The 144,179-nt window shown below is 39.0% G+C and overlaps 2 protein-coding genes across 2 annotated transcripts in view; one reads left to right on the top strand and one right to left on the bottom strand.

Moving 5' to 3' along the window:
- INPP4A (inositol polyphosphate-4-phosphatase type I A) overlaps positions 1-19,649 on the top strand; it is a 137,399-nt gene extending 117,750 nt beyond the window's left edge. The window contains exons 22-28 of the mRNA XM_082496840.1: positions 457-580; positions 1,448-1,574; positions 3,546-3,686; positions 6,268-6,365; positions 9,618-9,730; positions 10,079-10,233; positions 19,170-19,649. Coding sequence (XP_082352966.1) covers positions 457-580; positions 1,448-1,574; positions 3,546-3,686; positions 6,268-6,365; positions 9,618-9,730; positions 10,079-10,233; positions 19,170-19,302 — 891 coding nt within the window. The 3' untranslated portion in view covers positions 19,303-19,649. The remainder of the gene's footprint in view (positions 1-456; positions 581-1,447; positions 1,575-3,545; positions 3,687-6,267; positions 6,366-9,617; positions 9,731-10,078; positions 10,234-19,169) is intronic.
- A 17,463-nt stretch (positions 19,650-37,112) lies between these two features.
- On the bottom strand, positions 37,113-142,915 carry TMEM131 (transmembrane protein 131). Its single transcript, XM_082493167.1, has 41 exons — positions 142,733-142,915; positions 121,109-121,170; positions 108,953-108,993; positions 101,357-101,425; positions 91,054-91,177; positions 89,428-89,544; positions 88,460-88,582; positions 87,669-87,749; positions 83,878-84,028; positions 83,687-83,743; positions 82,662-82,723; positions 77,259-77,367; positions 75,218-75,326; positions 74,205-74,358; positions 73,933-74,103; positions 73,499-73,609; positions 73,278-73,412; positions 72,719-72,823; positions 71,302-71,388; positions 66,704-66,856; positions 66,476-66,551; positions 66,234-66,351; positions 64,149-64,287; positions 63,931-64,040; positions 63,481-63,547; positions 62,510-62,661; positions 61,057-61,199; positions 59,789-59,975; positions 58,085-58,270; positions 54,415-54,573; positions 53,226-53,821; positions 49,063-49,238; positions 47,711-47,838; positions 46,222-46,346; positions 45,913-46,071; positions 44,985-45,159; positions 44,526-44,647; positions 44,330-44,426; positions 43,132-43,229; positions 41,577-41,740; positions 37,113-38,147 (listed from the first exon to the last, which is right to left on the bottom strand). Exons 1-41 carry the CDS (start codon positions 142,890-142,892, stop codon positions 37,851-37,853), a joined length of 5,655 nt encoding a protein of 1,884 aa, XP_082349293.1. The 5' UTR covers positions 142,893-142,915; the 3' UTR covers positions 37,113-37,850.
- Between the last annotated feature and the right edge of the window lie 1,264 nt (positions 142,916-144,179).

The raw sequence follows: 144,179 nt of genomic DNA, 5'->3' as shown, positions 1-144,179 counted from the left end.
GCATTTTTAAGCTTTTTTAAAATGTTATTTTAAAAAAAAAATCGTTTATTCATACTATCAAAATTCATGACCTGAAACTAGCTGTGTTGCTTTTCCATCTGTAACTAAAACAATTCTCCAAGGAGACTCTTTTGTAATGCGTAAGTTGTAGACCCTAATATAAGTGATTGTGTCCAGAAAAACAAATAGATGTGAGATCAACAGTAGTCCCATTTTGGGAGAGCTTGAGAGATGAAGGCAGTGTGCCCTAAATCTGTTTTTATGATTGTTTTGGTTTTTTATTGGTTGGTTGTCTCTCTTCAGCTGCAAGGAAAAGAGGAGTGACATTTAAGGGAAAAGAGCATCAGTCTGACAGATTTTATGGCACCTCTTATATGTGATATTGTTTCCCTTTGGGGCTGAAGAACCATTTTTTGTCTTGCATCATTTCACTCTTGTCTGTTTTCTCTCCCGCAGCTGACAGCTCTCATTTGTGGTTTTATTATCAAGCTGAGGAACTGTCTGCATGATGATGGGTTTCTAAGACAACTCTACACCATTGGCTTGCTGGCGCAGTTTGAGAGCCTGCTGAGCACTTATGGTAAAGGCACAGGGCAAGTTGGGTGGTATTAGCTGTCGAGTCAGCAAATTCTCCATTAAATTGGCTGCAGCAGAATGAGTGTTTGGGACAATCTGCAGCAAAATTATTTTGAAATCTGAAATGCAAAACAGGATTATATCTGGAGTACTTAATTAGCTAACAACTCGAATTTCTTCGCATTTAATTGAATTACTTCTGAAAGATAAAGTGTACTTGCCTTATAATATAGTGTCAAAGGTTTAAAAAACCCCAAAACATATCCTAGTGATAGGGTTCTTTTTTTTTTCTTTTTTTTTTTTTTCAGAAAGGAAATGGATTAAAGTTCTAGTAAACTGGGAGAAACTGTGCCCAAAATATGCTTTTTTAATTTGACCTACTGTAGTCCTACAGTACAAAGTTAGATTGAAGAGAGAATACAAAAAAGGAAAGTACTTCACTCAGAAGTGTTTCACTCCTGTGTCTGAACAGCCATCTGCATGCCAGTTAGGGAATGCTTTACTGAACAAATCTGGAGTACCTTGTAACTTTTCCAGCACACTTTTCCAACATAAAGGATATCATGGCTGTGACAATGCTGATAAGTACTTATAGCATCACCTAAATTGGAAAATCAGCATATAATCTACTTGAAGAACAGTAGTCTGGACTGTGCTAGATAATTGGTGTTTTCTAAATTTGCTAAACTCATAAAGTCAATCATGACATTGTCTGCAGTCTGTAGGTCAATGTGAGGGCCTGGGCTCCAGAACCTCTTTGTCCATAGAACTTCTTTATGAGAGCGATGACCTACAGTTGTCATCAAATTGATAAAGGGAAGTTGTGCATAACAAGTAATGATTATGATTCACTTTTTCCTCTGTGATTTAGGTGAGGAGCTGGCAATGCTGGAGGACATGAGTTTGGGAATCATGGACTTGAGGAATGTAACCTTTAAAGTAACTCAGGCCACATCAAATACATCTACTGATATGCTGCCAGTCATCACCGGAAATCGGTAAAACAAAATGCAGGGGGAGGGAGCAGGAAGTGGGGTGGGACTGCAGATAGGAGAAGCAGTGATACTGCACTTGAGATGAATTATGTGCTTTTGTGTTGTGCTAGTTTTCTCCTCAGAACTTCGAAGAAATGCTTTGAAGTGGACTTAGTCATTTTTACTGATGTTTCATTTTACAGGGAGCTAAGCCGAAAAAAGATATATGGCAAGGCTGAACCATACCAGTATTGTTTTATGAATAAATATCAACTTGACCTAGCCTTCCACAATCATAAGCAAGAAGTATTCGATCTTTTCTTGAGCACTTGTGCTGTTTTTAAATTTCAGACTGACTTTTGAGGCTGACCTCGTTGTCTGAAATTATTATGATGGGAAGCATTTACAACAGAGTCACACTTCAGTTTGAATGCTGCAGCCTGATTATTAGCTGGCCTTGCACTCGTTTCTGACATGGGGCTGAAGGGCTCCTGCAGTAGAGTTCTTGCCCAGAGGGAGACAGTTCACGGATGGGGATGAAGCTGTAGAAGGACAGACGGCTCACAAAAGTCGATGTTTTAATGTTTCTTTATTTCAGAGTCTTTAGAATCTTTTAGTTTTGAATATGATTTCTGGAGGAGATAAGGCTTATTTGATTACAGTGTGCTGTACCAAGCTCCACTGGAGGTTTGCCCAGCTTTGTCCACATCTCAGAAAGAGCTAGACTTCTCAAAGATAAAAACTTTTAGAGGAACTTTGTTTAATTAAGGTTCACATGCAATGAAAATTGGCCCAGCTGAAGGAGGTCTGCAGTACAATCATGTATGTTATGGATATTGCTGAGACCTGTGGAAATGGCTGACAGCTGACAGCAAATTCCTTTCAAAGAAACTCTTCAGTTGAAACTTGCCATCAGCTATAGGACACTAATCATCAGGAAACCAGTCTTCATTAGTTTCAGGTCTGATAGTGTTACCTATTATTTTGCTGTCTAGATTTTACTCAAGGAAAAGAAGAAAAATCATGCATATTTATTTTGGTGCAAACTATTGGAAGCTTTACATTTAGAGGTGAAAACAGGTTTTTTGCTTTCAGACATAGCATAAGATTTGTGTGTCCATCCAATGTAAATGTGGGACAGGCCAATTTTGATTACCTTGTTATATACTTCTCAAAGCTCTTTTGTTATACTTGAGAGTACATGCTGTACTTGAGAGTTCTGCACTCTAAAGACTTGGATGATAGGTTAACACACAGCACACAAACCACAACACCTTGTGTCTTGGCATTTGCAACATAGGGTAATATGACATACCTTAGTCTGCACTGATGTTGTGGGATAAGATAAGTTGCATTACCTCACATTTGCCATGAGATAAAGTATACACAGTGCTCTTTGCTGTAGCTCAGCTGACCCAAGGTAACCTGTTGTGCTGCAGTAAGGGCTTGTCAGTCTGAGTCATAAGTTTCTGTATCAGTGCTTTTGTTAGCTCCCCCTTCAATTTATGCTTGGATCGCTGCTATCATTGCCTCTATCCTTCTGCTCAAAATTGTCAGTACTACTTACTATCCAAAAATATATCTTTTTATGCATCTGCATCATCATTAGCCTTTATCACTTTAAAATCAAATATACCTTACTCTTGATGAGATGGGAACATGCCAAAATTTGGCTTTTTCTACTCTAGTTGTATGAGAGCTGCAGTATTAATGAGCAGAGCAAAATCAGGTTTTATCGGGAAATTAGCAGATCTGATTGAAATGTCCATGAGAATGTAAAAATCACCATTACAGGTTGCTGCAGGTTTGTTCTTGAACTATAATAGCTTTTCTGATTAGGAGCAAGCTGTGGCAATTCCTTGAAGTCCTCGGTTTTGACTGATACTTATTTTTTAATAGTTGTATTATGTCCTAGATGTTATCCCTCTTTATTTAAATCACAATGGAATGTAGCTTTTTGATCTTTATGTCTAATAGCTGTTTATTTATTTGCAGTGATGGATTTAATGTGAGGATCCCTTTGCCAAGCGCCTTGTTTGATTTGTTGCCACGAGAGATTCAAAGTGGCATGTTACTGAGGGTTCAGCCTGTTCTTTTCAATGTGGGAATCAATGAGCAGCAAACCCTAGCAGAGAAGTATGTATTCAGTCATGCAAGCTTAACCTTAATGGCAGTTCAGCAGTCTCCTGTTCTGATGGACATATGTCTCTATGGAGTTGCACTGTTGCATTACTAACAGTGATTCAGTTTCTCCAATACACAAACAAGGGAATACTAAATCACGGAATCACAGAATCACGGAATTTTCAGAGTTGATAGGGACCTCTAGAGATCATCTAGTCCAACTCCCCTGCTAAAGCAGGATTGCCCAGAGCACATTACTCAGGACTGCATCCAGGCGGGTCTTGAAAATCTCCAGAGAAGGGGACTCCACAACCTCCCTGGGCAGCCTGTGCCAGTGCTCTGTCACCCTCACCGTAAAGAAGTGTTTCCGTGTATTTGAACGGAACTTCCTGTGTTCTAACTTGTGCCCATTACCCCTCGTCCTGTCACTGGGAACCATTGAAAAGAGCCTGGCTCCATCCTCCTTCAACCCACCCTTTAGATACTTGTAAGCATTAATAAGGTCTCCCCTCAGCCTTCTCTTCTCCAGGCTAAAGAGTCCCAGCTCTCTCAGCCTTTCCTCATAAGGGAAATGCTCCAATCCCTTAATCATCTTAGTTGCCCTTCGCTGGACTCGCTCCAGCAGTTCCCTGTCCCTCTTGAACTGGGGAGCCCAAAACTGGACACAGTATTCCAGTTGTGGTCTCACCAGTGCAGAGTAGAGGGGGAGAATGACCTCCCTCGACCTACTGGCCACACTCTTCCCTATGCAGCCCAGGATTCCATTGGCCTTTTTGGGAACAAGGGCACATTGCTGGGCCATGGATAATTTACTGTCTACTAGGACCCTCAGATCCTTCTCCTCAGAGCTACTTCCCAGCAGGTCCACCCCTAACCTATACTGGTGCCTAGCATTCTTCCTCCCCAGATGCAGGACCTTGCACTTGCTTTTGTTGAACCTCATTAGGTTCTTCTCTGCCCAGCTCTCCAGCCTGTCCAGGTCACGCTGGATGGCACCACGGCCCTCTGGGGTGTCAGCCACCCCACCCAGTTTGGTATCATCAGCAAACTTGCTGAGGATACACTCTGTCCCCTCATCCAGGTCATTAATGAAAATATTAAACAAAATTGGACCAAGTATTGACCCCTGGGGGACACCACTGGTTACAGGCCTCCAACTAGACTCTGGGCCGCTGATCACAACCCTCTGAGTTCTGTCCTGCAGCCAACTCTCAATCCACCTCGCTGTCGCCTCATCTAGCCCATACTTCCTCAGCTTCCTAATGAGGATGTTATGGGAGGCAGTGTCAAAAGCCTTGCTAAAGTCAAGGTAGATGATATCTATGACTCTCCCCTCATCCAGCCAACCAGTTATAACATCATAGAAAGCTATCAGAATGAAGCTGTGAAATGCAAAACAAACAAAAGGAGGTCCTGCTTTATATGGCACATCGCTGTGGAGATCCTTACCTCATGGCTTTGAGTCTAGTGCAGATTTATGTGGTTCAGAAGTGAATGTACAGAACAGGAAACATATCACGGGCTGTTTAATACAGAGGTGCTGCTTGTGACTTGAGATCTGTGTGAATGACAGATCACTAGAGGCTAAGAGATTATTCTGAGTATTGCTGTGTATTTGCTCTCTTGGTTCTGCACTATTCCCTAGACTCCCTCTTCTGGCCACTGTCAAAAACCAGGATAATGGGCTAGATGGACCTTTTTTTAATATATCTTTGCAGTGCTTCTATAATGCAACACTATTCTTGTAAAGCTGAAAAATATAATTATTTAATTATATTTGCGACAGAAACTGTTCGGTTTTGGAAGAGCCACCAGAGCTTCCCTCTGTTGTGGCCATGACCTGTAAAGAATACATTGAAAGAGCACTGCTGTAATGGAGATCTCCAGTGAAGTCAGGCACACGTGTGTTGTGACAGCAGCCTTGGTACTGGGGTGAAGTGTGCAGTGTGATGGCGGACAACTAGAAAAAGTCTAACAAAGGCATTCCAGCAGTTACTGTTGTCCTCTGTTGCCTATAAAGGGAGCCCAAGGTAACTAGCATAGTTACAGATGTCAACACTTCGTGTGCGTATCTATGTATGTAGATACAGTTAGATGAGATGAATCATGGCATTGTTGACAATATTTATTACATTCATAGTTTATTACTCCTAGATCCATATTTCTCATTTACATATCTGAAGACAAAGTCCTCAATCCTATCTACTGATGTTATGATTATCATTAGGTTATGAACTAAACTAGTAAATCCATTATTAAAAGTTTGAATTTAGGCAATATGATTTACCAGATGGGTATTTAATATTGAAAGAAAGACACAAAAGCCAACACATTTTAAATAGGATTTTCTACAAGAGTTTTCTTTCACCTTCGTTCCCACTTTTCCCCTCACATTCATATATTTTGTTTTTCTGTAATGAATCACTACAACACTTCTCTGTTACATTTTACTCTGCATTTGAATGGTTAGGAATTTTGTGGGATGAATCTTTAAACTATTTTCTGATAGTCATATTGCCAAGTGCAGTTGTTTTAAAGAAGAGGAGAAACATTCTACCTTGGGTTTAATTGTTCCCTTCTTCACCTTTTAAAGGTTTGGAGACACCTCACTGCAAGAAGTAATTAACATGGAAAGCTTAGTGCGGTTGAATTCATATTTTGAGCAGTTCAAGGAAGTTTTGCCTGATGATTGTAAGTATTCAGTAATTAATGGCAAATTTGGTTGGACAGCACAATTCAGGCTGATTTTTTTCATTTGTTTGCCTCATGTTAGTTGTTTAAATGTTGATGATATGCCAGCATTGGTAACCTCCAAGAAATGATGCAGCTCTATTTTTATACATTAGTACTAAGTAGAGCAGATTCAAGAGGTTTAAAGGTCAGTCTGATTAACTTTCCTTTTTTAATTTACTTTTACTTTAAATCTCTAAGTGGCATTATGTACTGTATAAACATGCAGCTAGGCAGTTAGATTGCTGTGAGGGGAAGGCATAAAAGTGACAGTTTTTGGTCATGTTCTCTGCACCTATGATAACCTGCACAGAGAGCAACTGCCAGTTTTTAGGAAGTCAAATCACTTTTCCTCTGCTTATCCTTTGGCATTTGCCTATAATTGCTGCATCTGCAGCAAGCAACAGAGAAGTCTAACACCTGGAAGAGAAACCATAGCTATAAGCTTGAATTTCACTGATTATATAGGAAAATTAATTAATTAATTCTAGGCACTGCAGAATTTCTAAGAAGTGAATTACTGTCTTAGCTTTATTAGCTCCCTGTCCTTGTTCCATTAGCTCTCCTTTTGAAATACTTGGGAAGATGGTCTGTGCACTCTTTTTATTTAAAGGCATCCCTTTATTTCTAGGAGTAGAGTTCAAGCAGAGCAGTCCAGGATAGGCACAATATTGCTAACCATAGAATAGAATTATAGGTTCATTGAGGTTGGAAAAGACCTTTAGGATCATCAAGTCCAACTGTAAACCTAACACTGCCGAGTCCACCACTAAATCATGTCCCTAAGCACCACATCTACACATCTTTTAAATACCTCCAGGGATGGTGACTCAACCACTTCCCTGGGCAGCCTGTTCCAATGCTTGACAACCCTTTCGGTGAAGAAATTTTTTCTAATATCCTATCTAAACTTCCCCTGGTGCAGCTTGAGGCCGTTTCCTCTTGTCCTATCACTTGTTATTTGGGAGAAGAGACTGACCCCCACCTCGCTACAACCTCCCTTCAGGTAGTTGCAGAGAGCGATAAAGTCTCCCCTCAGCCTCCTTTTCTCCAAGCTAAACGACCCCAGAACCCTCAGATGCTCCTCATAAGACTTGCATTCTAGAGCCATCACCAGCTTTGTTGCCCTTCTCTGGACATGCTCCAGCACCTCAATGTCTTTCTTGCAGTGAGGGGCCCAAAACTGAACACAGTATTCATAGAATCGTAAAATTGTCTAGGTTGGAAGGGACCTTGAAGATCACAAAGTCCAACCGTCAACCTAACACTGCCAAAACGACCACTAAACCATGTCCACAAGCACCACATCTACCCATCTTTTAAATAACTCCAGGGATGGCGACTCCACCACTTCCCTGGGTAGCCTGTTCCAATGCTTGACAACCCTTTTGGTTAAGAAATTTTTCCTAATACCCAATTTATACCTACCCTGGCATAACTTGAGGCCATTTCCTCTTGTCCTGTTGCTTGTTACTAGCGAGAAGAGGTCGACCCCCCACCTTCCTACAACCTCCTCTCAGGTAGTTGTAGGGAGCAATAAGGTTTCCCCTCAGCCTTCTTTTCTCCAGGATAAACAACCCCAGTTCCCTCAGCCACTTCTCATAAGACTTGTTCTCCAGACCCTTCACCAGCTTTGTTGCCCTTCTCCAGACACGCTCCAGCACCTCAATGGCTTTCAAGGTGGGGCCTCACCAGTGCTCAGTACAGGGGGACAATCACTTCCCTAGCTAGACCTGCTGGCCACACTATTCCTGATACAGGCCAGGATGTCATTTGCCTTCTTGGCCACCTGGGCACACTGCTGGCTCATGTTCAGCTGGCTGTCAACCAACGCCCCCAGGTCCTTCTCTGCCGGGCAGCTTTCCAGCCACTCTTCCCCAAGCCTGTAGTGCTGCATGGGGTTGTTGGGACCCAAGTGCAGGACCCAGCACTTGGCCTTGTTGAACCTCATACCATTGGCCTCGGCCCATCGATCCCCTTTCAACCCTCAGCAGATCAACACTGCAGCACAGCTTGATGTCGTCTGCAAATTTAGTGAGGGTGCACTCAATTCTCTCTTCCAGCTCAATGATAAAGATATTAAACAGAACTTGCCCCAATACTGAACCCTGTGGAACACCACTTGTGACGGGCCACCAACTGGATTTAACTCCATTCACCACAACTCTGTGGGCCCTGTGATCCAGCCATTTTTTTACCCAGTGAAGAGTATGCCTATCCAAGTCATGAGCAGCCAGTTTCTCCAGGAGAACGCTATGGGGAATGGTGTCAAATGCTTTACTAAAGTCTAGGTAGACAACATCCACAGCCTTTCCTTCATCCACTAAGCGGGTCACCTTGTCATAGAAGGAGATCAGGTTAGTCTAACATACATACTGTTTGCTGTGAGAAGATGTGTAGTCCAAAAATAAAATTTAATATATCATCCATGTGGTGTTCTTTTTGTCACATAGTCATTTTTTAACAGTGCATACCTCCTTATTTATCCAGTCATAGCTTTAGTTGGTGTCCTCTGTAGCTACCCCTTTTAAAAAAAAAGTAAAAAAGATGACCAATTTAATACTTCTTATTGATTGTCTTGAGTATCTTGCTACATATGTAAGAAATTATGTGCAACACTTTGAACATACGACTACTGAAAGCGCTCTGAAATATTGAAAAATTTTAACTGATTTATTTCCACTTAGTGAAATCTTAATAAACAGATCATGGCAGTGTGGTGTCCTGTCGGAGACAGTGTTTCTTGTAACTGAAAACTGGCCAGCTTGCAAATTTAAACTTGAAAATGTGAGCAGAATATAAAATACCTTCAGAATTTCTGTGGAGACGTGCATGATATCCTATCACCTCTGAGGGGTGATAATATAGACAGTTACATGTTTATATACAGTTCTGAATAGTTTGTGAAAGCAAGTACATCTGTGACACACAAACCAAGATACTATACCAGTCTTGCTTCCTTTGTTCACTCTGTTGTTATATTGCTGTCAGATTCTGAGCCCCTGAAGTTTTAAATAACCTGGATGTATATTTCCAGTTGAGTTTAATTAAACTTGAATCTGTTTGGTTGGTGGTACTAAGTTTATTTTTGTAAGCTTTGGTAGTTTCACAAAAACAGTATTGTGTTTACAGCAGGCGTATAGGAACACTTTCCACGTAACTTATCTCTGTAAAAGTGTTGAATAAGTGGAGTTCATTTTGTTTGTTTTATAGGTCTACCTCGATCTCGTAGTCAGACGTGCCTGCCTGAACTGTTAAGATTTCTGGGACAAAATGTACATGCAAGGAAAAATAAGAATGTTGATATCCTTTGGCAAGCTGCTGAGGTATTTATTAATCTAAGCGTCTCTGCCTAGTTCAGTTGATTTTCTGTATGCATATGAATTTTCCCTTTTTTTATTACCGATATGTTTGAATTTCTTCATTTGCTTGCATAAAGCTTGGAAATGCTGCCAGGTTAAACCTCCTCTAGAATGAGACATGGGGAGATAAAATGTATTTTCCACATCAGTATTTTCCCTACAACTCATGCAATGAAATTCTGCTTTCTCAAAGATGACAACTCTTGACATCGAAGTCCTACGCAATATTTGTGTCTCTAGAAGTACAGGTGTGTTCTCTGACAGAAGGTTATGCATGAGGAAGGAATGATGAATTGTATATCCTATTTCTAGATATGCCGCAGACTAAATGGTGTTCGATTTACAAGCTGTAAAAGTGCCAAGGATAGGACTGCCATGTCGGTCACGCTAGAGCAGTGTTTGATCCTACAGCATGAACATGGAATGGCTCCACAGGTCTTCACCCAGGCTCTGGAGTGTATGAGGAGGTAAGAGTTTGACTGCGTCACTTATTCCTAAATGAGGAACCATGCAAACTGTAGAGGAGTGGTGGTCTCTGTTTCTATCAAAAGGAAAAAAAAGTAAAATGAAGTCAGAAAGTGGCAAAACTGGCTGCTAGAATTCATCCCTCCCTTGCATGTATTAGTGGGTTGCATATGCTAAAGCTGGTTGTTACCAGATTTGCATCAGATGGGTTTTAGTTTTCAGTAGTGAATCAGGAGTTTTCAGAGAAGCATGTAAAAATGTGTTGTCAATTAATGCTGAGCTTACAGAACAGGAAACTGGTGCTTCTTTGAAAGTTGTTTAGTGCTGAGGTTACCTGAACTGTCATAGCACTGGATTTCTGAGTTCTAGATCAGGCAGATTTCTCAGGGATGACCTGTCTTTTGCTCTTGGAAACACAGACACCTGCAGTTTGCACTGGCTTACCATGTGTCTTCTTTAGCAATGAAACACTGCTCACTGGGTGAAATGTCAGTATGGGTGTTTCACAATACAGCAACCAAGTTTCATCACAACATGTCAGTGTGCTGTTGTCATATCAATATAGTGATGTTCTGTATTCCGAAGCAGCAGAGATGTTTGCAGAATTAAATACTGTACAAAAAAAAAAAAAAAAAAAAGAAAATCTGTTTACTGTTGTTCAATGCCTTGTTTCAAGCACTGCTGGAAAACTCCGTAACTCACATACCAAAAGAAAGGATAAGAAATCTAGCTTTAGTCTTTATTGATGTAGTTCAACAATGCTGTTCAGTCCTGTTCTTCAACATTCACTCTTACCGAATGTACTGTACTGTGTGTCTTCTCACCAAATTCTCTAGAGTGTTCAATTCTCTTATCCTTTCTGTATGTTTTTGCTGTTTGACCCTTTCTTACTCTTCAGTTACCTAGAAGGAAAATGTCTCTCATAATAACACTTGCAGCCTCTTACACTAATAATTTGGGGTTTATATCTACATCTAATTGGATGTCACTGGACTTTTTCATTTTCACTTTTTTTCTGCGCTTTGTGCTGCATTGTTACAGAGTTAGTACAGTACATGAAAACTGCATCCAGAGACTAATTAAACCTTGGAACAGCTTTGTGAGGGAGAAGTTATTAATTTAAAATGGAGCTAAGTGGCTCTCCAGTATCTTTATTTAAATTATGTAACTTGTTGACTTTGACATCTGAGAGAAAAAAAGCCTTGTTGCACAGTTTATTAGTAAAACTGAAAATGGAATGGGTATCATACTAGTAATCTTGTTACTTTCTTTAAATTAGTTACTGAGTTAATGTTTTTTTTAAGTCATGGACACAGTAGAGACAGAGGTTAATAACAACATTGTTTTGGACCTTCAGACTATCAATTTAATATGACACAGGATCAGATAAAATATTGACCCAAGAAAGGCATTGCTTTATGTTGACCTACACAGGGATATTGAAAGACAGCCAATTTAATCAAAAACCTTTGGCTCGTATGGTCTAGCAACATCAGGGACTTGCTCTGACAGGTGAAAGACATGACTTTCTCTTCTGTTAAATCTTTGACTGAGAGAGATTATGCAAAACAAATACTGACTAGTCTGAAGGAATACTAAGTTTATACCATTCTTCAAGCCCATCACTCTTTCTTCCTCACATCTCATTGGTCTTTGGGGTAGATGGTTGTGTTTTTAAAATTATTTGCCAGTTCTGCTCAGGAACAATGGTACAGAATTAACGAAGCTTAACAAGAGAGATAGGATTAAGGAACAAATATGTGTAGGAGTCCAACTCCACCCAAACCCATTTCAGCCGGGACAGGATGACCTGACCTAGATCACAGACATAGGAAGTGAAAGGGTAGAAAATTGCTTCCAGGGCATTCAGAAAACTTGCTTTTTCTTTTAACTTGGGTCTTTTATTTGTGTAACTGTACTGGAAAAGGGAGGCTTGGTTCAGTCTTGAAGAATTCTGGAGTTTCTGGGGCAGTTGGAAGGACAGGGAAGAAGTACTATTAAGTTGTGGGACTCAAAGTACTTTCATCTCTTCTCTGCTGGTAACTTTCCAGAGAAGAAAAGCATCCTTGCTTACACTGCTCTTGAAAAATTAAGAAAGCGCCCTCTTCTTCCAGGTGAAGTTGGTCTTCAGGGTTGTTAATTCCCACTTACTCTTCCTCAGGGCCTTCCTTTCCTTCCTAGTCTTGTGACAATTATGTGTCCATGATGATTCTGTTCAGTGAGCATGGACATCACAGAAAGAACACTGAGTGCTTGTAGATTCTTGTAGAAATTCAGATACAAGTTTGTGGCTTTCACCTTAGAAACAGATATCCTGTTAGAATAAACTCACTTTTCGGTAAATAAGTCCCATGCTAACTCACAGCCTACAAATAGTAAAATCATGATGATACGTCTGGAAGTCCAAGCTACAGAGGAAGTGACTACCTGGCCAGTAAAGGCCACTCAAGAGTCAAAGTCCAACTGGATCACATAGCCTCTTCCATCCACAGCAGTGCCAACACTCCCCACTAGACCTGTGATTCCCTGCCCTCCCTCTCCCTACCAGATTACTGTCCTGTCAGTACGCCAGTGGAGCTGTTTGTATGAATGTGCTCTAATCCAGTTTCAGTCAAAATCAGCCTGAGTAGCAAAATCCTTTACAGGTTTAAGGTAGCCCAGCTCATTTTCATTAAACCAATTAGGGAGTTGCAACACAAGCAGTTCAGCCAACAGAGAAGAGCTGTCTCTAATAGGGGCTCTTGAAAAGCAGCTGGAAATAGGGTAAGGGAAGTAATCCCTTCTAGCTGCTATGGTGCTGACTAAAAAGACTACATAATAAAGCCCTGGCAGTCATGTTTAGTAATGACCACTCACTGCAATAAAAAAGCCATGATAAAAGGCTTGCTTGGATTTCTTCACTGTTTGACCTGTTTTAAGAATAAAATTGTGGTGTGTTGACTTTGACCACCTGCCAGACGCCCACCCAACTGCTCTCTCACTCCCCCTCCTCAACAGGACAGGGGGAGAATATGTGATAAAGCTTGTGGGTTGCAATAAAGATCAGAGAGATCCTTCGCAGGTTACTATTACAGGCAAAACAGACTCGACTTTGAGAAAATTAATTTATTGCCAATAGTTTTGGATGGTGAGAAACAAAGACAAAAATTAAAACACCTTCCCACCACAACCCCTTTTTGCCCCAGGCCCAAGTACTTCACTGCTTCATTCCCAACTACTCTACCTCCTCCCCACATTGAGCAGTGCACTGGGGTGGGGAATGGAGGTTTGTGGTCAGTCCATAACAGCTCCTCTCTGCTGCTCCTTCCTCCTTGTACTCTTCCCCAACTCCATTGTGGCTCCTTCCCATGGGCTGCAGTCCTTCAGGATAAACCTGCTCCTGGATGGGCTCTCCACAGGCTCCAGTTTCCTTCAGGAAATATTCACCTACTCCACTGTGGTCATCTCCACAGCTGCAGGGGAATCGCTGCTCCAGCACCTGGGGCACCTCCTCCCCTCCTTCCCTGACTTTGGTGCTCACGGAGCATCTTTTCCCATCTTTCCTCACTGCCATGCGGTGTTTTGTCTTTTCTTACGCAAGGGTAAGGGGTTCAGCCGTGCCTGGTGGTGGGTCCACTGGAGCCGACTGGAACTGGCATGGGGCAGCCCCAGCCTCTTCTCACAGAGAGGATTCCCATACGCAAGCTGGATTTGCTTTGTCTCTTTACCCTCTCCTAGAGGTAGTCTGCCGATGAATGTTTTTATTTACTGCACAATTTGGTATATTTGGTATTTTCAAAAGGTGACTTTTCACCCCTCAGGTGGCAGCATCTACACGGGCCAACAGTGACAAGGAAAGCACTTTCCAGCTCTTGCCTCCATTCTCACTGTATGTGTCTGTGTCTATGTCTTTGTGTAAAATTGAGTAGCTTGAGACGAATTTTTAATGGTAGAGATGTGGCACGTGATGTTCATAACATCATCTTGTCATTTTGAGCCTTTCTTCCTTCTTTCCCTCTCCCATTGTTTTACTTCCTTAGCAATATCGTAAAACACTTTTCCTCCTCCAGACTATTCATCCATCACTTTGCAGACGGCATTAGCTTTCCACTTCCTGATTGTCCTGATCACACACAGCCCCCCACCACCCCACCCCTGCCGCTACAAAGATAATTGGGATTTGTAGGCATCACAGCCTGCCCTTATCCGGTGTAGGCACCAGCAGTGAAAACGTATTTTGATCACCAATTTGGATGTGTTAATCCAGATCAGAAATAGAGTTGGTTTAGTTCCCTGCCCACCTAATTCCATTTGACTTGAAGTGTCGCCAGCATCTGAAGGCTGTTTTTCTCTTTCACCACCTCCAGGGTATCTCTGATGTCTTCCAAGAATTTGTCTGTTGGTTACCTAACCTTGCTACAGAACCAGCAAGGTTATGTATCCCCTTTTATGGATGGAGTGAGTACACTTGTTCTAACAGGATCAGGCTCACAGGTTGCATTTAGTTGTTGCTTTGTAAACTAAAAATAGTGTTGAACTGCACAGGGTATAAGAGTAATCCAAAATGAAACACCACGCTACAAAGCCTCGGGTGACCTGAAGAGGTGTTCTCCACTGTAGGCCTTTGGTGCTCAAAGCAATGTAGAAAGCAGGGGCATAATGAGATGGGCTGTGCAGCATGTCTTGCCTTCACATGCATATATTAAGGCACTTCAGAAACATGCATTTTGGAGAGCATATTAATACACACCGGAATTCATGCTGAAGCAGAAAAATAAGTGGGTGGTTTGGGGTTTTTTGTTTACATATTGAGCAGGTAGTCAAAAAGTTAAATTATTTCACTGCGGCCTACATGGAAAGATGTTTGAAAGGGTCAAATACTACAATGGTTATTCATGTTCAGCTTGCTTTTCAGAGCTCCACTTCTTTGCAGCATGCGGAAGCATGGCAGAGCAGCATGGGATATTATTGCTTAGTAATCTGAAAGAGTGAACATGGAAAACCATTTATGTTCAACCTACATGTGTTTATTTTCAGTAGACTACAGTACTTCTTTCTTATTTTTCTCTTTTATTCTCTTTCCCTCTCCTTATTTCTGTAATTGTGCTGATACATATTTTTGAGATGTTTTTCCACTCTTTCTTTACTTCATCTTCTGGTTTTGTTGTGCTTTCTTCCATGTTTTTTCATTTTCTTGACCACCTTGTGTTGCCATCTCTTTTTATCCATTCATTTGCATGTTTGTCTTCCTTTCTGTTTTATTTTCCCTCCTCCCAACCTTCTTCCTTTTCGCAGCATTGGAACACGGGAGGTAGTCACCCAGAAGAACTTGAGTGGCTTGGTGCCCATCCGAGATTTCAGACTAGATCCCAGCCTCCTCTACTCTATTCCTTTACTAGCTCTCAGCCCCAATTTACTGATTGTGTGGCTGTTTCTGAGCATAGCATACCTGGTGGCCAGATTACGTTGCAAGTGAAGATAAAGTTTAAAAAAAAAAATAAAATGCTTGAATGTGTATTGCCACTTGGTACCTGCTGGACAAAGGAATGTGTCATAGCATTGTCTGCCAAGAATTATTATTATGCCTTACAATTTTACGTTTCTATTGTACTAAACTGTAAATATACATCAAATTATTTTATCAAAAATAATTGTATCGAAACTTTAAATTATTGTTCTGCTTTCAGTGCTTGTAACATAGTCTGACATTGGCCTGTTACCTCGTTACTTTAGCCAGCCTGAAGATCTCTTACCAAATATAGTTTTGTGTTACTTGTTTCATGTATTCCAGAGAAAGGAACTCTGTCTGAAAAGAATTTGTATCTTTTTGTATATTTAAGGTGTATGCTAATCTTGCCTTTCATTTTTACGAGGTATGAAGGGAAAAATAAAAACATGGGTGGGGTTTATAAGAAATTGTAAGAAATTTATTTAAAGAAATATACAAATTTCTACCTTTATTTCAAAGCATAATATCCAATTTACATTACTGAACAGTTTGTAGAACCATAGTCTTGTTCCTTTCTCATGGTTAAGTATGTTCTAATAGACTAGTGTACCTACTCAGAAAACAACTTGCGGTGCGCTGCATGCAGAATTCTTTCATTCTGTTTGTAGATCTGCATTTTGTAATGTATTAAAGACATAAAGGGAATGACTTGTGGTTAGGAAGAGGATGTAATTGGCATTAGCCTGCTAATGATCCATTATCTGTTTCAGGTGCTCTGTTATAGAACTTATTCTGAAACAGGGTCATTATCATCCTAGAAATTAAAGATATTGGTCTTTAATGTTTCAGGCAAGAAGAGGGAGGTATCAGTTAGCTCTTTTAGTAGGTGGGTTTGAGGTTTTCCATTGGGCTTTGTTTTAATTACACTAATATTATTTTTATTTCCATTTTTAAGTGTTGGACAGCTTTAATAAATTATGATGTTGATAGTGACTTAGAGATAAACAAATGATGATAAGTTAACATTTATTTAAGTGGTGAGACTAAAGCGGTTTATCTAGTTTAGTCATGCAGATTAACTGCAGATGAAATTTCATCATCATTTATATATAACATCAAACTGTGAGAGGCCTATTTAAACCAAAAGATTTTGTTGATGCAGTGGTCTGGCAGAGCTTGTCAGTAGCAATAGCTGATCAAAAAAACTAACCTCATTTAATGTAGTTTGCTAAATTCATGAAGGAATTTACTTCGCTTGGTGCCTGAGATGACAGAAAATTGGGCTTCTGAGGAGAACTCTTACAGTACTGTGATTTCTATTTTCTACTATTATTAAGTCGCTCAAAAACATAGGTAGCTATAGCTTTTATTAACAATTTTAGTGGAATTTGAAAGCTTCTGAGAGAGGTAAGCTTAAAAAAAAGAAAAAAAAAGCACAGGTAGAATAAAAATGAGAATAAAATCCTAAATTTGGTGACTATTCCAACTAAAAAAAGTATGTGGTTATATTTTTGTCTTCATGAAATCAGACTGTACAGTACACTATCTCCTGGTATTTTTCCTCACTATTCTTCCAATTTTGTTTTTAAAAGAAAAAAAACATAGAAAGACATACATATATATTACATATACTGATATATATTTAAGCATGTATCCTATTTATTTTTAGCTGCAATGAATTTAGGTAAATCCTTACTGCTGATGAGATTTAAAATCATGGTATGATGGTATTGGACATATCCATGTCTTCTGCGACTGTCATTAGGGTTGCAGTAAGACTGCCCTTAAATTCATCTAGAATGAAAGCCTAAGCTTTTTGAAAACAGAGTCGTTTTTTTTCTTTTTTTCTTCAACTTTGGTGGGGACAAGTTTTCATCTTTTTTGCTTTTTTAGCTTGGTCTGTGCTTTTGTTCAGACATTCAGATTTAAAATGTTGTAGTCCACACTGCTTATGTGCCTCCAGCAGAAGTAACATGGCACATGAAATGACATGTGAAATACATCTTTGTCACCATCTCTGTGCTCCACCTGTGCCATAGAGGGACACATGCAATAACCAGATGCAGTTAAATGAGTTATGAACAGAATGATTCACTTTGGAGTGAAAATGCTCATCTGGCATCCCATATATGCTATTTAAACTTACTGTTTTTATTAGTACACTGAACTAAAATTTGTGCAAATTTTTGATTAATTTGACTGCAACAACCTTTGGGGTAGGGGTGTGTGTCTGTAAAACACAAAACAATGACGTAAAAACAGTGTCATCAGAGACAATCCATTCTACAAAAGGCAGTCACAGAATGTGCTACGGAGACAAATTTCAAACTTAAACTGTTTCTTAGAGCAAAATGTTACAATGTTTTATGAAGTTAAACTAGGAGGTACATACAGAACACAGTTACAGTCAGTTTAATTAACCACTATTAGAAGAACAGTGAGGTCAGTAAGAGCAGAGAGCTTTCAAACTGAACTGGAATCCAAACCCCCCTTTTGAATCAGATGACCCCAGCTTACCTGATGCAGCAGTCATCTCCAAGATAGGAATAACGTGACATTTCCACCATTAGATGGTGTACTGTGCACTTTTCCATGAAGTTTGAGTATGAAATCATCGTTTAGGTATCAGTTCTCTATCAGGGAAAGACACTCTCCTGCAAGCCTAAGCTGATTTATAATATATATATAAAAGATAGTGCTTCCTCTTTGTATGTCTGTTTTTCGATATAATCAAAGGAACTCTGAAGTAGATTTACAAGTGTAAAGAAGCCTTATAACTGGAGTAGTTTTTTATTGTAGCACAGAACCTCTTTGTAATGTGGGGCAGTTGCACCAAAACACTGGGTAAAAGTTCAATTTTGCACAGCTTTGTTTCATTAGGGTGATGACTGTCAAGGCAGCCAATCATTTTTTGCACCCACACAAAGCTGCTATTTCATGATTAAGACTTTTTTTAGAGTATGTTGGTTTTCAAGTCAATTTATGCATGCAGAGATAACTGGAAAGTAATTATTTTTGTATCAGCTCTAATCATTAAGTAAGTACTGATAATACTGACATACAGGGAACAATAAAATTACTTTAAAGTTCTTATTGAGAGATCAGCAGCTTTTCTTTTTCAGCTTAATGTATTAATAAATTAGCAGAACTGATTTTAAGCAATCTCTTGGGATCCCTTGTGCAATGAAGCGGCATGTGAACTCCACAACAGTGTACCCTGAAATACATGAAACCATCGTGAAAGAACTTTTTCCGTAGATGTGCTGCTGCTTTTTAGAAATGCAAAACTAGCAATCAAACATAGCATGTGTCCATTCTGTGTGCTGCTTACTAGCATTGTATGATGAGTCATCATTTTTAATATTTGCAGTGGCAAATTAATTAAACGCTCATTAAATTTAACCAACTTTTTTTTAATGCTATAAAATAACCAGTTCATTTCATCTTAGTTTAAGTCTTTTTTTTTCCTTTTTACTGCTGTCATTTTTTGTGCTTGTTTTTTTTCCCCAGTGAGGGTTGTCGGCGAGAAAATACAATGAAGAATGTTGGATGTCGCAAGTATGCATTTAATTCCCTGCAACTGAAGGCTTTCCCAAAGTATTACAGGCCTCCAGAAGGAACTTATGGAAAAGTTGAAACATAAGCATACTTTGTCCTTTAATTGCTGTTCCATTAAAACATGTGGATACACTCTAGATTAATACATGATTTTGTCATCCAGAAGAGATAAATAACCTTTTTGTACATTTCGCTAGGTTATACAGAGCATGTTACTTACAGAATTGGAATCTATAGTAACAATTATTCTGACACCTTAGCTTGAGAATAGTGTGATGACTCTGCCCGTTTAAATAGCCTTCAGTGTATGTAAGATGAACAGATATTGTGCTACTTAATAATTACCTATATGCAAATAGCTAGGTACCTCCTGGATGGGCAAGGACTCTAGGAACGGCATTTAGGCAGCTGTTTCACATAACATCTTTTTGTACTGAGTTGACTTGAGATTGAGCTTTTCATAAACTTTTTAAAACTGAGAGTAAAACTCAAAAGTTGTAAATAAAAAGGGATTGGATCCTAGACAGTCTAATAACTGTAGGATGCATTGTTACAATCAAGAAACAGAAGTTTAACTTAAAAAATCAGCACAATAAAAGCCAGGAGTATAAATTGTTTTACTGTGTATAGGATGCCATCTTCATATATGAAATTAACAATACATAAAAGCCCAGGCATATGAGGTCTAGTTCTAGTTCTATCCAAATAAAACAAATTCCTGTCATCTTTGGTAGATAAGGTCTTGGGCACACATCTTAAATGATTTAAAAAAGTGTTTCAGAAACATAATGATGCTTAATCATTAATGCCAGCAACAGCTCCTTCTGCCCTTCCCCCCTATAAGGCAAGTGCAACTAGCAAGTTGCTAATGTTGCACGTGACATGTTTGGTATGTTCCATGGTATTGTATATTAATTAACAGATTTTTACCCATGGCTTTTTATATGACTTCTGGATTGTAAGCATTAGTATCTTGGGGGTTACATTTTTTTTGATTGGTGTTTGATTCCCCCCCCCATATCAATTTTGTATGTCAATACAAAAATCCTCAAAGTGCCCGATGCATCCCCGTTACTCCATAACCAAAATTGGATTCTGTTTACCTTTGCATTTTACCTGGGCAGATATTCAGAATCCTGAGGGGAGAAGTATGACTGTCTTCAGGATATTTCTAAGGAAAGTAGGGATGCCTCATGTTGATAGAAAGAAACTGCTCATGTGCTACTGCTAATGCATGAGAACCACAGATGCGTTCAACCTTATGACTAAAGTGATCAGTTTGACAGTATTTGATAAAAAATATTCAACAGATCTCCTTGGAAATAATCTCCCAAAGAATGCTTTTGAAGCTAAGATACCTTTTTAAAAAGCAGCTAAACATTAACTTCCAAATTTTAACAGGATTAAGTCATCTCTAGCTAGCTTCGTTCAGCACACTGTGCCCTTTCCTTCTTGGTTTCCAAGGATGTAAGTTTTAGAATAGAAAAATCTGCCCATTTATTCTTGTGAGAGTAGCAACAGCCAGGTAAGTATATGGCTGTTTTCTGATTTCTTTCTCCCTCTCACTGATGTTTGTCTGTGCTGTCACTGCTCTATCAATCAGTCATGTTCATTCTGCTCCCATATAGGTTTTGGGGGTTACAGGTCTAGCAGTTTTTGCATTTTGCTTTTTGCAGTTTAACACTGAGCAGCATGTCACAAAGCCAGGTCAGAGAGTTCTGCTGAACTACGTTGTTACCATTATTTCAGTCTCTCTAGGATAACACAACACTGAATTCTGTGCAAAATCAATGTACCTGCCCCATGTCTGAACAAATCATCTACAGCAGAACAGTCTCTTTGAAATTTTACAAACCCTATTTGCCAATGAATAAATAAGTGTTGATTTTGTTTTATTTTTTGTTAATATGTAAACAAATATATGGTGAAAAACTTTTCAGTGGGATCTCCTTAGGCATGTTACTCCATTAGTTCTGCTCAACCTTTAGTCCCCAGCCCATTATTAAATGCTACATTTATTTTTGTATAAACTATACTCTTTATATCCCTTAGTTTTTATGAGTTGATAATTTTATTTTGTATATTTCAGACATAGTTAATTATATTTTAAGTCCTGTATTGTTACACTAAAAATCTTCCAATGTTCAGCTTCACACAAAAATAACAAGAGGTCTATTGTAACAATTAGCAGAGCCACTCTCTTAGACTGTGGCCAACAATCATTAGATCTACCCTACAGCTTAGCGATCTTTTATTTATTTTGTATACCAATGTAATCAGAAGAAGTTGCTGAATTTTGTATGTGCGTGGTTTTTGCTCACCTTTTTACAGCGGTGGAATACCAGTCTCAAGTACTGCATTATTCTGTTTAAAATATTCTGATTTCAGTATGCTTACGTGTAAAACATTGTTGTCCAGCAAACATTTTATATAGAGGACATTGTCACTACATGCACATCGACGGGCTTGTTTAAAGGGCGTAATGAACAGTAAGATCTCGAGCAGTTCATCGAAAAAGAAAAACTGTGAAACTTGAAAATCACATAGGATGCTTCACAAGGGTGAAGTAAGCTTTTCTGTTGCACAGGAGAGGCAAATTTAAGGATTACTGTAAAATGAAGTTCTGTCTAATGTTCTTTTTTGAGTACATTTTTTAAATTATAAAACATACAAAGGTGAAAAAAAGAAAACTGTTGCCAAGTATGTTCTGTGTATGTTCTGTGAAAGTACCTACAGCACAGTTGCCTTTTGTTTCATTTATACATGTAAAATTATTGTATGATACAACACTGTTTTGTCCCAACACAACTGTATTTGCCAAGCTTTGTGCATTGAAATATTTTTATTTATTTGTTTTTGAGCAGTATTAATATATCAAAAACATGGCTACTGTTTTATATATTCTAGTTCATCCAATCCATGTATGCTGTAAATGTGCTAGTCTTTAGGATGAAAACCAATAAAGAACTGACAAGAATAACAAATGGTGGCTTACTTTTAATGTGTTTGTGGTAAATTAAAATAAACACTTTCAGGCTCCTTGACTCGATATGCTTTGTCTGTTGGAGAACATATTAAGCTCAGTTGTGTATGGAGATATTTTACATAGATATGCAAGTCAGGAAGTAGTTACTTCTAAACCCTGCTGAAGTACAGCTGCTATCAATTTTCTGTAGTCAAGTCAGGCACTAGTATATCCCACATGGTATACATTCAGCAACAACAGTTAAAGAATCAGCATGGATTTTTTTTCTTTTTTAAGTTTATATACTTTCTCCATGAATCTTCCACAAGACCTTCCTGAGCTTCATTCTCTGTTTTTCACTCTTCCCTTCCATTAATAGAATTCCTTCTCTGCTGCTGCTTCCCCTTCAGCCAGCTCATCCCTCCAGCAGCTTTAGTAGTTGTGCTACTTTTCAGCAGGGACAGGTTGTCATTGTTGTTATTCTGATTTCAGGTTAAATAAATTTTATATCATAGTGTAATAGACAATAATCCAGAGTATTCTGATTTCTATAAAATACAAAGAATAGAACCTAAAAGTGTAATTCTGCTGTCACTGGATGTTTGAGAACAGTCAAATACAATTTTCTTTGCATGAAAGAGGACTGAAGACCACAGGTGGGGCTTAATGAATTAGGTTTTCTAGTTACACAGAAAGAAAAAAAAATACCAGAAAAAAAAGCCACGGTGCTTTCATTCAAAATGCAGAAAGAGAAGATGCTTGAGGGGTCCTAAATTGCAAATGCAAAATACATATATATACGTGTGTGTGTATATATACATATATGTATTTCAAAAATTTTAAATTAATGTCAAAAAAAGTATCTACCAGTGTTCTTTTTAATTTAAAAAGGTGATGTGTTTAAAAGATGGTTGAAACTTTAACATCTTTAAAAGGCAGTCTGAGCTATTAGAGAAATTGTCACTTGTTTGAAGCTGTTGTACGTGTCTTTATAAAGATTGCTCCATTCAAAACCCAAGACGACTGTGAATCCGGGTTGCCTGTGGAACTGTGGCTGTATGAAGGCCATATGCGTGTCCATGGATTGTAAATGTAAATTGTGAATTCCATGGGGAGCTGCTGGGAGCAGCGATGACTGCATGCTTTGGTGTGGAACCACCACTGGTTCCATCTCTTTGCCATGACGCTCTGGTACAGCCTTCTGTGTACAGGCACTAACTGCACTTCAGAAAGGCTTACCTGATGTCGTAAATGTAACATCTTAAAGTTTGAAATGTGCACGCTGACAAAAGAGAGGAAATTTTAATAGATGCAATACCAAAAAAAATGCATGAGATACAATAGAAAACCAAAAAGAATACAACAAAAAGTAGCAAATCATTTGTTTAAACTACAAAGAGTCCTCATCAGAAGAAACTGTAGGTAATTTTGGTGACCAAGAGTAAGCTTTTTCAGAGTTTTCCAGTTTGTGAATTCCTAAACATTTCTAAGACTCACCTCAGAAATTTTGCATCTATATATTGTTGCTGAACGCATGTGGGTTTGTTTAAAATAGCTCTCCCTGGTGAATGACAACTTTCAGATGACTCAACAGCAACCTCTTTTTCTCACATTACTTTACATGTCAGGCAAACTTCTGCTCCCAATTAATGAAATATTTTGCCCATTGCAAATGACTGCCTTTGGCAGCATGATGGTGATGTGCAGCTGTGCCCTACTTTATTCAGTAGTGTCCGACATGATCAGTTGATGGCAGGAAAACACAGTTTATACGAGCCCGGTATCCCTGCTGAGCATCCCATTTTTTTTCTTAAATCATGCCGATATTAAGTCGAGTGTTATTTGCCAGTCTGGTCCTGTAATTGCTGATGATTTCTGTATTCCACACAGACTTCAGCATCAAGAAGTTCTTATTTTTTTGTGGTGGCTATTGTATTTGTGCATATACCCTAACTATTCTGAATGTAAAGTTAGTTCTGCAAATCTGTATTTTACGGGTTTTACAGCATAAGGAACATATGTACATTCCCTAATGTAATTTATTGTAAAGCTTTTGTCCTAGCAGTCAAAATACTTGAGATACTGTGCAGTTTAATAACCCTTTCAGTGAAAAAATGTTTCCTAATATCCAATCTAAACCTCCCCTGACATAACTTGAACCCATTTCCTCTCATCCTATCACTTGTCACCAGGGAGAAGAGGTCAGCCCCCACCTCTCTACAATCTCCTTTCAGGTACTTGTAGAGGGTGATAAGATCTCCCCTCAGCCTCCTCCAGGCTAAACAACCCCAGTTCCCTCAGTCGTTCCTCATAAGACTTGTGCTCCAGACCCCTCACCAGCTTTGTAGCCCTTCTCTGGACACGCTCCAGCACCTCAATGTCCTTCTTGTAGTGAGGGGCCCAAAACTGAACGCAGTACTCGAGGTGGGGCCTCACCAGTGCTCAGTACAGGGGGACAATCACTTCCCTAGTCCTGCTCACCACACTATTCCTGATACAGGCCAGGATGCTCTTGGCCTTCTTGGCCACCTGGGCACACTGCTGGGTCATATTCAGCCGCCTGTCCACCAACACCCCCAGGTCCTTCTCTGCCGGGCAGCTTTCCAGCCACTCTTCCCCCATCCTGTAGTGCTGCATGGGGTTGTTGTGACCCAAGTGCAGGACCCAGCACTTGGCCTTGTTGAACCTCATACCATTGGCCTCGGCCCATCAATCCAGCCTGTCCAGATCCCTCTGCAGAGCCATCCTACCCTCAAGCAGATCAACATGCCCGCCTACCTTAGTGTCATCTGCAAACTTACTGAGGATGCATTCGATCCCCTCATCCAGATCATTGATAAAGATATTTATCAATCAATGATATTTAAAGATATCAGACCCCAGCACCGAGCCCTGGGGAAGACCACTTGTGACCGGACACCAGCTGGATTTAACTCCATTCACCACCACTCTAGGGGCACGGCCATCCAGCCAGTTTTTTACCTGTCCAAGACTACACCTGTCCAGGCCATGAGCAGCCGGTTTCTACAGGAGAATGCTGTGGGAAACAGTGCCAAAAGCTTTGCTAAAATCCAGGTAGATAACATCCACAGCTTTTCCCTCATCCACTAAGTGGGTCACCTTATCATAGAAGGAGATCAGGTTTGTCAGGCATGACCTGCCTTTCACAAAGCCATGCTGACTGGGCCTGATCACCCTGTTCTCCTGCACGTGCCGTGTAATGGCACTGAGGGTGATCTGTTCCATGACCTTCCCAGGCACCGAGGTCAGACTGACCGGCCTGTAGTTCCCTGGATCCTCCTTCCGGCTCTTCTTGTGGATGGGTCTCACATTTGCCAACCTCCAGTCACCTTTGTCAACCTCCTTTCAAGCAGATCCGCCCCCCGCCCCCGCCAACCGCCGCCTTCCCGCCGCGCGGCGGCCGGTGAGAGCGGGGCGGGAGGGGCGCGCGCCAGCCCCAACGGCCGCCGGCCTGAGGGGAACGCTCCCCCGCCGCCCGCCCGGCTGACCACAGCGCCGCGGCCGCTCGTATCTCCCCGCCCCAGGAGGCCGAAGCGGGGCGGGGGGAGGAATTTACCTCAGGTGGGGTTGGCGGTGGGAGCGACCCGACGGGCCGGCCGGAGGGACAGAGCTGAGCGGCAGTAAATGCCCGGCTCGGCCGCGGTGGCGTTCCGTACAAGCCAGTGAAGAGGGACGGGCAGCGGTGGCTGCCGTCTTGCTTTCGGGCAGGACAGCAGTGAGGGAGGCCGCTGTGAAAGATGCAGCCTGGCTGGTCCCTTCGGGCGGGTGTTGTAGAGCACCCCCTCTCCCCAATGTGACTCCGAATTATCGTTCCTCATAAACAAGGACAGTGTGGACTGTCCCCTCTCCCTGGTCTGCGGCATCTCTTTTAGAAACATGCTGGTGATGTAGTATTCTTTAATCCAACAGGAGTGAGAATCCTGTTGTAGTATTTCTTAGATCCTGCGCTTAAATGAAACTTCCTAAAAACCGTAGTCAGGTAACTGCTAAACTTTTAGATTTAGATTGACTTGGCGTATTTGTCACACTTGCAATTTCCATTTTGAAATAGAGGCAAGCTGATCTTTAGAGTTCATAAAATATTGTAGCAATAAAACATGTTCATATGAAGGAAAGATAGCTAAGTGCTTTTAATATTTGGCTACAAATCACTTAAATTGTAGCCATGTCTTAAAATACTGCTGTTCGCAAATAGTGCAGATTTTGAAAAGAAAGATTAAAATAATTTACTCTTTTTTTTAGGTATTTCAAGATATTTATTAAATTGTCACTGGTTGATGTCGGTATTGGGCAGATGATGGCTCTGGCATCTAACATTGAAATCCTGGAGATGATTACCTGCTGCTATAGAAATGCTCTGTTTGAAAATATCTAAAAATGCTCTTCATGTTACGGGTTTGTAATGAACATCACATGATCCAGCCTAGATGTGTGAGAGACATCTGTCAGGTCTTGAATAGCATTTGTTGGCTATAATAGGGTACACTCATTCTAAATTTTTTCTATAAATTCTTTCTGACCTCAGAACTTTCTGATTCAGGGCTATTCCTGCCCCATTTTGTTCCTCTAACAGTGAGATTTTATTGCATGTTCTTCATGTTGTGTTTTGACCAAATTTCCCTTAAGTTTGACAGGACTTTTGGTTACAGCACATGAGGTTACATTTTCAATCAACTTTAGTTTAAGTCATATGAGAGAGTGGGCATTCCTTGAAATGCTGTGGCAGCATCTGCAACTTCATGGTTTGTAGGCACATGGCTGAAGATGAGTATATCTTTGACTTCTTTCAGTTCCTTGTCAGATTCAGAATGCTTTCATGAAACTTCTAGATCTTCAAAAAAAGTGAACTTTCTGTATGAAAAATAAGGCTTTACAATACCTATGTGGGAGTAGTCTCTAGAAGTAGATAATTGCAACACCACTGCGAGACATGGCTCATGGCAGGAGCTAGAATAAAGCTTATTGAGAAATATCAGCCAGAGAAGCGCTTAATTATTGAGTTGAAATATGGCAGTACTACTAAAAATTCATCTGGCTTATTTTCCTCAATCTCTGCCCCTTTCCTCTAAGAAGGTTCATCAGCTCAGCAGTAATTCAGAAAATGCAGGTGTACTCCCTCATCTGCACAGGAGGCAGTGGGCACTGCAGCGCTTGTGGGAGGTCAGCTTGCAGGAGCAGCTGATGGTGTGGTACAAAGCAGCACAGTGCAGCCGACCGGCAGCTGCTTCTTGAGGCACTGGTTGAATTTCCCAAGTCAACATGGCATCCCCTTAGCTGTGTTGTTCCATGGCAACAGTGTCAGGGGCTCCCTGCAGAGCTGGTTGCAACTTTTGCCCCCAGGAGCTGATGCAAAGAGGTGTGGGATTTGTTTTCCCCTGTGTCAGGCTACTGTGGCTCAGCTCCAGGTGTTTGTACCTCTGCACTTGAGAACACTTGTCTTAAGATGCTCTGCGAAGCACAGGGGAATGAGAACTATCAGATGTTATGAAGGGGAAAAGGAAGACATGTCAAAGGAGGATGGAAGATTTGTTTGTCCTGTCTTCTTCCCTCATAATCAAAAAAGGAAAATAGACAATGTTTATACTATGTGTATCTAAATTGGTTCTGTACTGTAACATGCGCTGACTCTGCACACAAAATCCACATTTCCTCCTCGGCTGTGCGTGCTGGTTCTGCAGTGAGTTACACATTACAGATTCTGGTTCCTCTGCTGCTATCAGCAAAGCTTTGCAAAAGCCACTTTGACTAAATCCACAAAGGACACTTGCCGCCCATAGCTTGTCCAGCTTGTAGGTATCTTTGTTGCCTGTTGTGGTGTTGAGCTTCCTGAGGCTTTCTTTGTTGGGAATTGCTAATGAGGAAGTTTATCATTGAGACTCACCTTGGCCTGAGCTTCCTTCTCTCACGCTAGTGCTGGGAGAAGAGACAGGGCTTTGTACCTCTAGCCTCGCAGGCACAGCCACAGCCTTACCCTGGCTGCATTTGTTACATCCAGTTAAGTAACACAGCTTGTGGACCGGCTCCTCATTCGCTGCCTGCACCCTCTGCTCTCCATTGCTTTGCAGCCCCAAGGAACCCAGTCACCAGCACGCGCTGCTCTTCCCCTTCGGATCCTTGCTGCAGCTCCACTGCATGAGCTGGTTGCATGGGATGCTGGAAACTGAGCTCTTCTTTTTCTCTTCTGTGCCTTTCTCCCTTTCCCCCAGTCGTCCTCAGAAGACAACTCCAAAAGCACCAAATGGCTTTTTTGGCGCATGAGTTCTTATCCAGTGTGGCCCTTTCCAGTAAGGTGGTGAAGTGCTGCTGGTTTAGGTTGTGGGAACTCAGTGGGGATTTTACTGAGTGGAGAGATAGGCAAGTGATTTCTCATCTCGCCATGAGGAGTCGTCACCAAGACAGATGGGGCATTTCCAGGTGCAAACCATTTTCTGGACTGAACTTAACCTAGGTTAGCTACCTGTTTTTCACAGTTTGGAGTGAATGCAAGAAGCAGCCTCTTGTTTGTAATTCCAGATGTTCCGCGGGTACAAGGTTCTCACAGTTAGGCTTACATTTCATGAGCAGTGCCGTTCTGCTGGTGTTTTGTCTGCTCCAGAAATGCTTGTACTGGTGGGGCTCCCCAGAGGCCAGAGAAAAGCTTGTTTTTCAGGTCCTGCTTGGGCAGACACAGAAGTAGTTCCAGGTGTCTTGAGAATTACTTAATTAAACAGGCAGTTAATAGGTAAGATTGAGCAGCCAGCTACATTCAAGGTTCACCAACCTAAATTAGGAACTTCGAAACATATGTACTTTGTGATAGGAAAAACCATCCCAGCCTCATGTCCTGTCTTTGACAGTGGCTTCTACCTTATCATTGTGAAAGGACAGAATAAACATAGCGTGGAGTTTCCAGGTGTATTTGTACAATTTTTTTATGATTTGCATTTTCGGAAGTGTCAGAAGTGTTAGCTCCAAATTGATTTATATAGTGCCATTATGGTGCTTTGCATTGTGTCGCATCATCTCTACTTCCCCTTCTCTGGGTATTCATGTCTTTATTTTAAATAATTTTTGGGCTCTCATCATTTGGACTCATTTGAGTCCTCAGAGAATGAGGATTATGAGGTTTATGCAGGTTGTGCATGGAGTACCTAGATTAATTTATAATATAAGTTTGTCTTTATAGTGGAGGTAGTTAAATAGAAAGTTGAGGGCTTGTCAAGAAACTGTAGCTGGGTTGGGGTTTTTTTTTGCATTTTACTGATACATTCCTGTCTACTGTCAGACTATGGATCTAGATAGGCAGTAATATGATAATTATTCTTGTTTTCATATTGTAAATCAAGAATAGTTATTTAAAGAATACAGAACTGTTGAATAGTGTTACTAAAAAAGTGGGCAGCTTTTCCAAGGAAGGAAAACTTTTGAACTTATGGTAGTTTCAAAAGACTGAGAGGAGTCAATTACTGTTCTGGTCCCACCCCTTACTCTATCAACCTGATGAAAGATTCCGTGGCAGCCCAAAGTCTGCACTGGCACAGACTGAGAACAACCATGTGAGGGCATGCAGGGGCAGTTCAGGGTCATCCACAGCATTAATACTCAAATGCCACTTCAGCATCTGGCAGGTGCAGGGCACTGTATTATGCTGTTGGCTGATTGTTGATGAGCTAAGACAGGAGTCGGGGCTAAAACTGAGTAGAAAAGCAGTACTTAGAATGGCAGGAGCTTTGAAGGTGCTTAGACCTAAAGTGGGTTTTGCTTTAAAACATTTGCTTTTTTTCTTTAATCAATATTTACTCATGAATCTTGATATGTAGGTGACCTATGGTGACCTGAGTTCTGCATGGGGAAGGCACGGGGCTCTTTTGGATCTCAGTAAGAAAGGCACAGCAGCACATAGTGTAGTAACATTGCCACTTTAATAAGATATAAATAAAAAGAGGAATATAGATAGCAGGTAAATCTCATGTCCCGTCAGGTGCTGGGAACCCTGCTTCTGTGCAGCATCGGACAGATCTCAGATGGAGAGATCCGCAGGCTGTGCGGATCCTGTCCTGCACTATGGTGCCTTCTGTCTTGCATAAGGAACTTCTGTCTTGCATAAGGAACAAACCCATCTATCTCCTCCTGACAGGTAGGAGTGTCTTGTCCTCTCTTTCATGATGTTCACCAGAGTGCAGCACCTGCAGACATGGGGCATTCAAGCACATCCCCTTACAGTGCTGCCTACGTGGGGTTATGCAGTGGTTACTCATGCTAACATACCGGCTTCTTAATCCAGAAGTAGGAGGCCCAGCAGGGCAGGCATGATCAGGCACTGAGACCAGTAACTCCTCAAATACAACATCTTCTGCAAGGCTCCCAATACAATCTAGAAGAGAGCGGAGCTGCGACTTGATGTTGAAACTAGTTAGTGGGACAGAACAAACAGTAAGAACTGAAATACTCAAAGGGGAGAGAATGCGGAGACCTGGAAAAAAGCTCAGCAAAGGCCTTTCACAACAATAAGTGGACTGAAAGATTGGGGGGGGAGAGCAGAAATCAATGTGTTAGACATTTGAACAAAAATACAAAATAACTGCACAAAATTCTGCAAGTAGGGGTGTAGAAACAAGTTGTAAAAAAGTTCTGGTGAATTGGAGGAGGTGAGTGTCTTGAATGTAAACAGAACATCACAGGTTAAAAGGATTCAATATTGGGGAAATAATTTTGTTAGGTAAGCAGATATAGAAGAAAAGATACTGAAAGCATGTAGAAGGGGAAAGACAGAAAAGTGGTTAATTTGTAGACAGTTCGATGAAAGAATATTGAAATAAATATAGGAAATAAATAGTTTGATTGCATTAGGCTTGTCTGGCATGTTGTGATGCTATGCTTGAAGAGAAGTAAAAGCCTGATATGACTAACAGGGTGCCGTGATTTGTTGTCTTTCACCATTGAACTACAAGAAGTTCCCAGTTCCTCTTGGTTTAGGATTTTTGGCACACTACTGTTGAGGAATGATAGTTGTATAAACTGGCAGTGGGGAAAGTAGTGTCAGTTTTCCCAATGTACAACTCGTTAAAGCAAAATGCTACTACTGTAGCTGATTTTTTTTTTAAGATTTCAGGAAAAAGCATACAGGAAATTTTAAGGCCAGCTGGCCCTGCTGTGATGGCCCGAATGCTGTTTGTAGCCACAGAGGGGTGCTATCTATCTAAATAGTAGGACTCTCATTCTTCACTGTGCAGAGAGAGGAAATGGTATTACTGCAATTTATTGAGTCAGGGGAAGCGTTTTCCAGTTTGCTGGTTTAATCTGAATTCCTGAAAGCCTATTGGGATCTTTTTCCCCATAAGTTAATATTGCTGTATAGATCAAATCAGTGACTTCTCAAAAAGAGGCTCCAATTTAGAACAAAGCCAGCACAAATACTGTCCATTTTCTGAAGCTCTCTGGTGCTGAACCTGCTGACTTCAGCAATATTCAGTTTTTATTGTTCTAATAACTGCAACGTATGGATTTTTGCATGCAGTTGATCGATGCAAGGGCACTAAGTCAGCACACAATGCGTCTCATTCTCATTCCACGTACCTGGAACCATAGGGTCAACTCACAGCCAGTGTCCAGGTACCACATTTGCACACCTGAAATCAAGCTCTGCGTAACAGTGAGACATTCTGTGTGCCACTTGTTGTACCACAGACGTTTACTTTCTGTTTGAGCTGTGATGAGTTACCTTCTGGAACAGTTTTTTAGACTGTTAAGTTCAGGTGCTTCAAAGAAAGGAACTCTCTTTTATCCTTCCTTTCCTCCCTCCCTTCCTTCATGAAATCTGAATTTGTCACTAACTTTCTAAATGTAGCTGAAGTGTGTTATTCCTTGTGTTGTCGTCCGTCCGTCCCCGTCCCCCCCCCCCAGCTCCATATTTCAAAGTATTAAGGTATTCCATTGTCCCGTTGCCTTTGCTTAGTTTAACTGAAGAATTAAGGCATTATTGATGTTTCCTTAAGCTCTGTTGATTTTTACACCCCACCTCTCCCTTGAATCGGAGGCTGAGTTTTCAGCCACACAACAGAATATGACAGGCAGGCAAATGAGAGCAAGGTTTGGCAGTTAGACCTGCATCAGAAGCTCATAGGAAGAAACTGCTGTGTTGCTGATTTGGAACGAGACATAAGTGAATGGTCCTTGAAATTACTGTTGTCTGAAAAGATTCTTAGTTTATACAGCACAACAGGAATTTCCCTGCAAGCCATAAGCTGCGTCATACCCATTTAATGTAATATAGGATATGGCATATTTTTTAGGCACTTTCTTCATTCTTCATTGTCAAATTCTTCAGTGTTGACAGGATTTTGCTGGTAATTAATTTGACCAAAAAGGACAGGCTTTACCAGAAGGATGGGTGGTGTAAAGCTGAAGGGTCTAAAAGTCCTTACACTTTCCAGAAAGCCAACAACAGCCTGTGAAGAGCATACCAAGGAGCATTTTAGTCTCTTGTCTGATTCCAGCTTCTGTGTATTTCCCTTTTGAGAGGCAGTGAGCCATCCTCTCTAGCTTCTGTTGTCTTCTATGCTGCTGTAAAAGCAGGTTAACGTCCTCTCTCCAGTGAGTATTTTCCTCCCTGACAATAACTCCAGAATGAGCCAGGGAGTGATACTGGGCAAGGCAGAAGCTGCTCCAGATGCTTGCTTTCCAGTACACTTGCTTCCCAGGAAGTTCCTTGTAACTAAGCCAAAACACCACAAGTGACTTCATCCTGCCATGGACCAATACCAAAAAACGCCCAGGAAACTTTCCAGAGTAGCTAATTTATTCGTTTTTCCTTGGGAGTATTTTCTTAGCCCCAGAATTATAAAATGGACAGCCTGTACCTCTTTCCTAGAGGTATCTGTCTCTCCCTCTGCACCCTCCCCAGCCAATACCTTTTGTCTATTGTGGGATGCCAGACTCCAGATCCTCTGCCTTAGGGCAACTAATTGAACTGTGATTTTTCACAGCTTGCAAAAGAGTCCAGCTTGGACTTCAGGACAGTTGATTTGCTTCACCTCTTGTAAGTACTGTCTAGCATGAATCCCATGTGAATCCTATTATTGCAGTGCTTAGAACGTCCCACTGCCACTCAAGGACTACTTGAGCGTTATCTTGTAAAACTTCAGGAGAGAAGTACCTCCTGAAGATCCCATAGTATCCAGTGTTAATGGCACTCAAACATTTGCTTCACAGTAGATAATGGAGCCAGGCTTTGGGTACAGGGTCCTTCCTGAAGGACCACTATTTGGTGATCCTAGCTTGACAAAAACATCTCAAGGGGGTTTCCTTAGGAATTGGCCTTAAAATCTTTCTTGACACTTCCTTTCACTTTCTGCATTTCTCTTGGTACAACGGAACCTGCTGTTAAGGTCAACTGACGTTTTTGGATCCGAGCAGCTACCTTTACACAGTTCTGCTCAAAAAAAAAGTTTTGTTCAGGACAGCCTCATGCTCCAGCAAACATAGTGATATTAGGAATTTCATTGCTTCTGAAGACTCTCAGTTTTTATTAGTTCCTCAGAGTTTAGGCTAGTGCTTCATTATATTTTCTCTGGTTCCCACAGACACTTGTGGCTTTGCTTTCTAGTTGATCTCTTTGCTCTCTATATAGAAAAACTCCACTTGCTGCTGGATCACACAGCATCTGAGTATCAAACTACTGGTAGTAAGTATGGTTAACAGTCGTGTTCAGAGGGCCGAGCCAGTCATCCTGAAGACTGCTTTAGTATTTATGTGACTAAAGCACCTGTTGAACATAAAGGCCATCCTTGACTAGTGTTAGATGAAAACAGGCACTGGGCAAAAGACTCAGTTTTGAAGCAGAACCTGTTTAAAATGAGGTGACTGAATGCTCTTCCAGTTGCAGCAACAATACAGTAGTAGCTGGGTTATTTCCAGCCCCAGCCTGTGGCTGCCTTCTAATGAACTGACTCATCATGAGCTGCAGTCATCATTGCTTCATGAGGCCGAAACACTGAAGCTCAGAAAACTTGCTCGTAATTACAGGTTGGGAAAGCAGACAAGGCACAGTCAAAGCTATATTTAGTGTAAAACAGCACTCCAGGTGACGTAGTTTCACTGAAAGACAGCTTCTTACCCCCCATGAAGGTAAACTTGTGCACTCTTAATTTTACCTCTCATTGGGTCGGGCAGAAATTCCATGGTCAGTGGACAACTTCAACACAATTTGGCCGTGATGCATCAGCGTTGAGAATCTGCTGTTTAGTCACATTCTGCATCCTACATCGTCCTAGCGTTTTCCCAGTTCAGCATTTCTCTCTCAGGGCAGTGGCCAAGCTACAGTACATACTGCTGCTGACAGAGCTGTGGCCAGGGCTGGGCCCAGACCTGTTCATTGGTGTGTTGGTTCATTCCAAGTGTCTGTTAGCTACGAAATAAACGCTAACTGTGCTTTGACTGGAATGTTATACCATGTTCTGATATGGTCTTACACATTAACAAGATCTCTAATGCCTTTCAAGATCTTTTTGAAATAGAGCTCGTGCTAATTAAACTGATTTCACGTTAGGACCATACTTACCTATTTTGGGCTTTCTGATTTTAATAACAGGCCAGAAGCTTTTCAAGCTTTTAAAGTCTGTTTATTAGAGCTGGCAGAATAGAACTACCCTTTAGGAGCACCAAAATCATTACCAAAATTAACAGTAATTGTTTCTCTTCCTTGCTGGGAACTTTGTATTCCCAGTAGCTTCCAGGTCTGGAAGAAAAGAGCTGACTCATGGTAGTTTAGCCCTGATGCTACTGTGAAGAAACATTTGAAATTATCAGAAGGGCTGTGAGATCCCTGGTTTCTAGGACAGCCTATCTTCCAAGCACTTTAAGCTGTTTTTCCTCTGATCTTTATACTTGAGATGAAACTTCCCTTGTGGTCTGAGTTTCAGTCTTGTTCATTCCACTTTTGAAAATGCAGTCCACCCTTGCTTGGGAGCTTTTGACCTTTTGCCCATGTTCTTTTATCTTAAGTTGTCCTTCCAGTAGGCTGCAACATTTTCAACCCTGTCTAGATTGTTATGCAAGACTTACATGTGCTTTGCCAAAACCTCGTTTTCTTTCATCTCATCATAAGAAGCCTGTCCTCTCTATTATTCTGTGATGTCTGTGGATGCTTCTGGCTCATCACTCCCCTTTTTTAGCAATTTTAAAAGTGTTTTCAATGCATGTAAAGAGTGACTGTACCATGAAAACTAGCAGGTAGACACCTCAGGGAGAAGGCAGCAAACCCTGTTTTGTACATTTACTTACTATACAGAGGTTTCTTTAGAAATACTTAACTTTTGCCCAGATTCTATTTCACCTAAATTCTGTCAACTATAATTAGGATTTCTTTTTAGGGCAGCTCTTTTGCTTTCTTTAAACTAGGCAGAACAGAGTGAGCGCTCTCCAAAATAACCTTTGAGTAGAGGGAAGGAAGATAAGACACTCAGAAGTAGGAACTCTTTACCCCTAGGACATTTTTTCCTTATAAATTTGGGGAGAAGGACATGCTTTTTCCTCTCTTAGGAAATTGAAAACTGGTTGTCAAAGATCTTAGTAGTTCAGGTTGTTTCACCCTTGGAACTTAAGTAATATTTAATTGGTGCTCAAGAGGAAACTCTTCAAAAGCAAGAAATGAGAATATTCTAAAGGCGGCAGAGTTTATTTGCATTAACACAAGGGAATGGCTCGCATTTTTGGGGGAAAAAAGGTCTAAATTATTTGTGTGTTGCTTTGCCTTGGTCAAAGGGAAATGTTTTTAAAGCAGAAAATTTTTCTTGTCCTCACAACTGCTTAAACCACTGAGGACTATTAGTATCTCAGAATTCATTTCTGCTTCTATCCTTCATGGAATATATTCTAATATAAACACCTGCTGGGAAAAAGAGGTGGCACATTACCTTAAGCAGCTCCTTTCACCTTGAAGTTACTGCTAGTTATCTTCCCAAGTTCCATTTAGAGAGAAGCAGGCCTTAGCATGTCAGTAGCTTAACGACTTATTCGTTATTGTGTATGCAGCAAGAGACTTGTTTGCCTAGTTACTCTGAAGGAAATTGCACACAAATCCAAGTTGAACATTTCATGACCTTGCATGGGCCTAGAAACACCCTCATTTTAAGAACAAAGGAGTTCCAGCAGGTTCCTATTTTGGAGATCTACATCTTCAAGTTTCTGCTGGTGGCAGCAAGAAGACAGCAATCTGACAGTTGCAGAGATTTTGTTTACCTAATGCAAGCTGGAAAAGTGCTCAATTACTTATTTAACCTTCATTTTACTGCATACAATATTTCTTGTAACATAAAGATTTTAACTAAAATACAGAGTTCTTACTCTCTTAAAGGATGGATTCTGATAAAAATCTGCTGCTCTAAATTTTAAGCAGTGCCACTGAGTAAGTTTATGTTGCTAGTGTCTGTTAATGCCTTCTTGTAATGGAAGGGTTTATTTTTACCTGGCGTTAGCTGAGATGAATATACGTAGTCACTGGGGCTTGCCTTACTGTTAATGAAGGGAAACAGGTACCTTAAAGGGATAGATAAATCATATCTAAAAATAGTAAAGTTCTTGTTCAGACTTATACAAGGACAGTGTTACAAAGGTATGGGCGTAGCATAAACAGCAGCAGCTGCTACTATGCCCGATACTTGGAAACTTAAACAGTGTAGACATTTTTCCAGCATTTTTGCTATCCAGCAAATTTTCAAGTGGGTGGCACTGTGTAACCCTGAAAACAATTTCTAATTCTCGACTGCTATACAAGCCCACACTGTTGAGAAGCCAGGTTTCATCTGCAGTGAAGTTTCTGTTAATATAGGCCCTGCGCTCAGTAGATTTTGGCCTGAAGGCTATCACCGCCAAGTGGATGCATGCATGCACAAGTTTAGAAAATACCAGAACAGAATTAGAGCAGACAGATCTTGAAAAAAGCAGTATTTATTTTAAAGTACAACCCAAAGTTGTATCCATAAGAAATGCACAAGGTATCTTGTTTCTTCCACAAGTCTTGGCTGTGTGCATTTCAGTTCAACTTAAAAATGCATTCAGGTTTACAAATGTACAAACAGCACAGAAAGTGTATTACAGTCTCAACAGAATGCTCTTACATTCAGCCATTTTGCTCTTAAGGTTTTGTTTTTTTCATTGGTTGTTTTTTTATTTTTTTTTTACATTCTTAGAACCTGTGTTAACAAAGACAGCCTTATTTTAAAAAAATACTCTGCATTTTAGCACAAAGTGCCTTTTGATTTTAAATTAGAACTTGGAGGATAATACTGGAAAAAAATTTAAAAAATCCAAACTGGTATTTTTCATGAAAAGTATTGCATGCCAGGACCATTTTATAGTTCAAATTGTTTCCCAAATAAAGATGGCAGATGGTAAAATATGAAACCAGTGAAATTGTTCAGATTTACAGGCTTCAGCTGCAGTTGGGATTTGTGACCACACCCAGACTCTTTCAAGCTTATCTGCAATCTCACACTACCATATTGCAGGAAAGACTTTAAAAAGGAACAAGTGATGAAAGCATGACTGGTGGGAGGGGTGGGGGGGTGGGGGAAGCAATGACCAGCAAACAGCCTGAAAATGATGTTTCAAAAATTTGCATTCAGAATTGTATCATGACCCAGATAAGAGTTCTTTCCTTTTGCTTAACTTCAGTTTTCGTGAGGATAGTGTGAATTAGACCAAGGATCTGAACTTCTTCTTCCAATTGTTGGGCTCCAAATTCTCCAAGGATTGTAGGTCTGTCCTATGTCTTCAGCAGGATTGGCAATGGTGGCAGCAGCGGGCGGAGAAGGAGCAGCGGAGGAGTTTTCGCTACCCATGAGATCAATGCCTGACAACGCATTTGTTGGAGTGGTGAAGGGAAGGCCACTGTTGAGATTACTTGACCAAATGGAACTGCTGAATGGAGTGGTGGACCACAGGCCACTTGGGTTGCCAAGGATCGACTGCAGTAAAGACAGAGCCAGGTAAGTAGCAGTTTGGTAACCTCTATTTTCACCTTGTTTACAGCCCCCCCAAAAGAAAAATATCGAAGAAGCAGCAAGTCTGCTGTGGAACCCCTTCCATCCTGTCACATGCAGTTTTGAACTCCCTTTACTAGACCTTGTGCAGAAGAACCACACTACAAACGGTCACCAAACCTGTCTGGTAACTGTATGGGCTGCAGAGTGCAATTACATTACAGGCTTTTAAGATGTTTTCATTTGAGCTTATACATCCCCACACCATTACTAATTTAAGCACTACTAGTATTCAAGCTTTAACACGCAAGGGCCAAAAAGCTCAAGCTTAATTAAACTAGTTAGAATGAGGTAGATAAACATGGTTCATGTCTTGAAAAAAACAACAAAATTCAAGTTGTAAAGGAAGGTAGCAGCAAAGTCTACTCCTTGATCCTTTTTTGGCTGTTTGCAAACTTATCTCCTTGTATTCAGACATACCTGTTATAAATTATACATTTTGGATGAACCTACCTGTGTTCAGCCCCACTGTACCCCCCCATATTCCCAGTATATACTTTTTTCTCCATCCAAAAGTTCTCCAGATGAGAGGGGATTGGAGAACTGGCCATTTGTCATGGAGTTCCAGTAAGTCTCTCCTGGTTCAAAACATCTGGAAGTCTCTGACAAATGGTCATGGTGCAGATGCAGGTGCGCTGCAACACGTCACAAATGCATTTGGGATGCATAGGACAGGTACAGCAAGCCTAGAGAACACATGCAGAAATGAACAAAGCCCAGGTTTTGTCAACTCTTTTATTAAAGCCCAAACAGTAGCAAGCAACAGGCAGAAGAATCTAACTCATGGTGTGGTGGAAAGTGATACCTGGAAGCAGCTGGAGATGGAGATGAGAAAGGTTAGCATAACTTTCATGCTAATATTAGCACAGAACCTGCTACATGTAGGCTTAATGCGCTACATACCTCAGCGCCAACAGATTTAATGTACATATGGTGTAAATTCAATTTGCAAATATACAGTAAACTTGATACATCCAAAAGGCAGTGTACTTGTTGAGTAAATGCTGTAAGGTACAAACATCCTTATGTTTGGATTTAGTGGGTGCAGATAGGGCATCCCTTCCCAAGATCTCAGCCCTCAGACAATGCACACTAAAGGTTAACCAGTACCAGTGTACTCTGCATCTGAAGATTAACATAAAAATCCCTTTAGAAAAGTAAACAAGGTAAACTCTGAAAATGTCTTCATTTCAGGCTTTTATTTTCTCCCCTGAAATGAAGATGATCTGCTCAGTCTAATCATACCTGAAATTGGTCAGACACTAACACGTTACCAAAGTGTCCTCATAGAATCCGACACCAAGGGCTGGACAGGAGTTTTGAGCATACTCAGGGGTTAACTGGGCCAACGTCATTAGGACTCTCCAATGTCACTGAAGTTGAGCCAAACTAGGGTCACAGTTTATTACTGTTATATAACTAAATGGTTATATTTAAGCTACACAAGCATTAGACTACTAAGCCTACAGCAGCAAACACTCATGCTGCTGCTCAGACACCAACCCTAGCAGACTAAAAGCCCACCCTACTTCCTGCTGTGGGCAAGAGCCAGGAACTATTCCTACGTGTCCCAAAAGCGTTTGGGAGAGCCTGGTAGAAAGGCAATTGCTGATAAAGTAGAAGTGACTAGGAAAGGAGTGGCAGAGAAAGAATACCTTGGATTAAACTCCTATTCCCTTTCAAGGCTGGTGGGGTACAAAGTGGCTGTCAGACTGAACTACACACTGGGAAATGGAGAAAACAGGAATAAGGGACTGTAGCTAGAAAGAAGTCCCAGCAATGCAGCAAGGCCTGAGGACAGATGGGACCCAGAAGTCAAATTTGATTTAGGACAGAAGCATATGCATAAAAAGGGAAGGCAAGAGGAACAAGGAAGGAGGAGGATCAAAATCAACTCTCCAGAAAATTTAGGGTAACACAGAAGCCACTATATAAATGCTGTTTGAAAGAACAGCTTCGGCTCTTGTGCCAGAAAGGAGAAAAGGACAGGGCCTTGGCCTGGTACCTGCTCTCTTATCTAGCACTTAGAGCAAGGAGGTTCAGTGGCAAGAATAGGCAATTTTTCCTGTTCTGGCTCACCATAAACACTTGAAAAAAAATCACTATCATTAAAAAGGCTTTGAACACTTCAATCTTCTTGTTGCTTCTTGTTTATTAAGTGATCTTCTCCTTGAATAAGCTCCTAAAATGCTTACCCCCCCAAGTCAAAGTATTTGAAGGGAGAGACTGTCATTCTTCTGTTTGTCTCGGCTTCCATCTCAATGCTTCCTGAAGCACACTTACAGGTATTTTTCAGAAGTGGCCAGGAAATAGGTTAGGAGCCAGAGAGATTGTTCTGGTTGTCCTCAAGCCTTCCTTCTATCAAATGCTGAGAAATCTGCCCTCCATGTGACGAAAAAGAAAAAAAAATTCTCCTTACATAGTTTTAGTGACCTTACAGCTACAGTTGTAACCACATGACAAGGGCGGGATCAGTGAGTGTGTGTCTATAAGAAGCTGTGTGACCTTCTTCGGCTTCCTCTGCCCCCCATTTTCTCCCCACTCCATCTGAACTGCTACCAGATGAAGTAAACGCTGCCTCTTAGTCACTACAAAAACATTTTCAGAAGACAAGATGAAGAACGATTTCAGCTGGCACTGAAGACAGCTGTTGCGGTGTAAGTTTTATTCTGACAGATAGAGAGGCACAAGGATGAGAGCAGAGTGCTACAATCTGTGTAAAAAGTTGTTTTTTTTTTTTTTTTTCTTCTTTGGCTATATTCAAGATCTCCACCAAAATTAGTTGTCTGTTTAAAGGCTTCAACTTATGCTCAGTCTTTTATGTTTGGGTTTTTTTTTTTCCTAAGCTGAAAATAATACATTTGAGGTTTTTTACTTTTAGATAAGTTTTTTTTTTACCTCTTGTTAATTTATAAGTAGGTGCAACACTGGACTCAGGAAGCAGAATCAAAACCTGAAAGTTATCATGTTGGCTACTTTGAAACTGTCTATCAAACTGGAAGCGACAGAGCCAGCGTCAGCCATGGCACAGGAGCATAACAGCTCTTTCCACAGTCCCAAAGCATGTGGAAATGGAACACACTTTTGTAAGTACTGCAAGATGCTCTTGCGAGAAGTATTTTTACATAAAGCAATTTACATGGATTCATCATCTGCGAGTGGACTAATCACTCTGTCCAACAGTCACTTCAGCTTAACTACACAGAAAGATGAATACATATAGCTTCCCTTTTCCTTTATTCTTCAGTTGATATTTTTCACCCAAATTTAAAAATCGTCTAAATGAAATTAGATGGCAGATATAGAACAGGTTGGTAACAGTAATAACACACTGTATTTGGAGTGAGTACTTACTGCAGTTGTATGAGTCGGGGAACTCGAGCTTGTTGGCCAGGAGGGTACAGAATCTGTAGCCGAAGGATCCCAGATGGATGATGGAACATTATTGAATTCACTCCAGTTTCTCTGAACATCCTGCCCATAAGCTGATCGAGCTAAACCAAGTTTGCTAAAAACCTCTAAAAATAAAATGAAATAAAACTGAGTACATTGCTCTTCCTCTTGTTCCAAGAACCACATCAGACTAATACTCTTCATAGTAATTTCCCATGTTTTTCTAGCAGGTCCTGCTGCAGCACAAGAACTGAGATTAGAAAAGGTCACACAGTAATAGAGATTTCATCTCATGCCCTACATCAGGCAGAAGCTACAAAGTTAGAATCATGGTTATAGTAGGGAAAAAAGTTATGCGCTTATTGTTTATAATTCAGTATCAGCCCATGGGAGTTGTTTGGTTCCTGGTATTATCTACCCGAAAGCAAACAGTTGGGGAACCAGGCAGAAGCACAGCAATACTGTGAGTCCTGGCAGTTCCTCATAACAAGTTAACTGCAGGTGTAGTAAGCAACCCAGCTGAAGGAGCCTCTTGTAATCGTAGCGCTCGTTTGCCTTGCAGCACTCCCTTCCCAGGTAACTCTTGGTACGGGACACAGCATGGCTGTGCCCCAGCCCAGACTCACATCTCGGCTAGAGGAGAGGGCAGCAACAGCAGTTGTGGTTTGCTGGTCCCTCCACACAGAACTCATCCCAGGCATCTCACTGCCATCCCTCAGAGCTGCTGGTGCCAAGTGTTGCTGATGAGGAACCCCACAGCAGCAGCTGCTATTGACTGCACACCCCCAGCATTTTTCAGCAGACAACTTTTTCAGTAAACCTACAATCCATTTTGTAAATGCCACATATGAAGTTTGCTTTGCTTATCTTTTGCAGGCACCTTAAAAAATACCACACCATGCATCCCCAAACACGTACAAATCTACAGTAAGTGTACAGAGCATCCATGCCCTACAATATAGTCTGCCCGCATCAAGGCCATCTCAAGCCACTTATGGAAAGTTTACCTAAATATTTAAATACAGGAATTAATGGCTGGTTTTAGTATGCATCAGGTCATCATGTAGTTATACAAACACTAGAGGAAAATACAAGAGGAAAGCAACACAAGGGATGGGCCATCACCCCATTTATACAGCAATGGTTTTATGCAGGCATCAAGTGCTCAGGAAACCACAGACCCAGTGGCACATTTCTGAGACCTACAGTAAAGCTTCAGGGGAGGGATGGAGGGCAGGAAGACTAAGATAAAAACAAGTATAAAGAAATTTTTCTGAAATGAAGAACCTTCAAAAACAAGTACTTCCAGCCCAACAAACACTTCTAAAGAGTTTCCACTAACTCCCTTTGGCTGAAACACAGAATACACCACCACATTTTTAACACACTTTCCTACGTAGTCATCCTTTTGGGGGGGAGGGACTGGAACACCGTCTGTACTTAAACCAGTGGAATGGAAACACACCATTTCTTTACCTGCATTTGAATACAGTAATATTTGAAAACAAAAACTCACCTCCAGTCAAGTTAAAAGAATGTCCAAATGCAGAGAATGAGTTGAGAGGCGTGAAGTCGGGACTGCTGGGATTGCTGATAGGACTCCACAAACCAGAACTAAATATGATGGAGTAATGGGAAAACAATATACAACTCATTAACACAGTACAATCAACAATATTAACTTACTGATCTATATACAAATGTGTAGTTACAAATGTGTGTGTTTATCTTTAACTACATATATATTTAATGGTGACCAAGAGTTAGGAAATCAGCTTATTTTTGTTTTAACAAAAAAATTCAGTGAAATACCATTTTCCTGTGTATATAACCACCTTGGAGCAACACAATGCTATAGACATAATGCTCTTTAATTTGTAGACTTGAGCTCTAACACGAACCTGAGAGTAGCACTTTGGTCAGGTTTTCAGAAAACTTATAGGGTCTAAGCCATAGTGTACTTTTTTTGACAAGCAGATAAAATTTAGAACCACTCAGAAGGGATACAAATGCTCACACTCCAGCTTGTGGGCAAGCTTCTTGAAACTACAGATGAGTTAACTGGAACCAGTGATAAACATTTACAAAAACAAACCAAAACCCCACCCACAAACTTCGCTCAGAAAAGCAATTCCTTTGCGTATTGAAACTTGAAGTCTCTTTCCTATTCCAGAAAGGTTACCAGACGCTCACTGCTTTTTACAACCGAGAGAGATGTGCACTGCCAAAATATATCAGAAAAAGACAGCGTGCCTTGGGGAACGTGACTGAGCGCAGCTCTATTCTGCTCTTACTCATAATGCAAAGCCCAGTGATAGTTCTGGTCTCAGTGTTAAAACTGGGAGTGAAAGGTACCACTGTACAGAAAGATACTCTGTCTGTAAACTATTTCAAGTGACCTTGGTTGACACTGCCCAATACTGAAAGAGTGAAACCGATTTCTCATTGGACGCCTGGGAAACACAAGATTGTTGAGTTACTGGGAATGAGGGGGAAAAGTCCCCATCACACCCAGAACATCCTGGTTTCTACTTTTGAGTCACTCATAAGTTCTAAACTTTTTTTACAATGTAAGAGATGCTCCATATAAAAAACAGTTAAAAAAAAAAAAAAGACCCCAAATTAATTCTGTCACTACCTTCAAAATGCCATTAACAGCTTACAATCTTCTTTTCTAGGGGCCTAGGTATTTGCCTAGAGAATATAAAAATTACCTGTCAGAGCCATCACTGTCAACAACTGTGTGGGAAATGCTGATATTGCTGGAAACATCTGTCTTGCTTGGACAAACCTTTGGTAAACCACTGCCACCTGCAAGAATATATAATATATAAAATGAGTAAAATAAAAAAAACACAACAGAATATTCAGGTATTCAGAAATATTTAGAACTCAAACTGGTTCTAGTACCTGGGCTCTTGTCATAACCTGCAGCTACAGCAGCAAAAGTAGGGTTACCATTCCTGCCTGGAAGAGAAGCTGCCTTTGCCAGCTTATGTTTGGTACCATTAGGCTGTTTGCTTTTTGTTTCACTTCAAGGAAAAAAAGAGGAAAAAAAAGAAAAAAAGTGAGGTTTTGGACTTCAGCAGTTTGATTAAAAAAGCAGCAATTTCAACTAGCATTCATGAAAATATTAACAACAGCTCATCTGTTCATGTAATTGTGCATTTTTCCAGTCTACCAAGTTATAAGAACCCCAGAAAAATATAAATAGAATGGTACGATATGCACAGTAATATCTGCAAAAAAGCAGTTTCCATGGGAAGAGGAAATAGGTCTGTGAAAAGGGAGATACGCCATATGAAGCACATGGGTTCCACAAGTGTTCTGTGCTTGGGAAATCAGTAGGAGGTGCAGATTTGGACTCACTTGCTGCAGCTGCTGTTCACAATGCTGCTGTAAGTGCCTCCTCGTGACCCAAAAGCTAAAGATGTGGGAGGAGGAGGAGGAGATGGAGAGGCGGGTGTTGGTGAGGGCTGTCGCTGTTTCAGGAAAGCATCTGCATTCAGGGTTTGTAGAGAGAGTTTATAGAGGTTGTCTGTAGCTATAAAGAGAAAGACAAAACACCTTCCTGTAGTATTTACTTTAAAACAAAGGCTTCTCAAACTTCTGCTATCCTTTCTGTTCAGACTGAGGCATGAGAAAGGCTGTTCCCAGTGATCGCAAAAGTAGCTCCTTGCCTATATTCGCCTATCATTACTCAGGTTTACTACCCATTTTCAGAGAGATTGTGTTGCAACAAAAGCACCAAGATAAACTGATTCGTACGGAAGAAAGAACCTTTCTAAGTGAGCGCTGTGGAGAAAGATGACTTTATGTTCGCATGCAACCAAGAGGAAGGCAATTTGGTTCCCACACAAGGGACTTACAACGCAACCAAAAATCTTTCAGCAGTGCCCCACGCTAACTGCTGCATTAAGACGTTTTCAGTGTTTCCTCTCAAGGTCAAATCATGTAATTGGTTTCAACTTTGGCCACAGCAGACGTGACCAAGCAAAACCCCATCCTCTGTAGAAAATACATTTTGCTTTTGAGTTGTAATTCTCATTTCCTCAATCTCCCCAGCAGGATCTGAATCCTGTCCATCACTGAAGAACTGCAGAATGGCCCATGTTCTGCCCACATGGTTTTCAAACCTCCCAAATCATACCAGATGCTGTCAATGAGGCCCACAGCAGAAAATGGGAGCACAACTATGCAGTGAAAGAAAGATAGGAAGATCTATAAAGCAGACCAAACCTACCTACGGATATTCATTGCAGAAGACTAATTCTGTCATCCTCTAGCGATTACTTACAGCTGCCAGCTTTGTGAAGAGGCACGGAGTCCCACTCTGGTGGTGGAGAATCCTTTTCACCTTCTGAGCTGCTGGTGTTTCCTAGCTCCTGTCCAGAACCACTGGGGAGAAATTTTGCTAACACTGATGGCCTGCTCTCCATTAACTTACTGTTTGGACCTATAAAAACAAAAGAAGAAAAGCAAGTCCATGGATAGTAAACTAAACAGGTTTCTTCTCACAGCAGACTTAAAAATAAGTGTTCAAGAGGGGTTACAATCAACCAAATAAAACTCCAAAAGTTATTTATAAAAAACAGCCTCACACTACCTCTCGTTTTGGGGAGGTTTCTTGATTTAGACCCGTTTGTCAAAAGGTGCGGTGTAGATATCTTGGATGGAAAAGTTTTGCGCTGCTTGTTTTCCAGTGGAGGAGTATAAGACAATTCCAAGGAACTAAATGAAAACAGAGATCCATTCATTTTTAAGCTCTCTGAAGCGCAGAAGAGGAGATTATGTGCCATACAGTTTTACAGAAGCCTGGTATCCTGTGGCTTTCTTATGTCAACCTTGTGCTCATCTTCAAAGCTATTCATAAGCAGAGTTTTGTATTTGTCCTATATGCAACTCCACCCTTCCTAGCTCTGGCTCATTTTCTACCCACACTGCTCCACACATTATTAGGGCTCACTCACCTTCCCGGAGAAGCTTTCATTGTGGAGCTCCAGGATTATAAAACCTGCTTGATTATACAGAGGCAACAAGAGATGGCAACTGCCGTTTTTCTACTCTGCCCCCACACTCTTGTTAGATCACATGCTCCTGATATGCTATTGCCCTGAATGTACACGATCATCTTTTAGTTGATGGCATAAAACGATTCAAACCCACCACTAAATTCATTTGGCTATATCTTGTTCTTTTTCTGCAGCTATTTGATTATGTCTCTCAAACTTTCTAGGGAGGAACTATTTTACCCATTTCTTGCAGAAGAATTCCAAATCAGCTCACTGTGGCCTTTGAACACTGTCACATGTAATGAACTTGTGATTTATATGATAAAAGAAAGTAGATAATGGTAAGAATAAATAAGATAAGGAGGAGACTTTGCCAGGCAATGTTTTCAGAAATATTTTGAAGAAAATCAATTTATACTAACTACTGATCCCAGTTAGTCTCGTATTAAATACAGCAACAGGGAAAACACAAGCCAATATACCATGCTTCAGTTTGATAAAGTTTACTTCTGTGACAGTTGGACACCAATCTGATTTCAGAATTTCAGAATACGATTTCAGAATGAACTAGATACAGTAAGATTAAAGTTCTTCATTTTTCCCCTTTCTATCATCTGCAATCAACCACCTGCCAGTAAGGGCAGCAGCAGCAGCCTCTTTTAATAAGGTATCCAAGACTCTGATCTTACTCTACGATACAAAAAAGGCTGTAATTTCACCAAGGGCAACTAAAGGCACTCATGTTAGTGCCAGCTTACTGTGCTGCCACTAGAAGCTCCTGTAGAAACATTAACCCTATTTTGTGTATGCGATACCTGTTACAAAAAGCTTAACATTGCTTAACCTGATTTTCTTCTCTGGATCTAGTTCTCATTTATGCACTGTATTCCCATTAAAGAATTTATTATTTACAAGCTTCATATATTCCCTCATACCAGGAAGGAAGAGGAAGCTGTTTAAAGGTATCTACTGTTGGCACTAGCCAGACTGGCAGCCACAACAGTTGAATACACAGATTTTTATCAATCTGTCTTCCCTTCAAGCACGATGCCTTCTCTACTAAAAAGCTTTTGTTATGCTTACCTGGGTTTCACATCTACAGGGATTTCTTTCTTGATACTTGTTAGCAGTTTTTTAGTTTTCTGTTTTACTTGGACTATTTCATTTTCAGCTTTTTCTGGTATAACTTTTCCCTTTTGTTTTTCAGGTTCCTATAAAGACATTATAATAACATGTTAATATTCATGAAAAGTAAAGTCCCTCTTGCATCACAATATACATAGTATAAATAAGGGTAAGAAAAGAATGCTATTTGAAAACATGAGCATTTTTGCAGCATAGAAGGCACCTTTTTACTATTCAGTGAGTATACCTATAAAATGTGGTATCTACTTTTTTCCTATTTGGAGAAGTAGAAATTGAAATATCTAGCAAATTAATGAACCTCAAGCAGATCTGATGTTTGCAAATACACAGCTCCTCAGGCCACAGCCTCTGAGTCCCCTTTAAAAGATTCTGGCTGTGTACTGAGACCTATACTGCATCTTTGTAAGTGGTCCAGGCCACCTAAAACACTCCTCAACAAAGCAAAGAATATGAGCAACTTCACCATTCAATTTATTATTTTTTTCACCATGCTTCTAAGACTTTCTGAATACAATGATACTGTCAAATAGCCATCCTGAAAAGTCAAAGGCGATTAAGGTGATTTTCAAATGAAAACTTACTAAACCGTAACTTTTAAAATACATTACATGGATTTATTTTCTTTGTTCCCCCAGCTAGGATCCCTATATTTTCCAAAGTTCAAATTTAAGACACGACAAAATTTAGGCTTGGTTTTCTTCTCTTTGCTTTGTTTGGTTCCTTAGCACATGCTTTAGGACAAAATATTTATGACAACCTGACCACTATACAAATTGTTAGAGCTTTAGTTTATTACCTAGAAGCATGTAAGCCAAATAAGTAAAATAAAGGTAGGGGTACTGTCAAAGGTAATTAAGTTAACTACCTGCTGACAAGTTACCAGCAGTGAACTGACCCTTTGTAACTTACGAAACGCACAGTTTTAGCATACACCTTAATTATCAAGTAAAATTAACATCCATACTTTTGTGGTGTATTCTGCAAAGAGAATTCTGCAGAGAGACAATTACCACAGTGCTGCTGACAACTGGGGGCTTATTCAAGCCACATTGGGCACTTTCAGTCCTGAGACTACATGATAGAAGCATGTTCACACTCACAGAGGAGCAGATTCTCTAGAGAAGTGAAGGCAAGCATTGGGAGAAATGTTTTTTCCTTAACATTCTTCCTTTGGTAAGTCTTATAGTATATGAAAGCTGGGGATGGGGTGGGGGGAAGAGACTATATTCCTGCTCTAACAGGTGACCCACCAGCTACACAGGAGCCTCCTTTTATGAGCAGTGCCATACCTCTTTGAGAAGTGGTTCTGTATCTGGGTTGGAAGTTTCGGTTGTGGTTGAAGAACTGTCATCATCTGCCAAGGAATCCTTCAGTTCATCCTCCTGTTGCTTTCCTTTCCCTCTTCTATCCTTTTCTTCCCGCTTCTTCTGCGGCTTAGCCTTGCGCTGAAGCGTTTTCCCTTTCCCTAGGGAGATAAGGATGCTTCAGATTCTCAGCAGCAGTACTCCGAGGTGGGCTAAGCTGACTTCATTTTAGAGGCTAACCCACATGATTAAGCCTCAAGTTTGTCATCTGTTATAATACACCAACCATTTACAGCCACTTCACACCAAATGTGAGCAACAGCATCACACCTGAAGAACCCTGATCTCCACTGTTGCATTTATGCTTCTGAGCCCTACCTCCATTGCCTCTCTGTAGATGGTGGGCACCTGGCTACCTATAATTCTTCTCTGCTCTGTTCCTGGCATTCCTTTTAAACACCTTAGAATCCAATTTGACAGTTTCACCATGCAAGACTAGATTTAAACATGAACTTCAGAAGTTGGTACAAGCTTTATCATCTGAACAAATGAAGAACAGAAATGATTAGCATGCTTGTCAGTTAAAAAGAAAACAACAACCACCCAGCAGTAAGACTACAGTGGAAGAGAAAAATCACTACTTGTATTTGTCGAGCAAAGACATAAAAAAAACAGACCCCCAAAACCTGAAATCTCACACCTAAGTACACTTTCTCCCCTTGACATATTTTATTCTTTCAGTGTAGTATTCTAAGTGGTATGGCTAAGATGAATGTAAAATAGTTTGGCTTGACACATTTAAGTGTTACTGCATCTCAAAGTAGGGAAAACAGTGCATTAAACACTCCAGGAGATTTTTAAACAATATTCTTGAAGCAATCCACGTATAAATAAACAATGCTAATTGAACAATGGATTATGTTTTTCCTGCAATTTCTACAGGCTAACTGAAATGTAGCATAGTATAAGTTCAAAATGTAGAGGTTTAAGAACCTTCAAAATCAGGCCAAAGGTTCTGGCTTGCAAAATAGGCAGGATTAGGCTCCTGGTGAGTAAAAGTTATCAAAAAAGCATCAATACAGAGAAACTGTGCGTGCGCAGAGTCATCATTATCTTACCATCGCCTCCTGTTATTCTTGTACAGGATGAGAGAGTTCACAATATTCTTATGTCTTTCATTAGATGTAATACATGCCTTTACCAATAAGATCTTTCTCAGATACTGCCCTTCAGACTAAGCATTCTCATTTATAAGCCACACAGTGCCTGCATACAGCTTCCAGAATGGACGTAGTAGTTCACTCCAGTAAAGAATCAATTAACCTGTGCTGAATAAGTGGATTCAGCTTCTTCTGGGATTTGTACCAGCTCAAGTTCTAATTGAGTCTGGAAGCACAATGACAGCTGTCGTATTTCATTTGGCAAAATGTTCCTCAGGGAAAGTTTGTACCAAAACATAAATTTGTCGTCAGTATTTTGGCAAATACTACATATATATATCAAAGGGCAGTGCCTTCAAACCTTGTTTTCTTCAGACTTAATGTTTTCAGTATCAAGCACAAAAATAACACTGAGACAAAAATATTCTTTTTAGTGTGAAGTGTAACCATAAGTAGATCTTTTTATGAAAATTTTCTAAAGGTCAGCTTCCAGCTTACTGGGGGTATTCTGGTTTTGCCCCAGAAGGCCTTGTACTAAGATTTGCTTCAAATTTAGTCTACATTCAGGATTGCTAAACCATTTACTGTTCATCATTAGAAAGTCTATGTAAAATTCTATCATGACATAAAAATATAATGTAAAGCAGCTGTTTAACAACAATTAATGTAGCCTCTACAGCAGTCTGATAGGACCCAAGTATTAGGAAGCTGAAACAGAAGACTATAAAGATGGGAATCCTGCGCAGGATACTATGACAAACAGTTTTAGTCCAGAAGCTGCTGCTTCTGCAAATGTTTGTGACTAGCTCTAGCTATTTATCTGAAGAGAGTATCAGTGTCTGTATGTAGATCCAGATAGATAATGAAACTTCCCCTACGGTTATACATTTTTAAAGAGGGCAAATGGAAATGGGCAAGTTTTATTTGATGTACTGAGCTTCTGTAAGTCAGGTTATGGTTTACAGATAATGTCGGGTTGGTTTTTTTTTTATAAAGCTCATCCAAAAAGAAGTCTACGTGCATAAATATGATTTATTGATCTAAGATGATGAAGAGGTCAAAAAACCACCTGGATTGCAAAATGTAACATTCATAATATATTTTGCAATACAGAGCTTGTTTAAATATTCAGCCCTCTGTAACAGGAGGAAATATGTGAATTTATCTGAATGAATTTGTAATCAGGAGAAAGTTACAAAATGGAAAAATAGTACCATAAAATGGAACTCATAAGTGACTAAGTATTTTATCATCATTTAAATTGCTTTTGAAATTGGTAAACAAATCAATAAAAGCACCCATCTCAAGAAGATGCACTTAAATATAGTTGAAGATATGTAATCAAATTTCTATCAACACTTAGAAGCAGCTATTTGTTAAGACAAGCTCCAAATACGTTGACTCCTAGAAACTGCTGTAGGTACAAAAAATGTTAACATTGGTACACCACGTTATTTGGATCAATAATATGCTTTTGAAATCAAACTCAATGGTCCCCATATGCTGTGCACCAGCTGCATCATACAGCAGTACTCCAGCACAAGAGCTGGTTTCTTTTTAGGTTGAACTACAAATGGAAGATGTGCTCCAGAAGCACTCCCAGCCCTTTCTAGCATTCAGTAGGTGGACTGGGTCAGTCCACTGTAAGTCCATTCTGACATACCCTGTGAGGACATTGCATCCTCACTACCAGCCATTTTGCTCTCCAGAGCTCCAATACTGCACTATTTGCTAACACAGATGCTACCTATGAAACTTACCTAGAGTCCTGTCACTTGCTGGAGTAACATTTAGCCTTTATGAACTGAATACTTGACAAACTGGTCATAATTCTCTTAATCTTAATTCCCCCAACCATAGCCCCTTGTCTAAATTAAAACCAAAACAGCCCAGAAATAAAGTAGCTGGATCAGTAGGATCCCAAAATCTCTCATCCCTTCAGGGTCTCCACTTTGAAAGTCCAGATGCATCATCACATCCACTCTGAACTAATTAAGAACTTTCTGCTCATTACTACTTAACAGAATGAAGCTTTCCTCTTTGGTGGTGTGTGATCATACAGATGCTTAATGGTTTATATGCCTTCCCACCGTTCATCTTCTTAAATTTATCTCTAATAAGCAACACAGCATCAGTACAGTTTCTGTACAAGTGTTAGAAAAAAGTGAAAAATCATTTAGAAATAGACACATTAAGATTAAATTTATAACTACATAACTCTGGGACACAAGTGAAATGGCTAATACAAAAAGCATGATTAGAAGCTCTACTCTAACGAAGTGTTTATAAGAAGGAAAATAACTGATATATGATTTTAAAAGTCTGAATGTATCTAATATATGAAATTCAATACGTTATTTTAAGCATTAGACAATTGAAAAGATGCATACACAATTCAAACTCTAACCTCACGCAAAAATGAACACAGCTTATAAACACAGGTGCCATATATTAATTTGCTGACCACCTGACATCAAGGATTTTTTTACATCTGCAAGTCTGGGCATGAAGAATTCCATTCCCAAACGATACCACAGGGGTTTCCAGATCCCTCCTCCCCCACTGCCCTCCTTCTCTCCATCTCAGTTTTCATAATACACTAGGACAACTTCCTTTTCCTTTCCTCAATCCCCACCCCCCAGTAAAAATGATGGAGGTGGGAGGGATGGATGCTAACCCAAAGGCAAAGGAGCAGCAACCAAAAGCACCTTTCTTCTTCAGAGGGTCAGATGTCTGAATATTCACCCTTGCTTTCATCCAAATGTTACAAAAATTTCGCAGGAAGAATCACACCCTAGCAGGGCACAGAGAACTTCACTGCCATAGAAGAAAGGAAGTGTTCAAGACACAGGCACATTCGGCAGGGCAGGGAACAGCTGAGAAGCTATCACTTTCCACGCTACGAAAACATGACCTTTACAGTTGATTAAATCTTGTTCTGTGGCTACATAATGAATCATCCTGTTAAAAAAAGCAGAATTGTATTACCTTTGTTTTTCGCTAGTGGAGATGGGGGCTGCTCTGTAAACACATCTGGGGAAGGGGATTCTGGGTGGTCAAAGTCTTTTTCCATAGTTTCTATGAGCCCGGTGAGATCTGAATCCTCCGAGCTGTGCCTTCTGCTGCTGGCACACTCGCCGTGAGGCGGGCTGAGAAGCGGCAGCTGTGGCAAAGCACTTTCAGTCTGTTGCTCTTGCTGCTGGGGCCCGGATGCTGGGGGTTGCTGGAGGGGCTGCTCTGCCAAAGCCGGTGCCTGCTGCTGTGACGGCTGCTGGTTCTGCCTCGTCCCCTTGGCTCTTTTGCCTGCGGCATGAGTCTGAGCTGCAGCACCTGAATCCAAGGTAAAGGGGCCAGCTCTGGTCACTGACTGCATGGAAGCTGCTTGTGCTGAAGTCCTGTTAGGTATGCTTGAACTGGTTTTGGATTTGATGTTTTCAACATCAGGTGCATTTCTATTGCTGTGAAGGTGTGCTGTTGCATTGCATTGTTTATGATTCCCTGCACTGGATCGTGAAGACGAACCGCCTGCTCCATAGATCCCTCTGGATGAACTGTGATTAGAATCTGATCCAAGCGCATTCAAGCTGGAAGAACAAGTGTTTAAATATACTCTACAATGTTTCCATTCTTCCACATGATAAAAGAATCACTATGTTAGAAAAAATCCTTGAACTACACTGTTCTTGGCATAACACCAACAAAAACGCCTAAAACTTGCTTGACAAGTCAGTAGCCTTTCCCGTTTCCTGTTCACTTGCTTGCTGTACGTAGGAACACAAATCCAGTAAAATGACAGTCAATATATATGTTGGAGGGAACACTAAAAGGAGAAGATTTTTTTTTTTAACTGAAGACACCAAAGGTAGGAACTTCTGGCCTGCAATTTTTCTGCAGTCTATACCTTTCATTTTTGAAGAACATTAACAGGAAACTTAACAGGGTTTGGTTTTGGTTGTTCCCCCCTTCCCCCCCTTTCTTTCTTTATTTCCAAAAGATGAGTATTCCTCACAAAAAAAAAAAAAAAAAAAATCTTTTTATCCAAACCATCCTTTTATAAGTAACTGGGAGGATCTTTGTTCACTCACCTGTTCTAAAGAGCAGTATTACTTTTTTACTGGCCTTATAACTGAAGAAACAAGGGGAAAACATCCCACAACCCCCCCAGACATATACTTACTTTCCATCAGATGAAATTCCAACTATTCTCCTGAGATCAAGTGGCCTTCCCATATCAAAGGGAGGGTTCGAGGCCTCAAAGGACAAGCGTCTCCTAAATGGCTCCCATATTCCTTGAGCTTCTAGATAGGCTGTTCCAATTACCAAGAGAAAGAGTACACTGCAGGGAAGAGAGGCAGTCATCTAAGTATTTCTTAGTTTTGAGCATTTTAAGGTTAACGAATCTAATAGTGCAGGACAAAAAGCTGGTATCTCGTACTGAAAAGCTGAAAACTGCACCCAAACCACAACTTTGTCCGATAGAAACAAAATACACAACTCTAGCATGATATATACTTTACTCATACTGAGAATGGAAGTTAGGTGCAAGTCTGACATGCCGTTGTAAAAAAATATTAATCCAAAGGAAAAAAAAAAAGATATATCATTAAAATATTAAAATGGCATCCAAGAGGTCAGCAGCTCTCACAGCTTGTCGGTGCAATTCCATTTTAAAAGCATTTTAAATTCTCTGTAGAGAACTGTACTGCTGCTCAGAGAAGTCCATTTTCAGAGCATTATGTCAAGGAGTTGTACAACTATCTGCATCTGCTGCGATCCTGTGTTTAGAAGTTCTCCACTTACATAACGCACTGCAGTGAACTATATTTTTGAATGAAGCAACAAAACCACTGCAGAGACCTTCATCACAGGGCTACGGATTTCATCTTCTAACAGGTGGGAGTTTTGGGGGGAGGAGACACAATGATGATGACTAAAGCTTCCCTTGTCTTACCCTAGAAAGTTTATGCCATAAAGAATTTTAAATTAGCAGTCTAAGTTTCTGTTCTCCCCCCAGTTCTGACTGTCATTTTTCCTAAGCCAAGTGTATGAGAACCAGCATCAATTCACACAAAAGGATGAGATACTTCTTGCTTAATTTTAGCTAAAAGATTCTAGCCTAGATACCTTTTAAGTTTTAACCGTCACCAAAACTACAAGCAACTCTGAAGACAAACTCAGCTGGTGATAGCTGGTTATCAGTGCTTTTTCCCCCCACCCCAGGGATTAAAAAGCATTCTAGATGCATAACCAGAGAGCAGAAGGTAGCAAAGATAATTTTCATCCAAGATGTTAACAAACAACAGAAAAGGTAAAGAAATAGGGGAATTTTTCAGACAAGCTTACACAAACTCGCACTCAAAAGAGTAGCACTTGCCTTGGGTCCCATGCCATCAAAAATGGCATTACTTTGGGGATGTAAGGAATAAAGTATGATCTCTTTCACTGGTTAATTTTAATCCGTGATGCTATTTGAGCGTTTCACAAGACTGACACCAACAAGAGCATCACATCTCTATCAACCACCATGGTGCTACACAAACTTGGGATGGAATGCACGGGGTTTTGGTGGGCTGTGGCACTCCTCCCCCTTAGGCCCGCAGCACTCCCCTGACGGTACCAACGCTGGGCTCCACACAGCTTGTACAGGGGAGGCTGCAGCAAAAGGTCACCTTGAGGGCTTCTCCTCTGCCACTCTGGGTAAAGACTCTACTCCCTCTGCGTAAGCCACTTCGGTGTTTTGATAAACGAATAGCAGCTTTGAAATGAAAAAAAAAACAGAACAAATCTTGTTTTGTGGTCTTTTTAACCGCACTTTCTGGTTTTGGTGCGGTAGTGGGAGCAGTGGTAGTTGTTTTTTTTTTGTTTGTTTTTGGTTTGGTTTTAATATTATTTTAAAAAAATATAACTAGCCTAAAGTGGTCATGTTATTTAAATTACAAAGCAAATTAGTGAGGAACACCATGCAGCCAGGAGTACCACAGTCTAGACACCCAAGAATCATCTTGGTACATCCCTCTTTCCCCTCACGGTTTTACCCTGGAGCACACATATGCCTAGTTGGCAAGTTCTTCATAAAAAGGACTGACTCCTTTGTCGCGTTTGGACATATCCTATCAAACTGGACTTCAAAACTTGGAGCCACAAGTATGGTAACAATCCAAACCAATAGTGACTCACACCGCCTTATTAAATTAAAAACATGAACTAGAAAAACTCATAAGAGTTGTTCAGTCTTAGATATTCAGGGTAGATTTGCAACAATATGGAAGTACTGGTTTAGTGGCAACGAGCAAACCCCTACGTGATGGAGTCCTTAAAGTCAGAGGCTGTCTGTGCACAGGATCCTTGGAATATTATGAAATAGTTACATTAGGACTCTTCTCTAGTTTGCTGCTAAGAAAGATGTTTTGTACTTGTAGGAAAAAGACATAGCGAGGGAAAGGATTTGTATTCTGTGTTCTTTTGTGAAGTCTAATTAATAAATACAGCACATCTAAAATCATCCACACAAACTACACTTACAAGCTGAGAAGCATGTTTCACTTTGTCAATAAACTAAAGAGAAACTAAGCTGATACATTTCTAGCAGACATACAGAAGCAAACCACTGAAGTACTTACTCAGCACTTTCCTAAGTAATGCAATAGGAAACAAAATTTTCTAAGTAACAAATTTTCTTTACTTAGGAAAATGCAGTTTCCCAAGTAACACTGCATTACTTAGCAAAGTGCTGAAGAGTCAAAAAAGAAAATGAAGCAGGCTGTAATTTTATCTTCTCTATTTCTTTTATCAGTCCCTAGAAGGAAAGATAGCTTAGGTGAATCTTTATGTAATCATACAGCAACATGAAAGAGCCAGTATCTTAACATAAAAAAAAAAATAAATGCAGGAATATTACATATCTGTGGTAATGCTTTGGATTTGCAGCATGCAGAAAGATTGCTTTTTCGTCACAGGCACCTACAGCAGCAATCCATCTCACACTAAGATATAAGCTTAACACTAATGAAAAAAGAAAACTGCATATGTTGTTACTGATAAGTAACAACTTTACTGATAAATTTCTATGTGAGGGTTTTCTCTGGATAAAGGCAGTAGGGGAAAGTGTCTCGCACCCAAGAGATGAGCAGGGACACATTGTTTATAACCTCAGATTTCAAATAAATAAAGATGGGTAGAGGTTAAACTAGGAAAACGCAGTGGAATTTTCAACTCCTATTTCAACCAGTCACAGCTAACACACGGCTGTTTGCCGACAAAAAAGTGCATTAATATGCTACTACATAGCCTCCGAGTGCGCAGTGTTGCAAACAATGCCCTTCAGGTTCTCAGAAATCCCATTATTAGTATCACCAGCTGTCTGTCACACACAAGTGGCAGCAAAGTTAAATTCATCCAAGGCATCTGCTAACCTCATTACAGTCACTGCCTCATATCTCTCTAAAGCACAATGCTCCAGAATGATGCTTAAATTTCTATGGGAATTCACAGTTAGCAGTGCTTTAATACCTCATTTGATTCAACTTTGGCTTAATTAGTTATCAAAGTACTACATATTACCAGGGTTAATAGGAGTATGTATCTCACTTAAGGAAATAATAGGCCCAAGCAAGAAATGTATCATTTTGTCCTCAGTTTGAGCAGAACGTTAGTACTCCTCAGCCTTAAACTCTTCACACTCAATCCATGGTAGCATTTATTAATTTTTTTTCTTCTTTTTCACCTCACCCTATTTTATTTTACACCAGTTACAGTATGTTCTGAATACATATATACTTCTCTGTAACCTGTATTCAAGCAGTGGCAGTTCGTGCACATATACCTATAAGAAAAAACATACACACTACCTCATTATTCCTGAGATGATTATGTACAGTGCCAATTCCCAGTTGGGCCTGGGTAGCGCTTCTGCACACGTTGCTAACATGTGATATGGAAGGGATGCATTCAAGATAAATATGAATTCAGAGCCTCCTGTGGTGATGAATTTTAATTCACGTATGACTCTGGAAGCAGTGAAATCAGGTGTAAACCTGTAAACAAGGTAAAGCACATTAGAACTTTTCATATGAACAGCACAGAAGTTCGAGATAATTTATATTATTCATAAATTAAAAAAACCCAACAACGTACACCAATTACTGCCATAACTGCCAATCAAACATTTGTAACAAATAGCCCTAGCAGTACGACTAATAATCATCCAGGCAATTAGCCTACAAATACTTACAAATACCTTTCAAGCACATCAAGTTGCATTTGACTAAGTTCATAAACACCTATGCTTAACACATCTGATACTGAATTAACCCTGAGACACCTGTTGTGGTTTAACCCCAGCCAGCAACTAAACACCACCCAGCCACTCACTCCCTCCCTCCCCAGTGGGATGGGGGAGAGAATTGGAAGGGTAAAAGTGAGAAAACTCGTGGGTTTAGACAAAAACAGTTTAACAGGCAAAGCAAAAGCCACCCACGCAAGCAAAACAAACCAAGGAATTCATTCCCTGCTTCCCATGGGCAGGCAGGTGTTCAGCCATCTCCAGGAAAGCAGGGCTACATCACACCCAACGGTTACCTGGGAGGACAAACGCCACCACTCTGGGTGCCCCCCCCTTCCTCCTTCTTCCCCCCCACTTTATATACTGAGTATGATGTCACATGGTATGGAATATCCTGTTAGTTGGGGTCAGCTGTCCTGGCTGTGTCCCCTCCCAACTTCTTGTGCACCCCCAGCCTGCTCGCTGGTGGGGTGGGAAACAGAAGAGGCCTTGAGGCTGAGTGAGCGCTGCTCAGCAACAGCTAAAACATCCCCCTGTTATCAGCAGCTGTGAGCTGTGAAGTTTTTAAAGACTTCACCCTTAAGTCACAACTGTATGCCTTTTCAACATCACCACTATGTTTCTGCCTCATCACAAACTAAGATTGTTGCAGAAATATTAGTGAAGTTTCACCGCCTGCAATATCTCGTACATCCTTTCACAGAACAAAAGCACTTTCTCAACTTTTTAGATATTATATTCTGAATAGTTAATTTTACATTCAAGCAGTGTTAAAAGACGAAGTTTTGGTGGAGAGATCTTTTACAATGAAAACTGACAGAATGAAGCAATCATTATCATAAGGCAATAGAAAATACTCAAGACTAAAATTCTGTGCTTTATGATAATAATCCTTAGTCTAAAGGCTCTTTTCTACATACTGCAATGCACCAAAACTATATGTAAGTCTGAATCTCATGTGCATTCACAACCCAAATGAAGGAAATGTATAAAAAAACCCCATATAGTAACACTATTCCAACTAAGTTATACTGACAGGATAGTAATAAAAGTAGTACTATAATCAGTCATGAAAACTAAGTTATTTAAAAATCAAACAGTGTTTGCAAGAAGAGAGAAAAAAAAAATCATGTTTTAAGTTGTATAAAAGAAACTCCCAAACCCTCAGATCTTAAGTAAAAAACCTCAGAATTTTACCAAAAGAAAACAGAATTAGGTATATAGTATTCGTAATGTAATGTTCTGTTTAGATGTAAGAAAAAACACTTACAATATGACAATGTCTTTAGAGGCATTGGCACTTAGTGCAAACTCGTGGCAGTTAACTACTTTAAATCCATATCCTTCACATGTATAGCCACTGATTTCCATAGTTTTCACATTAATCTGCAGCTGCCCTGTATTTTCCACCTTAAATGTTCTTCTCAGTGTGAAATTCGGTTCTTTGTATTTCATTTCTGGAAACAAACAGCAGAAAGTGGTTAGTGTTATGCTAAACACATATCCTTCACTATATTCATATTCCACAGCAGAAGGGAGTTCTGTCAGTACAGCAGCAGAAAAGGGGACTCACGAGGCCCATGGAAATCTTTACTTGACCTGCAGAAACAGATCTCCGAAGCCAGATTCTCATCACTGTCAAGGTAGGGCACTTGTACAATTCCAGAGCGCACTAACTCATCAGGGAAAAACCACAAAGCCCCAAACCTCCAACAGCGCTGCTGCCTCACAAGAAGTCATGTAAGCTGTAAAGTTCTTTGATGTACTGCATGGTGCTGTGGTATTTTGTGAAAAGCCCCAGCATGAAGAGAATTGAAGCTTGTTTTTTGTGTCTTAAAAATAAAATCCGTGGCTGAGCTACACACATCTTATTAGCAAAAAAATCTCTAAACCGCAACATGTAAGAGGTAATGACTAAGCTTTACTTGAAGTTTTTTTACTCGTCCCTCAAAAAAAGCAGAATAATCTCAGATAACATGGCACCTTACAAATACGTCTGGAAATCTACAAAGTAACAAAGCACATTTTAATACCAGATACAACTAAACCTCTTTTACCAGTTCGTCACTCTGCTCACGAGCAAGCCTGGGCCACAGAGCATAGCACTGACCCCAGAGTAGAACCTGGCTAGGATTTCATCTTCATCAAGGAACAGACCCTACCTTTTCCCCTGTTGGCTATGAAGGTTTGAGGAAAAAAAAAAACATAAAATGCAGAAAGTTGCATCTGTGATCCAATTTGACTTAAATTTAGGAAGTAGAGATTATCCTAATATGTTTACTAGGATTTTCATCTCCTCTATCTTGAACTTTAGTGGATAAAGGGTTTTTGTTTCATCTTTCCTAATTTTCACATTAAAATGAGAGAGGTAAAATATTCTATTTTCTGCCTAAATGAAGAACCAATTTTAACGTATTTAAAGAAAGGAAATTTCTGGGGCACCAGAACAGGGGAGAAAAATACTTCCACACATTTCAAGTTGTACGTGTAAAATGTAATTTCTTTTCTGTTCAGCATAGTATCTCAAGAAGTACTCACTTTCCGAACAGTCTTTTAATAATGCTTCTGTGATTTTAAAGCGTAAAGAACTTCCTGCACCAGGAGGTTTGCCTGCAAGCTTCAAGCTCTCAGTCGTTCCTTGTCCTTGTACCATTATGGCATCTATTACAGTCAAATTATTCCTGTGTACAAAGGAAAAAGGGAAACATTCATAAACGAATTATGCAGTTTATTGCTCCTGCAAGCTTCTCTACAGATCATAAAGTTATATCCCAAATCTAGAGAACGGAAATATAAGCAGTTCCACAGATAATTCCCCACAATATGCAAGTAAATAGCGGGGTCTCAAACAGAATTTGGAAGACAAAAACGTAAGAAATTACAACATAACATACAAATAAAAAACCCAGGGAAGTACTAGTTAAAGTTTATATTTCATCACCATATTAATGTATCACACCTGATACAAAAGTGAAACACAGCTCTTTACTAGACAGACTGAACTTGCACTGCAGCTTGATCTTGTAAACAGCATCTATAACTAAAGTCCCTGCTTTCAAGATAGTGTAGTATATATTTAAGAATTCAAGTCTCCAAGTATTGGTGGATGCAAAGCTGACACGAGCCAACAATGTGCGCTCACAGTCCAGAAAGCCAACCGTATCCCGGGTTGCATCAAAAGCAGTGTGGCCAGCAGGTTGAGGGAGGTGATTCTGCCCCTCTACTCCGCTCTGGTGAGACCCCACCTGGAGTACTGCATCCAGCTCTGGGGTCCCCAGCACAGGAAAGACATGGACCTGTTGAAGCGGGGCAGAGGAGGGCCACAAAAATGATCAAAGGGGTGGAATATCTCTCCTGTGAGGACAGGCAGAGAGAGCTGGGGTTGTTCAGCCTGGAAAAGAGAAGGCTCTGGGGGGACCTTATTGCAGCATTTCAGAACTTAAAGGTGGCTTATAAGAAAGACGACGACAGACTTTTTAATAGGGCCTGTAGCAACAGAACAAGGAGTAATGATTTTAAACTAAAAGAAGGTAGATTCAGACTAGATATAAGGAAGAAATCTTTCACTGTGAGGGTGGTGAGAGACTGGCACCGGTTGCCCAAAGAGGTGGTAGATGCCCCATCCTTGGAAGTGTTCAAGGTCAGGCTGGACAGGGCTCTGAGCAACCTGATCTAGTTGAAGATGTCCCTGCTCATTGCAGGGGGGGTTGGACTAGATGACCTTTAAAGGCCCCTTTCAACCCAAACTATTCTGTGATTTTATCACAACAATATATTTACATTAAGAAAGTATGTACCAAATACAGTTTAACTACTGCAAAACATAACACAATTGCATTTCAATTAAATCTTTCTCCAGACACGTATGATTCTACAGTTATTCTTGTAAAAGCAATAGTTTCTTATTGACAGCTGATCACAAGTATGTTCTTATATATAAATAAAAAAATCAGAAAAAAAATCACACTCATTTTGGTAATAACTATCATACCTGATAACAATTAATGATGAAACAGTTTTATTAAGAACGGGAGTGAACTTTACTTTGACAGACTTTCTCTCACCAGGTTTTAATATTAGGCTTAAAACCGAATGACGAGCCAGGCCCTTTGTAAGTCCTGCAGTGCTCTGTAGTGGCTGGACCTTAGAGTGGGGAAAACAAAGCAGCACTTTAAAAATATACATATACTGTTTGGTTTTTTTTAAATCAAAGTCTGATAGCACAAGAATTTCCCCACTTAGTAAGCCACCTGTGTTTATTAAGAAGCAGAAGAACATAACAAGACAGAACTGAGTTAAACTACACCCATGTGGATCTGTAAAGTTCCAGTAGAAGAAAGAATTCAGAAATTCTTAAATGTTTTAAATTAGCATTAAACCATTATGTAACGTTTTCTATCCTCAAAATTTTCCATTGTTAAAACATTTTTAGAATATAAAGGGGAAAATGCAAACTTAAAATAGAAGAACTATTGAAAAAAGTGTATTTTGCTAAGTTTGTCTTTAGATAGTGTGCAAGCATCCAATTGCTAATCTAAAAGAAACTGCAAATGGAGAGGAAAAGGTGTATATATTGGAAGAGAAAAGAAAGCGTTCAGGATGTGGCATGCTCTATAGAAAAAAACCACACACTTAAGGTTGTCCACAAAACTTGAATAATTTAAAATAAAGAGCAAAGCAATGGAAAACTCAATATTTTACTAATTTTAGAACTAGCAACCACTACACTGAAGAAAAAGAATCCTGTATCAGTAGGAGAATGAAAAGCATACAGAAAAAGCAACATTTTAAGTGTTACATTTGAAGAAATACTACTTTTCCCATTTCCTTGAAAATATCCAAGAGAAGCATCACATTTTTTACACTTAATACCTAAACTTGAAGACATGTAAGACTGAACTCTTATCAAACCAGTAAAATTATCTAAATTTAAAAGTCTATAGAATGTATTGAAATACTTACACAATTTCTGAAGACCTGGAACTCTAGAGTCCTCATATTGAAATTAGATGGCTTACTCAAATTAAACCTGAAACAGACATGCAATTTTTTTTCTCCCCCTAGATCAGGGAAGATAACGACATACTTGCATTTATGGATTTTAGCACAAATCAAGAACTTATGATAGGACTCAAACAATATGCAGCTGAAAGGATCATTTGATTTTTCTTATCCCCGCCCCCCCCTCCATTTAGGGAAGAAATGTAAACATCATTTTAGCTTCGCAAAAAATAGAGGCATGCATTCAATGGCAATCAGCCTAGATTCAGTTCTCAACTGGCCTAATGGTTCAAATTCTAGAAGTGGCCAACACTAACTTCCAACACAGCTGCCAAATACTGCACACATTTTTTGTAAAAACCATTTTGCTGTAGAGGGAGGATGCCCTAAGCACTCTAAACCAATACTTACCGTTCTAACATTTTATCAACAAAGGTGGATGGGTTCGAGTACAAAGCTACAGGAAGGAACTGAACATACACAGGAACGTCAGCTGGATTTTCCAGAAAAATTTCTTCTTCCTATTCAGAAACACAATTTTTTTCAAGTTTACATTAGGATTAATGTAATTAGAAATACCTATTAAAATGCAGTCCCTACAAAATGATACTATCAACAAAATTACTTACTGATGAACTGTTTGTATTGGTAAGAGGGAAGCTGAGATGGCGTGGTGAACTAAGTATGGAAGGCCAGGACATTTCTGCTGTAATTTTCAACCGAACATCCTTCTGAAGGTCTGTGTCTACTTCAAATACAGCATTCAGTCTGGAGTAACAGTTAAAAAACTTACTTTACAGGAGTAAAATAGGAAAAGCTTGGAAAAAGCAGAGGGCTTAAAAGCACCCTGAAAACAACATTAGTTTGAGAAATAGCAAGGTACATTATATTTACATGCAATAAAAAACCCCCATTGAACTCTGCCCATATGCACAACAAAAATGACCAAAACATGCTGCAGGACACCAACCCAAAGTTTCTAAAGATGTTCTCTATTAAGTATTGTTGTCAACATCCGTCCATTCCAAGTTCTTTTATGGCCTATTTATGGATAAATGTGAGCAGAAAAATGTGGTAGAACTTATGCACTGCATCACAAATCTTTTGGTATTCACATTTCTCTTAGATCATTGCTCTCCGGACAGTGAGACACAAATTTTATCTTTCATTAGGAAGTGCCTAGCTCTTACTGTTGCAGAAAAATTTTGAGAATATAACTGAGATTCAAATCAGTAAGAAAAATAACCCAAAATATATTTGATGATTTGCAAAGGTATAAACAGTAGAAAGGAAAAATATCAGTCCTGCTGCAGTCTATTTCCAATACAACATCCAGACATCCACGATCCAGAAAACATATTGTGCCTGCACATCTGTAATGTACAGTAAATCTGTACATGTACTCTAGCGGCAATGGATACACAGAGAATGTGCTTATACTCCCATCTAACAAATCTAAAGCAAATCTGAACTAGTCAACGCTTGGTGCCAGCTGCTATTTCCATCAGTGAATGATGTTCTTCGCTATTAACCAACCTCTGCAACAGACTTGATTCCCGTTGTCTTACAAGCTCTCCAATATGAGCTAGAACAAGACTACCAGTATTGAGTTCTCCAGTCAGCAAAACAGATGAAACGCTCAACCTAGAGAAGTATTTTGGAGAGACTCCAAATGCCCATGTCAGGACCTCTTTGTATTCAGAAGGAGCAGTTTCTCCTTTGCTGAATGCTACCTTGGACAGCTGGTTAATTTTAACTCTCTTTAAAAGCATTACATAGTCTAGACTATACATTATATTAAATAACATTAAAACATTATATATTCTAGCAAGAACTGCTACTAATTCAGAAGTAGTTTTTAATAGAATTTTCCTTTACTGTCCTCTTACTGTAGGTGATAGGACATTCTTGAAAGTTACTGGTGTGGCTAGCTATTCTGTTTAGACAAATTTATTCAGGAGTTATTAATATATCAGCATTATAACAAAAAAGTGATAAAGGAAGTATGCTTTTGTTACTGTACATACACAGCTACATACAGTCATTTTGTTTCTCCACAAATATGCATACCTTTCTTGAAATGGTTGTCTGGATGCTATCATCACAAAGACACATGCACTTGCTGTTAATGATAACTTGTGTCTCTTGGAGATTAAACCACTTTGTGTATGAGAAGGCAGATGTTTAAAAGGTACACAGCAGCCTATAGACTTCAACTTTTTCCAAATATTTAATAGCAATAACTTCTATAACCTTCTATTTAGTAAATCTCAAGGAAAAATACCAGACAATTTGATAATTCACTGAAATGCAATAATCTCGGAACACTAACAATAGAAAATCTTATAAAATCTTAGAGGAATATTGAGGCTGATACTTTAAAACAGATTAAGCAGGGATACTGCACAAACAGTATAATCTGTTTTCGAAATTTTTTCCAGAGTACAGACTGCCTTGATGTTGCCATCTTTACAAGAACTACAGCATGCTCCAGTGAATAGCAACGTTCATTGTTCTGTTTGACTTGAGGAAATTATTACCATTTTTTAACTTCTAAAATGTTCTCTTTAAAGGTTTTGCGGAGAGTAACTCCTTCTTGGCCCCCTCTCAAAGGGCACTGCAGTATTACGAAACTTTATATTTTGTAAGAGCATACAACACAGAATTATCTAGTGATTTAAGGCCTGAGAAAGTAACAGGGATAAAATACTTACCTATTGCTTGAGTTCTCTTTTATTTCTGTCCATTCTTTGAATAAGTTCTCATGCAAATCCCAGTCAGAATCCCATGTATCTTCTTGCATTGCTATGCTGTGCTGAGCTTTAGATTCCGCTTTAAGAAATAAGGTGGTTTTTGAACTCTTCAAGTAAAATCATTAAGGAGAAACTTTTCCCCCTCCCCCCCCCCTTTTTTTTTTTTTTGTAAGATTTTCATTATAAAGTTAAATGTTACTTACATTTCGATAGAAAAGGCAATCCTACATAACAATGATCTCCACATTGTAAACCAGGATCAAAATAAATATTTGCAATCTGCAAAACAGATAGAGTGCATCAATTAAGAAACAGCACAGTAAATCTAATGACCAAAGAAAAAAGAAAGATTTCTGATGACCACAAAAACTTCACATACGCTATATATAAGAGAGAGCTTGTAAGCATGTAGAAATAAGACACAAACAAACCTTTGATTTTTTTCCTGGCTCTAAATCTTCTTTATTACTTCTTAGCCTCTTATAATAAAACCTTACATCTTCTGACAGTGAGCGTATGTGCTGTATTTTCACTTTCTGAGAAAAGGAGTTCATAATGTTCAGGCTCTGGTGAACTACTTTCCCCTAAAGAAAAGAAAAGATGAAAAGAGTCTGCAGGATATACCTTTTCCCTAGCATATGTATTTATATATGCAGGCTGACAAAGACCACAGCAGAGCTGAAATGTTAAACTGAGATTTTTAACTATGCAATCTTAAAAAAATGCCACTTGTAACACTTCAAGCTAAGTTCCTGTGTATTCCTTCCTTCATCTGCTTCCAAACACAGTTCATCCCTCCTTCAAAATTAAGTACACTTTAATTTTGCTATCCTCCCCCTCTACTCTGCCCTGGTAAGGCAATGTCCGGAGTACTGTGTCCAGTTCTGGGCTCCCTGGTTCAAGAAAGACAATGAACAGGGCTATGAAGACGATCAAGGGAATAGAGCATCTCTCTTATGAGGAAAGGCTGAGAGACCTGGGGCTGTTTAGCCTGGAGAAGACTGAGAGGGGTCTCATCAATCCTTATAAACATCTAAAGGGCAGGTGTCAAAAGGAAGGGGCCAGACTTTTTAGTGGTGCCCAGCCACAGGACAAGGGACAATGGGCACAAACTGGGACACAGGAAATTCCATCTCAACATCAAGAAAAACTTTACTTTGAGGGTGACATAGCACTGGAACAGGCTGCCCAGAGAGGCTGTGGAGTCTCCTCTGGAGATATTCAAAACCCACCTGGATGTGTTCCTGTCCAACCTGCTCTAGGAGAACCTGCTCTGACAGGGGGTTGGACTAGATGATCTCCAGAGGTCCCTTCCAACCCCCACCATGCTGTCATTCTGTGCTTAAGTGTCTTGAAGAGCTAGGACAACAGTTCTGCTTAATCAAATCATGTTAAAAAAAGTACCAGAGGAGGAAAGTCAAGAGGAAACTTCAGTTTTCTTAACCTCCTATTACAAAAGGGAAACAAGCTTCTTGTAAGAGATCTAGTATGTAGTTGCTGGTAATAAGAAAGAACCTGAAAGGAACAGTGGAGTGAAGGTGCAGATTACAAACACTACAGGGGACAGAGGGTATTTAAAAAAAACACAGGTACAACCCTCCTTCACACTCCCAATGAAATTAAGACACTAGGTACTAAAATTACAATGTTTTCTTTTTAAACAGCACAAGTTTTTTCCCCACACTTTGCACCCTGCTTCCTCTTCTGAGCCAAACATTATTTTATATTTTAAGCATAGAACATTTAGTTTGTTTGTCATAATCAGAATCATTACAATGCTCAAGCTCTCCCCCTGCCTTCACTTGTAAATCAATGATTCTGTGGCCATATTTTTCACCTTATCTCAAAACCCAACCTCAACAAGCACAGAGTAAATGATAAATGAAAAACCAAACCAAAAATAAGCACAAATCGGGACCAGTGACAAGATTTCATTTGTCATTTAATTCATTTAATTTCATTAATTTAATTTTCATTTCATTTCATTCATATAAAATAAATGAATACAAGCAAAGTTAAATACCCAAGACTATCTCCTAATGAACACAACTAGAGTTTTTCATATTCCACTTAAATCAATACTTTCAGCTTTTTAAAAATTCCTCTATGGTAAGGACTAAAGTGGAGAGATGGGAGAGATGTACTTTTGCAGGCTCAAAATTTGACTGTGGCCTCAGGAAATAGTCACATACTGTATGAGTCTCAACAGTAGCAACTGGAGAGGGAAAGAAACTACAAGAATATATCTCTAAACAGCATAGTCCTGTTAACTGAATAGGAGGTACGCCTAAGCTTCATCCATGGAATCCTATGAGTAACAAACTGCCATCAATTGGGCAAGATAAAGGTTTCTTAAACTCTGTAGAACAAATGAACAGTATTTTACTAAGACCCTTATGCAGCATTCAGACATGAAACAACAGATAAGGGAAGAGGACTTTACCCATGAGTCATAAGAAAAACACAACAATGCTACTTAGGCATACAAGTTCTCATCCCTTGATCAAGGAAGAGTTGAGAGGTGGCATTGTGAGCTAAAAATGCCATTATGAAGCAAAGTCAACACAGCAAAGACTTTTTAAATCAAGACATTGATCTTTACAAGGCCTGTATACACTGTTAGTGTATTGCTGACAAACTTGGACAGCATACTAGAAATCGGCCTTAGGTGCAACTACACTAAAATTATAAACACAGTCAGACAGCACTGGGAGCTGGGCAGCTGCAGGAGAATTATATGCTAGGTATGAACTGAAAAGCAAGTGTTACTAAAATTGTAGCACCTAGTTACTCCTAGATGTTATAGCTGTCAAATTTCTCTACCAAACACTGAAACAAGAAGAACAGATGCTATTTTAGGCTTATTTTCATAAGTAATGGAGGCATTACAGAACAAGTAGATGCAAGACTACCATGAATTCAGTGATCACAAGTTTAGTTTGAAATGAATCCAAGAAAAAGTAAGTCTGCTGTCAATGTTCTCAAATATCAAAAGAGCCAAGTGATCAACTAACAGAAGTAATAAGCAAAGCTGACTGCTCTGTAAAGCTTGGGGCTTGAACACAGAAAACAGTCTAGAACCTTGTCAAAGGTGGTAATTATATCTGAATCTACACCCTCAAACAAAATACACTCTCAAAGGTCCCCTGAAGAAATAATTAGGTGAAAACTTTACTAGAAAAGAGCATGAAGACAATAAAAATCACAATAGTCTCGGGATGAGAAAGAATGACAACAGCCTTAGAGGCTGAGAAACACAGATGTTACAAGAAGTAGCACCTACAAAAACAAAACAAAAAAGTGCAAACAAACAAAAAAAAAGAAAAAAATCAAGCTGACCAAGGCTTTGGGTCTAAGATAAATTAATAAGCTCTTTAGCTATACCAGTTAGAACAAAATAAAGGGAGATTAAGAAGAATAAATAATTCTTTATGGCCCAAAATAGAAGAAAATATTTTAATGTGGCATTCATTGTCCCTAATGATCTTGCCAGGAATTAGGACATATACATTAGAATACAGAATATAGAAATTGCTTTATCTTTGGTGAGAGAAAGGGAAAAGGACACCTAAGTTATTTCAGTTTTTCAAAGGCTTATAAAGCAGTTCATAGATGAAGTTGCAGATATTGTAGACAGTGTAATCAATAGCCATATAATAGTGAGGCCGTACAGTCAAATAGGAAACACAGATCCTAAAGATAAAAAAAAAAAAACACCAAACAAAACAAGTGATCTTTGCAATTGTAGGCATGACCATGTGACCTCAAGAGCAGCAAAAGACTTCAGAACAATTTGTGAAGTAGGAGATCGGAAGGGAGATGGAATGGATAATGGGGCAAATGTAGCAATGAATTACTGAAGTCCTGCTGACTGACCTATCTTCCTCCAACAAGACCTGTTGCATTACTTTTTCAAAAAATTATCGTTTATCTACTACGAGACATGAGCTAAAGCAATTGACAAAGTGCCAGTGAGAAATTACTATTTAAGAGTACACAAACTAAGATAAGCAGAATATACTAAGGAGCTATTGGAAGAAGAGGTGAGAACAGGCGGTGCTCTATGACAGATTGCAACTATGCAAGACAGACAGGGAAACAAAAACCATTTCCACCAACATGCATGGAGCTAGTTTCATCCTTTCAGAAAACTGCCATCTCTATCTCCTTTTGCTACTCCCCCTCCTCCAGTTTTCAATCTCTCTCCCTCTGATTTTCCATCATATTATGTTCCCCACTCATCAGAAAGTCAGATGAAGTTCAGACTTCAACGAATTACCAATTCCAAAGTCAATATGCCTTGACTGCCCATGCTTCTACGGTTATGCTGAATGCCAAGTGAGGAGAAAGTATTATCTGGTTAATACCTTGCTGCTTGAGTCTGTAGCCTTGAGCAAAGAAGCTGCTTTCTGCACTCACTGAATAAACACTACTGTGGGAGCAGGGATGAAAACAGCCATTACATACTTTTGCAGAGAGCTATAGACCCACACAGCTTTCTTACTTTCCTGTTCATAGACTCCACCATGTACCCTCGAGAAGATCTACTTTCAGTGTGGAAACATTACAATAATGCTTCCACAGAGATCAAGGACTTCTTACACTAAAACATCAGTTTATTAGCTGACTTTGTTGTCTTTAGTATTAGACGTCAGGAATTTGAAAAATGCATTTGTGCAATTTCATCTCTCCCTTACTCTTGGTGCTAATGCACATGAAATGGTAACAAGCACAGCTACGTTAGAGTGAAGCTGCAAAGAATCAGGCTTGGGATCATATCAGTATTCCAGGATCCCATTCAAGTGGGCAGTAGAGGAGACATAGGGGTAACTCATGCTTGTGACATATGGGGGGGGAAAAAAAACCCAAAATAGCAACAAACTGAATCTCTTGATTGATCTCTTGATGTCTTAAGCAGAATCTCTCCAGCAATTTGACATGCAACAATTCAAGACAGCAGTTTCTCTCGAAAAGGACAGATAAAAAACACCGCAAGAAAACATTTAATGCTATGACTCAACTCTCTTACCGGAAAAGAAGGTGGAAGAAAAACATGCTTTGGGGAGCAGGTCAGAGAGCCTACAGCAATCACTGCCTTCACTGGTACAGTTAAAATCTGGAGGGGGGGTAAAGACCAAGAAAGGTTCAGAAAAAAATACTCAATTTCAGCCTTTAAACGTCTCTTCCACTTATAAATTGCACAGAATAACAAAACCTTGAAATTCTACAATTAATCTAGTCTAGGTTTATATACACATTTAAAACATGGAGACATGAACTAAAGATTTCAACTCATCATCATATTCAGAAGTGTCACTCCATATTGCCAGGAAGCACACCTTTGCTCAGTCAAACTTAGCACCATTCTACATGGAACACAAAAGCACAGTTGAAATATAAGCTCTCCTATGGGGCATTACATAGGTCTTACTTGAACGGGGCTTACTTTGTTGGAAAACAGGAGGATAACATCTTTAAAGTAAATGAGTACAAGGAAAGAGGATATACTGAACTTCTCAAAAAAACATTAGAAGTCATGGTAAGACCTTGAGATAGACAGAGACTTAGAAAAAAAGAGTGTGGAAGGGATGGCAATAAGATCCTTTCTGTGTATTATCAAAGCTACCAATACAAGTAGAGTAACTTGTAAGAACAAGCAAGAAAATAAAACACTTTAGATTCTGTAACTGAAGGGTGACATACATGTATGGACATATTAAACTTAAGATCTCAGATAACTGGCAGAAATTAGGAATTTCCCATTTTCTGCAGCTTCATGAGAACCACACAACAAGCTATATCATTTCCTGACTTCATAAGCACAGTGCATCACTTTTTTTTTTTCTACATATATCACTCAAACATATTAAATACAGATTCCTTTATGTATTAGAATCTCTTCTGCAAAATAAGGCATATGAGGTTGAGAATTGATTGTTCTTTGCCTTACTAATCTTAGTGTAAGAACTCTGTTTCATCAACCATCAGTGAACTGCAATTTCTCCAAAACAACTTTCACATTGGGTTTTGACAAAAAACCCTCTGAAATTATAGCTCAATTTCAGTAACTGATAATGTACCAAAAAGCACATTGTCAGCATGTGTTATGCCAAAAGATCTATGCATTGATGCTTTGAGAGTGTGTCAAGTCATTGAAGAACCAATACCTCAAAGCATTAGGCCAGATTTGAATGGGTATTTCTGAAAGCCAGATGAAAATCATAATGAAAGCCATTCTTCATTCTTTCCGAGAAGACACAGCATAAGAAGCGTTACCATAGTTTTATGCAGGGTTAACCTGCAGAGATAACTTGACCTCCAGAGGTCCTTTCTAACCTTAGTTTCTCCGTAATATTGCAACCTGTTCACTAATACAACACTTAACTTTGCACTTTCAAATTGAACATATCATTTGGGCAACACCCATGAATATACAATAAATATACCTCATAATCTGTTGTGATTTGTACAGCTCCATCATGAATTCCTTCAAGTTCTTTCGCTATTAGTTTTACTCTAAACACAGCATAATAACCTGATGCTAGTATCACCTGTAAATGGTAGAAAAAAAAGTCATCCACTGTATTCCATTAAATGGAAAGAAATTTCACTAAAAACCATACCCAAGACCCTCTTATTCTTTAAAGCGAATCCAAATCCATCTGAAACAACTGTCAGTGGTAAAAAGAAAAATTCAAACACAGAAGTTACTAACACAAAAATTATCTATTCCTTGAGGTGATAAATTTCACTCTTCCCAGATAAATGATGAGCATCATCTGAGGGCATGGAGGTTACTGTTACTGAAGTTTCCCCTTTCAAAACGTAAGCAATCTGAACCTCTCACTGCTTCTTAAAATAAATTTTAAAAATTCTACGTTTTAGTACACTCAAATTCAGCCAAGATTAAGAATTCTTATCCTCCCTCCCCCCTGCTAAAATGAAACTACAAGAAGCTGCACAGATTTGTCTAGCTTTAAGCAATGGACTCAAAGGATTACTTACTGAAGACTGATCGGATGCACTAGCATTTTGTAGTTCATGGTGGTTTGCAATTATCGTTGTTCTGTTTCCCTTTTCGGTTGTTAGAAGTTCTATGGCCAAACCATCCCCTATAATATGCCAACTTTTTATAGCCAGCTTAAAAAGAACAAAAGGTACTGTTTTCAGTAACAACACTGATGTAAATTTTTTAAAAGGCAAACTAAAAATAAATCCATCCTTACCTCTATCGGATTGCTGTTGATGACTGCAAATAAAATGCTGGTAGCTTCTGTTGCACTCAATATGCCAAAATCTATAAATCGTTCCTCAGTTTTTGGAGGAAGTACAAAGTACTAGAAAGATTGATAAAGGTATTTAAGCATAAATTAAATATAAAATGTGGTCAAACTCTAAGCTCATTAACAGATGCATTAATAAGTCTAATACAGCACTACTGTGGCAATCTCAACATTCTACACATTTTCTATGTAAATCTAAAGGGAACAGAAAAGAAATTTTAAGCAGTAACTGAAGCTGTTAAAGGAATAAACTGGTAAAATCATTTTGAAACTAAAAAAGTCATCATCCCATAGAAGCAGAATAAAGAATTGAAAACAGTCTTATGAAGCCTGCCTCTAATTAGACTAAAGCAGCTAAAAAAAAGGAAAATACTTACATCTAAAAATCCTGTGTATGCTCGGACAGGTAGGTGAAATTTAGAAGCATTGGTGATAAGTAAAATATTATTATCTATATGAACAGATGACGTGGAAGGCATAAAATGAAGTGTAAAAATATATCTGGATTCATTAGGCGGAATTAAGACTGGTTTACTGAAGTTCTGGACCTAGGTCAGTGAACAATGAAGATCGATGTTACAATTTAATAAAGTGCAGCACTTTTAAATGTTTACTATTAGGTAAAAACGTTTGCTGTAATGGGGCTTACTTTAAACATTGGTTTAGCTTCTTCTGGTAACACAACATCATGTATAAGGACTGCAAAACTGAATGTGTTTGTTAGATAGATCAGTCTTTCCACAGAATCAGCAGCACTGTCACGGATGTGAAAGAGTGTGGCAGCATGATCAAATCCTAAATATCTATTAAAGAAAACAGTATGAGAAAAATAAAGACTCTCCTTGAACATAGTGTTTTTCTTACACAAAAGACTAGAATTCATTCAATCTAACAGCAAAAAAGGTACACACCCCACTGCATGCAGAAACTTTACTATTAGCACTACAGGAACACTGATAAAGTAATTCAAACAAGGTAAGAAAATATGTGAATCGGCATACTAGGAGGACTAAAAGGAAGTGCTGAAGTATTAAGGTAGTTTGCAAATCATGCATATTCCTTATTAACCAAATCAGGCGTCCGCAGCACAAAAGTTCTGATAGGTAAGATTTAGTTTGGTTGCCTTTAAAATACTCTGTCAATTCTGTTGATAAAGTAGCACCTTATTTTAACAATTATTTTAGAGTCAACTTAGCCATACTTTGTAAATAAATAACAAAAAATGAGGAAACACTGACAGTCGTTCCAAAATTTTGCTTAAAACCAAAAATATTTCCTCTACCTTTACTTCATATAGTGATAGAACAGCAAATGCAAAACTGGAAAAGAATTCCAACACTGCATTTTTAAAACCTCTCACCTGCAGCCTTCAACTGCTCTGAAAAACAACTCACTTGGGTCACTTGAACCCCAACCTTGAAACCAGATTTATGCATTACTAAGACTACCTCATCTACTAGTGTAAAACCAGAAAAAAAAAAAAAAAAAAAAAAAAAAAAAAAATCAAACAAGTAACTGTAGTTCCAAATGAGCTCCAGATTCAGAAAACTTGGGCACAACCCCTTTATATCCCATCTCCCCCTAAAAAAGCTAAATTCCCTGCTACATCACCTAATTTACAGCATTTAGATTTTGAGCTATGTTCAGTTACTGTAAGCTTACCCATCCAACACTTCTGCTTGATACGGTATTTCAAGTTTGGAGTAGCTCTTCTCTTTTGCTTTAACAGTTATTTTCCCAGATGACTGTGATGCTTTTTTTGCTTTTGATGCTGTACACACAAGAATATCAGTAGTTTGTTAAAGCAGACAAAAAAAAGATTCATTAGGTTAGACTAGCATGAGTGGAAGAATAAAAGCACAGAGCTAGCCCAGAAATGAAGTATCACAGAAGAGAAAAATGGATCTCAAGGAAAGGAAATTTCAATAAGCAACGGACATGGAATAAGTCTAGGAAGTATGAGTTCTGAATTCCTCCCCCTTAACACCAGTTAGTTGACCTGCCTGAGTTAGTAAGCTTATCTATGATAGAGAAGCCTGGTTGTTCCTGTCAAACAAATAACTTGGACATGTCCAGGGGATAATTCAGATCCCAGTGAGCCGAGTTCCGCACTTAAGAGTATGGAATACACCTATCCCTCCACTAGCAGACCAGAAACTTGAGGTGGCTGGGCTCCTCACTTGGAACTACAAGTGGCACAGTACTTTGGGCCAGGAAGGCAGCAACATTTCAATAACGAAGAATCAAATACATGCTAAACTTTACAGAAAAAGAACCAGAATCCATGTCAGAACCCAAACCACACAAGCTCCAAGAATGATGCTCACAGGCCTGCTCCAAGATCACAGAACAAGTAATGTCAGCCTGGAAGCAATATCACTAGAAAAGTCAAGGGATTCAAATACTAGTTCGGAGAAGCCACCAGCCCCCTAAAGCACCTGCATATACTAGGACAGCTGAAACAGCAAATATTTAGGGCTGGCTGCTTCACTGAAAAGAACTCACCAAGTCAGTCCCTTAAACACAATAAGCAGTTTGACTGGGTATTTCTCCCCAACTACTATTCCTTCCAAGATCTACCATATGTTAGTCAGTAGGTCCTTATATAACAATTCCCTCCAGCTTCAAATTCTGAACATATTACCACATCAGGTTGACAGAGTTCAGCTATTTCAGAATTTATTTATAGGTTAAAACAGACTTTACTCATCTTACAAACCATACTGTTAAATATCTAAAGTGTTAATCAATAAATAACAGTAATTAAAATCAATCCTCTCCTCTCTATTCATACAACTTCTAAAATTATGTCTACCTGAAATGAAGAACATTGCATCTCTAAACTTCCATTTTTAAGAAAAAAAAAAAAAACAACAAAAACTACAGCACCAACCAGTATCTTAAAGCAATAACATCTCAGTAGGTCAACAGCATTCTGAGAGTTGATTAAAATCTCTATAAAAATGGAGATGCCTTTCTACAAAATGTCAGCATAGTATTTAGTCACACTACGTAGGAGAAAAATGACCCAACAGTTCCTTCATAAAGATAGAAGTGAAAGTCAGTATCAGTATACATAACATATCTTTGTAGTAAAGGTATCAGTAAAAGGTTTTTCCACCTTCACCTCCCTTTTTCTTTAATATGAATTCAAGATAGCACATTAAAATAAGCCAACATTCAGAGTAAGGTTCTCAAGAGCATAACAGAGCCCCATTTCCACGGGCATTCCAACATAAAATGTAATTTTTTTAGAAATAAGATTTGGATTCTTTCTTAAACTTTGGAAGGATCAAAAGGCAATCCAAGGGATATACTCTCCTTTAATATACATTACTGTGAGGAACATATCCTGGTTTGTTAGGATTTCTCAAAAACAATGCATATTTAGACTAAGAATACATTTTAAATAATCAGTGCCTTAACATGAGAATACTGCTTACGTTTAATAGAAAAATTAAGAATTCCTTCTCTTCTCACCAGTATTTATCAGTCTAAGTTACCTGCTGATTATGATCAGAGACACTCCCTTCAGAAATAACTTAAGTCAGAAGAACTGTAAGCCTTTTCCATGTAGGAAAAATCCATTTCCTTCTCAAAATTACAAATAACATTTTGTTAAGAGAATGAAAATATTTCATGAAGTTTCAGCAAGTTTTAAGAAGCACTTGACAAGTTCTAAGAAGAGAGGAGCAGTACTTACCATCGAAGCTAATACTTGCAACTTTGGTATATTTACTTTCAGAGGCTTTTAACGTAACTGGCTTGAAATGTACTGTTATAGCTTCGTTCTGTGGTGTAGGTCTAACACTCTGCAAACAATCAAAACATGAAGCATCTGTAAATTAATCATTGTTAACACACTGTATAGCCTTCACGTAACCTTCAAAGTGATACAACTGCAACTAGTTTTGGCTGAGTTCTTACAGGTCTCTTTCCTATAACAAAGCAGCATTATAAGAGACTTTAGAATTTTTTTCAGGTCCTCCAAATTACTCAGGCAGTATGCAGGAAAGTGGGCAATAGAGAGCTCTCCTTGAGAGAGTTGGATGAAGTGACAGTATGACCAGAAACATGTTAATAAAATAGAAAACAAGTTTATTTAAATTAAGATTATTTTTTTTTTTTATTCTCAATGCTGCAGGGTTACAATAGCTAGACTATTTGTTTCTGGTGCACTCATTAACAAAGCTGTTAACTGACTTGTGTAATCACTGGTGACGATACAGACATCTACCTTGTCTCTGATCCCATGCTAAATCTGCAGAGATGACACAGGAAAAAAAAAAAAACTGTATAGAGAATGGTTTTGTAAATCTAAGACGACACTCATTTCATACCAACATTTTACAGGATCACCTTTTGTATCTGAGAATTACTGTTTCAAGCTAAATGGAAAAGGTAAATCGGGCATTACTGGAATAGCAATTGTGTCAGTTATTAGCCAGAGCTGATTTGTAGACATATTCATTGCTATGCAGCAGGATTATGGACTCCATGTCAACATCTGAAGACTCTATAAAGATTGCTAGCAAACTCTTTAACTAGATGCCATGGAGAGAAACTGGGCATGGAGCATTTAAATGCTCTTATTCTTGTTTTGCCTAAAATGAGGATAGCTGCCATGATTCCTCCTCCTCAGCTGTCTCCTCCTGCTGTAAGAGCAGCTCAGCTGCTCGTGTAGCAGCTGTTAAGCTACTGCAAATTACAGGATGCTGTATTAAGGAAGCTGAAATGAGTGCTGGTTTACCTTATGCTGGGCTGCAGAGGCTTAGCACCTGCTTCACAAGCAACTGAGTCTTTCTTGGTCAGAGAGGAACACGGCAGACAGCTAGCTGTATGAACCAATTACAGTTTTTACAAGCTAAGCTGTCCTTGATTGTGAATTAAAGCTATAAAATCATGCATACATAACTGAGTTCTGCAGACCATGTGATCCTTAGAGGAAAAAAGCAGCACTGCTCCTGCAGCTAATGAGCATTCTCTGTTAATTCAACTAGAAGTTTTGTATTTTGGATTTATAATACTGACCCTTATCAACCATCTGCATACACGTGATGCAGATATTTGCTATTTCTTCTCACAAGTCAATTCATAATTATTACAATTTTCTTCTAATGAAATCCATACTACAAAACTGAGATCTTGAAATGTCTTTAAAAAAAGACCTCTTAAAGCAGACAAAACCAAAGCTGTAATCAAGTTGACAACTTCTGCATGGCAGAAAGGCTACCCATTTCTAGTAGCTCTTTTCATGCAAAAGGATGTTTTTTAATTATTAAAGTTTGAAATGATGCTGATTTCATTTAGTAAATCAAATCAGAGTTATTCAAAAGGACAGCCAGTTGCCAGAAAAATGGCAGGTTTCAGAGGTGCATCTTTTAAACCTCAAGTGTAACCAACCTAGGTGTATTTACTCAAATTGTCTACAGCTAATGATTTTAGTTAAGAAAGGAATTTAGCACTGTTTTGTTGAAAATTTCTTAACTACACCATGGACATTTTTCATTTATTGTTGGATACATGGTCTAAAAGAAAACACAGAATTAAAACAACTAAAGGAAAAAGAAACAGCCTAAGAATCCTTTCAACTTCACTTTCCTCAAATTTTAACCTGTTTCAAATAAAGGACAAGCAGAACTTGTCCTGAGGTGTGCCTTAAGAATCATCAAACATGGACAGGCCATGAGAATACATGCAAAACTAGTTCTATCAAGAATCTAATAACACCAATTTTCTCAGAAAAATTTCCTAGCAGCAACTTCCATGGGGAAGAAGAATTTAAAACAGACATGCTTCAGTAACACACGGCTCTCCCATGGAATGCCCCAGCGAAGATTCCTGACCCTACTGTATGACGATACATTCAATATTTAGCATAAGTAGTAGTGTAAGAGCAGAAAATGAGGACCTTAAACGTTCTAGAGAACACAGAGGGAGGAGAAGGCTTTGTGCTATTGCAGTAGTTATTGGGAAAGACTTCAAAGGTTTAAGAACTACACCTATTCTATCTAACAAACTAAAGAGAAGAGTATGGGTTGAAACACTGGAACATGTTCATCCCTACCGTTTACCTGTCAGCAGGTTCCCAAACGTAGTTTTTGCCTTGTCCACCTAGCACATTGCTCTAAAACTGAGCAGGCTGTAGACTTTTGCTTACAGAGGGTGAAGACACAGCTACCCTGCTGCAAGAGGAAAAAGCCCTGTGGCTACATGCGGCAGACTAAGGCTGGTTCCATTAGTGTCAGAACCACCTCTGTACTGTTTTAGTTGCTTTAACAGACACAATTATTTTGTCAGTAATAATGTGGCCTTCAGTTTGAACAGGGACACACCTAACTAACTGAAGTTCCATTTCACCATAAAGCACCATCCGGAACAGCCATGGAATAAACTACCACTAGATTTTAATCCTTTAAGGTAATTTTCCCTTGGTAACTTTGAGTCGTGTACACACAAATGCGCAGATAAGAGAACATAACACAGAAGTAAACTACTTCTTGCAGGTTGATAAGAAAAAAAAAAAATCTACTCTAAAGTATGTGAACTGTGACAGAAGTAAGTAAATACTTTCTTATATAAACACTTTTATTTTCAAACTGATAGAACTCAGCTTCAGTACACAGCTGTCCTGAAGTTCCTGGTTCTTCATGCATCACACATGATCAAGAGTTCAAATTTTAAAGTGCACCTTTGCTTTTAGCAATCAAATGAGCTTAAGCTGCCTTAAGGAAATATAAAATTTTCATTCTAGAGAAGGGATAAAAGAAAATGTAGATTCATTAATCTACATTTACTAGATTTTTCACAGCATGGCTTAATTGTTGCAACATGACAACAGTTCTTCCAGTCATGAAATAAACATGATTCTCCCTAATAATGGAGAAATTCCTACAAAATGTAATTAAGGAAGTTTTTGTGAAGAGTTTTAGAACTCAAAAAAGAAAGTCAAGTGACTTGCTCTTATTTTCCTCAACCAATTTGTTGGACCACAGCATGACTAAGTACTTAAAGGCAGAACAACTACAACTGTGGCAACAGTATTAGTGGTCTGTCATACACAGATGACCTGAAGATATTTAGTTCCTCCAGCACCCAGCTTAAATATATGCTAAATATAGCCTTGGCCTTTTCTTCTGACATTAAGATGAAATTTGCCACAGAGCTCTGTCTCACTGCTTTTAAACCCTAGCTCTAAAGGGTCAGAAACTTATTTCTCAAGCTCTCCTAGAAGCAAGCTATTCACCAGGTTCTTCCAAAAATTCTTTATTCTTGCTTAACACTCTGAAATTCCTTGATTGGCACAGCAGAAATTCACACAGTGCTTCAAATGCTCAAAAGGTTACAAACTTCACAACAAAGCTGTGCCTTAATATGAAGAACAACTGACTTGATGTGCCTTACGTGACACACCGAAAAATACATCACATCTGGACCTATGTGGTAACTTTATCATTGCAAAAGTGAGTCCTAAAAGCTTTAAGATTACCAAATTCACTGCTTTGATACTCTGAACAAGAATAATTCATCTGGAAAAGTTCTGTCATGACATGTACAACGGTTATCAAATCATAGCCTTCCATTAGGCCGCAGACTATGGTCTGTAGTCTACAGTCCAAAGACCATAGCTTATAAAACATGGGTAGGTTTTTTTTAATGGAGGAATATGAATTAGGTACTACATTATCAGATATTAGAAATGATACTGACGGTTTGAATATTTTGTTATTTGCATTGTAGTCAGGAAGTATATTATACATATTAAAAAAAAAAAAACACAAAAAACTGTCCCTATGCCAAAAACCTGGCAAATCTAGGAAGATGGACATGATGTAAGACAGCAGACATAGCTGGAATAATAATTTAATACATTTACCAACCCTCCGATTGTAAAAATCATATACAGGTCTTTTTTTAAATAAAAACCCTCCAAGGAAGCTGGCTGCTTATAGCTTACAAGACCATGAGGGACCTTATAGGATCATCTGACCTCATTAATGCAATAAGCATTAGGACTTCGATGAATTAAATTGTCTGCGCTATACTGCAAGTTTCTCTTGACTTGAAAATTATTAGCGAACAACTTAACAAGCTCTGCAATGGACTATTACCACAGTGTAAAGTTATCCTTGTTACTAAAAATGTGTTCTGTCTCTAGTTTAAATTAATCTAGCCTCAGTTTCCAGTATCTTATTTTAAGTTTTTGTTAGACCTCTACTATTAAAATACTATTCCCTACAGTTACAGCTCTAAGCTTTAAAAACACAGAAATGCTCTCCAAGAGCTCAGTAAGAAACCTTTGCCAATCCTTCAGTCATTCTTCTGGCTCCTCTGGTTTCTTTTCAACACTTCAACACTTTTTGAAATGCACTGGGACAAGGTATAGCTAGCTATACAACTAAATCTGGAAAACAAGGAAGACAGGAAGGGGAGAAGGAAGAAGTGAGAAAAATAGTGGGCAATAAGAAAAATTACACAGGAAAAAGGTATGAATGAACAAAGGCAGACTACCGGCTTAGCGCCAAAATTCTGTAATAAAAATAGAAAGTAGAAAATCCAAAACCTAGAATTCTGAAGCTGGCTGCGCTTTAGGTGCAGCTGCAGTGATCTCACTGGAAAGGGCTCTAGAGTGTTTGCAGGCTTTTTTCCTATTTCAAAGCTACAAAGCAGATAACCTCAAGAAAACAAGGGTCACTTTACAGTCTGCTCTTGAAAGCTACTCTTCGCTCATCTTAAAAGATTATGTTGGACAACCACTTTATACACTCTCATGGAGTGTGTGATGAGGACAAAGAATCCCATAGACTCTGCATTAATCTCTTGTTCACTGAATGGGAGTTACTCTTCGCAAGTATAAAAGCTTCCAGAGGCTCAGATATTGCAGGCGCAGCCTATAAACGCTGAAACAGCCCTTCAAAGAAGGCTATGAAGCAAATGAATTTTACCATGCGTACAGATTATTTGTCTTACTATTAAGTTACATTTTCAGTCACACATCACCTAGCTTCTAATTTTGAACACTACATGGTAAACCTGTGAATGATCAATTTTTATGAGAAAGAAAACCCAAGTAGAAAGTTTCAAATTGAAAGGAAATAAAACTTACTGTAATTGGCACATCTTTTGTTCCTGAATTTAATAAATGCAGATTTAAAATTTTTGGCAGATCTGTTAAAGAACAAAAAACACACCTGGCTATTAGGCTATTTTAACATAAGAACCTTATACAAAGTCATCTGCACTAGCTGGTTTCTCATATAAATCCACTGTCGTTCAGAGTTAAGAAAGTTAGACTAACATGACAGTATAGCCAGTCAAAACAGCTACTCCCAAGAATCTGACACACTTAAAAACTGCATTTTTGTGTATTAGTAGGTATTGCATGCTTCAGCTAACCACTCGTATTTCCAACACATTAAGGAATGAACAGGCTAGAATACTACAATGAATGATTTTGCCAGATGCACCAATATTCAGCAGAAACTAATCTTATTCAAAAATCTTTACATGTCAAGTAAGTTGCAAGGAAAAGTACTTTAGAAGCTACCTTTTTTTAGTGGAAAGAAGATATATACTGTTATTCTTCAGTAATGAGTCCCTTTCACAATTTCAAAAGATACCTTCAGTTTTACTACTTTCTGCCGCATATTTTTTATTTCACTAAACAATATTAATTTAAAATGTAAAATGTTCGGCTCAGATGTGTAAGCTGCACTTCAAAAAGAGAGATCATATCATAAGTAACAAATTTGACTAAGTTTGCACTTTCACTATTCCCTGTGTCTGAAAATTATTAATACTTATACAGATGTAAAGCCATCTTTCAAAACAGGTTCACAAGTTAAGTAAACTGACAACTGGTTTTCAGACTAAGCCATGTGCAACTGTGTAAGACTAATGTTATTACTACACTTAGAACTGGATGTGCAAACTACTGTTTGCTTGTACACATCTCGGGTATACTTGCAGGTGAATAGATTTGTGCACTGCTATAACACGTTATTCTGCTTTTGAAACTCTGGCATTTAAAAAGCATCATTCCATAAGCAATCCTGAATAGTACAAAGATAACTGGGCTTTCCCCTCCCCACCATACTACTCACAAATACTGAGACCTGGAGTATAGCTTACCTTGTGTTCGTAGCGTACCAAAATCTAGCATTTCTGTTGATGAATAGATTCCTGGAGCTTTAAGAAAAAAAAAAAAAAAAAAAAAAAAAAAAGAGAGAGAGAAGTTACCGTTTTCTTGTAATACTAAAAGTTAATTAAGCTGAATAACTTAAAAAAAACCACAACAACAAAACAACCACTTTTCTACAAACCTGTTGTAACTTCTACTTCAACAGGGAGAATGATAAATTCTGTGTTGTCTGAGGCATTTGTTTTTATTCTAATGAAGGCTGTATGATTATCTGCTTCTCTTGAAGAAAAGCTGGCTCTCATCACTCCTTTTGTTTCATAGGGAGGTATTTCCTGATAAACAATCAAAGCACATCTATGAAAGTGCAGTAATTACAAAAAAGGATGCCACACCAAAAAATTACAACAGAAGCATTAAGTATAATTGCATTAAGACAAAAAGCTGCAACAGCAGTAAGAGATAGGCTGCATGTTATTAAAGTTACCATTAAATTTAGTAAGGATAGCTGTAATCATCTAATATGACACTGATTAAAAATAGGTATATGCAAGAGGCCTTTCACGTCTGATTTGATTAAGTTTTATGTACTAAAATTGTGGTAAAAAGACAGTAGACTAAACTGACATAATCTACCAAAAAGCAAAGTCTATTCATAAAAATGTTATTGAGTGCAGTAACATCAAATTTTGTATATTCTAATTGTTTTTTCTCCAAAGCAGACACAAGGCATACAGTTTCAGTGCTAAACACAAATTGAAATTGCGCAGAACTGCAAATAAATATGGCAGAAAGTAGGAATTTTTGATGAGAAGTCCTTGCATCAGTTGATGTTTCAGTTCACCGCTTCTATCTTCGGTGTTTTTGATGAAGGAGACTGGACAGGACGTAATGCGTATAGGTATGGATTGTCTTATACACCTGCTCTCTGCTTTCTGCAGTACAAACCAATCCATTCTGAAGGTCAAGCCGTATTTTCCACAGCACAATCATAGAACCATAGAAGTGTTAGAGTTGAAAGGGACCAGATCACCTAGTTCCAACCTCCCTGCTATAGGCAGGGACACCTTCCACTAGACCAGGTTGCTCAAAGCCCCATCCAACCTGGCCTTGAACACTTCCAGGGGTGGGGCATCCACAACATCTCTGGGCTACCTTGCCAGTGCCTCACTACCCTGACAGTAAAGAATTTCTTCCCGATATCTAACCTAAATCCACCCTCTTTCAGTTTAAAACCGTTACGCCTCATCTTATCACTACAATCCTGGATAAAGAGTCCCTCTCCACCTTTTTTGTAGGCCCCATTTAAGTACTGAAAGGCTGTGGCTATAAGGTCTCCCCGGAGCCTCCTCTTCTCCAGGCTGGAACAACCCCAACTCTCTCCGCCTGTCTTCATATGACCCTCTGATCATCTTTGTGGCTCTCCTCTGCGCTTGCTCCAACAGGTCCATGTCCTTCTTATGTTGGGGGCTCCAGAGCTGGATGCTCTCGTGAGACCCCACCGGGAGTACTGCAAAGTAGATGGGCAGAATCACCTCTCAACCTGCTGCCCACGCTGCTTTTCATGCAGCCCAGGACGCAGCCAGCTTTCTGGGCTGCAAACGCACACTGCTGACTCATGTTGAGCTTTTCACCCACCAACACCCCCAAGTCCTTCTCCTCAGGGCTGCTCTTGATCCATTCCCTGCCCAGCCTGTATTTGTGCTTGGGATTGCCCTGACTCACATGCAGGACCTTGCACTTGGCCTGGTTGAACATCATGAGGTTTGCACAGGCCCACCTCTCCAGCCTGTGCAGGTCACTCTGGATGATATCCCTTCCCTCCAGTGTGTTGACCACTCCACACAGGTTGGTGTAGTCAGCAAACTTGCTGAGGGTGCACTCAATCCCAACATCCATGTTGCCAACAAAGTTGTTAAATAGTACTGGTCCCAGTACTGACCCCTGAGGAATGCCTCTCATCACTGGTCTCCACTTGGATATCAAGCTGTTGAGCGCAACTCTTTGAGCGTGGCCATCCATCCAAAACCTTATCCACCCAATGGTCCACCCATCAAATCCATGTCTCTCCAACTTAGAGACCAGAATGTCATGTTGGGACAGTGTCAAATGCCTTACACAAATTTACATAGATGGTGTCACTTGCTCTTCTCTTATCCACCAATGCTGTAACGCCATCATAAAAGGCCACCAAATTTGTCAGGCATGATTTGCCCTTAGTAAAGCTATGTTGGCTGTCACCAATCACCTCCTTTTCCACGTGCTTTAGCATAGTTTCCAGGAGGATCTGCTCCATGATCTTGCTGGGCAGAGAAGTGAGACTGACCGGCCTGTAGACCCCCAACTCTTCCTTTCTTTCATTTTTAAAAATGGGGGTTACATTTCCCCTTTTTCAGTCACCAGGAACTTCACCAGACTGCCATGACTTCTCAAATATGATGGATAGTCATGATAAGTTCTCTTATGACCTGCTGATTAATCTCATCAGGTCTCATGGACTTGTGCACCTTCAGGTTCCTCAGATGGTCCTACAGTGACTGTAGATGTGTTCTTTGAAAACTGCTGAATATCAAAGTAAGTAGTTTCAACATCTACTACTTGGTGAGTCTCTAAACTAAGAAGCTTTCAAGTTCTTTTTTTCACATTTATTCACAGACCTAAGATAATGCAGCTGTTCATTAATGTTCCAAATGATGTGATTTCACTCTTCCATATGTGTAACTAGGGATTGGTGACAAATCATAACAAATTCATTTTTTTAAATGAATACACGTATTGAAATGGACCTTTATTTTTTTTTTAAATTGTATTTAAAAAAAAAATAATCCATTTTAATGTTTACATCTAACCCTCAGCATCTGTTTACTCTTTCCACTGCATTTTTTAAAATGCTTGTGATCTGTTTTCACAGTCACTTCCTTGCAACTTTTGTATCTAAAACTAGGATACTGCCATTCTCATGGACTTTCTCCAGAAAAGCCAGGAATCAAGTTTTGTGTGGTCCTTCCTAGCTTACTTTGAGATATCCTGGCTTTACTCATTCCAACAGATGTAACTGTCAGTGACTGTAATGATACACTTGAGCAAGAGACAAGTTTTGGAGCCCAACAACTTTAAAGTCTCTCCCAGACAAAAACCAGTCATCTAAAGAAGGAATAATTCTAATTAAAGAGGAAAACAGGTTTGTATCTAATTGGACATGACCAATAATGTGATATACAGCAGGGAGCCAATACGCTACCTTCAGGATGCTTCTAAAATATATTTCACTAAAGGCTATCAGTATGTATTACTTCAAAATTACATTAAGGGAAGAATGCAACAAAACAGATTTATCGGGCCAGACCGTGAGTCCACCCAACCCACTACCTTGTTTCCAGCAGCAGACATGAAGAGCAAAGAGTAACTGCAGGGCATACATGTACGATTATTTTCCAGAACAGTTTCCAGCCACTCTTGACTCATGCTCTAGGGTTTTATTGCAGCTAGACACTCTGCTGTTTTATTTAGTACTCCTTAGTAGATTCAGCTTCCCTAAGTTCGTTCAGCTGCTTTTTCAATCCAAGTATGCACTCATAGTGGTTTGCAGGAAGGACTTTCTCAGTTTAAAAAATAACAACAAGAAAATCTGTATGTTTTCCCTGTGGGTTAGCTCCAGCTCACAGGCCATCAGAAGGACTACATTGTCCTGAATCCTTAGGTAGGTGTAATTCATTCTACTGGTAATCACCTTATTCCTCTCATTTCAAAAAAAAGCACAGCTCAATACAGATGGCTTCTTTTAATTAAACCTTTCATTCAATTCCTATTACCATACAATTAACATACCCTGTTATCATTTCCATTTTTATGGGATATTTTTAATGATTACATGACAAAAAACAAAGTCGGTTAAAAAAAAACCAAACTAAAATCATATCAAAATAAAACCTCCCCAAACAAGTACAATCAACACTGCAAGATATAACTACTCACCCATAGCTTCCTCGTACCTCCTTGCTGACCTGTTGGAAGCTCTAAATGGAGATCACCTCCACTGGAATACATTTCTACCACCTGAAGTGGATAACAGGAAAATGTTAGCACTCAACTTTAAGGGGATCTTGTTTTAGTTATCAGGTATTATAAGGTGCAATGGCACAGGTTAACAACTACGTGACCATTGGAGTTTCTTATAAATTCACATTTAATGACGATATAGCCATCTGCTAGTACTACACTTTGTGCTTTTTGTACCATTTCAGTTTGTGGATCACTTAACAGAATCAGATCATGTTTATCAGAGGACTATTCATTTACTTGTTTGGTCAGGTATAAACATCAGTCCTGCCTTAACATAAGAACACTTGCCAACGTTACATACTAGGGTACACTGTAAAGACACCTTATGCTGTGCAAAACAAGAAGGAGGAAGCCAAGAGGCACACTGGGATTAAAAGCACAAGATCTATTTTACTTTGTTAACTGGTAATTAAGAAAAATATGGAAGTAAAGTTTAAAATGGTCATAATTACTGCAAAATAAAGAGTTAAAAAAGGAAATTTCACAGTAAAACCTCAATTCATCATATTAAGAGATCTGTGAGCATAATCTACAATTTCTAGAACCAATTTGCATTTAAACAGAAAAACATTTATATAGTATGAAAGACTTGGCCTCAAATAGCTTTAAAGTTCAAACAGAATTTTAAGAAGTACCAAAATAAACAAATTTTCAGTTTAATATCAAACTCAGATGAACATTTCATGGTTTTCTCTTAGGCTCACCTGCAAAGGTTCACTGTGAGGGTTATGTATATTTATTATAGGAGAAAAACTGCTATTTACAGGAACTCGTGCCCCAATAAATGGGCGCAATCTATAGGGGTTCAGTACTCCAATGCCAAACACCTGGTTCAGAAAAAGAAAAACAAGCTTAAGTAGCTGTATGTAATGGTTGCAAAGCCAATTTTAGCAATCTACCAAGTACTCTTTTCAATTAATTTTATAGTATATTTCTAACCAAACATTTAAAACCAGTATCATGCTAAAGCACTGAAATAAAGAAACTGGTTTAGTTTGCAGCTAAAGGGTATTTCTCATTGCTACTACTTACTTACACTGACATATTTAGAACATAGGAAGTCAAAATGCCATCTTTTTTTCTGATAATCTGTAACACTAGATACCAGCTAAAGGTTAAAAAGATGTGAAATACCCTTTAATCATACCATTATGAAACAGATATGAAACATATGGGAAGTGTTTTTCTTGTTGTTTTCAAAACATTGTCATGGTAAGACTCTTATTCTTTCAAGAAGAGGATTTCTCTCACTTTTCAGACTCTCTCATCTGTCTGGTTTATCTTTCTGAATCTCAAGTGAACAATTTTTTGCCAGCTTAATGAATAACATTGTCTTGTGACTGGATCAGGTGAGTACAGAGCCAAAGAACAATCTAGATCACTGCAATGAGCCACTAATATAACACACAAAAAAGCTGTTGGGAGGATTTTAAACCCCACATAATTTCATCGACCTGGCTTATAGTACTGCCCTACAAATATTTACAATGGTATACCTCTGTGTTACAACAAACAGCAGGGATGGAAACTACTTCAACTAGGCTGATAAAAAAAAAAAAAACACCACCACCACTACCGTGCAAATATCTGTGGATGATGAAGCATGCCATAATAGATACTTCTCTGGTTGACTGACACTTCACAAGTTCTTCTGAAAGACTAATTCTCTTACCTGATAAGTAAATACCCCATGATTAGAAGTGTTAATAAATAAAGTGTTCTCTACGTTTCCCACTACTCTTGCGAGGAAAACGACATCAAAGGACGTATTCCCTCCTGGAAGAATTTTCTGGAAAATAAAAATGAGCAAGCAGAGGAATAAGCACAACTGTTTATTGAAGACATTCCACTCTGCAGATGAACAATACTTTTTGTGCTACAGAAGATCTCCTTGTGTTCTTTATGGAAAACTGAAGTTAGAAAGTCTCCTGCAGATTTGGAAAAAAAAAAGTGTAGAAGTTTTAGACAAATAAAAATGTGTAAAAAAAATTAATAAAAATACCAGTATTTTAGACCTATTACCTAGTGCAGGATCATATTTAATTGAATTTTTATGTTGAATTCTGAACACGAGAGTTCAACTTATCACAGAAATATTTTGGACTGCCAGTTTACAGAATATTGGAGAAAGGCAAATACTACAAGATTTCCATAAGTGAGAAAGATTGCTTATAGACAGGTTTTCTGAAGTTTTTAGTGTTTACGTGGCCCCTGCTAAGCCACAGGCCCTGCAGACAAAACTGAAACTGGAGGACTATATCTGACAGTAATGTGGTTAAGAGTTAACCCTGCTGACACCATGTTTTTTAACTTGCAAGTTCCTGTAACATGATTGCAGTATTATAAGTGCATTAGAGTGACTGCTTCACACTAACATCACTTCACTGGACTTACAATTTTCAGAAAAAGTATAAGAACAGCTTGTTCCTGTATGTGCTCTAAGGCAACGTACACTTAGTCACTTCTGCAACAAAGGAGATCTGCTGTTAAACCATCAGTTATGGTATACGCTTCCAATGTAGTCTGAACTCCTATGCAATATTTCATTCCTTCTCTTCTAGTAAGGTGTCCTGGTTTCAGCTGGGATAGAGTTATTTTTCTTCCTAGCAGCTGGTGTAGTGCTGTTTCAGATTTAGTATGAGAATAATGCTGGTAACACACTGATGTTTTAGTTGTTGCTAAGCAGTGCTTATACTAAGTCGAGGACTTTTCAGCTTCTTATGCCCTGCCAGCTGGAGATGCACCAGAAGCTGGAAGGGGACACAGCCAGGACAGCTTACCCAAACTGGCCAAAGGGATATTCCATACCATATGATGTCATGCTCAGCATATAAACTGGGGGGAGTTGGCCGGGGAGCAGCCGCTGCTCAGGGACTGGCTGAGCATTGGTCAACAGGTGGGGAGCAATTGCATTGTGCATAATTTTTTATTATCATTATTACATTATTTTTTTTCCTTCCTTTTCTGTCCTATTGAACTGTCTTTATTTCAACCCAGAAGTTTTACCTTCTTTTCGCAACACTCTCCCCCATCCCACTGTGGGTGAGTGAGGGAACGGCTGTGTGGTATTTAGCTGCCTGCCAGGTTAAACCACAGTACAGAGCTCACGTGCGCTTCCGTGCTCAGTTCAAATTTGCTTTGTAACTGATATGAAACAAAGAACTGCAGTATCTTAATACTTTTAGGTATGCAATTATTGCATTAAGTAGCTCATTTAAAGAAGGGAGGGAAATCAAGCTCCCATTTGGGGTGGGGAAGGAAAAGGTAAAGTTCATTTTGAGAAAGCAGAATAACTTACCCTATTTTGAAAAAATGACGCGTGAAAATGTGATGTTGTAGCAGATATTGATACTAATGTAATTGTTTCTTCTGAGCTAGGGTTATGTAGGTAAACTTTTTCCATTTTTGGCATTCCAACTGGCCTGTGGAAAGAGAGAGAATATTTTTAAACTGTTAGAATTCTAGAAAATAGGACACTGGGCTTTATCCCATTGAACCAGATAGGAACACAACAGTGATGAACACTGACAATAGAATTTTGCATTGCATCTTTTTTTCAAGTAACATATGTAAATTCTACCTTGACAAATTACTTAGTTAACATTTTTTCCATTATGTTATTGATTACTATTCCTGAAGGCTTACTTAACATTGTATCATCCTCTAAAATGACACCGATTCAAAACGAAACTCTATTTTTCAGGTATTCACTTCAATATCAGAAGCAGCACAGTTTTCCGTTATTGTGCTAGAACCTTTAAATAATTATCTTAAGAAAGGTTTCACACAGCAACTTAAAATAAACAGAACACACCACAGACAAAAGTCTAAGCACCATTTTTTTCCTGATAGATTGTAAGTAGTCTTACCCAGAACCCAGAATTTTTCTGGTATTATAGTTTATAATATGCTCTACAGAATGAAGTACACAGACATGTGCAGCAACAACTATTTTATTTGTATATTGCATTTGAATTCATACTTTAAGGAAAAAAATAAAAAAATGCTTGAGATAAATTCTAGAATTTAAGCAGTCTAAAACACCAAAGTCAAACAGTTAAACAGCACACTTTTTCAATAACATGACATACTAATAACTTATTCCACACAAACTTTAGGTTTCTTCCTTTTTGCTTTCAACAGCTGACATGACAATAGACACTTCAGTTTCAACAATTATTTTTCAGATTTTGGTTATCTCTTCAGAATTTTTTTCATGCTTTTAACACATACGTGTTAAGCATCACCCCAAAGCACTAATAAAGCCTGTAGATTACAATTTGCTCCAAATTAAATTTTTAATTCAAAACAGTTAACTCTTAACTTTCAGGCTATACATGTTCCATGTAGCACTCCCTTCCATGTCACCTGCTCCAAACATTGCAAGGACCACAAAACTGTTAAGAATTCCTGTCTGTAGTTGCCAAAGTGGTGATGACCAATAACAGGCAGTTGTTCTGCCATCCTCAGTTAACTTTAACAGGCCAAATTAATAAGCACTATTCTAGTTGCATGGTTTTTCAGCTTGTCGGGGGGAGAGTGTGTCTCAATAGATAGAGCAACATAAGCTTGCTGTAAACTAAAGTTGCATTGAATGGAGGATCTAGTGACAGTAATCAAACTATAGCACAATTTACAAAGTGACTGCAGGAACAGACAGAACCTCCTACTTATGAAACACAGCCTAAACAGATAGATGCTAAAGACCATGATATTAATTCAAAGACACAATTATTATCATTAAATAAACTGCAGCATCACAAACAGTAGAATATATCTGGACTCCCCTACTGTAAATCTCCCTGCTTTGCTTGCTGATTCCTCCTAATTTCACGTGTCCATCAGCAAACATTTGTTCTTGATCCTTCTTTCACCGTCAAAAAAAATTTCTCATTTTGACTTCTCTAACCTAACTTGTAATAAAGACAACAATTTCTCTCCTCACCTTTTAAAACCCCCACAAAACCAGGTTAAGCCATAAGTATTCGTATCTCTTGCCAGTATACATGTGGATATTAGAAAGAGAAACGGTTTATCAGCTGTTATGTTTTTCATTAACTGCTGTAACTGCTACATTGTTGATCAATGGAATCAAACAGTAAACCTATGCACCTGTTCTCCCTTTGCTAGGGAAAAGCTTATCAGACCTGAGCAATTTGAATGAGAGCCAGCCCTCCAAAGTTCCCCATCTCTACCCCATCCCCTGCAAAAAAAACCCAAACCAAAACAAAACAAAACCACAAAAACAAAAACAAACAAAAAAAACACCAACAAAAACCAACCATCCACAAAAGCACAACTGAGAAAAGTGTCTGCTGATATGGAGTCAACCAGGACCCCCCATATGCTGAACCCACTGCTTCAAACTGACATCAGTGAAAGGCATATGCAAGCTTTTGTAACAGTCAGCAATTTTGCAGTGAACCTGTTGTTTAAAGAAAGTGATCACACCTTGAAGAATTCCTCTCTGATTCTACCAACACAAAAAAATACAATAGTCCAGCTCTTCCAACACTGAAGAAAGCTCTTTCAGTCTCTCCTGAGGATCAGCCGTCTCTTCCTTAGTTATCCCTGTAATTTCTCATTCTTCTCAGTGGAAGACATGCTGCCAGCAGCACTTTGTTGCAACTCTTTCACTTGCCACAGTGCAGTTTCTGGATGCTTCTCTTCCCCAGAGCATGTCAGTAGCTCCCCATGAAGTGGAAACCATCCTCCTCTATTACAGTGCACTCCAACCCAGTCTTTGTAAGAGCTGTCCTGGTTTGAGCGACACAGGATTAATTTATCTTCCAATACTCAGGAAAACTGCACTTTTAGAATACTCTAGTGTCTGAATTGATGAAAATATTTACTTTATAGCCAGCTATGGTGTGTCGGTTTCAAGGTCTCAGTGTTTTCGAGCTTCCCAGGTGCAAGGATGAGGAGTGAGACCTGAGCACTTGACCCAAGCTGGCCAACAGGATTATTTCATACCATGAACATCACATTCAACATAAATTAGAAAGTTTGCTGCACAGTCTCTCTCTCCTTTGATGGCTGCAATCCTGAGAACTTCTTGCCCCAGTGCTAGACCCCTGAGGCCTTCCCTTTGTCTCAAAGCCATAGTGCTGGCAGCGTCTGACATTTGCTGTCCACTGCTGGGAGTGCACAGCTTCCTACTGATATAGTTGGCTGAGTATAATCTTTGTGTATTTTGTATTGGTATCGGGATCAATATTGGTTTTTCAGTGTTATTGATGTTAATCATCTAGTCTTATTCTATTAAATCTGTTAATATTTCAACCCCCAGGTTTCCTTGATGTTTCCCCAATTCCCCTTCCCAGATGGGGAGGGGTCATCAAGTGACAGAATGATTGACTAAACAACAATAAATTTTTAAGGGTTTTTCAAACCATAACAGGAGCTTAAGAGCCAAAACCAAGAATGAAGCAGAACAGTTTCCACCAACAACAGCAGCAGGAAGCGAGAGAAGATGAGGTAGATTTTAAGCACTGCATTATATGTGAGCAAACGACATGACTAGCATATCACCTGTGGTCTCTACAGAGAACCATCTGTGTACTGAAAACCTAAGATCAGAGTTGAACTGAGATACTTTTTCTAATGCATAATGTAGGAAACACCACAAAGCCAAGAAAATTATGTTGAATGAACCAGCAATACTGAAGTGATAGTCTGTTCCTGTCAGAAAGGTAGTTTGGAAGTGAAACTCATTATCCCAGGAAATGTTTCAAATATTAACAATCTTTTAAGGCCTTCATGCTATTCCAGTTCGTAAAAGAAGAGAATATAAGACGATATATTTGACAGGCTAAAGCCTATAAAAACAGCAAGTAGGGAAGCAGCCATGACAGACGTCACAGTTCACTAACTTCAGATTCCAGACTAAATCACTACAGTATAATTATAAGTAATAAAGGCAGAAGTCACTAAAAAGGAATTCTGTTGTCAGGACTATGTTTTATTTTACTGTTTTGTTGACCATTCTGATTTTGAAACAATGAGTCCGGTATTATGTTTTGCTCAGATACAGCTTTCTTTATATTCTTTAAACTTGATGTTAGCCAAATCTACAGAAATAGGACAAACCTCACTTGTGTTTTCTGCCATGAGACATAGTAAAATCCAGGTAAAGGAGTGTGCACCAGGCACCTTTAATGAACCTACATCCCAAGCAATAATCACATAAGGGATGCTCTCCAGGCTGTGGATTATCAAGCCGCAATGATCTGCACAAGTATAGTGTTACCTGGTGCCAAATTTTACAGCAGAATTCCCTGGAGCAGTCACAGCTAGCACTTTTCATTGCAAGAAGCTGGTACAGACACACACCTTCAGGCAAACATGAACTGTCAAAGCATGCAAGATTTTGCTCCTGATCTTTTGTCCCTGTATAGGTCCACCTACGCTGATAAAAAAAACAGATACCACAACCTAGATGAGAATATGGTAATTAACAAGGGTGAGGTGCCTGTACAAATGCGTAAAGAAGCCTATGTTCATGTTCTTTGCTGCTGCAACTCAACTGTTTCCAAAGTCTGAGTTAGTATCTGCAGTGTATTGTAAGCATGTCCTTGTAATGGAATTCATTGTTGCTCTAGGGATCAAGGTTTCCTTTTTAACAAAGTAAACCAGCTCCTGCAAAAAGATGGGGAGATGAGTCCTTGATTTATTGGCTCAAACTTAACTTGCAAAAATATCTTAGCTATTCACTGTGAAGCAAATATGATTTCAGAAAATGCCGCTTTAAAATAGTAATTACATTTTTTCTTACTGCATATAGTTTAGACACCTCTGTAAAATGTTCACGTGATTTATGAAAACTGATATGAATCTGTTACTGAAAAGCAAAGGATATAAATTCAGCAGATGGATTCTTCCTCTTCCATCTCCTTTCTTATGAGACTGGAGGGAGAACTGAAGTCAACCAAAACCTTCCCACTTAAGACTTTTGGCATGCCGGGAATATAGATAAATATACTCAAGATTCAACTCAGGTAAATTCCTCATGAACTCGAGAGCTTAACAAATATGTTTTCCCCTCAGTATTTTTTTCTTTTAGTATCTTTGGCAACTGCTGAAACAATTGTAAGACCAGATGTCACACAGTATATCAAAAGTTTCATGTGGGTTAAATCAATATCCTGTGTCAGACAGGAGTGAATAGCAGATACCTAGAAGGCAAAAGTGTAATAACGTGGAGAGCACACAAAGTCAGGTGCCCAGAAAACTCTCCTAGCCTCCAAGTATATGCAGCTTGGGAACTTCCAGAACCAACACAGGTGGTTCTCCAGTAAGATCAGAGAGACTGAGCTCCAACAACAAGAACTTGGATGTTCCAATGTATCCAGCTACTTTTAATGAAATGAAACGAGCTGGTCATACAAGATTGCCTCTACAAACCAAAATGGAATGCCTTTTGTACCCCATTCTGAAGAAAATGCTAGTTCCTTACATGAAGGAAGACTGCGTGATGTACCAGACTAGAGAATTAGTGACTAGAGCATTTCTTCCCGTTTCACATGAAACTGCGTGCATCGCTGCTTGAGTGACACAGGCAAGTTGCTCCTTTAACTGAAGTTAGAGTAACTGAAGCACATGAGTTTGAGAATGCAAACGTGTCTCTAACTGGGAAAAGCGAAAGAAAACAACGGTTTTATTCTTGCATATGTACTAGCATACAGACCAATTGTTTCTCAGCTTCCCAATTTCACTGGCTTTTAACAAATCAAGAAAGTTCTTGTATATTACACTTGACAAAAAGTTAGTGCCTGTGTAACATGCTAAATGGAGCAAACGCCCCATTTTAGGCTAGGAATCTAACTTAGATCCCATACAACAAATCATACCTATTCCAAACAGTTAGCAAAGCCCCATATACAAAACACCAGTAGCAGAGTCTTATCCAATCATGTCACCAACTGTGATTTGAATGAATCTAAGAGTGTAATAAACTACTGTTTGCTTTGGCAGCGTTTTGCAGTCTAGCATGACATGTGAACAAAAACAGAGGTAGATCTGGACTAAATGTCAGTTTATTCTCAACAGTTTCTTACATTTAATAAATTCCAAGGGAAATGAAAATCTCTTTTTGCAACATTTTAAAAAAATTCCAACAATCTCAAATTCTCACACATGGAAGTGTACCAAATGTACTCTGTAAACATTTGGCTGCACATTATAGGTACTTTATAGGTACTTTCATGATTTGTAAATAAACTTGTTTAACGTAAGAAAACTAGCAATTTGGATAAACTCTCTAGTTGCTAAAATTCTCCACTATTTTCTGTTAGGAGATTAGAGTTCTAGAAAAAAGAAAATAGACTAATTTGCTAAACTTCCCATGACCTTCTGCTACTTCAAGTAATACAAGGTATCAAGACCTGCAAGAAGGCCTCAAATATTTGATCATTACCAAACAATTGCTTTCAAGGCCAGCTCAAGCTTTCATAGAATATCGTGCCAAATACTAGATCTCACAAACAAGAAACATGAAAACGTTACAAAAATCCCCTGAGGGAAAAAAAAAAAAAATAAATAAAAAAAAAAATCAAAGGAAATGCAAAGCGAGGCTGTTTATCAACAGAAAACCAAAAGCCAGATTTTCAGAATACTGTCCTACCAACAAGAAAACTTTGTCTACAGAATGGGACCTTGCTCAAATTGAGTAAAGCAATGGGACCTTGCTCAAATTGACTAAAGCAAGAAACTTCATTCACCACAGAAGCACGTGTTAATCAAGGATTAAATTATTACTTTGCTAGGAGTATCATTTCATATGTTACCAATCATTTCTGTGAAGCAGGGGTAAGATGTCCACTTCATCTTTTAAATAATTCCACATTCTAAAATTTTGATGGCAGGCAGTTTTAGCTTATATGGTACTAGTATCCTAAAATACTCAATAACCAAGTGCTCCATTACCAAGTTATTTCTACCAAAAATTTAATTGTGAAGAACTTACAAACTTTACTTTTGACATAGTCAGAGTTGAATTAACAGAGATGAAGGCAATGTATCAAGATCCATGAAGATTCAAGTTCTCCCACAAAGCAGGTGCAAGAACTGAATATAAACTGCCCTGCAACTGTATTCTTCAGTCTTCACCCTGATGGGTCACCTGCAAGAGCTCTAATACAAAGACTTGTCTCAATCACAGAAAGCCATGTAGGTAATGACTCTTCTGCCAAAATAGCCTCTTAGCAATCAACTCCCAAAGCTACGGAAGACGACGTAATGGTTACTGTTTGTGTGTTAGAACACCTCAATTATTCCATTCCCATTTAACAACAGGGGAGAGTAACAGATTAAAACGGAGATTACAAAGGAACAGAATGCAGATAAAAATAAAGGCAGCTAGTTGTGGAGTTGGCTTTGGGTGGTGGGTTTTTTGCTTGTTTTTCTTTAAAGCCCCAGATCTCCAATATCCAACATACTGCAGAATTTGTTCCAAAGGAAGACTGGTGTTGCTTCAGAAATGCAAGCAGGAGCCTTTCACATTAAATAACCAAATGAGTATTTCCACTTAGTCCAAGCAGTCCCCTGGAGCAGTGATATGGGAGAACTTTCATCAGTTCCACCCCATTCCCAGAGGCTTAATGTATACAGAGAACATTTGGGATCTCTTCAAGTGAGCTAAAGGTTTGCATATCCTAACATGCAGTATACATTTCCTTTGATAAATGCAAGATTACCTAGACTGCCTTCAAAGTGGTAGAATATGGTAGTGTTTATTTTATATTAAAACAGCATTAAAAAAAACCCCAACTGTTATAAAACAGAAGTATAAAGGCAGTGTAATCTCATCTCCAGATGGAACACGGGAAGTGTGTCTACAGCACCTGTTTATCAACTTAATACTAATTTTGATTTTCTGAGATCCCTACATAAAAAAAAAAAAAAAAAAAACAACTTTCAACAAATATTACTCCTGCTCAAGTTGGCATGTTTTTGAAACATCTGATTAAGCCCACACACCAGGCCAAAAATGTCACAGGAAGAATGGGTTAGCTTACAACCGAAATTAAGTATCGCAACTTTCTTTAGCCTAGGTATGATACATGATGATAGCTCAGCATAAATATGAACTTTGAACAAGCTTGATCTACTAGATGCTACATGCTACCCATTAACAAAACACCATTTATGTACAATACTTATTCAGAAACTAAAAATGCATTTTATGCCTTTCTTGAAGTCCTTCATTAACAAAGAAAGAAAGAAAGCCCAGAATTTGAATGTGAAAACCCGGTCTATTTTAAAAGGCAAAAAAGCCAAAAGCTTAAATCTGCATAATTTGACTTCCAAGGTGCTCGGCACCTGCAGTTTGTTCCCACCATAAGGCTGAGTTCTTCTGCATTTCTTAGAGTTGGTTCACTTCTATTTAAATGCCTAAGTAGAGATTTTAAACTGAACTTTGGGGGTCCGTATCTAAACCTTTTCTAAAACTGTTTTTGACATATTTCTTAAGTTTAATAAATAAGAAGATGATTTCTGACCTAAACTACATCAGATACATTAATTATCATATATTGTTAGGAAAAAAAAAAATAAACAGAGCACATAATGAACCCAGATCTAACAAACACACAGGTTCCCTATTTTAAGTGATAAAAGGCAGCAGTCCCCCAGTGCAGTTCTGCATTCACTGTACAGAGCCCTTCCTAAGACATTTGCACTGCTTTAATGGTGTAATGGATCTACACTATTTCTTCACTGCTTTCAGCTCTAACAAGAACAGCTTATATAAAAAGGCAAAATATAATGAAGAACATCTTAAAGTATTTATGATACTGTCTGGGATCTATTTTTAGCAAGGAAATATAATTTTCCAAAAAGCATCTTTGGAAATCCTAAAGCAAAGAAGCACATGTAGCTTTCTTCAGATAAGCATACAAACTACAGATGACCTTTAAAAGCAGGGTATTTCAGAGCACATCGACAAAACATTTTACTCATATCAAAAAAAGTTGTATAAAATACATTTCAAATGTCAAATCCTGTAATTACTACAAACTAAAACTTTTAGAATTTTAAGAGAAAATCACTTAAAAGTGAATCAATACGTAGGTTTACAGTAATTCTAACAAAGAGCAAACTGCTCTACAAGTTTGAGTTTGTACTGCACTCATCAGTATAATTTGTTAACTCTAACCTAATTTTGTTATAGCAGAGATGCAATAGAGCAGGGCTTACCACTAGATGTTTTACTATTTGATTTAGAAGCTCAATATGCTCTTATGCAGGACCAGTTACTGACATTACAAAAAAACCCAAAACAACAAAAACACACAACAGCAAAAGCTAGAGATTCTGAAATTTTGAAGAAACAAGGAAGAGGGGACAGAGTGTTTTCTTATGTCTTTACTCAGAAGGAAAAGTTACAATTTCATTAGACCGAACACAAATAAATTCTATAAAATGAGGCATTTTCATACAGCTTTGCTATTTAGTGGTATTACATGGGTTTGTTTGTTTTTTTTCTCTAAAGGTTATTTCTGGAAAACTACTCTGTGTAAACAATATACAGTTACAGCCTCTCTTCTTTCAGAAATACAGAAGTATACACCACATCAATGCACAGGAGCTTCCTTGCACATCTCTGTAGTACCGTACAATGGTCTTTCCTACAGACAAGGGATACTATATTTTTATTAATAATTCATGGCTTATCTGTAAATAAAGCAGCCTTTCATCCACCAGCAGTGCTGGCTGGGGATGGGGGAAGTAATAATGCGCTCAGGCACACCTGGGCTGTTTTCTTTCTCCCAGGTTGAAGTGTTAATAAAATGTCTGAAATGTCCTCAGTGCAGTTTACGTTGCGCCAAAGTATCAATCATGCACAGAGGCTGCATCCACATACACCAACTCCAGAACTGGTTTTGACTGTTAACAAGAAGAATGATCGCAGCTACCTACACACAGTAACCAGTTACTGGTAAAAGTTAAGACTGAAATAGTTCTCAGATGAACTGATTACAAACAGGTACGTTGTTGAAATTGTTAAACTTCCTTCATCCTCCCTTTCTTCTGTCTTTTAGAGAAGTAACGGATAAGTTTGCTATAAACCATTACATTCACACCATTACTGAGAATTGAAACAGCAACCAGCTGCAAGGTGGAGCATGGAGCTAGGTTCCTGGAGGCTGCTTGTTCTTCTTGAGGCTGTATTTTCACAACTCTATGTCACTGATCTAATAACTGCAGGTCCACTTACAAAAGTTTTTTTTTTTCCACCAAAGCAATAGTAAAATGGATGTGCTAGAGTAGATGGTCTCTGATGTGGATTATGTACACGCAGAAAGATAACCTCATCTCAGTACATTAAGTTCTAGATAAAATTGTTTCCACTCTGCAGAGCAGCTGTATAAGCACCTAAAAAGTAAGTACACACACCTATACTACCAAAACCATGGCAGCTGATAGGTTGCTACATGATGTCTAAGACCAAGTACACCAGCTCTCTGCAACAAGTAGGTCAACTACGCTTACAATCTATCAATGCAATTTACGTATACAACCTTCTCCATCAGTTTTAAATGCTCTTGAGATGTTTTTTTCTGTTTGTCTAACTAAACAGATCAAAAGACTTTTGAACTTACTGTTCATGGAAATCCAGCATTGGTGGCTCAAACCGGAGAGGTCGGCAATTTCCCCGATATAGGGACACACTGCAAGAAAAATTAAAATGGTGTAAAAGACACTGTTAAATGATACATTGCTGCTCCCTTCCCATCTCAAATTGCCCTTTCTTAGCAAAATGTTCATTAATACTAATAATAGAGCAAGTAATACAAAAGAAGAAACAGTCTGACAAACTTGTCCAGTCAGAATACCATAATTTTACCAGCCACTTACATGATTATATGGTGTCTCCAAGAAAGATTATGCAAGAGTACATAACTTGAAAATGGACGTAATTGAAGCGTTAGTTTTCCACTATAGAGTGATGACTAAGTGCAACAGTAAGCTAAATAGGTTTATATCATCCTTCATGGCCATATCCAAACATCTTCCTTGATGTATAACAGTAATTTATACACACATCATAAGTTTCTCTAGCAACATATTTAATAGTACATAAACAATCTTGAACCCATTTGATGGCACTGAGGCCATATCGGAGAAAACAGCCCATGTCTATACTGTTAAAAAGTCAATCTTCACAAGACAGTGACTCTGCTCCAGAAACATTCCTTAGCCCATACTAACCTCCCACTGGGAACTCTTTAGAATGCTAGTAAGCTGAAGACTAAAACTTAAATACCGCTCGAACAACCCAGCAGTGAAGACAACAAAGTATCTGGAAACATTCTTTACTACTGCTTATTTTACCAGTACAATTACACAGAGCACAATCAATAACCCACAACACAAGTTACAAGAAAAAAAATACAAACCAGATTCATTTACTGAAAAATTTTCTTTTTCGGAATGATATGACTGTGACCACACTTCAGTATCTCTGTAATTCAGTAACACTGCATTTTGGGCCAAGTAAAAATCATATTCATACAATGAAACGTAAAACAGGGAGACAATAACATAAAAGAAAGAAACAGGAAAGGCTAACGAATGGCTCAAGACCAATGGCTCTCTTTTTTCTTTTTTCTTTAAATGCTGTTGTTACCGATATTAAAATAGCACTCTTGCTTTAGATCCTTGTTTTCTGACTTTATATCAATCCCAGATGCCCAAAGACAGAGCTGCAGCCACATATCCTGGGTGGGCAAGGCTGCTCCACAAATCCAGCCAGGGCAGCAGAACCACCTAGTTCTGCTTCAACAGAGGGAGGAAGCCAGGAGATGGAAGATACCCTCAGACAGGCACACGTGGCTTGCCTTATGAAAGCTGAGGGCTTGAACTCAATCAATCTAATTCCATCCAGCATACTTCCAGGAAGACTAATTGTTGATCAAATTCATACATCTTTCCGCACTCCAGAACCACTTCAACGAGGAAGCTAATTACAGGAGTGAAAATTTAAGAATAGGGTATGAAATCTTAACTGTGTTCTCTAATAGCACAGTTCTGGGCAACAATAACAGTATAACAAATCAACAGCTTTTTCAATAAAAATACAATGTCTCATTGACTCACTCTAGTGCTCCACAACTGAATCTTCACACTTCTGTACTATATGAATATGTTATAGTTAGCCAGAATTATAATTAATATATGATATAATATATATTTATGTATAATATCTAATACATGTGTAATAGGGAAATCTATTAATGCTGATTGACTTACAGCTCTCTAAGCTTGGACGTTGAAGCAACTTCAATACTACTTAGAGCTTACTTTTTAAAAATAGCTTTATCCACATAATAAAATTTAAAAAGTATCGGTGCAAGAGTAGGTGCAAGTAGTAAAGTCAGTTTTAGTGTACACTTACATATGCATGTGTGTGCGCACACGCATGTGTATACGTGCGTGTATACATAGATCACAATAGATGTGAAGATCAACAAGAGAATTGAAGGTGTAAGAAACACTAGTAGAAAGAACTGTATTCAGATCTACAGAAATTACAATTCTCGCTACTTAAGTGCTGCTGTGACTCATTACAGTTGCCAAATAAGACAGAGCTTGGGTTTACCTTCTCAGGCTAAACATCAAACCTTGTGGAACAAGCGCTCAACAAAAGGAAGTTTACAGAGACACTGGACATTAGAGAATAAAGTTGGAAAATTATACGAGCAGTGATATTTTGAAAGGATAAAAGAAGTTAATGATAAGTCTTCAAAGTGATCATCTCACTTTTCAAAGATTATGGTACAATTTAAAAAAACATTTAGAATGCATTTTTGAACCGAAAAGGACAAAAAGTTTGCGTACCTCCATCATCAAGATAACACCAAACAGAAACTACTCTTCTTCGATAATGATTTTTAAAATAGTTATGTCAATTTCTTCCAGTTTCAAAACTCTGAACAGTCAGCCAGCGCCTCTTTTTTATTGGTAGTTATTGGTAAAAGGACATATCAGTTCCTTTTCTGGAAAATTTACCAGAATATTTATAGTATTTACAGAAGTGATAATGAAGATCTTTCTTTCAAATGCATTGAAAATACAGTCAAGAGTAACTTGACCTAACTTGAACGATCAGGACATACACAATTCTCCATATCTATGAAAAGTTTAAGCAACATTTTCTCAGACTGCATAGCCGTATTATCCTGGATAGCTATTTAGACAACACCGAATTTTAAATGGCTGAAGTTTGGCAACGGCAGCTACATCATAATGAATGCCAACTATTATAATAAAAGTAACAACTGTAATAACATTCAAATGGGAACAAGCAATATTGGAATTCCCAAACTTTGCCTACTGAAAGGCCCAACAGGAGTCAACTTGCAGCAGACTTATACAAAGAGATGATAATGTCTGCTCTGCTGGGCACTTGCTCACTGAAGGCTGGATACACCCATGGGTAGGGCAACTTTACAGCATAAATGTCATTGAAGTTAATTACTATTGTATGCATGTAGAGCTATGGCTCCCAGTCTTATCTCAGAATTTAAACATTTTTCTTTCCCTACCCCTCCAAGAATGAGAGAGGACTACTGACATCTGCCAACAAGCCTCAGCACACTAAGAACTGGCCAGGAGTCACCTGAACCTATGCAGTTTTAGGAATAACTACTTTCTGGCAACTATTTAAGATGGTTCCAACACTTTTTCCCTTCTGCAAGAATTCTGATTTTAAAAATGAGACTTGAAAGTAAACTGACACAATCATTACCCTCACCATACCATCTACTTTGTCATACAAGTGAGAGGGCATTTACCTCAACTACTAACCACTGTACTGCTACTACCCAGAAGCAACCTACTACCAGATGCAATTCACTGAAATGCAAGTTCACGTCTCAATAAGGTTAGTCACAGATGCAGTTATAAATATGGTCAAAATATCAACGTGTGGAAAGACTGTATGGGATATGGCTGTCCGTCTGTGCTAAGACACAATTTTCTTCTGTCTAAGGACATTCTGCAGCACTTCCATAATGTTTATCACAGAGTACTAGGGACTCACAATTTTCAAATAATCTGTGCACATCTCTGTATTTGGAGATGAAGAAAATGCTTGTCATATACAGTATTTAAAGATCTCTGCAAAGTTGGGCAGTAACTGCTTCTCTGTATCCTCGCTTTACCTTTCTAGCTGTTCTGGGATTTCTGGAGGAGGACTGCACTCTGCGGAATCTTATCTGTACCATCTTTAATTGCTACTGTGGAAAATTCAAATCTAAGCATTACTCTACGTGTATTTTTCCCACATTACTTTACCAGTTGTTTAAAGGGTTTTACTTCCTCTCCTGTGCCATAAATCGTCAAGAAATAAAGATGACAACATAAAACCGTCAAACAGCAAGAGATCTCATGATTTTATTTAGCAACACAAATTCTTTAAAAGCCACTACTTCGTTATTTCTATTGCCACAAAATAAAATAGAAGCGTGTCCAAAAATAACCACTTGAATTTTTAAAATGACAAATAGGCAAATACCTCCCAGTGGGTACTTTTTGTGCGATAACATCCTTTAAAGAACTACCTCAAAGACAGAACATTTTTGGCTAAAAAAGTAAGTAACCAACCATATTTCCCTGAGTGCATCCACGACTTATTATTTAAAACTAAGGCTGAGCTGCATATATCAGAAAATGTATTTAAATTTTTATAATTAAAGTTATTTTAGAAATATGGGTATTACACTCCCACAAAACATTTGACCACTTCAGTATCTGGCAATAGCCACTGCTTTAAGTGCAGATGAACAAAAAGACTAGCAACGAAAGTTTTTCATAAACTACACCCAGCTAGTGTTTGGCTCAGTTAAGCCAACATTTACCCTGTACCAGGAAAACACACTCATGATATCAGACGTTAAACTTCAAAGCTAACACTTCCTGAGGGGGGTGTCTGGGGAAAGGGTGGGGAAAGAACAGCTCGAAGCTTGAATAGATGCACTGTAACCTGACCATGGGCAAGAACAAAACAAATTAAATGGCTAGCTCATTTCCCTCCTTCCAATTAGTGTTAAAAAGCAGATCAAAGAACTGAATAAATTGTCTAGATAAGGAAGAATATCTGCAAGCTATACCAAGAAGGAGATACTAGAATCTCTAATAAGGACAATGAAAGACATGTCATCTAGAGAAATTAAGCATGTGGACCAGAAACCTGGAGTTTTTAGCAATGCCATGGAAAAAAAAAATCACCTAGAAAAACACTTGAAAGAGAGATCTGTGTAAAACCAATAATGACAGAAAAAGAGAGAAACAGACAGAAGCAAAGTGGGTATTTACTTTCCAATATGGCACTTGCAATGCAGATCTGAACCCCAAATAGGCCAGCACCCTGAAATGGAACAGACAAACTGTCTCCTGGCAAACCTCGAGATTTTTCAAATCTGTAGACTAGCGTTTTATCAGAGCACACTCTAGAACACTGAAATTTAAAACACAGAAAGCAGTCGTCTTAGATAAGAAAGTAAAACAAAAAAGTCCTGGAAGCATATCTAATCCATGGCCTCAGTCTCATTCTCAGAAACACCAAATTCAGTTGTTTCCTGGGAGACAAAAAAAATTGCACACAATCCCTAGGTCCCAATAAAGGCACCTTCTTTCTGCCATTGAGACACAATGATTTAAACAAGATACTATTCCATTTAAACTATCTCAATAAAGTCTGACTCTACTCAAGACACAAAATACACTAATTGTGGTTCTCAAAAGTTCAATTGTCATTCCTACATTCATGTTTTCACACTTGCAATCTGATTGACATACTGTAGCGCATAGCTGCAGCTGTTTAAGTTCCTGTCCACAGCTGTGTCCCCTACCATTCTGCAATCCCCTAACAGCACATGGAAGAATGCAACAAATACCTACGGCACAACAGCTCCAGTTCACAATCCACGTACAAACCCATCATTGCTGGCAGGGTAAAATAAGTCACTGGACCATGAACTGCAGCAGCTGAGCCACAGGCACACATACTCACTTTCTCTGTCACAGAAGAGAGAATCCTTGGCAGGAAGGACAGGTAAACAACAACTGGGGTACTAGCATCTTAAACCACTCATGTTGTGAGTTACGAAGGACCAGAAGTGCAGTTGATTTAATATTACAAACCATGACAGGGAAGAACACAATGATCACTTAGCTTAAGCTACCTGGCTCACAGAAGTGGAAGTTTTGGAACTTCGTATTACTTATACTGCTCTGTAACCTATTTGCTTAGATTGTGTTCTTCCAGAAGCATTAAGGATCATCTTATTTGTTTTTCAACATATAAGAGTAGTTTGATAACGAAATTTACGAGGTTCTTTTACTGCTGTGCAAAGTCTGAGTGTACTACAGGGTAAGGAGCGCAGGGCTTCACATAAGCAGTTTAAGATAGCAAAATGGTGAAACCCCCTAGTAAACAAATTATTTAAAGTGCATCATTTTAACTTGATGTTTAAAAAACTATTTTTATTTTTTCTTGACCAAAATGTTACGATTTGTATGATTACAGAAACCAGGAAAATGAAATTCAAGTAACTCTAAATGCAAGGTAACTTTACATGTGGTAATTCATTCTCCTATCACAATACAGTTACACACACGGAGGTGTATATATAGTATGTGTAAACAGTTAACAGAGAAAACAGTACTGAATACATCTTGGGAAGTGATTATTTATGGGAGCAGTTTAGTGAAACGCATATTCTGCTTACTTAATCCAATCTTAACAGGCAAGTAGAAAACAAACAGTTTAGTAAAAGCACTAGGTGCAAAGTTTAATTTGAGGGACCTCATAGATGAGAAATAAATGGGCAGAAGTCCTGAAGGGCAGAGAGAAGCCTCCATTGCTGGGGAAGGGGAAAGAAGAGATTCAGGGAAGGTACAGCATAACAAAGTTTCAAGTTTTATGCAGAATAACTAAGCTAAGCGTTTTTAATTAAAAAGCAAATAAGAAGTTCATATAACACAAGTTTGACAAAATTCACGTTACCATAATACACAAATTGCCTCAAGCTTCAGCTCAAAATATGAAGTAAGTGCCTTATTTCAATACATAATATTAACTCTTCTCTTTCACATTATCACAATAAAGACAATGTGAATTTATGTTTTAATTTCACCTGGAGTGAAAGACCTGCTGCATCCTCATAAGATTCTTCAGCAACTTTGTGTTCACTCTTTGTCCCTGAAACCCTGAATTCCAGGTATACTTAGAAACCTAGTGATAGGTAACCCAAAGTCTACCATATTGTCATACAGTTCAGGAGATTTACATTGCCAGATTTAGGTCTGTAGCTAATCAGAAGGCACCAGACTGGTGGCAAGCTATACAAACAGGATCAAGGCTTTTAAGTGTAAAATGAAAGACGTTGCTTTTTTCAGAGACTTTTCAAAACTTGTTGCAAAGAGAATGCTGAAATGAAAAAAAGACCAGTCCTGTTACTAGATTTCCTGGGAAGGAAATGGAAACAGTCCATGAATAAAATCTAGCTGTATTTGCTGAAAAGAAGCTAGGCTCTCCGTGAGAGTTTGTTGGATACTATTGTATAAGAAACAAGCTTCACTATTACTGTTCAGTGTACTCACTAAATACACAGGAATATTTGAGGAGCCTCCAGAGAAAAATTTGAGACCAGGGAAAAGAGACCACTTCTTTTCCTTCTCAGATACTATATAAGCAAAGTTCTTCAAGAACAGATTATGTCTTTGGGGAAGAGGGGACGACGACACACAGACAGATGGGGTAGAATCTATTGAAAGTAACATCAAAGCTTTTCTTCAAAAGGACCCCCAGGAACATTTGAAGCAAGTAAACAAAACCCATCCCTTTCCCAGTAAAACGATAAATAAAAAAAAAAAAAAAAAAAAATCTACAAGCAGAGTCTCATTTTACCCCCTTTTTATTCATACAGAATTACTCTGTGGTGTATGTTACACAGTGACTTAAAGAAGTCTTCCACTTCTTATTCCATATGTGAAATGATTTAGCTGTCCAGTATTAAAAATTGTTTTACATTTTATTTTAAATTTCCTCTGTATGAGACAAACAATTGAAAAATTACACAATTTGTATTTGATCTTGTTTAGACTAAAACTTTATTATTTTTATGAAAAACATCACAAATCAAATCTCGCAATAGAATCGCTGTATTAAACTTCTAGAAAATCGTGCTTACCTTTTCTGTTGATATGAACTGAGGCCTATAGTTGTCTCAGTCTGTAAAAGAAAAAAATAATTTTATATACTTCCTCTGGGAAAAAATCCCAGCCACTGTAACAAGTTAGTAGATCAGATCTTGAAAGATCAGATCTTGAACTCCTACAAACTGTAAGACAACAGCAACTTAACAACTTAAAAAATAAGAGGAAGAAAAAAGTCCAGGAAATTATAACATTGTAGGGAGCAAAAGCAAAACCTAGCATAGATGTAAGACAGCAATTACAACGAAAAGCATATAAAACAAATAACAGTCAAGCAATTATCTCACCAGCGTAAGTTAATGAACTACAAAACAAAGAACGCTATAATCTCCATATGCTTAGGAAACTTCATCTCCTTCCCTGCTTATGATCTAGCCTCTATTATTCATACCTTTAATACCACTCTGCTGGACATTACAGTTAATTACCTGAAAACAAGGAGGTTAGGTTGTCTAGGAAATTCCAGCTGGTTTAGAAGGCTGCATATAAAATGTCCTCCTGATACAGCTAACATTAAAACATACTTGACTTTGAAAACTTCTGTCTTCCCACAGGATTTGGGGATCAAATTGAGGATTTCAGTCCTTCTCTTAAAGGCGTTTAATGGCCAAGATGAATATTTATCTTCTGAGAGCAGGAAGAATGCTGACAGGTCTGATAAAGCCTACGGTGCACCTTGGCTGATCTGACACAGTTCACCTCTAGTATAAGGATGTTATTTGTTTGCAAGGCGAATGTGAATTTGTCATATCTCTTTTCAGAACTAAAATCAAGTCACTTGGCTTTGCACTTCACTGATTTCTATTCCAACTACAAATTACACTTTCTTTCCTTGTTTTTCCTAAGATAAAAGTATTTTTTTCTTAAAATAAATCTTTAAAAATTATTTTTACTTAAGAATTCCTCTAATAAAAGAATCTGTGTTTGATTTAGCATTTTGGAGACACTTCCTTGAAATTTTATAATTACTATTACTAAATCACTTAATCCACAAACATTAATGTTTGATTCATATCAAGGATCAATTCTGGAGTATAAATCTAAGTAGTAGTTCAGATTTAAAATGAAATTATTTGGTTTATTGACCCTCTAATTTGTATCCAACTAAAGAAAGCTGGAAGCATACTATTACATTTACTAATGTGTTTACCATTGTAAACCAAAGCTAATCTGTTTGTTACTTGACGATTTATTTGTAATTTTAAATGTCTAGGTAGAGCATCACTTAGCCTTTTTGTTTTAAAACCTCTGAAATAAAGGGCCAGACAGCCTTGCTAAAGGGATGTTGCAGGAGGAAGGGGCTCACATGAAATTACACTTTGCAGTACAGCATGATCTGTGCAGTTTTTCCTCACTGAACAGAATGCTAAGAGACAAGGTAAGTTGTTTTATATTGCCAATTTTATTATAATTTTAAAATCAGCAGGTTTTCATTTAAACTCAGCAAGCTTTCATTTAAACTTACCTATCACATTTGTACTGTAATTCAGAAAACAGGGCATTTCTTATTTTTCATTAAAATACACTGGCTTGCAAGTATTTCCATTAAGTTTTCCTAGCTAAGGCATACTACTTACATACTAATAAGCTTTTAGTTCAGCTTCTTAATTTCTGATGTGACCCTCCATTTTCTACATCCAGTAAAAGTACGTACTTACAATCTATAGTGAATAGTTTCAAAATAGTAACAGAAATTCAATTAAAATGAAGAAAGAAGAAATTTAAAATCAGTTTTATTTAATTGATGAATGCTTAAGATATGAAATGTTTTGTACCTAAAACTTCCTAGGAAGTACTGCCTAACAAGTTAATTGATTAGCTCTTAAAGAATTTAATCAGAAAAAAAACAGATCTCTGCCTTCCATACCTTATTTTTTCTTCAGACTGGAAAGATGAGAGCAAACCTTCCAGTTTTAAACTGCCAACCACTAATTTTTCAACTTAAAAAATAGATAGGAAACTGAATCAGAGTGAATCAGCTGAAAATAGTTTCTCTCCATTCAAAAAGGACTTATGCCATCAAAAGATGGTTTAAGTCTTCATACAAGCACTTGTTCAAAACGTTAAACCAGCGATTTCCGCTAGTTCACAACAGCATGATTCTATAAGCTCGGCAGAAAATACACATTGCTTGAGTATTTTAAAAATTGTCTTAATAAGCTTCAAACAGCTGCTTACATGCTTATTATATACTTTTCTATCATACTTCTGACAACCACGCATCACTGTCTGCCTTTCCAAAACTTTTTTCTATTATTTTTTTATTTTAAACTCTGTAACTATTGCCTACAGCTTGCTGATGGACCCATTCTCTGTAAAAACACATCAGATTACACCTGGCTCTGAGGGCTCTGCAAGAGACACTGTGCAGCCTACTCAGTAGAAACAAGATTAGTGCTTGCTGATAAGAACTAAAGAGCCTGAGCTATTTGACTTCAGCCGAGAGGCATACTCATCTTCACCACGGCCAGCTATCATTGATCCAGGCTAACAAATTGCTCAGTCTCAGCGTTTATGAGCTTTCTGCACATTTCTGATGCACATACCAAGTGGCATGCTCCAGGTGTTGATGATGAAGAATTTTTGGATCTGAAGTTCTATGCAATACAATCAGTAATGCAGGCGTACCCCAAAATGACCCAAATCCATTTTGTGTTTTCTCTACTAACTGAAATAATCTGATATTCCTCCCTACCAAACAACTGCATATATCCCTCTCTTTTTTACTACAGCACAGCCATTTAAAGCCATTTTTCTCCTGATTTTGCCAGTTCATTTTCCATGCTATGCATTCACACCACTAACTTTCCTGCCTGCTGGAGGGAGACAACCAAAAATTTCAGAGCCTGTGTTCCTGTGAAATACTGTTACACAACTGCACTGGTTTGGACTGGGATAGAGTTAATTTTCTCCATAGTAGCTAGTGTGGTGCTGTGTTTTGGATTTGTGCTGAAAAGTGTTGATAACATGGGGATGTTTTAGCTGTTGCTGAGCAGTGCTTACACAGCCTCAAGGCCTTTTCTGTTTCCCACCCCACGCCACCGGTGAGCAGGCTGGGGGTGCACAAGAAGTTGGGAGGGGACACAGATGGGACAGCTGACCCCAACTGACCAGAGGGATATTCCATACCATATGACATTGTGCTCAGCACTAGAAGTGGGGAAGAGAAGAAGGAAAGGGGGGACATTCAGAGTGACGACGTTTGTCTTCCCAAGTAACCGTTACGCATGATGGAGCCCTGCTTTCTTGGAGATGGCTGAGCACCTGCCTGCCCAAGGGAAGCAGGGAATGAATTCTTTGTTTTGCTGTACTTGAGTGTGTGGCTTTTGCTTTACTTATCAAGCTGTTTTTATCTCAACCCATGAGTTTTCTCACTTTTACCCCATCCCACCTGGGGGTAAATGAGCAAGCAGCTGAGTGGGGCTGAGCTGGGGTGAAACCACAACAACCAAACTTACTCTATGAAGTTAACAGATGTATGACACCCTTACTGATGTCCTTGAAAGTGCATTATTCACTACAGTTAACTACAACCTTCCTTTCACTAATTCATTTTTCTTTAGAAACATAACTAAAGCATATAATTAAATTACCAGCAGTTACCTTACAGTCAGGTGATGGAGCTAACAGGTTCAGATCCTATGACAGGGAAACCAAAATAGTCATTACCAACACTGTCCCATCTTCGACAACTAGCTTTGGCTCTAACAAGAGAGCATGTTCTATTAAGTTTTAAATTATTTGGTAGAGAAAGATGCTCTTAAGCATCATAACTGGCAGTCAATGCTCCTAACATTAGTCTTAGTTTTAAGACCGCACCCAGACCAACTTTTAGACAGAAAGCAGCAACTCCAGAAAACTACAGAAACAAATGGAAATGCACATCACTGACCATAGCTGAACTACTACATGGCCATGGCTGTAGTTAACTGTTGGGAGTTAAATTCTCTGGCTGATCACACATAAGTTTTCCCTCCTACATTCTGAAATTACAGGTTTGCTATGAAAATATTAGTCTACTATCTGTACATAGAGTTTAAAATCACAAATCACCTTGGTAGGACATCCTATGTCTGAAATATATTTAAGAGCAAATATCCAAAGATCCACGATTATAAGAAAATGCCTGGGGTTTGCTTTCAGATGTCTGTTAAATACCAGCAAAATGACAAATTCATTTCAATGACACTTTTTGTATTTTGAGCAGGGGTTTGTTTGCTTTTTGGGTTGTTTGGACTTTTTGTGGGTATTTTGTTCTGTGGGTGTTTGGGTTTTTTTAGTGTTTCTGTTTAGGTTTTTGTTGTGGGTTTTGTTGTTTTGTGGTTTGTTTTTTTTTTTCCAATCAGGGTCAATCAAGAGCAAAGAAATAGCATACCGACTTCAGCAGCTCATCAACCATAGCATCATGGAACTAAACCAAAAATAAATCTCATGTGGCAGTTTCTATAATTACCACTCATTTTTATTACATGTCAATCTTTAGAGTTGTACAGTAAATAAAAACATACAACTGTGTTCAGTTACATGTTCTAAATACTCTTTTTTTATTTGATCGTTAGGTAAAATTGTGGACCTACTGTGCTGCAGTCTGGCATGCTGTTATTCCTGGGTGACTGCACAAAATTGTCAAGCATAAATGCCAAGAACTAAAACCATGTACCAGATCAAACCACTATTTAAAATGTTGAATACTGCCAGTTTATCAGGTAAAGAGAAATAAAATTATGCTCTTTAATAAATACGGCTTATTCTTTTTTTCTTGTAAATGATACATCTGTAATAGAGCAGCATTAGCAAAATATGATTTATGGGAAAATTTTATTAAATCTTATCTGTACAGGAGAAGTAGTACAAATAAAATACTACCTTGCAATGTACAGATCAGGAAGACGACTGCATGTGCATACTATTAATATTTCAAGAGACATAATAAACTAAGTTACAGGGAAAAGAATTCAATTGGATTAATTTCCTGATCCAACTGCCTGCCTAACAACAAAAACTAATGCCAGCACAAAAGAAACAGTTGAAATCTACAACTGAGTAGAAAAAAGAACCGGGAGAGGGAAAATTCACCCCTTCTACCAGTACTGGGGGTTTACTATCTTCCAACCCAAAAGGCTGTGTTCAAGTCTTAGAGAAAGACGATTTTTTTTTTTATTATTTTCTTTTAAGATAGCATATGCATTTAGGCTGTTGCTACTAATAGTTGCATGCCTTAATTTATCTCTTATATAACACTAGAAGGTTTAAACTATAAACAAAAGGGATTTCAGAATAAAGATCTCGAGACAGCTTGCACACAGTGAGTTAAAATGTGAAGGAAGTCAGCCAGCACCAGTTTCAAGACTGAAAACAATTTCTTTCCAGAAGCTCATATCCTCAAGAAAGATTTCATAGAGAATCTGTACCTGAAAGCACACCTTACAGACTCAGTGCAGCTGTGGAACAATACCAGACAACAACGTTGCACACATGGAGAATCAAAAACCCACACCTTACTGTCTGAAGGCTGTTTCTAAAGACATAGCCATGGTTGCTAACTTTAGCCAGAAAACACCAAAAAAAAAACCACCAAAAAAACAACCAACAAACAACAACAAAAAAGGTTAACTTTAATGTCTCACCAGTTTGTAATAATAGCTATTCTTCACTTCTTGGTAAGCGGTCATATTACCTAGCACTACATTCAGTCATCTAAACATAGGCATCTGCTGCCACTTGAGATTAATGTCCTAGGGCAACCTGCCTGGTCTCAGACTGACATCCAGAAGGGCATATGGTTTCTCCTGTGCCATCTCTGCCAGGTCCATGTAGATGTCCGGGATAGCCCGGGGCATCTCAAATAGCACTGGTTACCTATTGAAGCCTTAAAACCTTAAACAAGGATAGCGGGGGGTGGGGGAGGAGAGCACAGGGCATGAGGCAGAGAGGCCCTCTTAATCAAGACCTGAGGTTTCTGGACACCAAACATTTCTTTAATGTTACCAAAACTCTCAACAACCAAAGCTTTCTGTATTCCTACACAACAGTATCCACACTAACTTAAAAAACTCAAGTTTCTTTCAGAAAATTTTACACATTGTTATTCATAGTAAGGCTGGTTCCTTCTTACAGAAAAGCTACCGTGCTGTTTGCAACTAAATGTTGAGGGACAGCTACGAAACCGATCCGCAGATGGCAGCTTAAATCTTCACTGCTGCATTCATGACCTCTACGCTAATAAGTAGGATAATTAAAAGAAACATAATTAATGATGAATATCTTGCTTAAGGTAATGAAAAAAAATGAATGCTGTAATCTGAAAGGTAGCTGAAAGTGGACTGCACTGACTCATTCTTGCCATGCTCTTTCATGACCCAAACTCACATAAGGAAACAAAAACATCAGTTGACTTTAGCTGATGCAACACATGCTATTGACATTTGCTTTGCAACATTTGCACTTACTCCTGGGCATCAATTAATTATTTTTAAAACTAAAGCCTGGGGATGGCAATTCTTCCTGTACAAGAAGAAACTGCAATTTTTTTTCTGAGCAACAGAAGCACTTCAGCTGCTCACAAGCAATGGCAATGAACTGAGACAGCCTTTATTGTTTTAGAAAAATCACACACATTGAAAGGAAGTTCCAGAGGCCATCTAGTCAACCCTTGCTCAGGGGAGGTCTAGTAAGTAAGTGCACACCGATCACTACTTTGGGCCATTCAATTCTGGATATCTACAAAGACAGAAATTCTGCAACTTCTTTGAGTAACCTAGTCCAGTGTTTGATCACCCTCAAGTTTAAAAGCCTTTTTTTCTTGCATGGGTTTGGAATGTCCCATGCTGAAATTTGTGTCCAAAGCCTCTCATCCTTCCACTGCACACAATGAAAAATCTGGCTCTTGTCAACTCTACATTGCACACGGCAATTAGGTTTCCCCTTTGTCTTCTCTTCTAAACGCCAAAGGAACACTAATGTGAGAAGCATTCCAGCCCACCTGATCATCCTGGTATCCCTCTGCTGTGCTTGCTCCAGTATTTCAGTGCCTCCCTTGTACTGGGTAGCCCAGACTGGACATAGTACACCAGGTGCATCCCCACAAGTGCTTAAATGTGTGTGTTGGGGGAAATCACACCCCTTATCTTTTGGCTCCACATTTGTTCATACAGTTCAGTAGGCTGACGGCCTTCTTTGCTACAAGGGCACATGGCTAACTTATGCTCAACTCGTTGTCTACTGGAACCCCCCAGGTCTTTTCTGCAGTGCTTCTGTCTAGCCAGTCACTGCCCAGCCTGTCCTGTTACGCAGGGTCATTCTCTCCCAGGTGCAGGACTTGCATTTGCCTTAGTTGAATGCCATGAGGTTCCTGTCAGCCTGCCAAAGTCCCTCTGAATAGAAGCCTTGCCTTCCAGCGTATCGACTACTTTGCCCAATTTGGTAGCATCTGCAAACTTACTGGGAGTACTCTCTATACCATCATCCAGACTGCTAATGAAGACATTAAGCAGTATTGGCCTCAGTATCAAGCTCCATCATGGGTAACTGACTGCCAGCTGAACTTTGTACTGTACAGTACACCCATCAAGGCCAATGGTCCTGCTATTTTATTGTCCACTCATGCAGTCTGTATCTTAGCAGTTTGGCTAGATGGATATTAACCGAGATCAAACCAAAACTCTTTTAAATGTCAATATACAATATGAACATTTGAAGTAATAAAAAGAATACATTTAAACTTTACACTCTGAAAACACTAATGCTGATACACCAGAACCAAATGGTTGCCACTTCTGTTAAGATATTTCTTTACCACACCATACAGAATGAAGTACAGATCATGCAGAAAATACTGAAGTTCCTTCAGTAAGAGATCAGCATGGCTGACTCCCATGCACGTAACTGAGACCCATAGCTTTCTTGTTGCAAAGCCACCACAAGTCACGTTAAGGTTCTGTCTATTTGACATTTAGGTCCATTGTAATTCTCATTACTAGCTTTTGTGACTAGTGTTTACAGCAGTTTATGAACAAAGACAGCAAATATGTATTAAGTATACATAAGCACACAGGTTTTCTTTTTCCCCTATTTTAGCTATTCTGTAAACCAGTAAGTATCTGTAAAATAATTTCTAGGAGTTTGCCTGTAAAAAAGCATTTCATACATTTAAGATCACTGCAGCAAAGGTAAGTGTAGTGATTCATGTTAAGAGAATTTGACTGAAGAGTCTTACCGTTCTCCTTTTTCATTGTAGGAATACGCTGCTTTTAAAATACTACTACATAAGCAGAAGTACTTCCTAAACACTTAGTCTGAATAGAAGATCACTCACTATGGAAAATAGTGGCCCCAACTACATTGTGCAGGGAAACATTAGATATCCAAGGCAAGAGCTCCAACAATGAATAGAATGACCTGGAAAACAGTCCTTTATGAACTAAAAGCAAATTAAAACTTCGGTCTGAAAAATAAATTTTACTTTATTGTTCAATTTCCAAAATAAAGTCTTCAAAAAGTGAGCAAGTATGTTGGCTTAACATGAAAGGATTATTTATTAAAAGTAACAGTTGTAGTTTATTTCAGCACTCCTAATATTTGCAGATGACATCATCGGCAGGGACTTGAAGCATCTGTCAGGTCTGGACAAGGGTTCAAATAATCAGAACACACTGAAGAGATGGCCTGACACTGACAAGGCAAAGTTCAGCTGAAGGAGAGCAGCAAAACCAGCTTAGGCATGAAACAAATACATACTTAAGGAAACTTGTGAAAGTTACTTCTCTAGAGGTTTTAAGAACAGAAGAGTCAAGCATCTGCCAAGGGCAGTCCATCTACACACAACACTACCTGAAGAAAGTACTAGGGGATCTCCTGAGGTCCACTCCAACCAATCTATGACTCTGAAGTGCAAAGCAATTATACAGACATTTGCAAATTGCCTGCTATTGAAGAAAAAAAAAAAAAAAACAACCCTACATTGCATTTAGCAATGGACAATTTACATTAATACAATTCTTACCCTATGTACAGTATCTAAAGAAATTATTTGAAGAGTTCAAAAAGTTGTTCAGTATTTTAAGGGACTGATTCATTTGAAGAACAGAATTAGGAAATTCTTTCATTATTGTCATTTAATCCATGGGCAGAAGTAGCATAAATTTATTCAGATATAAACCTTTACTCTAAACATGTATACTAAAGAATAAAAGTCTCACTTTTGCTCTGTTAAGACAGAGGGCAAAGCTATATGGTATAGCTCTTTCTAATCCACATACTGGAAGTCCACACCCAAAAAGTACAGTCTGTATTTCGCTAGTGTTATCCACTAGCATGAACTAATTAAATTTTCATTGCCAGTTTATTTTTATTAAATGCAAGTATTTTTTTTACTTAAATATTTAAAGATTTATGTTCTTTCAATAAGTAACTGGTTTAAGCCAGTCTGGTCAAACCCCATTTTCCAACACATTTCATTTATTTTTCACTACAAAAATCCTAAAATGTTATTGGAACACATAAAGAGTGTTTCACGGAGAGTATGTAGTCTAAATAAGTATAAAAAACAGCATCAAGAGGATATACTCTAACTGGAGGGAGGTGGCAGGAATCCCTAAATTGTTTAAGACCGGGCATTTGATTTGCCTTACTTGAAACCAACACCTTCAAACAAGAAAAGGGCTTGCTTCCACTTCGAAGATATCAAATTCTCTGAGGGGGGAAAAAATAAACCAAGACTGGAGATAGCTTTGACACTTCAAGGATTATTAATCAATTTATGCACTGAATTGGTTATTTTTTATATAGTAAAAAAAAAAAAAATCACCTGAAGGTGACATAACATTAGACAATACTGAGTTACCATATCATTGTATTTGTCCTGTAATGATGGATGATCTACAATCAAAAAGCATTTGTGAAAAATTACAGAAACCCTGACAGAGAAACAGTCAATGACATTAGAGTAGGTTTAAAACTTTAGTAACTGCTGTTCACAAGATGTAAATCTCTTTTTACAACAATGTATTTACTTCAATTTTATTTTTTAATTGCAGTAAGTAGTCACAAGAGGTCACCACATTAAAATCTACAGTAAAAAAAAAAAAGTTGCAAGCTAGAGAAAACATGCTGTATCATTCTGATTAAAAGGAATTGGTTTCACTTACATAGGTATTTTTGGCTTAAGAGCCACATCCATAATATAAAACATTTAAACCACTTATTAGAAATTTTGTCTCTCTTGCTTTGTTTTAAATCAAATATTCAGCAGTGTATTAGGATAAGTGGCAGCCAAATGCAATCCAAAGCACCTCAAAGTTAACAGTGCAACATCCAGAATTGCTTCACTTTGTCCCACCATAATATTTAAATTTACTTTCTTGTCTCTGTTGCATCTTGCAAAAAACTTGGAATTATTAACAATCTGTTTTACTTTTCCATCTTTATATGAATTATTGAGGTGGGTCACAGCAGCACCATTACTTTTAGTTGTGAGAACTACAGTAATTAAAAGACAGCTAAAGTAAATAAGATAATTTCAGATTTGTAAGATTAATTATAATTAGTTAAAAAAAAAAAAAGAGAGAGAATCTTGGGGGAAAACCCACCTAAAATGTAGGTAAGTGAATTTTACTACATCATTTTTATCTTAAAAATTGGGCCAACACCTGTCTGTCATTTTTATTAAACCACTCATTGAACAAAATATATTCTGATAGAGTAAGTAAAAGGAAAGAAACTAACCCTAGTGATTTTTTTCTCTTATATTTATACTGTTATGTGGTATCTCCATGCAAGTTAAAGAAATATTCTAAGTCAAAAACTGCAATAATTGAGAATGTAACCACTATAATGAAAATTTCCATTATTCTACTCCATATGTCCAAAAATGAGCCTACATAGGCATCTATTATGAGAACGTGTTTAGCATGTGACATCTACACAAGTGTTTAATGAGGAACCTGGGTTTTTTTGTTTGCTTGTTTGGTGGGGAGGGGGTCTTGGGAGGTGGGGGTTGGGGTGTGTTTATTGGGGTTTTTTTGTTTGTTTTTAACTTAACAACCTTTTCTGTCACCAGTTTAGATCACTTTGAAGGATCTTGTCCTTGTACATTATAATCTTAAATTCTATAGTGAATTATTACATTAAGGACCAAGCAGTGGACGAAGGAAAAAAAACAAACCCAAACAACTTGGGTATGTGGGGGCAAAAGAAAAAGCACCCTCATAAATCTGAAACCAGTAATATTATCACAAGCCCAGAACTAACATTTGTTTTACATTTGTTGACTCTACTAGAACAGATAGGAGGTAGGAAACGTAAATGAAGTACTGCACTGGTAACTAATGAAGTTAGACACAGTCACACACCATGTATTCTAATCATATAAACACTTAATTGCTTTCTTCTTTCTCCTCCCCTCCCTCTCAACTACCAGGACTAACATCAAGGAATTTTAACAAAAGATATTCTCAACATAAATACAATCCACAAAATGCATGTGTATGAAATTCTAGTCAACAGAATGTCAGAACTTCGTAGCTCTAAAGTATCAAGCCATGTTGGTATGCATTTCGTCCCCACTACTATCAACATCTCAAAATATCAGCACACATTCTTTAAAGTTATGTTTTGATCTGTTTTGACTCACGCCTAAAGAAATCTGACAAGAGTGGCAACATTAGACTTGAAAAATCCATATTTGCAACAGCAATTACCTCACTGCAGTAATCTGAACTTTCCTTAAACCCAGTGGTGACTTCGTCCCAAGGGCTGTCTTGACATTTAGCAGTCTTGCAGCACTTCCCAGTTCCTCTAGTTGTGCTATCCAATTCATCCCAACTCTACATCACGCTAAGTCTTAACCACAAAACATCTCCCAGTTTTTATGAGAAGAATAACCTGGACAAACAGGCCAGCCAGAACTTATGGTAAACTCCACCAGTTTCCCAACTCAAAAGATCAGGGAAGCAGAACCTCGGGATACACCAAAGCATACTGTTGAAAATAACTCTAGAAGGTCCACAAGTTTTTTGGACTAAGTCTGATGCTTGCTTATTTTCAAAAATCCACTCACCTATGAGTTCAAAAAAGCAGCCATCAAAAAGAAGATGAAACATTGCTAGTTCAGATGATTTACTCAGACTACATACCTGCAATAGGTCTCCTTCATCAAAACGTAGCATTTCTATTATGCCATCCGACTGGATGAAAGCTGCAAAGAGAAACACAAAAAACTAAGTAACTTAACAGAAAAACATTTTGTTACTATTTTGTTATTATTTGTTATTCCATTACCTAAAACTTGTCATACCTTATTTTGTAGGTAGAGCTATGACAAACCAAAATAACAACGCAGAGTCTAATGAAATACAAAACACAAATCTGGGATACTAATTTCCCTCTGTGAGCTCCAATTCCAAAGATGTTCATATTAATAAGTACCACACTTTGCAGATCGGTCTTTTGGCATAAAAATGTTTTACCTCCAAAGTGAACAACTTCTTCTAGGTTCCCTACAAAGACTGGCTGTACCAAGCTAACTTAGTATTTCAACAAAGATGACTGACTGGGTACCTAAACAACTGAGTTGAATACATCTAAGTCCACAAAGAATTCCGACACTTACAAATGGAATTTCAGTTCCGTCTATACACCTAAACACTTCACTGTACATCTGGAAAGCCTTGTTCACACTGTTCGCTGATCCTCAGCATGAAAACTCTCCATCTTGACAGTAACATAATAAAATTTGAAACAGTTTAGAAGCATTTGCACCATATGACTAAATTTGATGAAAAGTTCATGCCTCAGTCACATATAGAATCCTCAAATTAAGCATTCCTCCTCCACTCATTTCCTCTGAATGTTTGGTCAGGCAATTGTTTTTCAGTTTCTCTCAAAAATGTAGGGAATACTACTTTCTTTTAAAAAAGACAAGGAAATAAGCGCATTGCCCTTCCTGTAAAATATAATAAACTGTACAACAATCAACATGAGTTAAAGAGGGAAGAAAGTTCAAAGAGGTCTAAATTTTACTCTCCAAGACCGTCTACGTACATCCAAGTGGGTCTTTAGGATAAAATACCATAACAGCCTCAAACCAGAAAATGGTATTAAAAAAACAAAACTCCCTATAAATAACTCCTCCCCTACTCTACAACCTTTTTCCATGACTGCCTTTACCATTCAGCTAGATGAAGTTGACAGAGTGATAACAGACCACTCTTTCCACAAAGAGGAACAACTTCAGCAGGAAGAAGTTAAAGATTTCCCAGCACACAGAAGCACAAGGTGCGCTCCTGGAAGACAGAATTTGAATCCCAGTCTGAAAAAGGAGATTTAAGCCTTTGTTTCCCGCTTTGAAGGTCAGTGTTCTAACAAGAACAATTATTATAATGTCACCAGCATTGCCACTTGTCTCCATGATGTTTTAAAAGAAAAAGTGACATTACTTTCAGAAAGCAGAAATAAGAAAAACACGCTCTTGGCATACAGGAGTAAAGGCACCTACCACACAGAAAAACACTATTTTTGACACATATTTGTCTCAAGCATTTCCTCAATAGCTGCTTTAGTGACACCTCACTCAGCACCCAAAATTCAACCAGCTACTTAATAGCAGTGTTTGTACATCCCATTCTGCATCCCTGACTCCCCCTATATTTTGATACCTTCTCCTATAAGGTACAAACTCCACAACCTTGCTTTCATATAACCAAAAATAAAAGTTAACATAAAACAAAGACTGCTGCTGTCATCTCCAAAAGCCTCTTTGGGTATGCAAAAAACCCCAGACAAATAAATAAAAACCCCAAACAACAAGATTTTATACAATTACTTTCCAAGCTACCACACTTCAGAATTCTAACATTTAGTGACACAAGCTGAGAAAGCAGTCCAGCTCACGTGGAAGCTCGAAAATCACCACAGAGGGGAAGGTGGGGCTCAGATTATAAACAATAGGCATGTGTCCTAAACCACGACAACATGTCCAGCAATATTAACACTGGCACATGCAGTACTAGTCAGTCACGTCAGCAATATCTTAGAAACTTTTTTGTGTATTTATTGTTATTACCTTAATGATTTCCCAAATAAACAAAAGTCACCCTTAACCCAAGAACTGGGGGTTTGGTCAATCATTTATCTTGAAGAACTATACAGAAGATAGAGCACGATTAAAAAAAACTAACAAACACACACACACCCACAAACCCCCAAAATAACAGCATTTAAACAGCTGTTACGAGATCAAGTCCTACATCTTATGAAGATTTGGGCTTTTAAAACTCAAATTACTGGAGTAGGTCTATCACTTTAAAGTTTAATCCTAGAAACAAAGAACAAGTCGATTCTTGTCAATTTAACTGCCAAGACAATATAAGATATTCAAGTCACTGTTTACTTTTGTCTTTAAAACCAATCAAAAAAAAAAGTGAATTGCCGTGCAAGATGTAAGAAAATGAAGCTTTGACACGTTAGGTTAAAAAGGAAAGTATGACAGTTAATCACAATTTTATAGAAATGTCATGCCTATGCTCTGTGCAGAAAAACCAAATTACCGATTAGCTGATATGGAGGTGCAATTCTCAATTTTTAACTAAGGGAGAAATCCAGAATGAAATTACATTTTCTCATGTATTTGATTTATTGCAAGTTTAACAATCATGATTTAATAAAACAATTTATCAATACGAGCACACCTTCCTAATAGTCAAAAGGAACTGCACCTCAAAGGTTAGGTTTTTTGGCATTCTTTCATTTTCAACCTTTCTGTTTTGGAAACAAAGAATACACAGAACTTGACTGTGACATCAGGCACAAATGAAAAATTCATTAGAAAACAGCTTTTTATATTCATAATCTATCAACAACCAGTAACACATAAAAGGGTATCTTATCAAATCACAAGTTCTTAATACTTTCTTGATGCTTTTTTCCCCGTTTTAAATATGATACACTGTAGGTACAAAGACCAGAAAGTAGCAACAATTCTTCCACAAGCATAACACACAGAGCAGCTCAAAGAAAGCCAAAGCTTTCTACCCAAGCAGCTTGAATACAGGCAGCCCTTCTGTAAACCCCACTTTCTCAGCCACTCTTCAGTTATTTCATCTTTGCCACAACTTCTGAACAAAGCAACAGATGTTATAGAAGATTTCGAGCAGACGACACTGTTAAATAGAAGTGCCATTCATCATTATATCATTTAAGAAATGTTTTCAGAGAGCAGATGACAGTTAGTGCCAGGTGAAGTCAGATGCACTGCAAAGCTTGGCTGCTGGCCATTTCATAGCAGTCGCATCTCAACTGAGACTGTGATGAAGCTTCTATGATTATACCTTTTACTTCATTACAGACTAACTTCATAGCCTTTGCGTTGACTTTATCAATTATTTCATCAAAGCAAGGAAACGACAAGTAAATACCTAGACCTTTGTGAGATGAAAGTTTGTTTTTGCAAGTGACTTCTCAGACTCTCGATTCAGGATGAAGCAATGAGTGCAACTAGTCACCATGCAAATGAAGCAAAGCTAATTACATTTTTAAAAAAGCTACACTGACGAGTCATAAAGAATCACCCAAACCCTCTGTAAGAGCAGCTCTCAAACCGTCCTATATGGACCAGAGAGAGGACAGAGGCTTCTTCAAAGTAAAATGCAGACGGTGCCCAGAGAACAGAACACTTCCTTCTGGGTAGCTGCCCATTCCTGAATTAGCAGCAGTTGCTCACCGTTTGCACTTGTACTACCTGAGCCAAGTAAGTTCACAAACTTCTGCAGTGCAAGTTCAAAAATAGTCTTTTATGTCTTTTTACACAAAATATGTATGTCACCAATAGAGAATAGGTTATTACCAATGACAAAAGACTCTGCAAGCAATTAAGTATGAGATCACTTGGGCATGCTTTATTAGGTGAACCATTCCCCATGCTACAGAGGAAGATGACTGTTTCTGCAAAGTCCCTAACAATTTCTCCTGGAAAAACTTCTTCCCAAAGTCTGGGCTGATACCATCATGCTCCATTATCAGTCTAATACCGTAGCCAATACTTTAACACTCTGGAATAGTAACCTGTAGCAAATTAAGAACTGCTGACTGTGCCATTTCGGTCACCCCTGCCACATGACTGGCAACTGCTAGGAGAGGGGCACAACATAACATTTGGGGTAGGAAGCATTTTAGCTGCCACAGCGTGATCTGCCACTGCACAAATCAGCAGTCAAGTAGCCAAATTACGCATTAGGAGAACAATTTCCTCCTGACCCTACAGGCAATCAAAGCTCTGAAGGCTGATTATAGCAGTTATTAGTCAAACTTTAAATGCTGTTAGCATATTCATGGCCTGAAGAAGGAAAAGGATGAAGGTTCATATCCACAGATTTCAAGGCCAGAAGAATCAAAGTCTCCTTTCCTCCTCACCTATGCTGAACAGAATATTTTCTTCTAAGACATATATACAGATCCCTCTCAGCAGAAGACCTTTATCCTTTTGAGCACCCACAAGAAGCAAATTTATCAGATTAGTGAGAATCTGTGACAATTTCAATCACTCTCACTACTAGGACATTAAGTGATTTCAGGGTCAAATTTTTCCAGCTTCTTATTTGCATACCCTGGTTTCCTCTTTTCAGGCAGTAGATCACTATTAACAGAAGTGATATAAGCAACAGCAAATGCTAAAAATACTTCAAGTTTCATTTTCTGTTTGTTTTCAATTTACAGCCTTTAAAATACAACTTCTTTGCTGAAGTCAGCTTTTCTATAAAACGATCATAAAAGGTATCATAAAAAGACTATGAATGCAGGTCTTTCCACTTGCTCCAAAACACCTTCTTCTATAGAGGGCATTTTATAAGCCTTTCCAAACTCTTTAAAGACTAGCAAAACAAAACCCACCACCACAGACATAACCCCTGCCCCCCCAAACCCACAGCTTTTTGGAGCAGTAAAAACACTATCTAGCCTTTATTACCAGTAGATTTCTAAATGCTTTCCCTGCCCTTTCCAACAACATCACAATGTTTGATGGCAAACACCTAAAGTAATAAAAATGGAAACAACAGTGGTCTAAAGAGATACTGAATTCACTTAAATTTCTCAAAGCTTAAGCAGCATCTTCTCACAAGTTTATATAGCTAGCAGCCAAATTTTGCTCAAACACATTCCTATTTTAATTGTCTCTGGTCCAAGCCTTTTATATTTTAGCTTAAAATAAGAAGATTACAGACCTATAAAGCATCAAGTAGCAAGGAGAAAATTTTAAAATCCTACAATTCTCCAAAGCAAACTGGAACTTACTATCAAAATCAATTTAGCTAACATGAGTCTTTTGATGTGCCTGAACTACACATAACAGAATAAATTTGCATGTAATGTGAGACCAGTGAATATGCCAAGACTCTTGGTGTGCAACGATAAAAAAAATTCTCCATGGTTCACAGGTTATGAGGCCTACTCTGACTGAGATCTGATTTTTAAGGTGGCTTTGCAAATCTATCTTTCATTCAGCCACTGTCAATTTCTTCATTTCAATAGGAATGCATATTCTGGCATATACACTTATAAAAACACTATTCTGAAATATTACTTAGTTCTGAAAGAGCTACTCCATAACACAGTGCTTTCATTTATTTTTATGTTAATCCTCATTATATATCTTCTTACATGTTTGTAAGAACTGTTTTCCCCCTCAACTCTTGTCTGAATCAATTTTTAAATTTTCTTAGAAGCTGTTATTTATGCAATCCAGTATCAGTCTATGAATTTTCTCCGAATTCTGGAAATAGTGTCCCAGCTTACTAAAATAGGGCCAGACCAATTATTTAAATCTCTCCTAATTTACATTAAGGTTTTTAGAAGTCCAGTTTCTGACCCTTTGTCTAAATAACTAAGCTCACTTCAAGGTAACTATAACCACGTGAGCCAATTACAATGTGCTGAATGTCATTCACTTCTGTCTATGTAATTGTAATTACAGCATTTGTATCACTACCGGTTAAACAGCACAACTAAAACTGGACAAGTTGGTTTTAAAGTTTTGACTATGAATTAACTGCTTATGCGCAATCACGCAATTTCAATCATCCTGAATAGTGGAAAACTGAGCAGCATGTAAAATACAGGCAGGCAGATACAGAATGACAAAATAACATTATTATGAAAGGAAAATTATATTGTAAAAAATTAAACAACACAGATAAAGAAAAACGGTATTATGCTGTAATGCAAGCGACCGTTTTTATTGGCTTCAAGAATACAAAAGTCTGGTGAGCCTCAAGAAACACATCCCAGTTCAGTGTTCAACACAATAAAAGCTGTTTAAAGAAAGGCCTGTTTCCAAGACGGGAGAGTTGGTGTAGCTATCAGCCTGAATTTCTGCCTGCGTCCCTACCGGCGACTGTTCACTGGAAATGTAAAAGGTCATTCTCTTATGAGCCAGTGAATCTCAGGCAAGAGGCTCCAAAAGAGAATGACCAACCAGCAGACTTGCTTTCCAGCAAAATTCTCTTGCACTTGTATAGCCAATTCAGTTCTTTCTTTTCCAGGAGTCCATAATGAAGGAAAATTAATCATTTTTCCAACTGACCTCAGGAAGATAGTAAATACACACTAAGTAGTAAAGATCACATGCAAAAATAACTCGCTTTGAAGTCTTTTTACATCACAACATATTCATTCTTTTTTCTTTATTAAAACCCCTACTTACATCCCTCAAAAAGTCAGCTTGCCAAATTTTTATTTTCTGTTTACATATTAGAGTTGAAATAGAAACATTCCTAGATAATGCACATTAATGATAATGTGAAATGAAAAAGCAATATATTAAGCTAAATAACAAAAAGAATTTTCATTAAAAACCTTAGTTTGTACTACTGATTGTAAGAAACTATTTTTATGACTTTACATAACACATACTCAAATTTAAGTTCATATGCACCAACCCATGCCCAAATTCATACAAGCTAAACAGAGACAGTAGATCACTTGCACTGCAATACCTGAGTGCATAACTCACTATTCCACAGTGAGGGGGGAAAAAAGTCAAATAATTTGCATTTTACTGCACACAACAGCACAAATTCGAGTGTATATACTGTTACCCAACTAAGTCTGCATATAATCTTTCGCTAACTCACCCATGTCATTTCTGACTTTAGACACAGGACAAGCTTCTTTACACAGCAAGGCCCTTTCCTAGTAAGGACAGCTGCCACACCGTGCTCATCCATTCCATCCACTCATCTCTTTTCCCCTTAGTTAAGATTGATGAAGATATTTAGGAATTCAGTGATCAATTCAGTGTTTAAAGCCAGCCACAAAAGTGACAGCACAATTCTGATTCAGAACACAGTCCCCAGACTGACAATGAAGCTTAGTCCGAGAAAGGAAGAAAGCAGGTCTCCATCCTGAAGACACAGTTCACACATCTGGCTCACAACATTTATTTCATGCTTCAGAAGATGGTACAACTGCTTGAAGGTTTCTTTTACAGAGTTTGCAGTGATTGGATGTGTGGTGTAATAGACATATCTTTGCAATAAAATTACAGAAACATACCTAGAAACAAAAAAGCTCACTGAAAGTAACACACACTACACCTACAAAAAATAACTAAATAAAAGCAGACAGGTAAGAAAATCACTTTAGATTATTTTAGATGAAGAGAAAAAAAGAATCACACATTATTTGAATACCTTTACTTTTATTCTCAGCCGCTTATTCTGTACTCAGCCTGCATTTCCACCTTACAGAAATTTGCATTTTCATCCACTTCAGCTGGAGCAAAGTTTATTTTAATCTGACTTTTTTTGTAAAAAGATTTTAAAAGGTTATCTACCATTGACCAAAATGGTCTATTTCAGATGGTAGCAATAAATACCATAAAACTTCACTTAAAAAAAAAATGAATCAAACAGTGCTTTAAAAGTTGCTAAAATACTTATTAAAAACATTTGCTTTAAGTTGGTGCCTTCAATAATTTCAACGTCAATAATTTCCTTTGTTCATCCAAAGACATTTAATTGCTGGCTCCAAAATGCTTCTCAGGAAATAATATCCAATTCTGTTTTTTCATGAAGATTTCATAGAGAGGTATAAATGAGAAAACTTCTTTATTTATTTATTTATTTGAAAATAAGATATAATTCTGTCATCTGGAGAAAGACTTTAGCACACATTATTTTTAAGTCAAAGAGAACAATACTACTGACACCCATGGAAATGTCTCAAATCATTTAAAGAGAGGAAAAAAAATTAAAAGGAAGTTAGAGAAACCAAACATCTGCAAATAGCATCCTTTTTCCTGGCTTTGTGCCATACAAATTATGGCCTTCTTATTGTTTCTAATGATGACAATTTAAAATATTTTAAAATTTCAATATGCTAAATTAGGTTATACCTCTATAAATTTGTTGTTATTGAGCTTGTACAGACATAAAATTAATTGGAACTTGCCTCAAAACCAAGATAACCTGTCCTGCAATGACAGAGGGAGAAAGCAGCAGCCCCTCCAAACTATTCTTAAATCTTCATCATGGTTCAGTTCTCAAACTTTAGATCAGAAACTTCTAATTGTAGTGGTATGTTTTACTACTCATGTAGCACTGCAAATTGATGTGTGCACAGATCACATGGACATATTGGAATTTTAACCTTTTCAGCATATAGAAATGTTTAATATGTAGTTTACAAGAAGTGACAGTCAGTTCATAGATTCTGCAGCCTGAGGAGTTACAATTATTGTCAGTTAATATATTGTTCTATTACCATTAACGTCAGGCTTCCAAACTTGTACTCTTATGAAATTAGCCACTGAACAGGCCCATGAAACCCACTTACTCAAAAAAACAGATTTTGCCAATACAGTGCAGAGACCTATTTAAAAGCTACATCCAGGCTGATTAATGACCTTAATAAACCTACAGAGAGAGCGAGAATTGTTCTCCACACTTGCAGAAAAGAGGAAGGAGGATGGGATTTTCAGAGTTTCCAAAACACCCCACAGAAAAGGAAGATGAGAGCACCAGACAGATACCTCCCAACATCCAAATGCCTTGCTGGCAACGTGTATGCAATCAGACCAGAGCTACAGCTTATGCTCTGTGGACACCGCTCAGTTTTCAATCCTCACTCCTACCTTGCTGCCTGCTACAGAGGATGCTTTCTACCACACATCTTAACCAATGTTATGGCACAGGAACAGTGGCCTACTGAGTGAGAGTTCTGCTCTCCTCTCTGCCCTGACTCCCCCTCCCCTCACCCCTGTTGTTTTGGGGTTTTTTTTTTACGTCACTTATCAGCGTGGAACTGCATAAATTTATAGAACAACAAGGGAACGCAGACAACACATTAAGTAAGATTTTGCTGCATAACACTTGCAACTTGGTTAAGACTAAATTACAACTGGGGAGGAGAACCACGGGGAGGGAGGAGCACAGTATCTCCACCCTCTCTATGCTCACGTGGCAACTGTTACTCAAGTGTCCACTGGAAACAGCCATTAACCCTGGGGGACAAGTATAAGAGCAGCAAGATAATGCTATAAATACAACGATCGAAGGTCAAGAAAAGGTAGGAAAAGCCTAATGTTAAAGCCCTAGTGTTAATGATATGGCAGTACTGCTGCTTGTTGACTGTTTAGCAAAGCAGTCTGTTGACGTGCCATGTGGGAACATGGACCAGCAGGAAAAGGCTGGCCACAATGGCTGATAAAGCCAGAAAAGAAATGGGTGGAGAGGACCAACTGAAGCAAGTTTTGAAAGAAGATAAAATACAGGGCAAGAAGAATGAAACAAAATAGGGGAATTCCAGTTTGGGGGACAAAATCCCTAAACACTAATAAGAAATTAAAGGTACATATGGAAATGAAATGCTTGAGCATGTTTAACTGCAAAAACTCAATTCAGCTACCCAAAATACCTTGGAAGCGGTTGTGCCTCAGAAATAAATAAACAGTCTCTTCTGGTCAGACTCTTTCAGAAACTGCTATGATGACCTAGGTTGACACCCTGTGCAACACAGATCACAATTTCCCCCCAATAATTCCAAATCCTTAGACTTAGTTACAGAATATGTTTTGGAGAGACATCTAATTCTACTTTAAAGACTGCAACCACCCCCCGTTATTAAGTCGTCCCTTAACTAAGATAACAGTCAATTATCTTCATTCAAAAATACCTCGTTTCTACTTTGACGTGCCTAGCACCAAGTCTCAACATAAATACACACACCTTTGCTAGATTAAATGGCCCTTCAGCATTAGATTTTTTTCTAATACAGGTACTTTTAAAACACAATTAAATAATGCTAATTTTTTTTTATTAAATAATGCTAAATAATTTTTTAATTCAATTTCCAAGTTCCTTACTCTAATGTCTTTTTCCCTAGAGAAATTCAGTTTAATCAAAGGAAGAATTCATGGGACTCATCAAGTAGTGGAACTCTGATCAAATTTTCCCTGATGAACTGGAAGTTTATTTCAGTCTTTTCTCTGTCAGATAATGATATTCAGTAATACTAATTGGCAGAGTAACTTCACCTGTAAAGATCTCTCCTTCAGGATCAGGCATAATCAGGTTTCCCCCAAAATGAGGAATTTAATTATTTCGGAAGATCCAGTTTAGCCAAAGCTATTTGGGCAGATCATGACCTAGTTAAACTACACAAAAGGCAACCGATGAGGTATATGATTATATTATGATATAGCTGCTTTTGTATTAAGTTCCCCACTGTCATGGTTTCAGTTGGGATACAGCGGACTTTCTTACTAGCAGCTGGTATAGTGCTATGTTTTGGATTTGGGATGAGAAATGATCTTGATAGCACACCGGTGGTTTTGGTTGTTGCTAAGCAGCCAAGGCCTTTTCTGCTCCTCACCCTACCTGACCAGCCAGCAGGCTGGGGGTGCACAAGAAATTAGGAGGGGACACAGCCGGAAGAGCTGACCTCAACTGACCAGAGGGATATTCCGTACCATGTGATGTCATGTTCAGTATATAAAGTGGAGGGGAGAAGGAGAAAGGGAGAAACGTTCAGAGTGATGGCGTTTGTCTTCCCAAGTAACTGTTACGCATGATGGAGCCCTGCTTTCCTGGAGATGGCTGAGCACCTGCCTGCCTATGGGAAGCAGGGAATGAATTCCTTGGTTTGCTTTGCTTGCGTGTGTGGCTTTTGCTTTACTTATTGAACTGTTTTTATTTCAACCCATGAGTTTTCTCACTTTTACCCTTCCAATTCTCTTCCCCATCACACCGGAGGGGGAGTGAGTGAGCAGCTATGTGGTCCTAGTTGACAGCTGGGGTTAATCCATGACACCCCCACACACGCCTTCCTTATCTTTTACATTTAGCAGCAACAACTTAAAAGGGCAAGAGTAGTCTCAGTGCCTTCTACCACTGAATTAAGTAACAGGATGGGCAGGGTTAGGGTCTCACTAGATAATGGTCATTTCTGGTAACTCTAGACTGCCCATTTCTTGCTCCACAGACTGAAGTTACACAAAACTTCAGTTTGGTGGTCCTAAGCAAATATACAAGAAGGAAATGGTTTCCAATAAGTACCAAGTACTCCATGTCTTCTGCTGCAAGAAAGGAACAGCCAAACTTTGCAACACTCAATATCCAGATCTCTCAGTATTTCCTCAGATATATGAGCTGCAGAGATTGTTAAGTATTACTTTAATACATCTTGTATATTAACATGTCAACCACAATCTAATTTATTGTCTTATTACCAGAAGCTAGCAAAGATGGAAACTAATGGCTGTATTATCCTCCACATGAAAGATGGGACACAAATATTCCTGCTGAAACAAATTTTTCAAGAGAAAGAATGAAAACTAGGGGACAAATAAAGTCTATGTAATGCATGACTACAGAAACAAGGAATGGCCAATAGGGTCTTTTTTTTATTCTATGATCACATTTCTTAAGTGATGCAACAACACATGAAACTTCCTGGATCCAATTATAACTCCACTTCTATACAAATTATATCTACGTTACTACTACCATAGTGCTTATTACACCATGGAGTTACATAGAAACCCAGATTTCTCTTGTCTTACAGATATTCACATCAGTTGTGACAAAGTTATTGCAACTTCCAACCAAGTTTTTAAGATCACAAGGGAGACCCAAAACAGCGATACAGAGAAATTCAAGGTGGAACAGACCTTAAGATGTCATCTAGCTCAACCTTCTGCTGAAGTATGGCAAATGCTGAATTTGGACGATGTTGCTTAGGCTTTTGTTTAGCTGGGCCCTGAAAACCTCCAAGGTCAGAGATTCCACAACCTCTCTGGGGAATCTGTTTCAATGTCTGACCGTCCTTATGGTGAAATATGGTCTCATTATGTCAAGCCAGGACATTGTAGTGATCCTGACCAGAAGACCACAATACATCGAGCAGTCAGCAATCCATGCAAGAGCTAACCTGAGCAGGCCCATGCCTGTGCTGTGCTGCAGGTATGGGCTTGCCTTCAAGCCCGTGCTGTGCCGCACATACCCCCTGGCTGCAGGAGGAGCCCAGCCAGCTCACCATAACAGAGGAGCCTGCAGGCAGCTCCCACTTGGTACTGGCAATTATGCCACCTGGGTGGCCTTGCCTTTATCTAACAGTGCAGCTAGAATTTCTCATGTGAGCATCTTTTCTGCTTGACAGTAGAAATTATGAATAGAGTTGTTTTCTTGTAAGGAAATCCAACAATAGCTTGAAGGACCAACATGGGGTAACCCCTTCTATGGATGAAGTCTGCACAGGATGTTGCACACGGACTGGAGGCCTGTTTGATGCTGCACGACTCTGGGTTCCCAGCATCAAAACAGACATGAGATTATCTAGACTACTCTCTCTTTATAGTGTTAGCTCTAATAAATAGCATTTTCAATCGTATTTTACAGTATCTGAGTGCCTTTCTCACTCAGATCACCACAGACCAGCACCTCCCGGTACAAAACAAGCTTTCCCTGTTCCACTTTATGACCACTGTCTCTCCGGCTCCTGCCATGCATTGCCGTGAGTAGTCTGGCTCCATTTTTTTCACAACCTCTACTTTGATATTGGCAGGCTGCTATGAGGCCCCTCCAAAGCCTCATCTCCACGCAGCTATGGGTCCCTCAGCCTCTCTTCATAAGTCATGTGCCCACCAACCACCTTTGCAGCCTTTCAGTGGGATGATAGGGAACAAAAGTGGATGCAGCGGTTTAGGTGTGGTCTATTAAGTGTGGAGTAAACAGGAATAATCACTTTGTTCAGCCTAGTGGCTACACTCCTGTATGCTGCCAGGGTACATTGCTGACTCATCTATAGCATTTCGAGCTTGCATCCCCTGCAAGTGGTAGTGCTGTCCCATATGAAGGGCTCTCCATTTGTCCTTTTTGCATTTCACGAAGGCCCTGTCAGCTCATTGCTCTATCCTGTTTAGATCTGTCTGAAATAAAGCCCTGCCCTTGAGCATGACTGCTCCCTAGATTGGGTACACTCCAACTCCAGATCAGTGACGAAGATATTAAGCAGGACAGGTCCCAGAGTAGAGCCAGGAGGAACTCCTTGTAACCAGCCTCCAAGGTAGTGCACGAACCACTGCTGGGAATAAACTAAAATCAAACACCCTGCAGTTTATCCAGCTGCCCTGAGAGCTTTTATCATTATCTACAAATTCTACCTGCAAATATTTGTACAGTAGTTTGGTGTAAATCACCGATTCATTAAGACTTTTTCTGTATTGCTAGATGATTTCATATTTATTTACAAGCTTCAGATAACCAGTTTTTAAATTCACTTAACATACTATATCAACATCTCAAATGGGGGACCCAAAAATCCCCTAGTGGAAGCAGATGTCACAAAAAATAGCTGATTTTTTCACTCTATCTCCATATCAATATCTTCTATAATCTTCAATCTGAGCCAGACATTTTCAGTCTGAGCTTATCTATTACAAAAATAGAGAAATTTCATAAGCCAGTCACAGCAAACTATGCTGAAGCCATCCAATTTCACACTGAGAAAACTACTTTGAGGTATTTCCAATAGAGTGTGCCTGTAAGGAAACAGAAAAGCTTTCAATTTTCAAAAACTAAAGTTTCCTCTTTGAGAACCTTTCTCAGCCATATTTTTTTTTTCTCCAGTACCACTGTCCTCTACAAGGACCCCATTCTACTACAGATCTATGGATCTAAAAAGTCAAGTTGATGAAAAATTGGTATATAAGAAGTTTAGTGGTAACAAGTGTTCAAATTATTTAAATCAGTACCATGCTTATCTACAACTGTCTCTTATTCTATGACTCCCTCAAATGGTAATTTAATCTGTTTAACATCATTATCAGCTGTGCTTCTTGCCTTAAATAACTTTTAGAAACCCCTATAATCAGGGAATGTTTGGGATTTTTTTAAGTTTAAGTAAATTTAAAAAGTCTGTGCAGATTCTATTACACCAAATCTGTACAGTCCAACATAGATCCAGATGTTCAACTGAAAAAAGCCTCAGATAAGCCTTAACACATTATTGTTAAGACAGATTGCTTTATGAAGAATAGTTAATGGATACATTGATCAAATAACTTTAAAAACCTAAGCATGTTGCTTTAGAGTCAGCTAAACAGTCCTATTAAATAACATTTTGTAACTTCATACAGCACAGACAGAAGGAGCTGTTAGGTACATAGTTGCATTTCCTGTACATGTCCTTCCATTAAATTTCATTCAGGTATCCTTAAAACCAGCTCAATAACTACAGTAAAACTCCAGTTGTTCTTGGATGGTTCTCTACTGCTATGCATGCCAGGTACTAGGAGAGGTATTAAAAATGCTTCTATGATAGTCTCAATGAGAAGACAGATCTGCTATGAGTAGCAAGAAAATCTCAAGCTAGTGTGAAACTCCTCATTTTTTTCTCCTTTTCAGAGAGTGGAATTACATTGCAATCCTTGAGCTCTTTGCTATTTCCTTACTACATCCAAGGTTTTTAAAAGAGAGAAAGGAAGCACGAGAGCACACAATCCTGGATTAGTCCCTTTAATATTCCACAGCACAAGTTATCCAAGCCTGCTTCTCAGAAAATGTAAAAAACAGACTTGAAGTGTTAAATGCAGATGCTGGATCACATCCTTGCTACAATCAGTAAATCACTAATTATTGCATGTAGGCAGTTCAGAAAAGCGAAACACCCGACATCGCTGCATCCCACGTTAAAATTTATCTAACAAACCCATACCTGACACAGGATTATTCTTTGCCTCTATTTATGACTATAAAGGTAAATACCTCCCCTTTAACTTTCATGGTCATTGGTTTCTTTGGTTTCCTAAATCAGGCATCTACATTTTCAGTTTACAAGCTCTAAGAAATGGAAAAAGGGAAGTTGGTGGTAATAATTACTGCCTCTGTATCCGGACTGTTTTTTAACAATTCCTCCATATAAGAAAGATGGGTGACAGCGAGCAAACTAAATTGAACTAGGTACCTATTTCCAAATTAACAAGCTAGATTACTAATGCCAAACAAGTCAATCACAAAATAAAGGCCATTCCAGCAACACACTCATATACTCCCTATGCAACACAAAATTCTGCATCCTCTTGTGGGAAAGTAACGGAAGACTGGTGAGAAGGATTGTAAACACACTCAAGTGACTTGCTGGGGTGTCAAAAAACACATATATCATACTAATTGTTGTTTAGCCTTGTGTGTTGGACAAGAAGAACATCTGTGTTTAGATAACACAGGTCTGTGATAGACTTAGAGGCACCCTATCGAACACACTCGAGATTCCTGCCCTGCTGTGGCAGAGCACAGTGGCAAACTACACCTGCATGAATCTCTGATGTACAGGTGAAAACAGCAGATTTGGTGATCCTCTAGCAAGGACCGAGCTCTGTGGGGCCTGCATCCCTGTTTGCGTGCCTCTGCCCAGGTGTTGCTTCGGTAACGAAAATAAATTTACTCTTTGCATTTCAGCCACAGTTTTGTGGTTGTTCCTGCACCCTGCCTGTGCTGATTCACATACCTCTATCTTGGTCTTAATTAAAAATGCTGAAATACTAACACAATTTTTTTAGAAAAAATGGGAAGGATTTTTAAAATAACATCCACAGGTGAATGTATCGAATTGGTTGCTTCCATAAGAAGCACCCAGTGAGCTCACCTTTTGGAACTACAGGATAATGCAGGTTGCAAGTGACCCCAGAGGCCTCCAGCCCAGCCACCTGGTCAGTGCGGGTCCAGTTAGAGCAGGCTGCTCAAGGTATTACCCAGTCCTGTTCTGAGCACCCCCACTTTTTACCATGAAGAGTGCAGATTTGCTTCAAATGCTGTCTTATGGAGAGAAAAAAAAAAAGACACCTTCTCGCAGCTCCTGTTACACCCAGGTAAATTCATGCTGTAGACTGACAAAGTCAGAGGCACCACACTGGACAGCAGCTACGAGCAAGAGAAATAAAATGGATCTTTATTGACTTTTATTCTTGCCGAACCCACGAACACAGGAACAAACCAAACTGGTTCTAGCCTGTGCTTCAGTCACACAACTTTTACTGCTGGTTATGCATGAACCACAACATCCACCATTCACTGTCAAACTCCCAGGTGATTTACAATGTTAACAGTTTAAAAGATTTTTTTATACTTATAAACTCAGTAAATCACACCATGGAATCACAGCATGTATCCTTTAAGCAGAGCATAACTGGGTAGGTTTTTAAATAAAGTGACACACAGCAAATGTCCAAGCTTTACTGCAAACAGCTGAAATTTTAGCATGCACAAATGTATCTAAATTACTCAAAGTAACACATATTGCAATACTGGCAATCAATCACAAAAATCACAACTGAATGCTTTATTCATAGTAATGCCTATAGACTTCTGCAAACTTTGGAGGGGCTTCATCATATTAGGCACTATACAAATACATAGCAAGTTCCTTCAAGAGCTTACAATCCAAGGCCATGAACTGCAGCACACTCTCCTTCACTTGACCTCTACAGGTCAGGGTAGCTCAGTCTGCCTCACACGAGCAACATAACTGGGCACTGGTGAGGGAGAAAAAGATGCAGAGGATGGAATAGCAACCATTTTGAGATTACACAAAAGGTCATGGAGAACATGGGGTCTCAACTTCCTGTCCATTGCATTACAATTTTTTCTTATATTTAATTTAGCCCAAAGATTCTGCAGACAAGTATGGACCTTTCAATCAATCCAAGCACATGGTTAATATTTATCAATCACAAGAGCAAAGACAGAGTGCAAACCTAATCAGTTCTCTCATACTTAAGTTTCAAAAACACAGTTACACAGCATGGTCAATTTTTATTCACTATGTTTTCCTTGCACGGTTCACAATTTTGATGTGCTACTTCAGCTGCTAGAGTGTTTTCACTTTGACTGAGGTCATTCTTTCTGGATCACATTTTGATTTAAGTTAGGGTCAAAACATTAGCATTAAAATAAATGATAGCATGCTTTATACCATTTCTGACAGTAGGATATGACAAACAAGCAGTATACGTGAAGAGATTTTTATAATGTTATTTTCAACTCACAAGCTTTCTCCCACATCACCTTCCAGCAGTAGCCTACTTTCTAGAGTCATATGAAGTATCCCAGATTGCCATTTTAGATATTGGTAACAAGCAAAAAGGAAAAGCTGCTTGCCTGAGATTAAACAGAATGACAAAAATTGAACCAGAGCTCCAGCATCCCAGTGCACTGTTCTAATGACAACACCTCCATTCAACTTTTCCATGATTATTTTAGCTATCATTTACACTCAGTAACTATCTTAGTTTCTAGGATGTTAGCAAAGAATATGTCAAGCTTGAGGAGAAAAACAGAACATCCCACATTTTCACTGACCTATCTGGTATCAGATCTTATATGTCTAAATAGACTTTTTCTTCCCAGACCCATCACGAAGATGTAACTTCAAAAGTTACAGTTAGGGATTTAACCTAGCCTAAATGCCAACCTTGCTCTAATGGCAGCAATCTTGTGAGCAGGAGGGTCAGTAAGAAAACTATCAAAATAAGTCAAAACAAGCTTTCAGTCAGTTGGCCAAATAAAAAGTGATTAAAAAAAAAATCGCTGTTGTATAAAAGCAGATTTTTTAAAAATATAAATCAATATAAATGAATATAAATAAAGTAACAAACACAAAACAGTTCTCAGGTAAAAAAGCATGCTGATGTTAGACATTTGTCTTGAAAACATTTTGACTAAGGGGCTTATGGCACTACTATGGCTTCCTTCAACCAGAAGGCTGTTGTGTTGTCGGTCCCCCCCAAACAACTAAAAAAATAAAAACAACCCCCCAAACAAACAAATGAAACCCAAACCAAAAACCACACATGCTCAAATATAAACTGAAAGCTGTCCTCAATCCATGTGGCAATACAGAATGAGATAATTACACTAGGAAAGGATGAGCCCACAAAAAGCCTGAAAATCATATGTATTTAAAAAAGAAACTCAAGTTATTTTTTGCACCTCCTAAATGGCAGGACGCTCTTTGAGATTGAATGCAGATTTTTTTTACTGCCATGTCATTCTTTTGCTATGGATTCACAGATTTCCTAAGTGAAAAAAAAAAAACAACCAAAAATTTTTTACAACCTTCTCAGTATTACTCATTCCTCAGCAATACATGGGCTCTGAGGACCCAGCTAGACAAAAAAACAAACCTCACACATCAGTGTTTAGTCTGAAACAGATAAGTTTTTTTGGCTAGTCCACATGCAGATACTTTCCACAAGTTCTATTTCTCTAGCACAGAATGTGCAGCAATATCACTTCCCCATGAATTTGATTTACAGCTTATATACACAAACAATTTCAGTTTTGCTTTTTGCTGTTAGACAAACAGCAAAGCTGTTTGTGTTACATTTTTACCCTCAAACTCTTTAACTAAGATCGGGGACTAGAAGCAGTCACATCAATCTGGAATACTCCAGCATCAATCTTCTGCCTACTCATGACAGCTTCATAAAGAACTGCTTGCTGCTCCTTCTCCATAGAAGCACGAAGCCAACATTACTCTTCCGTGTATCAGCTCCATCTTTTCCCTTTTCTCCTCCTGTACATGCAAGGTAAGAGGAAAATAGTGTCCTCCACCTTCATTTTTCAGTTTACTTTGTGATATTTGGATCTATTCTTCTCTTACTCCTCTCATTCATTCAGCACCTGCATCTATCAATTTTTTTCTGTAGCAACTTCTTTGGAATGTATCCTGCACTGTGTCTTACTACAGTCACCTTCGACTCAGCAGTGTAGAAATAGTACAGGACCAAGAATGCACAACCTCAGTTCTAATTCCTTTTCACAGCTTCCTTTCTGCAGCTGTAGTGAAATACACATGTCCACATTTTGGGGGTGAAAAGACTATTCCAAGCCATTTCCTTACTTCCAGATTATCTTTTTTCAAAGTGTGTCTTACTATGTTTAACTTGACATAACCTGCTAGAAGCTACGGCGCTGAAGGACACAGCCCGAAACACCCTTCCCTCCTTTCTTCTGAACTAGCATTTCATTTTGAGCTCCTACTTTGATCTGAAAGCCCACTGTCCAAACTGGTCCTTCCTCGCCTATGTTCAGTTACTGTCCCTTGCAGACTGGCAGACTATAGTTTAAGATCAGGACTGGATCTCAAAAGTCACTACCCAACTTTGCCTTGCTTTAAAACTCCACCGTTCTTTTATCCAGGGCTATACATAGGTATTGCACTCAGCAAAAGGAAGACCCCAAGACAACAGTTTTCAATGTCTGATCCACAAATGCAGATCATCAAAGATCATCAACAAATTCTTCTAAGGAATCCATAAAAGATAAATTTAGAACAAACAAAACAAAAACACTAAACCAAAACTTATTAGTAAGCTTAAACGCACTACTCGTAGACTATGCTCAAGCAGCAGAATCTTGAGATGAAAATGAGTGTCAGAAAAGACTGAAAAAATCCATGTTCTGTATGAGAATCAAATTCATTTTTTAAAAAGGACACAAGTTTTGCTGGGATAAGTTTTAAGTAACAGTCTGTATCAATAGAAGGAAATGGTATCAGTACAAACTGTTCCATTTTCTTGAAGGACTTCAATCATATCCGTTCAAACTCTGTGAATCTAAACCTGTCTTTGTTTATCTAGGAATGCCAAGGAAGTCCACAGCAAAAAAAAAAAAAAAAAACAGTATCTCCTCCACAAATGAACAAAGCCAGACCATGGCTCCAGCTGTCACAACTTTTAGGGCATGAATCAATTTCATCATACTGGTATATGACATGACTGATAAAGCTTATAAATTCATATAAGCTATTGCTTGTAAAAGAATTCAATCAAAATCAGAGTTAAAAAATAGGTATTTCTGAATAATTTGAACTTTTCTATTACCTCAAGACACTACAGATTGAACTGACAGCCTTACAAATTCTCACCACTCTAAGGATACTGTATCTTCTTCACACTGTTTCCTAAAAGTTAAGTTCTCTGCAGACAAAGTCAAGTGAACAAGAGTGGCTGTGACTCAAAATTGATCGTATTTTGTAATCACCTTAATATCAACATCATCATATCTGTAAAAACAAGTTACTAGGAAATTACTCAAATTGATCCTTTCCTTAGGGAATACAAGGCATATCTACATTTATTCTGATATATGCATTATTATGATGCATTTCAAGGATGCATTTCTCCCCTCAAGTCTGGTCTAGAGACATGACTACAGCCTCCTGACTAAACTCCTATTCCATATACTTCTTATTCTTTTCTTATTCTGTTTCATCCATTCGGACTTCATCTGGCACAAAACATTTCCACGTCTTTGCAATATACCCTCCTCCAGCCCAGCAACTTGCCTGAAAAGTAAGTTCTCGTGCCAGCCAAAGTAAATTTGTTTCACCTACTTCTGCAATACATTACATTTATCTGCTGCTTTTTAATGCTGCCACACAGCCGCACTTTTAAGGAGACCATGAGTCTGCACCTTGGAAATGCTTGAAAGCCGTTCTCAGCAATGCTACAGAATATGCTTAGGTGTTTCGCTCCGGGCTTTTTTTTCTCCTCGTTAAACCACAATGAAAAGACAACGTGCCAAAAGTCAAAGACGCTAGAAGTTAAAAAGTCCCTGTCTGACTTTCACTGAAGTTTGCAGAGAACGCCATCGACCTCGCGAAGGCGTTCGACACCTGTCAAAAGTTGGGGAAGGCGAAAGGGGGTCTCGCTGTCACATGTCAGCACGCGTTTTTCCCCCCCTTTCTCAGGCAGGTTTGCCCGCCTGTTTGGCTTGGCTCGCTCTCCTGCTGGAAGCCTGCCGCAGGGAAACCAGCTCAACGCCAGAAAGCCTTTTTTTTTTTTTTTCCTTCTCCCCCTTTTTTCCCCCCTCCCTCTCCTTTTTAAAGGGCAGCTCCAGCTCCATTCCCGCCGCTGTCAGGGAGGAGGAACCCTACCTAGTTCGCCCCCCCCTTTCCTACCACTCTCCCCCCCACACCGGCGCACCCCGGCGGGGCGGGGGGGGGCGGAACGGGACGGGGACGGACGGGGAGACACAGCGGCAGCGTCTCGCCGCACGGCGGGCAGCGGGACCCGGCGGCCCCGCCGAGGGGGAAGGGGCGGCAAGGCCGGGAGCCTCACCAGCCGCCCCCCCCTTCCCCCTCCTCACCCCCTCCCACCCCCAACCCCCGCCGCAGCAACTGCCGCCGGGGAGCCGCCAACGGCCCCGCAACCGCCGCCGCCGGAGGAAGAGGAGGCCAAAGAAAGGAAGGGGAAACCTGGCTCTCACCTTCCTTCTCGGCCCGGGCCGTGTGGAGGAGCACCGCCAGGGCGATACGCAGCGCCGCGCCCCGCCAGCCAGCCGCCCAGCTGCCGACGCCAGGGAAGGGGGAGCCGGGGCAGCCGGCTGCTGCCGCCACCGCCGCCACCTCCCGCCGCCGCGCCGTCATCGCGCTACCGCAGCCGGTGCGGGTCCGCCGTCTCTCCGGCCGGGCCGCGGCGCGCGCGCGGAGGAGCTCGGGGAAGGGCGGGGGAGGGGAGGGGGCGGGGCGGGGCGGGGCGCGGGGCCGGAGGGGAGGGGGCGGGGCGGGGCGGGGCGCGGGGCCGGAGGGGAGGGGGCGGGACGGGCTCCCCCGCGGCGCGCTGCGTTTCCTGACGCGTCTGTGACGGGCGGGCACACGCACACGCAGAGGCGCGTACCTGCTGCCGCCCCGCCCCCTGCCTGAAGGGGCGGGGTTACCGGGCGAGGGCTTCCGTAACCCCGCCCCTTCAGGCAGGGGGCGGGGCGGGGCGGCAGCCGGCGCCATTTTGAGTGCGGGAAAGCCGCCCTTTAACCCTGTCGGGGGCGGAGAGTTCGGGCAGAGGCTTGTTTTGTTTATATATTTTATTTATTTATCTTTTAAGTGTGACTTTAGGTCTTCCACAGGTGTTGACTGTTCGAAGTGGGGTTATCTCGCCCCTTTCGTCCTCTCCCCGTCTCTTGAAGTGTTTGAGGGTGTCGCTTGTTGTTGTTGCCCTGCGGAGGGCGTCGCGGCTTCTGCCCACATCCAAGATGGTGGCGGGAGGGCGACTGCGTGCGGGGCCTCCCCTCCTCCCCAGAGGGGACATTTGTCTCCGGTGTTTGTGTCTTTCCCCGTGCTTTAGCTTCCCACCGTGCTGCTGGTGTGGGGCAGAGTGTCGGTAGCCCTCCCAGTGAGGGAATATGTCCCCCCACCGTGCTGCTGGGCCTGTTGGTGCAGCACTGTCACCAGCAGTAAAATCTGGGGACGGTGAGGTATGGCCTTTGGTGTAGCATGAGGCCCTGTGCTAGAGCAAGGGTGTGATAACCAGGCATCTGTTGAGGAAAGACATGTACCCGTCACCATCTGTTTCAGCAATGGGGGTGGCCATAGGGCCTTTGTGACGTGCACAAAGCGGGTTTGCAATGGGGGGAGGAGGGATGTTGTTACAAGTACAAGGTTGATCTCTGTCAAGCACATGCGACATTGCACTGGCAAATGGGTATGTTTCACCCATGCCGAAAGGAGCCATGATACCAGGCGTGCGGCCTGGTGAGGTGGCCGATAAAAGAGTTGTGAACCGCAGCCGTAAGTTGCTCTGGGTATTGACTGTCCAAGATCAGGGCTTATACTGCCACAGTCATCTTGGATAAAGCCACAGAGGGAAAAGTGTAGTACAAATAGTCTGCGTTCACTGATGAACTGGCTTAGCTCTTTAGAGTAAAAAGCTGTATGCAC

This window comes from Vanellus vanellus (genome assembly GCF_965231255.1).
Source record: "Vanellus vanellus genome assembly, chromosome: 1".
NCBI lineage: Eukaryota > Metazoa > Chordata > Aves > Charadriiformes > Charadriidae > Vanellus > Vanellus vanellus.
This window is presented reverse-complemented; position numbering and strand designations above follow the sequence as displayed.

What these genes read in the sequence shown, in the direction of transcription:
- TMEM131 (XM_082493167.1), bottom strand. Translation starts at nt 142,892, where the DNA reads ATGACGGCGCGGCGGCGGGAGGTGGCGGCGGTGGCGGCAGCAGCCGGC. An exon ending in TCAACAGCAATCCGATAGAG is followed by an intron (nt 73,413 to 73,498) that starts GTAAGGATGGAT and finishes GTTCTTTTTAAG; the next exon opens with CTGGCTATAAAAAGTTGGCA. An exon ending in AGCCAGGAAAAAAATCAAAG is followed by an intron (nt 66,552 to 66,703) that starts GTTTGTTTGTGT and finishes TCTGTTTTGCAG; the next exon opens with ATTGCAAATATTTATTTTGA.